General features: G+C 35.1%; 1 protein-coding gene across 6 annotated transcripts; it reads left to right on the top strand.

Annotated features, from left to right (window-relative positions):
- The first annotated feature begins 35478 nt into the window (after nt 1-35478).
- On the top strand, nt 35479-103946 carry LOC121420976 (liprin-alpha-1-like). Of its 6 annotated transcripts, none has more exons than XM_041615539.1 (20): nt 35479-35637; nt 35954-36100; nt 37363-37497; nt 40040-40123; nt 41223-41354; nt 42019-42173; nt 42762-42891; nt 47246-47466; nt 48331-48482; nt 49629-49885; nt 52075-52137; nt 67861-68000; nt 70473-70651; nt 73767-73854; nt 76209-76491; nt 83646-83896; nt 85651-85748; nt 87030-87274; nt 95256-95576; nt 97858-103946. In XM_041615539.1, the coding sequence occupies exons 1-19, from the start codon at nt 35572-35574 to the stop codon at nt 95571-95573; spliced, it is 3144 nt and encodes a 1047-aa protein (XP_041471473.1). In that variant the 5' UTR covers nt 35479-35571; the 3' UTR covers nt 95574-95576; nt 97858-103946. The 6 variants fall into 6 exon arrangements, with proteins under 6 accessions (XP_041471473.1, XP_041471471.1, XP_041471472.1 ...); XM_041615537.1 differs by having other exon boundaries at nt 47243-47466; XM_041615538.1 differs by having other exon boundaries at nt 42759-42891; nt 47243-47466; nt 70476-70651.
- Nucleotides 103947-104161: the final 215 nt, after the last annotated feature.

Below are 104161 nucleotides of genomic sequence, written 5' to 3'. Positions count from 1 at the left end.
GCATCGAAAAAAAATAAAAAAATACGTCGGCCGGCCGATTCGTTTGGTTTACACAATCAATCATCAAAATATCAGTAATGTCCAACTTTACTATTACTTACTTGATTTCTATTGCCCCCAAAATGAAACCGATTGAGTAATTATGATGCTATTCACCATTAATTTGAAGTTTATTTCGATCATAGTTCGAGTCTTACTCGTCTGCTCGTGCCGAGATTATTTATGCACGATGAATTCATGAATGGAAGTCATGGCCATCGATCGTGCATGCGCAGTACTGTTCTTTAATCAAACCAGAAAATGGCCGGAAATTGACGCGATCAACGTAAAATAAATCTTGCTTTCATGAACAATATTAATATCATGACCATAGAACATTATTTAATCGTAATATTTAACAATAATTTGCATATGATAATCATTAATATGAATTTAGAGCTTGATGTGAAACGTTTGTATTTCGTTTCAATTTTCAATGGCGGACATCTCATGACGATCGACTTGACTTCTTGAGTCGAGCTAGTGCACTTGACTAAATAAAATAATCATCACGTCAGGATTGATTCTCGAACATTGTCTACATGTACATGCAAAAACTCTGTTCAAGTTCGTAATATCACCATATAATAACATTTTACATGACAAAACAGAAAATTGCGTTTGATTTTTTTCACCATCAATTTAAAGCTAGTTTGTGCCCAACTTTGGGCTCTGATTTCATGAATGGGAAAATATGTCATACGTCATCGAATACGCATGTGCATTGTGCTTAATTTCTCGGAGCTAGCTTGGAGGAGACGTCCAGAGATGAAATAACAATAGAAATAATCCCAGTATTAATTCTTCCATATGAACATAACATACTTTGCTGACATCATCAATATTCTTAGTATGACCATAAAATCTTGTTAAATCGTAATAATGTAGATGAATTTAGGGCTCGATTCGAAACATTCATATTTATTTTGATCGCATGCTCAATTGCGTCTAAAAAACTGGATTGCCATTATCAGGATTAATTCTCGAACATCGTCATAACTCATATTCCACAATCTTTCCTCACAATCGTTATATCAGCATTGAATAGCAATTCAAATGACCATCCAGAGAAAATTACGTATTCATTCCCATAAATTTATTTGGAGCTCATTTTGGATCCAACTACACAATCTCAGGCAAGTTACAGCGCTCTCCGTTGATTGCACTTGTTTGCTGGCGCTGACGTCAAGCACGCCTGTCGTTTCGGGAGAGTGAGTGTACAGAGCTGCGGACGGGGCTGGTGAATGGACTGCGAATGCTAGTTGACCGAAAATCATTCGGATCGACTGCGTGATTCATGTCTTTATTATTGTTTCATTTTAAACTTATATGTTGTCATCTGCAAATATCATTGTTGAAGATATTTTGGGAAGAATTCTGCTTTGGTCCCCGGCCCTTTTTTGTGTGTTTTGTGATCATGGAAAATACAAACGAACTTTGCTCTGTCATCTGCTTGTGCAACGCTCACCTGGCCAACGCCAGCGCATACCGTCAGTGCGTAGTGCATATGCAAAGCGCATCGCATCGACGCAAAAACAAAAGACTACATTTTCCCCGCCTTCAATATTCGATGCATCGATGTTCGATCGAATTAGAGCTGTCGAACACCGGTTTTCAAAATAATCGATATGACTCAGGCCTAATTGGAGGAGCTTTAACATTGAGATGAATGATCATTTCCATTTTGATAATTTTAGTACAAAGCCTTTTAATGGGGGTTAGTTCTTAGTGGGGAGAAGTGATTGACAATAAGAGGTATCCCATGGACATGGTGATTTTCCAATCCCTGTACCACACATGTTTGCTGTAAATTCCAATTTATAGAAGACCCACTCTGATTTGTTCTTGCTCAGGGTTTTTAACAAAGCATGCATGCAACAACAAAGTGGATTGCTCATTGGCAGTTATTTATTGATTACAAACCTTTATGTCAAGGTTCCCTGAACTCTCAACTGTTGTTAACACTGTAATTGTAAAGATTTGAAGTTGAGAGTTTTATGTAAAGTTCTCTTACATTACCTGAATACATTACTGTCAATCAGCAGATTCTTAACCAACTTAGCTTTTCCTGATATTCTTCTTCTTCCAAAGGCAGTTGATTTCTAGTAGAGTGTCTGTTGAAGAACAGAAGGGCATTATTCCACATGCAGTTGAGAGCCTTCTTGCACTATAACACTTACTTCTTTCATTGTAGGAGTTGTCCATTGATGATGGTGTTAAAGCATGAACTGATAGGTTCAGAGGAGGGATGGATGCAGTGTTTGAAATAACGTATGCGGGTTGGTTGCGATGTTAGGGTTTCGGGATACTAGATGGATGCGACTGATTAATTGGATTGGTGGTCTTAAGGGGTGAAAGGAGATACAAACTATCATGTACTTACATCTCTATCACATCTTGCTTAGGCAAAGAGAGACAGAGAAGCAGGCAGAGAGATATATAGAATGATAAAGAGAGAGAGGGGGCGGGGGAATTGCAGAGAGAACAAGATGAAACCAGAGAAAGAGATATAGTGAAAAGATAGAAAAGCAGACAAATGAGAAAAAATATCAAAGGGCTAAGAAGAAGAAGATTAAAGGACATGGGGAAAAAGAGAGAATGATAAAATGAAGAGAAGGGTAGTGGCACAAGAATGTGATGAAAGAGAAGTTTCGTCTACAATGTACATCCATCATTGTATTCCCCGTACAGAGTTCGGATGATACTATGGATTTGGCCATGTCGCGCCGCTGCGTCCGCCGCAGAGATTTCCTTGTGAGCGCTCTATCAGCTGTATTTCTTTGATCATCTTCAAATTTGGCATGAAGGTTGAGTATGGTATAGCGAAGAAGCCTATTGATTTTGGTGTGGACGGAGACATTGTTGCCATGGTAACAAGTTTTTGTGGAAATATAGCAGAGATGTCCTTGTGAGCGCTCTAACAGCTGCATTTCTTCTCCGATCATCTTTTAATGTGGCATGAAGGTTCATTATGGTAAAGCAAAGCCGCCTATTGATTTTGGTGTGGGGGGGGAGACATTGTTGCCATGGTAACAAGAGATTTTGTCTCGCCCACCAGAGGTGAAGGCGAGACTGAGGGATCCTAACGTCATCCGTCCGCCGTTGCAAACCTTATGACACATAACTCCACAACCGTCAGTCACTTTTCAACCAAACTTGGTTTGTAGATGGACTTTGGGGAACCTGCATGTTATGCTGAAGTCGGAGGTCACATGGTAAGGTCAAAGGTAATTTTCAGGTCAACATTAAAGTTTACATGCAAGACTCACTTATGACACCTAACTCCGCAACCGTAAGTCACTTTTCAACCAAACTTGGATGGTAGATGGACCTGGGGAACCTGCATGTTATGCTGCAGTCAGAGGTCACATGGTAAGGTCATAGGTCATTTTCAGGTTAACACTAAATTATGACAAAAACCCTCAAAAGTAACTATTTTCAGAGAAGAGGATTAGATGGAAAATGGGAAGTTCACAGTGAAGTAAATTTTATTCATTTTTTTTTGTTGGGGGCGGGCTACTGCCACATCTTTACAGCCTAAATCTGCAACATTGGAGGAGCTTTAACATTGAAATGAATGATCATTCTAGGATCCTGTTTCCTGTTTTAGTTCCAGCTCCCATGTAACTTTTTCCAGGCTGGAGAAGAAATATATTAAATGCTTGCTAAAAATCTGCCATAGAATAATCACAATTACGTTTTTTTTTTAGATTTTAATTTTGTGATGTCATATCCAAGAAGCTCTCCATGTAAATTCCATGAAAATGGAAAAAAAATTAAATGGTTTAATCTGGGCATTCAGGATATTATAAAAATCATAAATGCTACATATGAGAACATATCCTCTATCAAAATGGAAATGTGTAGAGTTTATATTACACAACAAAATCAAAAGTAAAGATTTATTCTCTCAAAATTTGTTTGCTTTTATTATGTATCATCAGGTTAAATTGAAATGAAGAATAGATAATATTGATGTAAATTAATAAAGGAAGAGGAAGGGTATTGCTAATTAAACATTTTTAAAGCAGGATTTTCTTGTAATTATTGTCAAATGGCAATAAAATGTATCATATATATATATATATATATATATATATATCTTTTTTTAGGAGGCTTTTTCTTTTATGTTTTTGTGTTGTGCTGCCATATGTACATGCTGTAGAACATTGACTTCATGAAATCATTACATTTCTGAACATTGAAGCTAAGAGAGGGGGGGGGGGGTAAACATCATTAAAATAATAATTTTTCAAGCAATGAAATTAGTTGTGATATCAACCAGCTATAGGATGACATGATTATATGTTAGGCTATGGAAAGAGGAAGAACCCAGATCAATAAAATCAATGTTAGAGCGTGTAACAAGCTTGTGTTCATCCCTCATGTCAGTGAAGTAAGGTCATCTGGACCACAATAAAAAAATACTATCATGATATTTCTCTGAAAAGATGATGGGGAAAGATGTGCATACACTGTGCATGTATATATTCTTGTTCATTGCAGTTGTACTGAACTTTTTGCATTATTGATCCTACAATACAAGTTATGCTTTAATTAAATATGAAAGATAGCTGGAAATCAGGTAGAGAGATAGAGAGAAAGGAGATAGTGAGGAGTTGATGGAGGAATATAAAGGAGAGGGGATAGGGTTAGAGGGGATAAAAAGGGGTGATTGGGGGGAACATGTATTAAAGGGGGAGAAAAAGAGAGTGAAAATAGAGAGGAGCTGAGATACATTGGTGCTAAATAGTTAGTGAACCCAACCACAAAATCTTCATGCCGAGTGTTGAATGTAAACACTACAACGTCTGGCAAGCCCAGAGAAACATACTTTACTTAATGTAATATTTTATCCCCTGCCATCGCAATTAAATATCTATAACCTGGCAGGACGTGAACACTTTTATATAGTTCATTTTCTGTTGGGGTTCACAAACTTTTTAGCACCGCTGTAGAGATAGAGAAGGGGATCACCTTATTGACCAATGATAGCTACACCATGACAGGCCCTGTCACATAGGTCATCTGAATTGACAGTATCTTGCACGTATCTCACACACAGGTCATCTGAATTGACAGTATCTTACACGTATCTCACACACAGGTCATCTGAATTGACAGTATCTTGCATGTATCTCACATACAGGTCATCTGAATTGACAGTATCTTGCACGTATCTCACATACAGGTCATCTGAATTGACAGTATCTTACACGTATGTCACACACAGGTCATCTGAATTGACAGTATCTTGCACGTATCTCACACACAGGTCATCTGAATTGACAGTATCTTGCACGTATGTCACACACAGGTCATCTGAATTGACAGTATCTTGCACGTATCTCACATACAGGTCATCTGAATTGACAGTATCTTACACATATCTCACACACAGGTCATCTGAATTAACAGTATCTTGCAGGTATCTCACACACAGGTCATCTGAATTGACAGTATGTTACACGTGTCTCACATACAGGTTACCACAGAAGCACATGCAAGTCTGATATGCATGTAGAAAACTTTTAAACATGCTTAAAACTTTGTTGCGGGCAATCACCTGCAACTTACCCGCAAGGCTTGCATGGAGCAATGTGACAGGCCCTTAAGTAGGTAACGAGAGATATAAAGGAAATAATCTCACTGTCTATTGCTCGTAAATACAGCTCAATAGATTTGATTTGTTATCAGAATCAATTTATTTATTTTGGCAGCAGGGCTATCTAACACGAGGGTAATAAGTGACTAGATGACCAATCAAAATCATTGTTGCATGCACACCTTATTCAAAACAATGACCAATCAAAATCATTGTTGCATGCACACCTTATTCAAAACAATGACCAGGAACCAATCACAATTGTTTCATATATTTTTCAAACCATACCAAAGCCTTTGTGGAATGGGGCCCCAGTTAGGTTTTATTGATCTGGTCACCCATGATCACATTCATTTGTGTATGTTTTGTGTAGTTATTGTGTCATGTTTATTGGTCATATCAATATTGGTATTATATTAAGAACCACATTAGAACCAGGCCAATATTAATTTACTTCAATAGGTCTTATGTGTTCATATCTAAGGCCCCCCTTGGACACATTCCAACCACATTTTCTTTTAATTTGTGATTTTCTTCATTTTGAAATCAGCAGAAGATATGAACACATTGTGATTGAGTTCTCAGAAGAGTAATAGCGTGAATGGTCATTATTACAAAGTAATGTACTATTATCATTGGATAAGACATGATAGTTTTTTTTACAATCCTAAAGAAGTAATCAGAGTATTTGTGTGTTCATATCTACTGATGATTGTAGAATGAATAATTAATGAATCTCATCTTTTTCTAATCAAATTTAATAATTATTTATATTGTAAACAAGACATAAGATATCATGCATTCAACTGATAAATCGTCCGCATTCATGCGAACCATCACATCAGTCAATTTGGTTAAGAAAATAAGATTCAATTTTGAGATTACAAGCCCTGTTTTATATACGTGATGAAATTTCTAGGCAGTAATTCATTTTAGTTTCTGAGTTATGTGGGAATTTTCATGGCGATGCCATACAATTTGTTGATGAAATGCGTAAATCCTATAGGAAACGTGTACTGTAGCAAAGCAAACAACAGATGCGCACACTTAATATGCAAATGCACATTCAGCCAAACAATCGTAGCTGCACTGCATTGAATTTGCATGTGAAAGAGCGATATGTTTTGCTTGATCACAAGCATTGAAATCGCAGTAAGGGTTGTTATATGGCGTTTTTTTACAGGAAAAATCTTAACTGCTCAGACCGAAATTACAAGCATGTAGCTCTCTTGGGGTATTTTCTCTGATCCTTGCTTTTGTGTTAAAGGTCAAGTCCACCCCAGGAAACTGTTAATTTGAATAAATAGAGGAAAATCAAACTAGCATAGCAATGAAATTTCATTAAAATCGGATGTAAAATAAGGTAGTTATGACATTTTGAAGTTTTCGCTTATTTTTCACAAAACAGTGATATGTACAACTTAGTGACATGCAAATGAGACAATCAATGATGTCCCTCACTCACTATTTCTTTTGTTTTTTTATTGTTTGAATTTTACAATATTTCATTTTTTACAGATTTGACAATAAGGACCAACTTGACTGGAACAGAGTATTAAACAATGTTCCACATGTTCAGGGAGGAATTAATCATTGTTTCACTTGACAATGAGGAGTAAATTAGAATATTTCATATTTCTTATAATAAAATACAAAATTAAATAGTGAGTGGATGATGTCATCATTCTCCTCATTTGCATACCGAACAGGATGTGCATATAATTGTTTTGTGAAATTAAGCAAAAATTTAAAATATCAAAGGTAATAAGGTATCAAAATATATGTAAAAAAATTAGGCAAAATCTTGCAGTTTGTAATACTTCTGTTTTTAACCAATTCTCATGATATATCGCTTACACATTAGTCTGAGGGTAATGCCAGGCAAGACATATTTTGCCGTGGTAATGGCATACGGCAGGGTTCTTAATCAACTTCAGTGATAGTTCTAGTTTAGTTCAGTAACCTTAGTGACAGGCATGACTTAGGCTGCGTTTATGCGACCTCAACCCAGAATCATGATTTGAATCACGATTCGAATCATGATTCAAAACAGCAACATGAATCACGATCCGACAGAATCAGCGTTTATACGACCATCTTTCTAACGCTGTTTCTCCCTGAATTCGGGCCGATCCAGTGCGCAGTTTGACACAGGATGTATAGTTGCCTTTGGAACTTGAAGACAAGATTGATGAAAACAATGAAATATACAAATGATGCTACAGTACAACCCCGGGGGTACAATACACAGAATGATAATTCCTAAATGCACGTGACAATTGGCATATACCGGTACTACACTGACAATACTGCTCCACGAAAATTAACCTGCACGAAACACAGCGCGCGCTTTTGAGTCGAACCCGGAAGAAGCACGACACAATGACGTCATAGAATCATGATTCAAATCACGATATCGTTCATACGACCTTTTTCGTTCGTGATTCTACAGAAACGTCTTTCAAAACGCCCCTTTTTCTGTGTTTCATGTTTGTGATTTGAAAGACGTTTATTTCCACTTTCGACTAAACGTAATCGTGATTCTGCAGAATCATGATTTGAATCATGATTCTAGGGTAAAAAAGTGTCGAATAAACGCACCCTTAGTGCCCTGTGACTAAAGCACGTGATTTCATATTCAGACATTCTAAATAGTGATTTAAGTGCAATGAATTAACACATGAGATTTGCCAAAAAAATAATGGTTTTAAAGCAGAGATTCTGATTTGAGCCATACATATAAAGTTAAGTTGTAAAGATTATTGAGATGAACATCATCAGGTGACAGTAACAATCATTCCATCAAAGGAAGTCTATCTTTTCATAGGTCCATGGGTAAACAAAGTATAACACTGTTTTTAAGTTGATTTGAAAATGGAACATGTAGTTAGATTCTGCAAATATAAATAATTTCTTTAATATAAAAGGAAGCACTCATGTTAAGAATTCATTATAAGGAAGGGGGGTCTTTAATGTTGCTTTTTAAATTTATTTTTGAATTAGTGCAGTTTCTAAAGAAATAGTAAATTTTGTAATTCAGTATTTCGAATCTGGAACAAAATATATCTTGAACATGGTAGGCTGTATAATTGAGTGTGTTTGTTAAAAGCATGATTGCAAGTTCTTTGGAAATGGCTACAAAGAAGCCTTTTTTACTTTCCATCATAAGAGCTCCCACAAACGCTAACTTGTAATCTGATATTACAAATTCAAAACAATTTAATGAACAAGGAAACATGCATAATTCCACCCATCATATTTTGAATAAATTCATTCAATGATTTCAACATGTTCTGTGATTGAGGGATGCTGTCATTTTGCTGAAAGCATTTTTCTCGCAATCTATTTTCCCTTAGGAAGTAAAAAGGTTGTGTGTTACATGGCCTTACTCTATTCTCGATTCATTTCCAACATGCAATTCAATACATGTATACAGTGCCAAGTTAGAAACATCCTTATTCCGTCAAAGCTCTACACCTAATTCTTGCGTAAATGGATTATTTCTTTTTTAAACATCCAGTCTTGTGTATTTTAAAAAATAAAAATGGTGGGTTTACTCCATAAAGTCTCTTCTTAATATTGATTATTTTTATTCTAAATTTAAATGTATCATGAGTTTGCTTTGTTGTTATGAAATAAGAATGATTTATGTATTCAAGCAAACATAAATGCTTACAAAAGTGAGATCTTATTAGGCTTTCCAAATTACTGATGTCTGCGCACCCCCCTTCCAACCTTCCACCTACTACATTCCTATTCCCTTTTCAACATAATTTTACTCACCCCCCCTGCTAAAACCATATTTGTTAGGACATAAGCAATAGTTTTATAGCTAGGGTCATGATGTCGTTTAATCTTTATTTTGTCTTCCACATGCTTTTTTTTAAGTTCAGGGTACAAATAGTTATGATTGATCCAATCAACTTAAACTCGTTGGTAATCCACCAATGATGTATTTTTTCCTACTGGAAATTTGCACAATGTCACTTCATACAGAAGAGTATACTGGATTGTCAAGACAATTCATGCATGATTGTATGTATATCATCTATTTTGAACAAACATTTGTTTTATATGTTGACATTGCTTGCTTTCCATTGATCATTCAGCAAGATGAGACCCAGAAATCTCACAAAGCATACACTATGATAGTAAAAAGTATTAATTTCTGAAAGGAAATTTTCAAGTGTTCTAGAGGCTCACCAAATCTCATCTTCTGTCTGGCTGTGCTATGTACCTTTCAACTCAGAGTGCGGCCGAACTTATGGAAATCCAGGAAGAATGAGCATTATTGTATGTTGCCATGGTAACATGCTTTTTACTCCATCTGTATGTTTGCACAATAAAGCTAGGACTCTTAATGCTTGTTACATTGGAACTATTTAGACATGGATGCTTCTATGTTGCATGCCCATTAGGGAGTATGCTCTTTGAATGCATTATAAGATAAATTCTAACTATATTTTTCTCAATTATAAAATCTTTCTTTTTTAAGCTTTCTCCCTTTTGTTTATACTAGGCCTATGTTTGTTGGTTAGTATGGATGTAAAAATTCCTTTCTCTTTCCTTGTTTGTCTACTTCATTATATGTAATGTGTGTATGACTGTTTATATCCATCTCTCTCCCCCTCTCTCTCTCCTTTGTTTTTGTCTCTGCTATGGTGGCTCTTCTTTATCTCTCTCTCTCTCTCTCTCTCTCTATGACCATGGTTTTGGTGTGTTATAAATATGAATAAAAAAATCCTTGCAGAGTAAAGTTCTTACTTTGATTAAAGCTGTCGCTCATGAGACTTGGTACACACAATGTTCAGAACATTGGTCTAACACCACTTTATTAACTGAATCAAATATTAATTTGACAAAATAGAAAAATAGATTAAGTGGAAATGAGATCATCCAGGTATTAGACTAAATGTCAGCCTCAGACCAAATAATGGTTAGATCAAGTGACAATAAGACCAAATTGATAGTGGACCAAGTGTGTTTTAATAGTTGTTTTGAGAATTAGACCATCTGCTATTAGACCACTTGGATATAAACCTTGTGCATGCAGTTCTACTAGTCATTCATTTCTCTCAGGCCATTAATGAAAGAAGCATGTCTGCTAGCTCACTGATGTTTTATTTACATAGTGAGATGACATAGACTGGATATTATTAATTTATCTATTGATCTCCCTCAAGGATACAACAGTAAATAATCAGCTATATTAGGTTAGTTACCTGTCTTCTATGCTGTATTAACTAACCAGTGTAGATAATGATAACACAATTTAATTGAAGGTAGTGTTTTATGTTTAGGTGTCTCTGAGAGCATTCAAATGAAAGCTAGAATTACAAAAATGAATCTTATATGTAATTCAAAACAGTAACAGAAAATATGCTTAAATTTTTGGATAGCGCTCAAGGGACTAAGCATCTACTTTGAATGAGAAAATCCATTGACAGTCACCTGTCAGGTATCCATAGGAACATACCGAGAGAAGTGTGGAAACAATAGTTAAGAATCAAATTGTGCTGTTTTAACACTGATTGTTTAAAAGTTGTTTAAACACCATACCTAAACTGGTGGTGTTTCAACATTGCAGCTGCTAGATTTAATAGAGGGATTTTCAAAATCTTCTGTCCATGGACCGCAAGAATGTTGTCTGTTTTTTTAACCATTGTTTCTTTGCTTCCAGTTTGGGTAGTCCCATCTTTCTGTCACTGAAGAATCCATAATTTCAACTGATATTTTGAAAACAGTGCATGGCATATTTGATTTATGTCCTACAATAACAAGAAAGAAAATGAAAAGTAAACTTGCCACATTCGCTTATTTGACCACTTTAAAACTAAACGATGCAACAATAATGATGAAAACTCAAAACATATTAACAATGTCTATAGATGTCTCTCCAATTAACTGTCAGTAAACAAATCATAAAAAATACAGTCCCAATTGTCTGATGTTGATAGATACAGGCACAGACTCACTACTTTGTTGAATTAGACACTGTTCTCATTATACTGTCTACAACTGGTTTACTGGTTCAGGAAACAAGTTTGGAAGATCGATTTGCAGTAGTTCCCTTTGATTACCCGAAAGTGGTGTGGTCTTGTTGCTATGGGAACACCCTTGGTGGGATGACATGCTTCACGCGAAATTTGAAACCAGCTAAGCATTACACACAAAGTGTGTGGAGTTAGCGTGCTTCAAATAAGCAAAGATCGCTTCTCGAAGAATGGTTGTGTCCTCACTTATGCTAAAACCAGTTAAACGAGGCAAAGCAATATACAAACCTACATCGTGAGGTGGTTTTATGAAATGAAGACAAAAATAAAGAATAGAACATAACATTTTAATAAACGGAACATGTTTCGAGGTGTCGCACCTCATCCTCAGCCTGAAAATTATTAACAGAGTCATTGGTATTTATACAGTTGAGATGTCAAGTAAAAATTTCAAGAATGTAGTTACACAGGATTACAAGGAATGCAATTGTTGAATGGAATGAAGTAAAAAGTTACAAAGTCTATGGATTTATCAGATAGGGGTGGGTTTAAATTAAATGGATAACATTATTTGGTAATTGTACACCTGTTGGTTTAGTTGAGGTTGTTTCCATTTGATGAAAAGCCCTTCTTTTATTTTTAGTTGAAAATCTGTTTGAGCAGTATCGAGAATCTTGAAACAGTGGGTATTGCATTCTAACAAGCACTGGGGTGACGATTGCAAGTGTCTCCAGACATGGGAGTTTTTGTCCTTCCCCAGATGCTCCTGTACTCGTGTCTTATAATGACGCTTGGTTTGACCAATATAGCGAGCTTTACATCTCGCACATGTAAATTGATATATGACACGAGCACGGAGCTCCTGGGGAATGGAGTCTTTCACAGAAAGTAAAGAACTGAGCTTGAAAGATGAGAAAGAAAGAGTAATATGAAGATCTTGGCAATATTGTTTAACCATAATGTTGATTCTCTTTTCAAGTTCCTTTGATGCTTTACCAATGTATGGTAACTTAAAAAATCTTGTAGTCTTTTTCTCCTGACCATTGTTTGGGTTTTGGATGTTTTGAATGTATTGGTTCAATGACCTTTCGATTAACCAACCTGGGTACATGTTTCTGCTCAACACTTCTTTCAAATTCTCGATACAAGTATCAAAGAGATGAGAGTGACTGCAAATTTTGTAAGCCCTATCTATCAATGTTCTAATCAATCCAGTTTTGTATTTGTAACAAGTGAAGCTAAGAAAATTTGTATACAACCCAGTGTAATTCTTCTTATGAAAGACTGAAGTAGTATAAACATCTGTGCTATTGTTGATTAAAATATCTAAAAAGGGCAACTGTCCACGTTCTTCCTTTTCAACAGTGAAATTTATATTGGGATGCCTGGAGTTCAAATAGTCATGAAAGGTTTGAACCTCATCTTCATTGTTAAAAATACAAAACACATTTTATGAAATGATTTGGAAGATTGCTTCTAAGATCGCTTCAACCGTTCTCATTACATGTTAAACTAGTTTCCAGTAAACTAGTTTTAGGACGGTAGTGCGAATGGTATCTTACAGAAGAAAGAGTGTTGGATACTTGCTTTTGCATAGTTGTATCCCCCGAACAGAGTTCGGAGAATACTATGGATTTGGCCTCGTCGCTCTGCGTCCGCCGCCACAGAGATTTCCTTGTGAGCACTCTATCAGCTGCATTTCTTCTCCGATCATTTTCAAATTTGGCATGAAGGTCGAGTATGGTATAGCGAAGCCGCCTATTGATTTTGGTGTGGGCGGAGGTCACATCTTAAGGTCAAAGGTCATTTTCAGGTCAACATTAAAGTTTACATGCAAGACTCTCTTATGACACCTAACTCCACAACTGTATGTCGCTTTTCAACCAAACTTGGATGGTAGATGGCTTTGGGGTACCTGCATGTTATGCTGCATTCGGAGGTCACATGGTAAGGTCAAAGGTCATTTTCAGGTCAACGTTTAAGTTTACATGCAAGAATCTCTTATGACACCCAACTCTGCAATTGTAAGTCACTTTTCAACTAAACTTGGATGGTAGATGGATTTGGGGTACCTGCATGTTATGCTGCAGTTTGAAGTCACATGGTAAGGTCAAAGGTCATTTTCAGGTCAACGTCGAATTTAACATGCAAGACTCTCTTTCTTTGCAACCATAAGTCACTTTTCAACCACACTTGGATGCAACGTTCTCGCTACCATGCGTCACGGTTGTCGGGCGCCGACAACCCTGAAAATTTTCAGGGGAAATCCGACAACCGTGAACTTCCCCGACAACCGTGGCCGACAACTGTAAAACAGGCCTAGATCTACAAAAAATGAATATATTTAATAACACAATCTGCTTTTCAGATCCTAAAATAAACTTGACGATTATTTTGTCCAAGATTTCTTCCCGGGATTTCTTTGACTCACTCACTACGCTGTATATGATACGACCTCGACTCGAGGCCCAATCTCTTTTGTGGGAAGCGCGAAGATGCTTACCTCGCCTGCGTATCGCATTGCTCACATTATTTACGTCTTTAAAATGGTAGTAAATACGGAAAAAAAAATAAAGTGAGTTGAGAGGGGTACCGTAGGTTACTGGGTTAGGCAATGTAATTATTAGATTATTTCAGTTGATATTATCACTTATCTTTTTCAAAAATAAAGTGTCAAAAATAATATCAAAATTCGATCGGATTTTAATTTCATCTCGTCCCAGCCTTTGCTACATCGGGGCTACATCGACTACTTGAATTCATTGAATGCTTTTCGTATGACACTCCCGCCCGTAGATCGAGCGAATTAAGAAAATTATTCAAAGATCACGTTGATAATGACAAAGCCAAAGGAATGGATTGACATAATATCCAACTCATTTACTTACAGCATAATGATTTATTCACATTTTATATTCCGATTTTACTCCATAATTTCCAAAGTCTTGATCTCTACATCGATCTTTTGAAAGTGTTGATTAATTTCGCGACGGTGTGTCTACCAAGTTCTGTATCACCGCACTAGCGCTCGCAACGATTCAGGAAACAAATCGCACATGGCATCAAAATCCTTGATCTGGGGATCAGAGTCTTCCTATGGGATCCAAAACTAATTCAGTTCGAATGTTTTTTTTTCTTCAGATATTCATTGAATCTGTTACAATTTTCATAAGTAATTATCTTCATTAATATCATTCACATTTGTTATCATTACAACTCATCTTTTTAATGTGACTTATATGTATATACAGTGTATTTTCATTTGTATTGTTCTTTATTGCTCATGGCCTGCCAATTGAATAATGAGCGCACCTGTCACGGTCCTGAGAAATGTTTTTTTTAATCATCACGGTGAATGCTTTATGAATTTGTTGTACAATTGCTTAACAACTACGATTTAAAATAAAATATTATTTGAAAAAATTGATTTGTGTGAAGGAGAAAGAAAGAATAAAGGGGGGGGGGGGTGGTCGTGGGCAATGTAGATGAAAATTATGGGATGTTTGTGACTTTATGGGGGTCGGAGGGGATTGGCGAAAAGAAGTCAATGTTCGGAGCGAATGAAATTAATATTCATTTACGGATGTGTCTACTGTGATTGATCATTGTGGCTGCATAATCTTTATGGCGATTGAAAAATCCACCTTGGGTCGGGAGGGGTACATGTACGTGATTCAATAGATTTCGATAGAAGTACACACATTCAACAAAGTGTATTGACAATTCATTCACAGATATTCATTTTGAGTACGAATTGTGTGAACGTTTTAGAGGATATGTATTTCGTTGTTTACGCCCACAATGAGTTGCTAGTATAATTTGAATATCGTTGGATGAATTTTTCAATTTCACTGATGTTATGTTTTCTATCGGCATTGTGCTTTTATACAGTTAGCTTTACAACGTCATTAGCCTAATTACTGTGGATGATATTCATGAAATGAGTTGGAATGTGAACGAGACGCCCCAAAGCCGATGGCACGTGATCTAATTAGTATTCATTATCTTGGGCTTGAGCCAATCATTGTGCTTGAACGGGTTTCCCGATTTCCCACCCTGGAATGTGTGCCACGTGTGTGACCTTTTAACCTGTTGTTTGAGTGCGAATCTGCTGATTTCGTGACCTCAAATATTATTCATGTTGTTTACGCTGGATGAGTGCTATACAATTAAGAAAATCTTATTTTAATACTGTTAAAACATGAATTTCTGTAAATCTAAAACTACACCTAAAGTGATATTGTGATGCAATTTATTGAATCACGTACCTCGATCTTCCCACTCATGATGCAAGAAAATATTTTTAGAATTTAAAATCACCAAAATACACATGTAAAGAAAGATTATTCAGCCATCATCATCAGTAGAATTCTAAAAAATATATTCGCTTTGAATATTGACTTCTTCACCAATCCCACACACACGATCTCAACATCCCCTTGTCATTGTCCAGGCCACGACCCCTCCCCTATCGCTCTCTCCCGTCGAACATCTACAACCCCCCCTCTTCCTCTCTCTTTCACATATGCTGTATTTGTAGGCCTACATATTTTATTACCTAAAAATATTTTTCCTATCAATTAACCTATACTTTCAAAACATAAATCGCAATTAATAACAAAATCGTAATATTAAAGTTTTATGAATGACTAAAAATATTCCTCACGCTCGTGATGAGCACATTAATTTATTTTATAGGTGAGTAACGAACAAACACAGCAATAATTGACAGTGATAAAAGAATCTTGATAAAAGATTATGAGAGTAAACATCATCAACAGAAATCATATGAGAGTTAGTTTCAGTGAGTATCTGAATTTACAAAACAAAAATTCGTGCAAATTATATTAGTTAATTGGGGACCCCGTCTCATGAATACCGATGTCCATTATTTAGAAGCCTCGTAAGAAATCTTCCGAGGCTTCCAAATAAAGTTGGAACAATCTTTGGATTTCGTAAGGGCGTGACGCGGCGCAAGCTCAAAGGGCTACGCATGCGGTCCGTAGATTTAGTCGGTCATTGACATAATAAGCAACACGCATTCACAAAATTAATCGCACTTTTACAAGGATGAAGCGATCTAAACATTGAAATAATGGACTTAATTTATCGATGCCATCAATGTGAATAAATCAGTGAACTGTAAGTATAAAATGAGATTGACATTTCCTTTCACCTTTTTAAGTTATCAGTACCGGTAATTGCCTTTCTGCTTCAATCGCAATTCGCGCAACTGTTACGGCTGTGTGGCCGGAGAAGCATTAAACAGACATAAAATGTGGTGCATTTAGCAGCAATCTAAGCTCGTCGATATTGATATTTTCGATAGCTACCGCGCTTCGCGAGGGAGGGGGGACACCCCCCTCCCGAACCCTCCCCCCGTGCGTGCTTCGCACGCACCGAGGTCGCTGCGCGGCTTTCATCGCTTCACGCCGACAACCGTCAGAGTGAACCTGGCGAGAACGTTGCTTGGATGGTAGATGGGCTTGGGGGACCTGAATGCTAGGGTCATTGTCGCCATGATAATTGTATTCATTTGTCAAATTTCTGTGTGAGCTCTATATATCGCAGTGACGGATGACGCGGTGGGTTCGGGGGATACATGTGCTCGGCTGCGTGACCCCCTGAGCATCTCTAGTTTTTAATGGACATTTTGGCCCAATGACCGGAAAAGGTCATGATGTGCCGCGAAGTATATCCTGTGAGATCTAAGATAGAGGGCAAGGAGCGAATGGTTAGTGTTTGGCTTGGAACTCCATGCACTCTTGCTGATTTTTTTCATTATCATTTTAAGGGTATTTTGCCCAAGGACATCTTATCGTACCAGACCTTATCCATAATTTTTTTTTAAATCCATAATTTATTGTTCGAAATAGACATGAAATGTAATACACCGAAAATTTGCTTTGCCCAATTGATCGTGGGCCCGGCAGCCACTGTGCAGCGCCAGATCGACGAGGCTCTATCCCTTTCATTGTTGAACGCCAAACAGGGTAGCAGCAACTCCCATCTTTTAACGTCTTTTTGGTCTGACGCGGCCGGGGTTTGAACCCCCGACCTCCTGGTTGTGAGACGGACGCTCTACCAACTGAGCCAACACACTGGTGTTATCATCATCCTAAAAGCAAGCCTGCTTAAGCCTTTGCCGGAAGTAGACACAGTGAGGGTTCAACTTGGAAAAGTACTAATACTTGAAAAAAAAATTTACAGAGCACAACAATTTCCAGTAATTTCTTGCATTTTTTTTCCACCCTGATTTATATCTTCATCTCCCTTGTAATTTTTTATTGTTGACATGACTTTCATAGTAAAATATTCATTGCCATTCTCATTGTTTAGAATGAAATCACTGCGCTTTATTTCTCGCAATTGGGCTGCTGCTGTTTAGGGTTGGAAATGCGGAGACTTTATTGAATGAGTTTCATATCAGCTTGGTGGTTAATGCTTAACTGATGTTTGCACTGACTTAATCTTCACTAATGTGGCTTTGAATGTGCCCTCCTTGGTGTATATTACTCTAGAAGATGAGCAACAAAGTTGTAGAGCGAATCTAATGCTAGCCATTGTCTTTGCCATGTACATGTAGTTTTTACTCCGAGCACCAGCATAAAATTTGGATGATGCGTGATACAGCGTTTCTGTATGTTTAGTTCATAAAATACTGGTACCTATCGCTGTGAAAGGTACCCCCCTTCTGTACTGCACCCTGTCACATTCAGCTATGCTAGTTGGTGTATCTTCAGTAGATATGAAAACAGTTTTAAAATATTTTACCATCTTAAAAATACTTGTTGCAAACAAATAACAGCTCTAGTTTAGAACTGATGAAACATGCAGCACTGGTTGTATTCTGTCAAAGGGATAGAAACATACAGCACTGGTTGTATTCTGTCAAAGGGATAGAAACATACAGCACTGGTTGTATTCTGTCAAAGGGGTAGAGACATACAGCACTTGTTGTATTCTGTCAAAGGGATAGAAACATACAGCACTGGTTGTATTCTGTCAAAGGGATAGAGACATACAGCACTGGTTGTATTCTGTCAAAGGGATAGAGACATACAGCACTGGTTGTATTCTGTCAAAGGGATAGAAACATACAGCACTGGTTGTATTCTGTCAAAGGGATACAAACATACAGCACTGGTTGTATTCTGTCAAAGGGGTAGAAACATACAGCACTGGTTGTATTCTGTCAAAGGGGTAGAGATATTCAGCACTGGTTGTATTCTGTCAAAGGGGTAGAGACATACAGCACTGGTTGTATTCTGTCAAAGGGATACAAACATACAGCACTGGTTGTATTCTGTCAAAGGGATACAAACATACAGCACTGGTTGTATTCTGTCAAAGGGATACAAACATACAGCACTGGTTGTATTCTGTCAAAGGGATAGAGACATACAGCACTGGTTGTATTCTGTCAAAGGGATACAAACATACAGCACTGGTTGTATTCTGTCAAAGGGGTAGAGACATACAGCACTGGTTGTATTCTGTCAAAGGGGTAGAGATATTCAGCACTGGTTGTATTCTGTCAAAGGGATAGAGACATACAGCACTGGTTGTATTCTGTCAAAGGGGTAGAAACATACAGCACTGGTTGTATTCCGTCAAAGGGATACAAACATACAGCACTGGTTGTATTCTGTCAAAGGGATAGAGACATACAGCACTGGTTGTATTCTGTCAAAGGGATAGAGACATACAGCACTTGTTGTATTCTGTCAAAGGGATACAAACATACAGCACTTGTTGTATTCTGTCAAAGGGATAGAAACATACAGCACTGGTTGTATTCTGTCAAAGGGATAGAAACATACAGCACTGGTTGTATTCTGTCAAAGGGATAGAAACATACAGCACTGGTTGTATTCTGTCAAAGGGGTAGAGACATACAGCACTGGTTGTATTCTGTCAAAGGGGTAGAGATATACAGCACTGGTTGTATTCTGTCAAATGGATAGAAACATACAGCACTGGTTGTATTCTGTCAAAGGGATAGAGACATACAGCACTGGTTGTATTCTGTCAAAGGGGTAGAGACATACAGCACTGGTTGTATTCTGTCAAAGGGATAGAGACATACAGCACTGGTTGTATTCTGTCAAAGGGATAGAAACATACAGCACTGGTTGTATTCTGTCAAAGGGGTAGAGACATACAGCACTGGTTGTATTCTGTCAAAGGGGTAGAGACATACAGCACTGGTTGTATTATGTCAAAGGGATACAAACATACAGCACTGGTTGTATTCTGTCAAAGGGATAGAGACATACAGCACTGGTTGTATTCTGTCAAAGGGGTAGAGACATACAGTACTGGTTGTATTCTGTCAAAGGGGTAGAGACATACAGCACTGGTTGTATTCTGTCAAAGGGGTAGAGACATACAGCACTGGTTGTATTCTGTCAAAGGGATAGAAACATACAGCACTGGTTGTATTCTGTCAAAGGGATAGAAACATACAGCACTGGTTGTATTCTGTCAAAGGGGTAGAGACATACAGCACTGGTTGTATTCTGTCAAAGGGGTAGAGATATACAGCACTGGTTGTATTCTGTCAAATGGATAGAAACATACAGCACTGGTTGTATTCTGTCAAAGGGATAGAGACATACAGCACTTTTTTGTATTCTGTCAAAGGGGTAGAGACATACAGCACTTTTTGTATTCTGTCAAAGGGATACAAACATACAGCACTGGTTGTTTTCTGTCAAATGGATAGAAACATACAGCACTGGTTTGTATTCTGTCAAAGGGATAGAAACATACAGCACTGGTTGTATTCTGTCAAAGGGATAGAAACATACAGCTCTGGTTGTATTCTGTCAAAGGGGTAGAGACATACAGCACTTGTTGTATTCTGTCAAAGGGATAGAAACATACAGCACTGGTTGTATTCTGTCAAAGGGGTAGAGACATACAGCACTTGTTGTATTCTGTCAAAGGGATACAAACATACAGCACTGGTTGTATTCTGTCAAAGGGATACAAACATACAGCACTGGTTGTATTCTGTCAAAGGGATAGAAACATACAGCACTGGTTGTATTCTGTCAAAGGGATAGAAACATACAGCACTGGTTGTATTCTGTCAAAGGGGTAGAGATATACAGCACTGGTTGTATTCTGTCAAAGGGATACAAACATACAGCACTGGTTGTATTCTGTCAAAGGGATAGAAACATACAGCACTGGTTGTATTCTGTCAAAGGGATAGAAACATACAGCACTGGTTGTATTCTGTCAAAGGGGTAGAGATATACAGCACTGGTTGTATTCTGTCAAAGGGATACAAACATACAGCACTGGTTGTATTCTGTCAAAGGGATAGAGACATACAGCACTGGTTGTATTCTGTCAAAGGGGTAGAGATATACAGCACTGGTTGTATTCTGTCAAAGGGATACAAACATACAGCACTGGTTGTATTCTGTCAAAGGGGTAGAGATATACAGCACTGGTTGTATTCTGTCAAAGGGATAGAGACATACAGCACTGGTTGTATTCTGTCAAAGGGATAGAAACATACAGCACTGGTTGTATTCTGTCTTAGGGGTAGAGACATACAGCACTGGTTGTACTCTTTCAAAGGGGTAGAGTTGGTTACTTCCAGCAGACTTTTGATATTGATTTTATTTTCCCTTGACTGCAATTAGAAATTCAATGAAAATGTTATTTGTACATTAAGGTTTTGCTTTCTGGCTCATTATGTATGTTGTATTACTGGTGTATGCTATCATTAAAGATTATTTAGAATAATACTGTAAGTTCCTATTGTCACAAATAGTTTGTGATGTCTTTGATGACAAGTAGCCGTGAATAGTGGAAGCTTGGGGTAGGTGAATCATTTAGCAACTTGGAAAGTTTTATACTATGATGTTAATTCTGTCATGATCAATAAATTTTTTCATTGATTATGATAATTTGTATTAAAACTTAATAACTATGAATATTAAACAGAAGAGCATAAATCCTTTACATCTAGCTGTACAAGCATTTTGTTTGTTCCATCATAACAAATCCTCTCTTTATGCTCATTGATTTATGAAATGTTTAAGAGGGCCTTGACTAAAAGAAGCCAGATATTTTCACTCAGTGTATGGTAGTCATAAATAGCCAATAGCAATCTGGGCACTGTCAAGTTTGACATGATATATATGGGTGTACTTGACTGTAGTTAAGATGTATGTGGAGTGGGTTGGACTTGGCTAACGGTTTATTGACACGTTTAGTCAAAGGAGTGAACATTATTCCACTTGAGTGTAGACATACTGTACATGGTGTATGAATATGTGTTTACCCAAGCAAACTTACTTCAAATGTGCTACATCTTGATGTTTGAATGAATGTAGGATCTTCTGATAAAGTGAAACTGTGAGAGGAACAGGGATGTCAATATGACCAATTTTTTTCAAAGCAATTTACATGTGACAAATTGCAAGTGACCTGAAATGTTTTATTACATATTGCCACAAATTTTAACCTATTTCTCCAATTCCATTCACAATTTTCACCGAGTTTGAGTTGTAGTATTCATAACTACATGTAAATGTTGCAATTCAGATATAAAAAAATGGAAATCATTCGTGATTGCAGTCTAAAAAGATTTGTTATGCATTACCTATACTTTTGTGATAACTACAATGGTCAACTCAACTTGGTATATTAATATTAGGTTAGTGTAATGGGCACATGTTCCTACTGCCATGGACTGACAAAGAATGCAGTGTGACATAGGTACTTCAAAGAATTCTAGCTTGTGGAATTTTTCATTTTAACTGTCAGAAAACGGGAGTACATGTAGCTTTATTGAAGCAACGGGTCAAAAGCAGGTCTAAAACTAAAGCTAGGATAATTATTTAGAAATTAGAAATTAATGAAGTAAGACATGTACTTTCATTTTCTGCCATAATCTTAAAAATCAATTTTTCTTAGTTTGATAAAATGAGTGTATACTCTGAAGTCACACAGACAGATAAAGGCTAATTATATTATTTGAAATTCCATATTATTAGTTGATTTGGGAGTCTGTTTCACAAATGTAACTGAAAGGATGCATCTTCAGATCTTTGCACTCAACTGATCATCATGTCGTACCCTCAGTAGTATGTGTAATCATATCTATCATTTGAGACGCTCCTATTTTTCTAGGCAGTATAAAATGCATACAAGTTTGCAGTGAGCTATGTGAGAGAGCCATGCTAGTAACATTGTAACCCCCTGGCCATGAGCGCCGATTTGGTTTCATTAGGTCTTTCTACGCACCTCCAATGTAACACCAAAGCACATTCAGTTCAATTTGTAGAATCAACTTTGCCCTTTTATGGCCCTGTGACATAAATGTTAGCAATTGATGATGGGGCTGATCTGCTAATCAAAGCACCTTATGCTCAATAGCTATATGCAGGGACAGTGATTTTCCGTTTAAAAAAATTGCCTTTTCCGTTTCAGAAAATCTCAAATTCCGTTTCAGCATGTCAGAAAACGGAAATTCTGTTTCTCCATAGACTTCGTGTACATAAAAAAGGGGAATTCCGTTTACCCATTGAATAGCAATATCACACTAGTGCTAGTCAAAATTTGTATCTGCCACTGTACCAGCAACACAATAGAATCTGTTCTAATCGGATCTATGCGGGTACACAAAATATTTTGACAAACATATTTAACATAACTACATCTTCACCTTCCAAATTAATAGCATTATTTTCTGGTTAAATGAAATTTCATTGATAATTTTGGGGGTTTTGGGACATCGTTTCCAGCAGACTGATCCGCCATTTTGGATTTCAAGACCCCAATATTGTGCTGTTACATCTTTGAACGTAGAGGGCAGCAACACACGACCGTGTTGTTGAAATTAAGTGTGTGCATGTGAATTTTTTCGATAATCCCAATACAACCCCGCCCGGGCCGGAGCTGGGTACGGGCGGCGAGTGGTTCGATCTAGTGAGATGAAGTCAAGTGCAGTCACGATGTGTGAATTGTCATGATTGTAGTGAAGTGAGATCGTGTTTTCTGGGGTTTTGTGGCCATTTAATATATTTTGTTGAGATTTTGAGTAATTTCTATTGCTGTTTTGTGTATTTTGAGGAAAAATATGTTTTCTGTGATTTTCCGTTTGAAATGCCACTTACCGTTTCAAAATGCCCTTTCCATGATTTCTGTCCGTTTTCTGCGATTGCGGAAAATCACTGTCCCTATATATGTTATAGGGCTCATGACAATTGGCCATGTTTTGTAGTTTGGCTTAATAAGATTCGATTTCCAGCCTAACCCCCCCCCAGTACCAAGTACCAACTATTAAAGCAGTTGCAAGCTGAGACTGTCATCTAGTACAAGATATATATATATATATATATACACACACACATAGAGAGAGAGTGGGGGAAGGGGGGGGGGGGGGGAGAGAGCCTGCATGATAAACTCAATGGTCATTCATTCATTGAGGCTATGATAGCATATTACAATATTAAGGATCTTAGTTTCTTGAACCTTTGTAGTATTCTTTTTCTTTCTAAGATAACACTCAAGATACTAAAATCTAGATATCAAAATGTTGTAGTCTAAAATCACCATTTAAAAGGGCCAAGGAATTAATATATGTTAAGCCCTCATCACATTGTTCCATGCAAGCCTCATGGGAGAGGAGTGGGCAAATCAGACTTGCATGCGTTCCTGTGGGCAACTGCATGCTAGATACGAGCTAGATAGTTCAATGTGGGCGAACCGCCGTTAGCAAACATTAACATCCGCAAGTCACACTCAAGGCTTGCACAGAACAATGTGACAGAGCTTTTAGATATAACATGCTTGCCAAAATTTGACATTTGGGAAAAGAGTTCAAATTTAGTAATATTTTCAATGAGCATCCTATTCTAAGCAGAAGTAAAACATTAACCAGATCACTATTATACCAACCCATGTGAAAGAAAAGCAGACACTGGATCATATTATTTCTGGAAGGGTTTAGGCCTATAGAGTCCCCAGTTATCCATGGTACCGAAAGTTTCATGGAATTTTGGAGGAACCCCAAATTTACAGAATTTCACTAAAAATGCAATAGTTGTTAATCATGTTCTATTGAAAATTTGAATTCATGGAAAATATATAGCTGCTTGCATATGACGTCACAAATTGAAAAAAAATCAAAAGTATATGAGAGGATGTGATGTTAAGAGGAGGTTGACTTGTTATGATCAGAAAGAGAACTATAGGCAAACCTGATAAACATATTCAGTTTAGATTTGTAATAACAGGTGCTTACTGAAATCAATCCTGGTTTCTGTATTGGTAAAGGCCGCAGGTGATATGACATCACAATACTACATATGGAATATTTTGGTGAAAAGAATACAACACTCAGATACTGCAAATATTAGTTCATGAGGGAAATCAACGTCACTCAATAAATTGTGTATATTCATACATATCTATGTGGGTGTCATGACGTTATCATCACCCTTAAAGATATTGGTTAACATACCAGAGGTCTTGACACCAAGTAGTGAAATTTGGTATGTGTTGTAATTTAATACTTTCATAGTAATTGTAATTGTAACAAATGAAATTTTGCGGAACAGAATTGAGATTGTGTCATAAGTACAATGTACATTTTTACGTTTTTGAAGATCTGAATGATTTTCAGGTGCAATTTTTGAGGTGTAATACTGTATCACAGACAAAATCAACAAGTACGCCTTTAATAAGAATTGGCACATATGTGATGTCATGTTATTTTATACAGAACTAAAATTTTAATAGGTGATGTTCTTTTATTGAGTTGCATTTATTTTCAAATTTAGTATTTGATGAGTTTAATGGCAATGACAGGCTTTAGCAAACCTTCTCCAACACATGTACAGAACCCTATAAATGAACCATAAAAAGATGCTATCAATGGATTTAATGTGTTGAAACAAATTGTAAATTTAATACAATTTATATTACCAATACAACTGTAGAAGATATCACTTACTCTAACATTAACAAAGCACATTAGGTTTTCTAAAACAGTATGATTACGTTTCAAATTGACTTTTGTACAGGCAATAAGAACAAGAAAAAAGAGACTTGTATCAAAAAGTAATCCTGTAGTGATATTTTTGCCAAACATTATAACATATCAATGAGTTCGAAAATTGGATTTTCCCATGGATTTTACCCAATTCCCTTGCTAAATCCATGTTTACTATCAAATGGCAATTTCTCTGAATTCTGTCTGGTTTTGTAATCTCATGAAAAGTCACTATCCTGTGAAAAAGAACTATGTTTTTAATTCCTTCACTATTGATTGTAAGTTTGACTTGAAGTTCGGCAAATAAAGCAACTTTGTTTGTCGTATGATCTTAAGCCAACTTCAAATTCATTTTTGAGAAAAAAAGATGTTCAAGCGAACGCAGATTTTGATAATTTTGTTATTTTTTTTAAAACGAAAATAATAAATTACTTTAGAATGACCTTGCTGTTCTTGCTAACATTTATGTCAAATCGTGTACATGTATTATTCATGCACATTGTATGATATATGCAAGTATCCACCACTGCACACATAATTTAAAAAAGAGAGCTTCATATGAAATTAAAAAAATAAAAACTGACGGACCTAATTTTTGTCCACTGCACACATAATTAAAAAAAAGAGCTTCACATGAAATTTTAAAAAATATCAAAAATAACTGATGGACCTAATTTTTGTGTGTGCAGTTATCCAAACAAGCACTTTTATTAAAGGCCTAAAATGGGGATAGGCAGTCTGTTGGTGAGGGGGCTTGAGGGAGGGAAGGGGGGACTGCTATGAGTATAAAATGTTTCTTTCTTTATTCTATATTCAGCATTTACTCTTCTAATTTGATAATGGTTAAGAGGCAGTGAGAGGAGGGTATACAAACCTTCCTGACTTGAAGCAGCCACCTGGTTTTAAGCAATTCTATTGGATCAATAACGAGAAGGCAAGATGTTGTTTTTGATCAACACCATAGGGCCCAGTGGAGTAAAGTTAGACCCTTAAACATTTGTCTTGGATCTATACACTATTGATGTGTGCATTGTAATTGATATTGGGATGGCGTATCTTTATTTCCCCTGTAACCTTTGGTTGAGCTTGGGTTTTATTTTGCTCTCCCTTCTCTGTCTTTCTCTTATTCTTCTCACTCCTCATTTTAAAGATTGTGATGTATTTAATCTCATTTTCTGTCTATTATTTTGACATTCTCTTGTTATGCCCCATTGAATCTCTTGTCTGGTCGCAGTTATATTTTTTTAAATTTATTTATTTATTTTTTTTTTTGGGGGGGGGAGGTCTCTTGCCTTTCCTTTTCATCCTCACTTCCATCATTCCTTCTCATCTCTATCTCTATCTCCTCTCCTTTCCTTTCTCCTTTTTCTCCCATTCCTCAATATTCACTCTCTCATAATCCTTTTCTTTCTCCTATCCTCCAAAAACATTTTCTCTTCTTTCTATTCCCCTTTCAGTTATCATCTTTCATCATTGTGTCACCTCATCTATTCAGTTTTTCCCTCTTCATTTTTAAATTTTGTTCATTCCCTCATTCTATCACATTACCCCCTCTTAATGTTTGTTCCCTTCATTCTGTTGCATTTTATTTCACTCTATCCTCATACATTCCCCTTTTCCCTCTACCCCTTTCATTCTCCTTTTTTCCATTGATTCCTTTAGGTGTAATCAATATCTTCATCAGAACCTCTGTTTGTTTCTATAATGTAACTACGAAGCCCATTTCATGATTGCAACATGCCTGTTTTATAAGGAAACATTTTAGGTGAAGTTTTCTACATTTGAATTTTCAAATCTTCAAGATTCGGTTTCAAATTGATTTGGAATTGAAAATGATTACCAAATCTGCTGGAATTGGGACTTTTTGAACAACCACCATCATCATCATCATCACCATCATCACCATCATCATCATCATCACCATCATCACCATCATCATCATCATCATCATCCTCACCATCATCATCATCATCATCATCATAATCATTCTAATCATCACCACCACCACCATCATCATCATCATCACCATCATCACCATCATCATCATCATCATCATCATCATCATCATCATCATCATCATCATCACCATCATCATCATCATCATCATCACCATCATCATCATCACCACCATTATCATCATCATCATCACCATCATCATCATCATCATCATCAACATAATCATTCTAATCATCACCACCACCACCATCATCATCATCATCATCACCATCATCATCATCATCATCATCATCACCATCATCACCATCATCATCATCATCATCACCACCACCACCACTACCAACGCCGCCACTGCCACTACCACTACAGTAATGTCAATATTATTACTTGTGTGGACCACCCATGGTTTCATAAAGTTTGTTCATATCTACTACTGATAGATGTTGGTATCAAATGTGGAATTTATTGCATCATTTATATCTGAACTGAATTGTATTCTTCATTTATGAAAAATATATTATCATTTATTAATGTGCCATGTTTTGAGATATTACAAGTTTATTTGATGATGAACTTATAATTCAGCAAGGAAGGAAGATTTAGTGATAGTTTGTGTAGAGTATTTATTAATACTTTAATGGATTGAGTTTTTAAATATTCATTAAAAACTTCTTGATTTCAATTCTGAATCTGCTTTGAAAAATCTTTTAAAGACTTTAATTCCTCTATTTATAATTATTCAAAGCCTGGTCATTATCAGGGTGGGACTGTAGTGCACTGAAATAAAAGTATGATTTTTTTTCTTCTTATGGTTGTGAATTGCTACAAACCGTTACTATCCAAAAAACATCCTTGAATACACCAGGGTGTATATTTTTTTATACAATATGTTTGAGTTAGAATATAACTTAAACTAGAAATTTCCTCATTTTCTCACCATACTTTCTGATATTCTTCCCATATGAAACTATTTAGGAACCCTCTTGTGTATTAGTTTACATCATATTGTTTTTCATTCCCCAATATTTTTTCTCAGTTCTTGTGTAAGATATATTCTTAAGATCTTAATCCTTTTTTAGTCTTAAGTAGATTAAGTGCCGTGGGCAGTCACTTAATTTTCAATCATAGCAGGATAACAATGTAGCCAAGTTGAATTTCATTTGGTGCGTTCACACTTCATTTTAGATCACAGCAGGATAACAGTGTAGCCAAGTTGAATTTCATTTGGTGCATTCACACTTCATTTTAGATCATAGAAGGATAACAATGTAGCCAAATTGAATTTCATTTGGTGCGTTCACACTTCATGTTCAATCATAGCAGGATAACAATGTAGCCAAGTTGAATTTCATTTGGTGCGTTCACACTTCATGTTCAATCATAGCAGGATAACAATGTAGCCGAGTTGAATTTCATTTGGTGCATTCACACTTCGTGTTCAATCATAGCAGGATAAAAATGTAGCCAAGTTGAATTTCATTTGGTGCATTCACACTTCATTTTAGATCATAGAAGGATAACAATGTAGCCAAGTTGAATTTCATTTGGTGCGTTCACACTTCATGTTCAATCATAGCAGGATAACAATGTAGCCAAGTTGAATTTCATTTGGTGTGTTCACACTTCATGTTCAATCATAGCAGGATAATAATGTAGCCAAGTTGAATTTCATATGGTACGTTTACACTTCATGTTCAATCATAGCAGGATAAAAATGTAGCCAAGTTGAATTTCATTTGGTGCATTCACACTTAATGTTCAATCATAGCAAAATAAAAATGTAGCCAGGTTGAATTTCATTTGGTGCACTCACACTATTATATATATCACTGGCTTTTTGCATTACAGAGGGATAAGTTATTATGATCCAAAGAGGAAAAAAATTGTTAAAAAAATCATGGATACTTAATGGGGAGGGGAAGATTGATTTTAGTGTGATGATTTGTTTCAACATTGGCATTGATAGTGTGAACACCTGTAGTATATTGCAATTAAGTGTTTGAAAGCAATCAGTTTAAATCTCACTTTAGAGGTCAAGGAATATCAAGATTATTATCATAAAGCCAAAGAGGTTTAAATTGTTTTGTCAAGAACCCTAGCAATGTTTTTATATGCTATTGCTTCCTTTCAAAGGAAACAGGTCAAACTCTATTAAAAGTAAGATGTAATATGTACCTTTAGTTATGGAGCAGTGGCTGCAGAATATCATTGCATCTCTAAATGTATTATACAAAGAAAGGAAATGGTTGTAACATGTTCTAGTTCAAGTTTGTTTGTTGTGATGTTAGTGTACCTTTTGATTGGTGATTTTATTAATTTAACTTGTGGGTCCAAACCACTCACGTAGCATCAGATCATAACATACTTTAAAAGTTGTTGGTTCTGTGCAGTTAAATTTCAGTAATTACTTTCTTCCATAAATTGGTCGGTACTGATAATTGATATTAAAATGATAATGCCCTATTAATGTAATATCAAGTAAAAGTTTACAATTTGAAAAAGCATGCATGTGGATTGTTTTTTTAATATACTGTATTCTTTGGATATTAGATGGCAGTATGACTATTGACAGAATATTACACTTGAGAGACCATTGCCCACTATTATTAAGTTCCCAGCATTTGGTTTGAGTAAAAATGCTAATCATCATATTGTGTCAAGGATAAAGGTGACAAAAGATACTTTCTGTAATCTACATTTCTCACAATTTATTCATTATTGGGCAAAAATAATAATAATAATAGGCATTTATATAGCGCCATCTATCTAGAAATATCTTATTCCAAGGCGTGTTGTTATTATTATTACCCCGGCTTTAGCTCGAGGTGCCTATCAGCGCTCATGCATTCAAGGAATTAATCCTACCGGGTACCCATTCACCTTACCTGGGTCGAGTGCAGCACAATGTGGATAAATTTCTTGCTGAAGAAAATTACGCCATGGCTGGGATTCGAACCCACGACCCCTTTGTTTCAAAGTCAGAAGACTTATCCACTTGGCCACAACGCTCCACAAACACTCCATAAACAACCACAACTCCTACTGAAGATTTATTAAAAGTAGTTTTGCAAAGGCCTTGATGAAGTTGATATTTAGGATTTTATCAGCACCACCATATTCTCCAGTATCTTCTCTATTGTCATTGTTATCACCATCGTTATCAAGATCATCATCATCATCATCATCATCATCATCATTATGGATTTAGAGGAAAAGATCTGAATTTTAACCATTCAGAGCTCTTCTTGAGATAAGATTTTCTATGGGGGGATGTGCACCCCAATGATAGATACAATTGTTTCTCCTATTTTTGAGTAATTAGAAAGGATGGGAGGTAAACCACAACCAACAAATTCACCACCATAGCCAAAAATTACTTTAACTTTTTAGATAAAAGGGAAAGAAGCCACCTTCCAAGCCCTGTTGTAAGATGTAACCTTATGTAAACTGAATATCATTTGAATTGATTGAGTGACATGCTATTCATAGGAGGTGATTGATAAAGGTAGATTTATTGGGCAATCAATGTGACTGTTTATGAACTGCACAAGTAGCATGAGTTTAATTTGATGGAAACCTGTAATTGATGACTTGTAATTGAAAGAGAGATTTGGAAGCAATTAGATTCCCTTATGAACCACATTGTGGGGATCATTCTAAGTTCAAAGGATCTAGTGTGCACTTCATCTGAGATGAGATAAATAACTACAGGAATTTATGTGCTTTTTAAAATGTTCTTTTAGTAAGAGAACAACGGGCAAAATAGAAAGGAGTTTGTTTGATGAGAAATAGAAAGGGATGATTGATAAAAAAGAATATGAAGGAGAGAAAGAGAGAGAAGAAGATCAAAGGAAGTCTATGTAGTTGTGCAGTCACATATTCCCTACAGCGGCCGTATGGCATTAAAAAAAAAAAACCCAGCCGTTTTAACATTTTTTACCAGCTACATATAGGTGGTTTGAATTAAAATGAATAAAACATGAAGTTATATAGAATGACGAGTGAGACTATAGGCGCCACTTTTCAAACGGCGGCAGCGTCAGCATGATTGAAATCTTAACCGAAAGTTAAGCTTTTGAAATGTCATCATAACTTAGAAAGTATATGGACCTAGTTCATGGAACTTGGCCAAGGACAATCAAGTATCAGTGAACATCCTACCTGACTTTCAAGTCACATGACCAAGTTCAAAGGTCATTTAGGGTCAATGAACTTTGGCCAAGTTTGGGGTATATGTTGAATTACCGTCATAACTTTGAAAGTTTAGGGATCTGATTCATAAAACTTAGACATAAGAGTAATCAAGCATCACTGAACATTCGTTTTTGAGTTTGGGGTATTTGTTGAATAACCATCATAACTTTAAAAGTTTATGGATCTGATTCATAAAACTTGGACATAGAGTAATCAAGTATCACTGAACATCCTGTCCAAGTTTAATGTCATTAAGGTCGATTAACTTTGGCCATGTTGGAGGTAATTATTAAATTGCTGTCATAACTTTCAAAGTTTGATTGTGGACATAGGGGTAATCAAGTATCACTGATAAGTCTTAGGTCACATGTCATTTAGGGTCAATGAAAATCGTATTGTATCATGATATGAATGGTGTTTTTTTCGTGAATAATTGTAGTTTTCAAAGTCAGCACTGCTGCTATATTGAATCGCGTAATGTAGGTTAGACTGCCAGAGGCGCTCCACTTGTTTCAAAACATTAACTTTTCTATAATAAAATAATAATGATAATGGCAATACTACTACTACTAATAAAAAACAACAACAATAATAATTCATTTTTGAGGAGCACGATTGCGCTCCCGCTCCTAAAAAAATGAGAGCAATAAATTGCGCTAAAAAAAATATCACATTTTACATCTTTAAATCCATGAAATTGCCATCTATTTTCCAAGTCCTTGAAATTATTTGACTTTGCAGAAAACTATCAGAAAAATGAAGAATATTCACCTCTTTCCTGACCCTGATTTGAATTTGAATTCGGTAAATATTGTAGTCCCATATGTAGATTTTCATGGCAACACCATTGAAGTCTACATGTGGGACTACAATATTTACTGAGAGTAAGTTCAAATCAAGAGTCGGGGAAAGAGGTGAATATTCTTCATTATTCTGATAGTTTTCAACTAAGTTACAATACTTTAAAGGAATTATGGGAAATGAATGGCCATTTCATGGATTTAAAGATGTAAAATGTGAAATTTTAGCAATTTTTTTTTTTAGCAGGAGCACGATATTTTGTAAACGTATTGATCCAGGCCTAGTTTCACCACAGATTAATTAATAGCTACACAGCTATTGCATATACAATGTTACAAAAAATCTACAATTTATCATACATGTATTGTAATGAATTGATTTGAACTCCTCAAGGAGAACAATTCTGAGGAGCTCAATTGATCTCAAAAAATTAAGGAAAGCGATTTATTTATTGATGTTTATATTTACTGTGTGTGAACATGTGAATATTATTTGACTACATTCAAAATTGTTTTGTGTTTTTTTTGTTTTTAACATAATATCTGCAGATGCCAATGAGGTTCCAATAAATTCGATTTAATTCAATACATTTGCATGGATTATAGAAACATGAAAATTTGAGGAGAATCTGAGTCAAGATTTGTTTTTAAAAAAAGTGTTATATTGTTTCATTTTCTCATGTGCAGAATAATAATTTAAAAGATCAGCTCTCAAGAGTAGGTAATGGAAACCACAAAGACCTCAATAATGGAGATACCATTCACAGTATTAGCAACACAAAGGTAAGAACATATGATCACCACAGGGAATAAATTTAGGGTTTTAAATATGATTTTCAGTTTTGATAAAGCCCACTTATAGACGAATGTTGCACCTTAAGTTTAAGAAATTTGCAAACGTGTGCCTTTGGGACTTGTTTCCACTTGTTAAAAAAGTAAAATTTTGTACCTACATATAAACTAAAGGGTACATTACACTCCTAACCCTAAAAAGACTGGGGGGGGGGCTGATTCAGCCCCCCCTCAACATTTTTCGTAAAAAATCTGTTGCGTGAAATATTTGACCACGTCGCTCTCTGACTTTTTACATTCAAGTCTCACGCACCTTTTGAGACCAAATTTGCGACCCCCGGGTACGCGGTTCCGAAATTAAGCAATATTTCGTAAGTACATGCAGACCCTACATTGCACAAAAACGTAAATTTGTGTACAAATCCAATGCAAATAGAGCTTTTAGCCAAAATTCATGAATGTATCATTATTTTTCCTTTTATTGATTGAAATCAATTAATTCCATCTTATTTATAGTCCAAATAAAGCCCCTGACAATTTCCATTGGAAAAAACAATAAAAAAAAAGAAAGTCGAAAAACAAAGAAATACATAAGAAATAAAAAAAACAACAAATCGACGGCCGAGATCAGAAGGCGGGGGGCTCAATCAGCCCCCCCCCCCCAGTCTTCTTGGGCATCAAAATTGCCCAGTCTATTTAGGGTAAATGGGTGTAAAATTAAGCTACCTACATGTACATCGTATAAAGGCGTACTTGTAAATTTTTAGGGTGCAAAGTTACACCAAAAAAGCCCCTATTGGAATGATGCACAGTTGCACTTTTTTTCTCTTAGTGTGACTGTGTGGTGAAATGTATAACCCTTTAGTTTTACTCAAACATTTAATGAAGAAGTTGTAAAAAAATGCATAGCAAGTTGTGATGTGACAACAGAAGAGTTATTCGCCCAAGCATGTAATAATATACAAATTGCGAATAGGCATCATTGCGATGGTGCAAGATTTTGCATGTGGTGAAAGAAAGATGCTCTATTCAACGAGGCGTTAGCCGCTAACGAGTTGAACAGAGCGTCTTTTTTTCTCACTGAATGCAAAATCTTGCACCATTGCACGAATATCAATATTCGCTATTCGCTAATTGTGTTGTACAAGGCCTCGGAATCCAGCGAAAATATGAAAAAAAAATGAGTTTTTCCTACAGTAATCTATTGAAAATGGAGAATAGATTTTAAAAGCGAAAAGCAAAATCCCACAAGCGCACATGACCTTGGGCAGCATTCCGCATTTAGCCAGCAGGCAGGCTATATCCGTATTGCACCTTAATTTTTACTGAGCGCAGTGAATTAAATGGTATTGTGACGTCACCTCCTAAAGCCATGCAACGGTACATTTTGGATGGTGCGTTGTGTGTGCAATTACGGTACAAATGTTTGACATCCAATCTCCCATTTGCTTGCGTACAACAAGCTAAGTAGGCATTGTACAGTAATAATGATGATGATGATGATGATAATAATGGATGATAATGACATTTTATTTACACAGGGTATCTACTTCAACTAAGAAAATTACCCTTCTCCAATCTAAATGCTGAGCACCTAGCAAGAAGGCAGAAGGTCCCATTTTTTAAAATCTTTGGTATCAAACCTACAACTTCCTGTTCATAAAGGCGTGTGCGCTACCTCTATGCTACCATACCAACTCTTGCATTTTCATTTTACTTTTTCTTGAAAAAGGGGTTACATTCAATTTTTGTCCAGTTTCTAGATGACAATCTATTGAAGTCTATTAAAACCCTGTATTGTCCTGTTAATAATGTTTTTCTAATAGCGTGTAATTCTACCTAAAGTATAAGGCTTATGTTTTGTTTGTCTTGCTCAGAGTCTTTCCTGTTAACCTACACAGGAGGATTTTGGTTGGGTTAAATATTGTATTATTGTTGATATAACATTATGTACATTATGTGTATAAGTGCAGTTAATACTATTAAGATAATTATTTTGATTTGTATTAACAGAGGTTATCAAATGGGTCCATTGATCCAGATGACGACGTTAGTAGAGTTATTGAGCTTCGAGACACTCTTGAGAAACAGAATCATGAGTTGGGTCAGGCTAAAATTAGGGTAACGGATGCTAACATCAGGGTTGCAGAGCTAGAGGAGAGTCTTGCTATGGCTCAGAAAGAGATGCTCAAAGCACAAGAGAGTGCTGCTAAATATCAAAGGGATGCGAAAGAGGTAAGAAAGATACTATATGGGGGGAGGGGGAGGTGAAGGTTATGATATAGTGCCTATGTTCATAAGCTGATGAGGTTAAAAAGTGTTCATGATGGTGGTGGTGAAGATGTTCACAATGAAAATGGTGATGATGTAAAATCATAGTGAAAATTGATGTTGATGATGACGTTATAGTGATGGTCATGTCTTCTTGATGGCTATTGATAATAGTGATGACTTGTTTGAATATGATGTTTAATTGTTAATAAGACAGTATGTTAGTTGATGATAAAGTGATATTAATAATTCTGTATCATTAATGTCTTGTTTCATGTAGGCCATGGCCCAGAAGGAGGATATGGAGGAACGTATAGCTACGTTAGAAAAGAGATATCTAAATGCCCAGCGAGAAACCACATCTCTACATGATCTTAATGATAAATTAGAGGCTGAGTTAGCCAGTCGAGAGGCTGATGTTAAACAGGTTTGTATCAGTCATTTCAATGCTTCTTATGCTCCAGTTGCACGAGACTGCTTGCTCATTTCTGTATTTTGTGTTCAAAGTCTATGGGACATGAAATTCATTAAAGTGATTATTTGTCATTCTTATTGGTCAGCTTAATTAAGTTAGGGTTTAATTTAGTTGTTAAATGGTCTGTGATAAAAACAATGAAAAAAAAATTGAAAATCATAGAATACATAAGGTGAAATTTGGCTTTGCAATTTTTTTTTGTGTGTGGGGGGGGGGAGGGTAATCCAATTTTCCCCCAGCAGGTTCAGAATTGAATTATTGTGATGTATTTGTATAATTTTATTATTAATGCTTGTTTTTTTATGGATGTTACATCGTATTTAATATTTGTGAGATATGAAAAAATAAATCAAACTACAAACTCTTGTCAATTTTTAAAAAAAAACTTTGTCAGAGGCCAACCCATATGGAAAATATGATATACACTGTATGATACAGCACATTGGCAAATATAATGCTTAACCTTAACTAAACAGAGAGAGAAAGAGAGAGATTGAGAAAATGTTATATCAAATCTTTATATTTACATAATATTTTTTGTATTATATATAATTCCTTTTAAAGACAAATCTGTAATAGCTTGTTTAAAGGGGAAGTTCTCCCTGACAAAATTTGACTCTAAAATAGCAAAAAAAAATAATGATGATAAAAATCCATCAAAGAATAAAAAAGTTATCAGAATTTTAATTATTTTATTTTTAATGTCATATGCAAGCTTTTTTTCTACATATCAAATGGTAAAAAATCAATGAAATGTCATATCTCAGAAAATTGAAATTGCTTTTTACTATACCTTCACGATATCAATAGACAAAGCATTTTACACCCGTTCCTAAAACGAAAATGAAATAAGTCCTCACAAACCATTAAAAAATGGAAATTTATGCATTTTATATTACATAACATATGGGGCAGCTGTTCGTTTATAATGTCACAAATCCAAAACAAATTCTAATAACTTTCTTAACATGTAATTGATTTTCTTCAAACCTTCACCTATATTATTTTTTTTCCTGCTATTTTTGCAACAAACTTTTTCTCAGGGTGAACTTCCCCTTTAAATGCAGGAAGGCATTGAGTTCAAAATCCTGATCTTTTGAATCGTAGGGCTGGAATTTGGGAGCATTTCATGCAAATAATCATTGATTTTTCCCTCAGACTAAATTTGTCAGTGAACATTCCTGATGAGATGCTTACTATTGTTTTATTTTTAGTATGAAGATAAACAGCGAGGAATGCAGGAGAGACTAGATGCCTCAGAACAAAGGTTATCACAATCATTAAGCAAAGCTGAAGCATTACCAAGTGTAGAAGCTGAATTAGCTGATAGAATGGCTGCACTCTCTCAGGTGAGTTTGAATTAGCCAATGGAATAGATCCCTCTCTTAGTTGAGTTTGAATTAGCAAATAGCATTTTAGCTTCCCTCTCTTAGTTGAGTTTGAATTAGCCAAGAGAATAGCTTCCCCCGTTTGACCTCTGGAATGGATTAAAGGGGAATTGCAAGATCTTAGTACAGGCCTCGAAATAATCGACAGCCATGGCCGTCGATGCCCCCATTACTGGCCGTCGATGCCCTTCTTCTTTTTGCTAAAAGTTACGGCCACTAAAAATTTGCCCTTTTTAATATGGCCGTGGTGCCCTTTTTCTCATAAATGTGCCCTTTTTCTGATATATAATGTGCCCCTTTTGAAAGTCTGCACCTTTTTTTCTGAGCGAGGAAAACTTTTCTCCGATCTCAAAAAGTATTCAATACCTTAGCTTTACCAGCGACGTCCAGTGCATGTATGCAGTCTAGTCCGAAGCCGCGCCGAACGATTACGAACAGTTACGAACAACTTACGAACGACCGGTGATACTTTCTTGGGTGCTAATCAGATTCACATTTAATTACATGTAGCTCAAGAAGGTGTCTTTGGTAATGAATCTGATGTATAACATCGACTATGGAAAGCCCCCCCCCACGCCGCAAAACTGTAACACTACAAATAATTTATTACTTGCCCCTTAAAAAGTGGCCTTGGTGCCCCTCTGTATGGCCTTGATGCCCTGTGCTGCCTGGCCTCAGTGAAAAAGTGCCCCTCAAAAAAGTGGCCTTGCCCCCCCAAAGTCGTATTTCGAGGCCTGCTAGTATCAATGCAAGTCAAATTTGGGTAAAAATAAATCTTTAAGTCCGAAAATTGATGATGAGTATGCACCTGATTGCTAGACAGAACCAAGTAATAAAATCATTTTGCTCTAGTTGCCATAGATATATATATCAGTTGTAAATTTACATTATAATCTTACAATCGATTGGAAATACTTTCTTGTAACCTAAGGCCCCCAAAAAATATATTGTTGTATTGGAGTATTAAAGGGTCACTGAGCAAAAGGGTAGGTAGGGCATTTTTTTCTTTCTTTTTTCTTCAACTTCCAATGTGCATATGAACCACTATTTATACTTACATAAACTCACTGAAGGCTGGTTCATTTTGCTAACTAAACAGGATTTTAGGCCCAAGTTTGCCCTTGGCAGCGTAAGACACCATGTTGATGTATACAGCAAAGTGTCTAGTGATATCCAGGCAATGAGCTAGGCTGTGACTAGCGATCGGCTCCACTAGCTAGAGAGAGCTGCAGATAGATATCTTCCCAATGTTAAGTGGTATTGGGCATGCTCACAAATACTAAATACAGTTCTATGGTGCTCACAAAGAATGCTCTCGCTGAAGCTGCTCAAAACAAATATTTTACCCCGGGAAAATAGCTATTCTGTCCGCAACACAGGGTTTTCAACATCGCAAATTTGATTGCGAAGTCAGCATGATACGTGATATTTATTATCACAATCAATTTATTGATTGCAATGATAGAAAAAAGAAAAGTACAGTCTGGAATATTTTAAGGGTCGGTTGGGTTATGCCAATACAATGTTTAAGGGGGGTCTAATGTATGCTTACCTCAATGTCGAAATATTGCAATATGTTGTCTGTTATAAGGAAAATACAAAATACCTGTTAATGCTCGTATTCACCATGGTAGGTATTACATGTACAACTGTAAGCTCAAAATTTGTGACTTTTCTGCTGATAATTGGCATAATTGATCAGGGTAATAAAGTGTGCAGATAAATACTCATTAATACACGAATAACACTTTTTTGAGAAATTATTCGAAAGATAACATATACCTATAAATGTTTCTGCATCTTTCCATATGTTAGGGCACAAATTATGACAATTTCGCATAAGTCCATACAAATTATACTATACATTAATCGTTTGTAGGCTTCACCTTTGTATTACGACCATACCTGGAAATTTAGGGCCATTTAGACTAATTTTCCATGAAGTTATTAAGCAAAACAGTGTATAATGCTGTTTAGTTGACATGGTGTCTGGTCCTAAAAGTGAAATCAATACAACTGACTAAAACTTGAAACAATAGTCAGTTAGCTATTATAATACCTCAGATTTCCTATGCATAATTTTGAATTGTCACTGTGTCCATATAGCATTAGAAAATGTCACATTTGGTGGACACCAAGTGGCATAATTTAATTTCCTTTTGAAAGTAGAACTATATGCAAAGGAAAACTGACGTATTTAGCTACATGACTTAACAAGTAAATGTGCATATTGTATGAAGTGTTGGTAAACTTAATTGTCATAATTTGACTTTTAGGACCAAATGTAAGGTACACAAACACTGTGTGACTGTAACAGCATCATTTTATGTTTTGCTCAATATCTTCATAAAAAAATTGGCCCCAAGTTTCCAGTAAAATGTCTGACTTTAATACAAATGTAAAGCCTGTAACCAATGATACGATCAGTCTTGAGTTATGCTGTAATGACACAATTCATGCCACAACTTCATGGAAAGACCCATCCCTGTTTCCTATTTTACAGGCTGAAGAGAGGCAAGGAAACACAGAAGAAAAACTAAAACAACTCAGGAATGAATTAGAAGAATGTAAACATGAACTAGAAAGGGTGAGTATTAAAATGAGGGAGGGGATATAAGGGTTCATCTGTAGAAAAATGAAAGGGATTAAAACACAGAGTAATTACATGTAATAGGAAGCATGAAGGGAAAGAAGGTAAAAGGAAAAGAGGAGATTGAGGAAAATGTGAATTTTAAAGAAAAGAAACAGAGCAAGTATTGAGAAATACGAATATGATGATAAGAAGAGGAAGAATATCTTAGGAAGATTGTAAAAAGACAGGAATGAGCGGAGCTGAAGTAGGAAGAAAAGAAGGCAAGGTGGAGGAAAGAAGAGGATGAAGGCAATCACAAGAAACCCCAATTGTAACCCTCCATTTTTTGTAATGATACTTTTATATAAAAGAATGTACAATTGGTGATGTTTAAATGATTATTAAAAGGCCAAGTCTACCCCATAAAAATGTTGATTTGAATCAAAAGCGAAAAAATCAAACTAGCATATCGCTGAAAATTTTATCAAAATCGGATGTAAAGTAAGAAAAATTTAACATTTTAAAGTTTCACCTATTTTTAACAAAACAGTGACTTGTACAACTTGGTGACAAGCAAATGAGACAGTCGATGATGACCCGCACTCACTTAATCTTTTGTTTTTTATTGTTTGAATTATACAATATTTCAATTTTTACAGATTTGACAATGAGGACCAACTTGACTAAACCATTAAATGTTAAACAATGGTAATTCAACATGTTCAGGGAGAAATGAAACTGTTTTACAGGACAATGAGGAGAAAATTAGAATATTTCATATAATAATATACCAAAGAACTAGTGAATGATTTATGTCATCAGTTCCCTCATCTGTATACCGACTGGGATGTGCATATAAAATTAAGCAAAATAAAAAAATATAGCTCTCTTAAATTTACATCCGACTTTGATGAAATTTTTAATGTTATGCTTGTTGGACTTTTCTCTTTTTATTCAAGTGAAATTTTTTTTGGGTGGACTTGTCCTATAAGAAGAGATTGAATTGAATTGAAAGAAAAAAATGTGAATGATTTAAATAAAAAAGGAGTAAAAAGAATAATCTAGTACTGAACTGAATACAATTAATCTCATTTGCTTTACCATGTTTTTACAGGCAAGAGAGAGGGAAAGAATGAATGAAGAACACAATAAAAGATTATCAGCGACAGTAGATAAACTATTAACTGAATCAAATGAAAGATTAAAGATACATCTCAAGGAACGAATGTCGGCTTTAGATGATAAGGTAAGTTTATGAAACTTGGGTATAAGAGCAATCATGCATCCCTGAATATCCTGTATGCCTTTCAGGTCACATGATTAAGATCAAACTTCATTTAAGGTCAATGAACCTGTTGAGGTTTTTGTTGAAGTGGCATCATTACTTAGAGAATTTATAGATTTATATGTAGTTCATGAAAAATAGACATAAGGGTTATCACGTATGAAGTATTGTTTTGCACAAATCTTAGGTCACATGATCATGGTCAAAGGTCATTTTGGGTCAATGTTAAAGATTATACATGCAAGACTCTCTTATGACACATAACTAATTCATTTTTCACCCAAACTTGGGATGTAGATCTACTAAAGAGACTAGCATGTTATTGTGTACAGAGGTCACATTGTAAGTTCAAAGGTCATTTTGAGGTCAACATTAAAATTTACGTGCAAGACTCTTCTGACAATTTTTGTTTTATTTTACAATGAATATTTTATTCAAATCTGTTGCATGCCCTCGCAAGTAATGATATTTTCTGGTTAATTTCACAAGTTGGCGAGACACAACATTGTTTATGCCTTGTTGCTTTAGTGATATTTTAATTTTGTCAACATCTCTCTATACCATTGATCTCAGTATCAATCCCCTCTTTCTTGTTGCATGATTGAAAACAACTTTTTCTTTTCAGAATGGGATGACTCAGGAATTGGACAAGATCCGACGATCAATGGATGAGATTGAAAGAGAGAAGAGTAAAGTTGTTGAAGAGAGGGATCGATTGAGAATAGAAATCAAGTCTTTGAGAGATGGATTTGATTCTGATGGTTCAGCTAGGAATATCAGGTGTGTGTATAAACATGTTTCATTTTCACTTCATGTGTTTCATAATAAATGTGCCACCAATGTTCCTTTGAGAAGTGCCAATCCTTGTTGGTCACTTATAGAGCATGCACAGCTAGAAAGTATTCAAAAGTTATTCAAGTAAACAAAGAATACCAAACACATTGAAGAATATGCATTAATTACTGAAACCTCCAGTGAGATCCCAGGAAAGCTAGGCTTTAAATTATTATATTTTTGATGGAAACCAAAAGCGACATTATTTGGATCATAAAAACCATGAAATTCATTGAGTTCAGTCAGTAAAGTGAAAATATAGATACATTTAATAAACAACTTTTGCATTGGATTTGTACTTGAAATCATGTTTTGAGAAATTTTAGGTCTGCCATACAGTCGCATCATAGTGTGTTAGTTGGAACCTTTTACTAAGCCATGACAAAGTTACTCTCAAACATCTAAGAAGAAAACAAATGTGGCATATTAAAGGTTTATTGCATAGTTTTACCAGGGATAAACATTTGTTACAATGTGATATTACACAATAACAGGTTCATCAGTCTATTTTCTTCATTTTGTTTTTGTTAGTAGCAGTACAACATCCCAAGCGGTACCTGATGTTGTGATGGCCAATGCTGCTAAACAGGGAAGAAGTGAGGATGAAGTTATACGGCGCCCTCAGAAGGGCCGCATTGAATCACTCAAAGGAAACGATAGAAAGGTATACTTGATAGATCATGTGATGATTTATGGAATATTAGGAATTTAAAATCAAATTTTGTTTTATTATCCTTTATGTATTGTTGGCAATAAGATATAAATGTATAAAGAAATTGTCTCCGATTTATCACAAAATATTGATTATGATTTTAATGGACCAAAGAATTAGGGTAAGATTTGCTTTAAATTTTCTGTAGAAAGATCATCAGTCTTCTTGTTATGATTCACATGTACACTAAATGTATGTATTGGATTACACACAAATGATCATACCACAGAAATATACTCCTCATGTAATAGTGTTGAGTTCATGAATCTGTTTTTTCAATTGGCATTTTTTTAAAACTTTACTTAAGCATCTCCCCATTATTTTCAGACAATTAATTCCACCATTAAAATGCATGTCTAGAACAGGCTAAAGTCTTTGATTGAAACACATTTCTTCCTTTCTGGAATTCTTAAAGATTACATTGCAGTAAGAATGTAATGATTGTAGTCATTGTCAGTAAAGATTATTAGTGATATTTGAGTCATGTATCCATTGAACCATCATCTACCTCCACTTATCATATTTCATGAAGCAAAATCTGAGTGATATTCACTGACAACTTTGCTATCAGCAATTTAGAGATCAGGGGCGGTCGGTATTCTGAGTTCATTTTATCTTTAAAATATTTTATTTTATCTCTTAAAATGAAATTGGTATTCTTAGATGACATTTTATCTCTCAGATAAAATTTAAAGTTTTATCTTGCGTATAAATTTTATCTTGCGTATCTATGATGACACACGCAACAGAGCAGTGGCTGCGTAGACATACCCATCGTGTATCTGGCCATTGCAACGTGGATGATGTGCTTGCGCCCAGGTTACTTTGAAGAAAAAATGAAATAAACTTAAAAGAGGGTAGGGGCTATTTTATCTATGCGATGTTGATTTTGTCAATATTTCTAGGTGAATTATTTCCAAATGTTGACATGAAAATTCAGAAAAATGATATATTCACTGAGAACAACACCTTAAAGTTATTCCTCTACAAGCAGGAAGCATGTCATAAGACTTTTCTTGAATAATAATGTCTTTGAAATGATGCTTGAAAAGATGCGATATAGACTTCGTAAAAAAGATGAGAGTATTGCCATTGTTATTAAAAAGAAATCTCTGTAAAGACGTGCAAGCGTATTAAAGTCAATAAATTGACACAATCTCACTCCTTCGCCACACCTCCTAGTGGAATGGATTTCCATTGGTTGAGTGATATCAGAGAGCAATAAAAGCGCGTTTCTAATTGGATATTGATTGAAAAATACATGTAGGTGTGTCTTACAGAGATAAAATTGTTCTCAGAATACCAATTCGGAGAGATTTTAACCCTATCTAGGCCGGGGTATTTTGGGAGTTCATATGGCCAGGGGGGGTGGGCCTCCCAGGCCCCCCCTTAAGATCTCTGCCGTTGACCGCGTGATCGTGCCGAAAATTGGCACGCGGGTTGCCTGGGACATAATCTATAAGATTGTATAGTAATTTATTTCATGCGAATCGCTATTAAGTGAATATGCTGATTTATGCGTAATTAGTATTCGAAATCATACTTTTTCCTCTAACTCCCTAAATAAAGCTCCAAATGTACTAATTTTTAGCATAGAAACTCTTTGTGGTGTTCTTAGCAAGTGTAAATGAAAAAAATTGCGGTATTAAATAATTTTCTTATGTATTATATTGTTTTTTTGCAATTTCTTATGTATTTCTCTGTTTTTCTGACCTTTCGTTTTTCATTGTTTTCTAATGAAATTTGTTGGGGACTCTTCTATGATCATAAAAAGCATAAAATAAATACATTTAGACCAGCAAAACCAGAAATAATCATACATTTATGAATTTTGGTTGAAAACACAATTTGCATTGACTTTGTACACGAAATCACGTTTTTGAGCAATTTTCGGTCTGACATGCACTTCAATATTGTTGCGTAATTTCAGAACCGCGTACCCGGTGATGCAAAATTGGTCTCAAAAGTTGCGCAAGACTTGAAAGTAAAAAGTCAGTGAGCAACGTGGTCAAAAAATTTCGCATGGCGAAAATATCGCGCAATTTGTTGAGGAGGGCCTCTGAGGCCACCCCCCCCCCCCCGCCTAGATAGGGTTAAGGGTATTTTATCTCACTGATTTTAACGGAGATAAAATATTTGATTTTATCTGAGATAAAATGGGTCTCAGATTACCACCCCAGGATTTCATTTTGTTAGTGGATATCACTATTTTGTTAATGAAATATTCTCCTGTTTCATACTTAGTTTACAGATATCTCTTTGAAGAGATCCTATTCATGATAGCATTAATAATTTGTCTGGTACTGTTGATCATATATTGAGAGAAGGGCACCCTCTATTTTGGAGAGTACATACATGTAGCTTCTGTACCAACAGATGATCTGCATGTAATATACAAACATGTACACATGAAAGCTGGTGGATCTCTGACAAGATTTAATAGCGCCATCTTGTGTTTTCATGTAGGAATCATATTGGGGAATTGTTCTGTTCTGGTCAGAAACGTAATTTATATGAGCAGCAAATTTTTGCTTAGTTTGATTGTTTGTTGCTAGTTACTATGTCAACTTTTTTTTTTGGGGGGGTATCATTCTTCAGTTATTTAAGCTTGATAATGAAAAATAAATATTGTTTTGCAATGACTTCTATTTTTTTCATAAGCACACATATGTGTACAGCTTTTTATGCAAAAAAAAAATCCTTTATCATGCACATACATCAAGCTGAGCATGTTATTACCAGTGGATAAATGAAGCAGCTGAAAATCATTCCTTTTTAAGCACTTAGTGTATCGATGCTTGAAAAAAATGAAATACAAAAATTGTAGCTTTAATTCATCTTAATTGAAATGCATTAAAATTAAAATATTTGCATTTCTGAATTTGTATAATGGGAAGCATTTCATGAAGCAAATATTAAGGATTTTCTTTGTCAATTTCGATTTGAACCAATCAGATGCAAGAATTTCAGTAGATTAAAACATAAAATGCTTCCCCAAATGACTGTTCCTTGAAGCCTTTCAATCCTGTGAGTTTTTCTGCCCTTTCACACATTAAAAAAAAATCATAATGTGAATGATGATTCCAGTGAAAAATAAGGCTAATGACAAATTTTAGCATGCATGAAATCAAACTAGAATGTTAATCACAATCATGAATTCTTCTCTGGAGGTGAATTCCAGTTAAGTTTCACTCAAATCACAGTTTTCAAGTGAGCATGTGAAAGGTCTGATTACAATGATGATTCATGTGTGAAAAGGCCCAATATAATGACAACCCTCAGTAGCATTCAATTATTACCAGTGAATAAGCTGTACTAGGTTTCTTTTAGATTATTTGTAAAAACATGGTGTGAATGCTACATGTATGAGATTTTCTGCAAGCCATGCACACTAGTTCACATTCGTTTGGTTTTCTCTTTGATTTTCTCCCATCTCCTTATCTCGTCTTCTCTTGTTTGTGTTTGGTAAAACATTTGAATTCTACTAATCAATGTTTGTGAATTTTAACTTTTCATTTTTACATTGCTTATTTTATTGTTCTTTTATTTAATACATTTGCAATTCATATAATCTTCCACTTTGTACATAACATGCTTTGATGATTTTCTTTGATTTGAATATATTTCCTTTGAATTGTTTTGAATTGTTGTATTGTGTGTTCCATGTTTTCTTATTTAACCATTGTGTGTGGTTCTTTCTTTTACTCAATCAATACATTCATTTTTATGGTTTATCTCATCATTTATTTGTTCATTCATTCAATCAATGATTCCTCCATCCCTCATCCTTATAATTCATAATTACATTGTTTCATTACTCCTGTCATTTAATCTTTCCTTCAATCTTTTGTATTCTGTATTTCATCATTTCATTAATTATTCATTTCATCACCTTCTTTGGTCTTTCCATCTTATTTTTCTTCCATTGTTATCATTAAATGGCCTTTAATTACACCCACCACTTATCTATTGCTTTCTTCATCCACCACATCTTTCTATCTTAATGGTACGATCCTTGATATTATTTGTTCATCTATTGTTTTCTGTCATCTTTATTTTCCTTTGTAATCATTGTTCTAATCACTGACATCCTTACTCATGCCTATTTATTAATTTCCTTGTTTATTACTTTGTTTTCTTCCATAATTTATTTTCACATTCCCTGTGATTCATCCATCCTTTGACAATGCTTTGGTCTTATTCATCTTTCCCTCTATCCATTCTCATTGTCACAACACTTGTGAGTGATCCATCACTGTCCTTTGTCATTTCATCTTTTCCCTCCTTCACCCTTGCATTTCAGCAGGTTCACACGTTGAATGAGCAGGAATGGGAGAAAGCAGAGCAGGCCAATGTCTTGGCAAACATTGCCCAAGCTTTTGAGAGCGAGAGCTCTTCACCCGCTGGTGATGATAACGCAGATATCTTCTCAGCGGTTGATATGTTGTCGCCTCAAGGTCAAACAGATGCTCAGACTTTAGCTGCGATGCTTCAAGAACAACTAGATGCAATCAATAATGAAATCAAGTAAGACATCATTCTCCATGTACAATTAAGAATGAAAATGATTGGTTATTCGGGTAAAGGTTATATCAAGATCAAGGCTACCTCTGATTTAAACAGAATGTTCTTATTTACCCTTGCAACAACCAGGCATTATATGTAGTTTGTCAATTTTCTTTGAATGATGTGCGGGTGTGCTTAAGGAGCAACTAGATACAATCTAAAATAAAATCATATAACCTGTCTCAAAACATTCTGACGATTCTTTAAAAAAATCAGAAAACTTTCGAATGAAATTGTCTGGTTTTGCTTTAGGAACAACAAGTAGCAATAAACAAGAATGAAAAAAAATATAGAAAATATTCAAATGTTTTATTAGGTTTAATCTGGCCTTCTATCTTCTCAGAATTAATATTCTTTTCAGAAACAAATATGTTTAACAATTTTGTAACTGTTTTCATGCAAGGATTATCCAGGCCCAATCAAGTAACACATGTTTGTCAGAGTACTCCAAGATCATCAATGTTTCTTGTAAATGGTGGAGAGAAGTTTTGTTGAAAAGTTTCTTTCATGCACTCTCCCTGATCATTGTTTATCCCAGTATACTGTTGGAAAGTTTATTATTGCAACATTACTTAATTAGTTTGCCATGAGGTACATGTATTTTGTAAAGCCTGAAAAATTTACCTTGAATATTTGAGTATCATTTTCATTATCATGGTTACTAGTGAAATCATTCATTTTAACTGAAATTGACTGCACATGAAAAGGGTAGCATAAATCTCAGAAACGTTTTCTTTTTATAGCATTCAGATGTGATGCACCATCTGAATGTCATCTGAAAAATAAAAGCTGATCAAGCACTTCTTTTTATTTTATTTTTAATAGATTAATACAAGAGGAAAAATTTAGCACAGAACAGCGAGCGGAGGAGCTGGAGCATCGGGTAGGAAGCGTTGATAACATTGATATATATGGGACTTCCCCTAGTCATCGCTACTGGAATCCAGAACCAAGGTCACTTACAAGGTCATTGCCAGGTATGTACAATAGTCCTTGATATTAAGAACACAGTACTTGTATAGCACATATCACATGATATAGCGTCCCTATGCACTCTAAAGGACTTAAATATTATTACTTTGATTTTGATTGGCTTAGAAGTACTGTTACTATGGATACACATGAATGTGGTATCCCAGTTCAAAACAAATGAGGAGATTTTTATTTTTCATTTTGCACTTTGGTATGTCATTAAAGGATAAGTCCACCACAACAAAAAGTTGATTTGAATAAAAAGAGAAAATTCCAACAAACGTAACACTGAAAAATGAGAAAGTTATGATATTTTAAGTTTTGCTTTCTTTCACAAAATAGTTATGTGCACATCCTGGCCAATATGCAAATGAGGAGACTGATGACGTCATCCACTCACTATTTCTTTTGTATTTTATTATGTGAAATATGAAATATTCTAATTTTCACCCCATTGTCAAGTGAAACAAAGATTAATTATCCCTTAACATGTGGAATAAGCATTGTTTAATATTATATGGTTCAGTCAAGTTGATCCTTTTTGTCAAATCTGTAAAAAAATGAAATATTGTATAAATCAAACAATAAAAAACAAAAGAAATCATCGACTGTCTCATTTGCATGTCACTGAGTTGTGCATATTACTGTTTTGTGAAAAATAAACAAAACTTTAAAATGTCATAACTTATTTTACATCCGATTTTGATGAAATTTTCTGCGTTATTCTAGTTTGATTTTTCTCTATTTATTCAAATCTACATTTTTCTGGGATGGACTTGACCTTTAAATGATATAATTGTCCAAATTTGATCATTTGTTATCCAAAAATTTGATTGAAGAATTTCAGGGAGGTTCACAGAGAAAGGTGAAAATGAAGTTTTGTTTTATTGACTTAAGCACAATGTGTGTACCGATTGCAAGACATTTTTAAAACTTTCAGCATGAAAAAAGTCTTTAAAAGGCCATCTCATGCATACAGTATGTAAAAAGAGAGTTTCATTTTCTTTGAAATTTAAATTTGAAAAATCTAAAATGCCTTGTCAGAGAGTACGCTACCTTTTGATATTGTCTGTTTATTGATTTTACTCATTGATTTTTATGTTGAAAATTAAAGATAATAAATAATGGAATCAAATCTAATGTCAATTTAGGAAGTATGCTAATGATGACTACAGCATCAGATCAGGGTCCATCACAACAACGTACAGGAGATAATAAATCACCTCCTCAAAGCGCTGATTCAACACCGGTCACTGTTAGACGAATCCATCAAGCTGAACCAGCATCACCTCTTACCTCTCACTATAAACATAGTGCCAGCCAACCTCATATATCCTCACTAGGGGGCGCTGTTTATGGCGTACGGGAAAGAGGTTATGATAGCGATGTGGATGACATAGCTTCAAGGGTAAGTCATCTTGTTATACCTGTTTTATTCTAAGTTTAAAGCTTTTTTTACATTACTTTTTATATATCTTTTCTTTTTCCATTTTTTTCCTTCAATTTGTTACTTGTTAGTCATGTCATTTATTGACTAGGAATTAAAATACACCTTCCTGTTATAGAAAGAGTTGCAATCATCAACCTTTGAAAGTCGGTAACCTCCCTATCTGTCGTTATTTTGTAATACAGAATGGAGCATGCTGATTGATCAGCATAAAACATTAGTGTAGTCCTCTGGGATCACTGTACCCTATCATGTTCTGACAAAATATACTTTGATTTGCTTTCTGTAGTTTATGTTGATTTGAGTAAATTCCACTCTTCATAAGATTTGACTTTATGAAGCATAGGAGTCTGGTGTTGATATATGAAGGCTTTATCTCTCAAAAGAGAGATTTTGCCAAAAGTTATGTTTGTCTCGCCCACCAGAGGTGAAGGCGAGACTAAGGGATCCACAAACATTATGACAAATAACTTTCCAACAATAAGTCACTTTTCAACCGAACTTGGATTGTAGATAGGGGACCTGCATGTTATGGTGCAGTCGCAGGTCACATGGTAAGGTCAAAGGTCATGTTTAGGTCAATGTTAAAGATTTCTTCAGGTCAGCGTTTAAGTTTACATGCAAGACTCACTTATGACACATTAACTCTGCAACCTTAAGTCACTTTTCAACCAAACTCGGATGGTAGATGTACTTAGGAGACCTGCATTTTTAAGCTGCAGTCGGAGGTCATATGGTAACGTCAAAGGTCATTTTAAGGTCAGTGTTAAACTCTACGTGTAAGACTCTCTTATGAAAAATGTTATTCTATCCCAGTTATTTCACAATGAATGAATGATCTGTTGATACAATTCTGCTGCGTGCAGTCACAAATTGCCATATTTCTGGTTATTTCCACACAACATCAGTTATGCCTTGTTATATAGAGTTATTGAGATATTGTGCAGTGTTTGGTTTATAGACAATTTGAATAGACTTTTTGCTTCAGTCATACTAAAAGAAGAGTCTACAGATCAATCAAAGCCATGATCACTCTGTTTGCAATCAGTTTTGTGTTTATTTGATTCCAAATTCTCAAAATGGTAGAATAGTGTGTTAGGTCTATCTGTCTTTCAATGCACAATGTTGAAATTTATGGTGCATTGAATGAAAGTGATGATTAACTTTTTGAAATTCTTATGTTGGTCTGTCTCCTCTCATCTTTCCATCCCTAGATGTATTAAGCTTGTTTGTGAGGTTCATTCATTTAAAATTTAATGACTGATAATCTCTCTAAATGTTATGAAAAACAACTAATGGTTGTGTAAACCTACTTTGAGTTAAGAAATAATGAAAAAATTCATGAGAGTATGATGAATAGTTTGTGGCTCTTATTAATAGCAGTAATGATCTAATTATCATTTGACTGATTTTTACAATATTGATAACATTGATCAGAATTGTTTTAGAATCATTTGTGAAAATCAATGATTGATAGCTTATCTTGATGTAACTAAGCCCAGGGCAATCTTTGTAGTGTTGATTTCTCTTTCAAAATCAAACAGTGATGTGTTACCCGTCTCTCAAACTAATGTATGTTGTAAAAGAGCTTTTGATCTTGTCATCGTTCCAAGCTTTCTTCAAAAGCAAAAAAAATAACTAAATAATATATATTCCATAGATAATTTGTCACAGTTACATGTATATGCTTAGAAAATAGAAAAGATACTGGCTGGCTGGCTAGCATTCACTGCACTGCACTATTAAAAGTAGAAAAGTTGTAGATTTTGCACAATTTTTCATGTTTATTTAATATTTGTGTATTCATATTTTTCTTAATATCCTTTAATGAAATATTCGCAATCTACAATGGCTGTCTGCTTACAGCAAAACTTTTATATATTAGATTGAAATATATGTTGATTAATTTTACAGGGATCTAGAAATAAAAAGAGAGATGTCCAGAGAAACATACTTACTCATGCTTTCTCCAGTTTCAGTTGTCATATTTTTTTTGCTGTGAAATTATTTGTTTATTTCAAACTGTATCTGTTCATTTTCCCCAAAAAACTCTCTTCTCTCTCTGTTTCCTACATTGCTCTTTTGTTCTATCTTTCTCTCTCCTGTTCTATCTTTCTCTCTCCTGTTCTCTTCTATTTTTTGTGACACAGCCCAAATATGTTCACAATCGTTCTATGTCCCTTTCTGAGTCGGAGCTGCAGTATTGGCAAAAGGTATAGAACGCATATGTTGCATTATGTTCCCCATGGATAGCCCCACCCACATTGCCCTTTCACCATAGCAATCACCTTGCTTAGCCACGCCCTTCACGTTTGCTTGAGATGTTGTATAGTTGGGTTTTTTTCGAATTCCAGTTTTAACATTTGTGTAATATGAATGCAACAATTTTCCAACTTTGTTAGATTGATTGATATTTACATGAGATAGAACAGTTTCTATCATTTTATCTTCAAATTTTGCATATGACATTTGTTCTCTAATTTTTTTGTTGCCATGGCAATAAGTTAGATTCAACAAATCAATGTATCAACAATATTATATTGTAAGGTTTCCTAAGTCTGCGCAATGCCCCCTTGTCAGCGATTAACGCTTGTCAGCACACGCGTATCTGCACCATTCTAAAAAAAGATATGCAACGAACACAAACTTTACATATGCAATACATAGACAAATACATGTATTCATTTAAAAACCCAACTTAAAATGGTGGAAAAATAATGAATTTGGGGCATTTCATATGACTGCCTCAAAATGCAGCCTTTCCCACCAAAATCCCTGAATCATGTGCAAAGTGAATGGCTGCGCAGACATGGGCCACCATCTTTTTGTTCAATCTGAAAATGACTTTGGCACACTTGCTCATAAGAGTATAAGGAACATTATCAATTGATTTTTTTTTGTGGAATAGAAATAAAAATTATGATTAATCTTATTTTGAATTGTTAGGTGTGCAGATATGGAGGCCCCGTTCATAAAATAATGACATCCAGTACATAACAAAGTTAATGTGGTATACTGTAGGTCATCATGGTATCCTTCCCTTTAATGTATCTCATTGCATGGATCCTTTGGTTGCATGAATGTTTGTGGTTTATTCTCTAACAAGTCTGAAGTATATATTCACTCATCTATATATAAAACCAGGCTTTATCCAAATCAAATTTGATTGTATCTGGAAGATAGGTGAATTGAAATTATAGGCCTACATGTAATGCATTTTAGATTTTACTTTTTTTCTTTTTGTATAGTTTAAGAGCTCAAACTGATTCAAGATTAAATGTGATATTCTTCATACAAAAAATGTTAGTAAAGGGAATAAAATTCTATATTTGAGTTGCCCCCCTGTCCTTTGATTAACTTAGATGCGCCATTCAGATAATATTTGACAAAACTCACTATCTCTTTTTATATCGTTAAGATATGCTTCAACAAAAAATATAGACCAAAGTTGACTATCGGAACATCACAATGATTTCAATATCAGTTGCATGGTATTGCGAAACTTTGGACAAAATTTATTTTGCACAAACTTTTTTATCATATGTAAATGATTACTCTTTTATTTTTTTTTGTAGTCTGGCTGCTGATAACATGCCTGAGTAATATCACCTCATAATCCTTTTTTGAAGGTTACTGATCTTTTTGCAGCCTTAAATTAACGGTCTAAGCAATATTTGTTTTTGCCTCCATTTTTCTCTCGCTTGCATACATGTAGCAGAGTGAGACTATAGGCGCCGCTATCTGACGGCAACGGCAGCAGCGTCAACATCAAATCTTAACCTAAGGTTAAGTTTTTGAAATGACATCATAACTTAGAAAGCATATGTACCTAGTCCATGAAACGTGGACATAGGGTTATCAAGTATAACTGAACATCCTGCCTTGGTTTCAGGTCATATGACCAAGGTCAAAGGTCATTTAGGGTCAATGAACTTAGACCATGTTGGGGGAATCAACATCAAAATCTTAACCTAAGATTTACTACACTGCGCTATACTTACCTATACCATCTCATCAAATTGCTATTCGTTACCCTGACTCGAATAGCCACCGGTAAAAAACTCCCCGAAAGAGGCTAACTGCAATCAGGTAGCCTGGGAAACCCGTCACGGGACGAACCCATAAAACCCCCTCGCCACATATAAGCTTCCTCTTTCGTTACCGTGACGTCGTTGAATAAACACTCGAAACGTTTAGCCACCGCGCAATTTTTTTATGAATCACGATGTCCGAAGATATAACTGACATAAACATTATTAATTCCCAAGCCTCCCCCAACCCAAAAGATCGCAGGGGAGATTAACTCGGTCAAGACAAAGCCGAGGGCCATTATCTCGGTCAAGACAAAGCCGAGAAATAATAACAGCAAGATGATAAGGCGGCCAAGATAAAGCCGAAGAACAAGAAGTCTAACACTTTTAACCCGGCCAAGACAACGCCGGCTAATGACACTACACAATCAGACACCCAGCCCCATAGGCGGGAGGTAGACAAGGGTACGGATAAATCGGAAGAGGCTGTTTACACTCCTTCCAATCGGGGTAGCTCCTCAGCAAAGAGTAGGGGGGGCAAGAAGAGGCCTCGCGATGACCACTCGTGCTCTAATGACAATCAGGCTCGAATTAACGACCCACTACAACCCCTGTATTTCATAAGAAGATCCGACTGACCCGGGATTGTGACTGGTCAGTCCATTCATTGCCAGACCCTGCCGAGACGGGTCATCATCATCCGTTATCTATAGTACAGTCCACCAGGTTGGTGTATCATCGTACTTGTTGAATTGTGCAGGAGTTTATATAGTGCTGTGGAATTAAGATCTATTCTACGTACATGCGGTTTAAAAAATAAATTATAATTACTACAGTTGTAGTAGTTGGATCTTGGAAGCCTTGCAGGCGATCCTCCCCCAGCGGGCGCTGCAATCGACCCATCCCGACCCCGACCCTTTGGACTTGCTTACCGCCAGCCCGGCAGTAGTAGACTATTAAAGCCGCCCGAGACAACGGGCTAATGAAAACTCGTCTCATTTTAGACGTAGAGAGAGGACTAGATCGCCTCGTTCCGATCGCGAAGTTGGGGCTAATGATAACTCGCCTCGTACTAGCCGTAGATAAAAGGAGTTTTCCATCGTGGGAGAATCTGATTCGGAATTGGATTACCACCGACCCGATTCATCAGAAGAGATTTGGGGCGATTTCTCCCCATCAAATTCTTATAGCAGCTCCTTGCATTCCCTGCAAGCTGCCCAGCAAATGGGATTCGATCGAGGAGAATCACCATTAGGGGTACGAGAGAGTTCTGGCTTACTCAAACGCGATACTCCGACTATAGTATGGGAACAGGCATTCTAAATACTGCCCTCAACTTCGGGCCGAAGACAGTACCAGTAGCGAATGAGCAAGAGAAGTCAATCTTTCGCCTGAACTCGTCCGTCTGCGATCAAGATGGACGCTCCGTATAAATCCTGCTATCGGGACGTCCGCACCTATGTAAGCAACACTCTCGGCTTAAACCCATCAGTAAAGGAGTCTCGAAGGATTATCGGTTTGCCGCTCAAGACTTTGAGGATTTTTTTGTGTGTCCCTTCGGTCCCGGACATTGCTTTCCGTGTCGGGGATGCGGGAGCGAGGAAGACTAGATCGGGCCGTAACCCTCTCCGCGGCTCTGGTTACCACTCAGCCGACTATCAGCTTGCAGCGCTGGACGCGACCGCCCGGAGCGGTATGATATTCGCGATGTAGGGGTGTCTGTTATCCGCTCGTAGTGAAGCTGAGCGGCTTGGACTGAGTCTCTACCAATGACAAGAACTTATTGCTAGAGTCACGAAAATCGCTGATCTCCAGTATGAGCAAGCAGCAAGATCAACACTGCTATGCCTATGCACAAGGCAAGGAGGGCTAAAGACTAGATGCTCTCAAGATGATTGAGAAAGGGGCAGCTACTGAGCTAGACTTCTCATTCTCAATAAGCTTCCTTGCGAAGGTAAGGACTTGTTTCATGGACACTTTCAAGAAGTATTGGACAAGCCTTTTTCAGCCAGCACCACAGCTGACAAGACTTTTTATAAGCTCTCCTCGAGTAGACCTAGTCCACCAGGCCCTAGACTAGTCCAGGGCCATGCCCAGACCAGAGACCTCCATACGCTAGCTCTAGCTCCATACCCCAGTCCTATAATGAACATAAGGGGTCATCCCCCTCCTTCCCTCCCTCTGGTAGCGACGCCAGGAATGAAAGGGGCCGCTGGGAAAGTCATAGGAATCCATGTGGTGGGGGACGGGGCCGCCAGGCCTTCTTTCAATGCACCGAATTCAATGCGTCCACTCATAACCGGGACTTTTGACAATCTACACTAGCCCTTCCCCACCTTCCCAGTAGGGAGACTATTTCTTTGCTTTGCATTTCATTATTTGAAATCTGTTCCAAGTCCACAGCAATATGTGATATTGAGGTGTTCAAGTTGATGTGCGAAAAAAAAAAAAAAAAAAACTTTTCATATCAGAAGAACATAGAAAGGAGGAAATAGTGGTGATGGATGAGGTTGTCAAAATCATACCAGGCAAATCATACAGGCATAATGGTAAAACTTGCCAAACTTACGTTACTTACAAAGTTGCGGTCACTTGTATAGGATGTAGACCTAGTACTATTCTTGATAATTTTGTGGCATCTGAGGTATATATCTACTCTATTATTGGCTTATAAAGCAATGACAGAAGTAACTTTTAGTTGTTTATGGAGTGGTCTTTGGATGCTCAGACAGTCGTGAGATCTCAAACCAAGGCCTGAGGGTGGTGAACCCTTAAGAATTGCTGCTATTGTCCATCAGTTTCTACCACACTTGCCACAATGATCTCAGCTTCTCCTTGGAAATGTTTATGACATTTAATAATCTACTGTGTGTTCCAATGATAAAGATTCCCCATACAATCCCAGAGTTCTCAATCAGGGATTGTGATTAAGATAATATTTTATTGTTCGTAATAGAAATATGAGTATAGAAATATTCCAAAATTTCTTTTTACCCAATTTATCATGAGCCCGGCAGCCACTGTGCAGCTCCAGATCGATGAGGCTCTATCCTCTAAATGTTGAACGCCAAACAGGGTGGTAGCAAATACCCCCCCCCCCACACCTGGTTGTGAGAGGTACATTCTACCAACTGATTCAACAAACTGGTTCTGAAAGTGTACAAGGGGTGGTCAATTCTTTCCTACATCAAATTGAAGGCCAATATGGTATCTCATAAATTCTGCCTACAACTTTCATTAGGAATTGGTTAATGATAATAATGCAGTTCTTGTTTAGCAAATATCACATTATGTCCAAAGACTTGGATATTATTACCCTGGGTTTTCAAGGAATAAAGTCCTGCCAGGTACCCATTCATATCTCTTGGATTGAGTGCTGCGCAATGTGGATGAATTTTTTTTGCTGAAGGAAATTATGCCATGGCTGGGATTCGAGCCCATGACCCTCTGATACAAAGTTGGAAGACTAATCCACTGGGCCACAACGCTCCACAACATCTGTACGATATTCATTACTCTGCAAATGTCATTGGTTTGATCATGATTTCCTCGATGTTTGGATCTAGAAGTCCTTTGTATGATATCAAAAAGTCGCTATGGACCTTGCAGCAATCCAACAACTATCAAAAGGGTTGAGCAAGTGCTGTGTAAAGAGGTTTCCATCCAAAATAACTATTTGAAAAGGATAGAAAAGACAATTCTAGATTTGTTGGGGATTCCACCAGAAATGGTTATATCTTATGATATGACAGGTCTGTTCTCAAACCAGGGCCCTGTCTTACAAAGAGTTACGATTGATCCAATTAATCGTAACTATATTGAAATCCATCAGTGTCATAAAATTTTTCTACAGGAAATTTGCACAATGTCATTTGTAGACAAGAGAAGCTCACTGAAAATTTAAGAAAACAATGAATGCATGAATATACATCCTAATTAGAACACTCATGATTCTAGGCTCCAGAGATACTTCGGATGGTGTGGCAGTTTACAGATTGATCCAACCTCTGCCTCTTTAAGTTAGATAGCAGATTTATTTCTTCTATTATTTGACGAAGGTTTATCAGTCTCTTTTTAAGGGGTTACAGGTCAGCCATAGCAGCCATTCATTCAGGCTTCTATAATAGGGAGACTACCTCAATTCATTTGTCCTTACCAGACTAACAAGATCCTTCTTCTTAACAGAATCCTCCCAGCCGAAGACTCTTCCCCTATTGGAACCTACCACGAGTCATTCGGTGCCCTAGCCAAATCCCCCTTTAAACCCATACATAATTGCTCCCTTCTTGATCTTTCCATTAAGACAGCCTTCTTGTTGACTATAGCTTCAGGTCAAAGACGTAGTTTGCTTCATGCACTCATGGTGAGACCGGGTCAGTTTTGCTGGGAGGACAGAGTCCGCTTGATCCCTAGACCTGATTTCCTAGCTGAGAAAAAGAAACACCTAAATCCTGTGATGTTATTCTTCCAGCCATTTAGGGGATATCGTGGCTGAATGGATAACGCATTTGAGTAACGTCCTTAGAGTCACAGGTTCAAGTCCTGGGGTGAACAGTGTGATTTTACAATCTCTCATCAGATTATGTTGTCCCGTACGTGCCTTAAAGTGGTACATTGATTGGACTAAGTGCATTCGCACTTCCCACCAACTGTTCATTAGTTCAATAGAACCTCACAGCCCTGTTATTCCAATTACAATTTCTCAATGGTTAGTGCAGGGGATCAGGTCGGATGGAGAAAATGTCATTTTATCAGGGTCCTTTAGAGCCCACGATACACGGGGCATAGCAGCATCTTGGGCGCTTTTTCAGGGTACCTCTTTGGAGGAGATCCTCCAGGCAACCTATTGGACCTATTCAATAACTTTGTATCTTATTACTTATCTGCTGTAATAGCCAAGACACAGGTTTTGCCATGGCGGTCTTGTCTTGTCCTAATTTTTCCTAGGCTAGTTCCAGTTGATATATTTCATTAACGTGGTTGATGATTCTTATCCCTTTATTCCTAGAGTAGCTTCTCCAGTTGGGAGACTACTTCATTTTATAGTAAATCAGTTTCTTTATCATTGTTATGCTAACTTGTCTGGAAAGGGTCTTGTTTCTGCCCCTCCTCCAGTTTTTCTGTGCTATTGTAGCAATTTGATGAGATGGTATAGGTAAGTATAGCGCAAAGTAGTAAATCAGAATGCTCAGTAGTGAGCATATTATTTACTAACAAGATATACTTACCTATAGCTCCCCACCCGTCTTCCCCAGCAGACCTCGCCCCTCCTTGGCAACGAAAGAGGAGGCTTATATGTGGCGAGGGGGTTTTATGGGTTCGTCCCGTGACGGGTTTCCCAGGCTACCTGATTGCAGTTAGCCTCTTTCGGGGAGTTTTTTAACGGTGGCTATTCGAGTCAGGGTAACGAATAGCAATTTGATGAGATGGTATAGGTAAGTATAGCTTATTAGTAAATAATATGCTCACTACTGAGCATTCTGATTAAGTTTTTGAATTGTCATCATAAATAATTGACAGTATATGAACCTAGTTCATGAAACTTGGACATTTGGGTTATCAAGTATTACCGAACATACTGCCTGAGTTTTAGGTCATATGACCAAGGTTGAAGGTCATTTAGGGTCAATGAATTTTGGGCATGTTAGGGGTATTTTTTGAATATCCATTGTAACTTTTAATTTTTATGGAGCTAGTTCATAAAACTTAGACATAAAGAGTAATGATTATTTTGCACACATCTCAAGTCCCATGATCATAGTAAATGGTCATATTTGGTCAATGGATATAGTATTTTGTTATCATATGAATGTTTTCTTTTTTGAATAATTAATTTTTCAAAATTTTTAAAGTCAGCACTGCTGCTATATCGAATCTACTTGTTTTGTTTTGCATTCCTAATTTGGTCTGTTGTATCTGTGGAGTGTACCATCGCTCTCTTTTATGGATTCATTTCTCTAAAATACAAGGGTTAGAATGTTTCCATTTTCCTGTGATAATATTACAATATCAATTATCAAAATATTTTAATGTTGGTCAATATGTATGACCTGCCTTTTTCATTCATTCATTCACATAAATTCTATTTTCAAAGAAATCCAACCCTTTTCTTACCAGAAATGTTAATGATAGTGTGATGAAAAATAATCTAGAATATAAAAGCTTAAACCATAGATTATGCTTATGCAATTGAGATGCTATGGTTAAAATATTGAAAGAAATTATGTTGCACTCATATAAGTGTTCCAATTTCTGTGAAATTTGTTGTCTTTATTTTGTTTGGGGAAAGTGTTAAAAATTTAAAAATGATCCCTTCAAGATAACAAGTATTTTTTCATCATTCTATATGAATTCATATCCATTCTTGAAATTAATTTGTTATTGATCGGATTGTGTGTTTTTATTTATTCTGAATGCAGAAGAAAACATTGTCTACTTCATCTATTTATTTTATTTTTTACTAATATTTATTTATAATCACAGTGTATTATACTCTGAATTACGGCATGATCGTATGTCTTGGAAATGTTTGTCACTTGTACTTTTAATTTTCTTGTATTACTATACCTAGATCTAATTTGATTCGCATCATGGTTTGTGAATGTTTTCATTATTTTGTTGGTATAGTCTAATGATATTACTAAATGACTAAATAATGTGGCATTATATGTCATCTAACATATTAACAGTTAAATGACACATGACTACATTGTGTTATACACCATTTATTTCTATTTACTAAAAAGAAACCACCCATAAATTGTCTAAATATTTTGTTGCCTGTTTCCTGAGTGCTTTCTACATGTAGTTTGAATTCATTTGTAATGTGTGTATAATTCTGATGAGTATATATGCATTGGTATAAGACTGCTAGGTTAGTATTACATTTATTTGCCAGATATTTAGAGTGAATTACATGTGTCTCATCATGTCAGAAACATTCAATATGAAAGAAATGCAAGAAAGAAAATTCAACAATATTGAGATATTTTAAAATATATTTGATCCATTTTCTCATCTTGTCGTCATGCAACTTCTGTCTGATTTTGATGTGGTTATGGATTTGATGAATCAGATATTTGGTCAGATGCACAAAAAGTAGCAATTGTTTTTTCTAGGCTTGCTATTAATTTCATGCAATCGCTTGAGATTCATTGGCTTGAATTTTATATCTTTTAACAAAAGCAGACGAACATGTAAAGAACTTGAACTTTTTTTAATATATGTGCTTAACTCACAATTGCTTGAGGTACAAATTTGCATTAATCATTCTAGGTTAAATTATGATTTTGGATCTAATTTTGTGAGTTTGAGTGCAATATTTTTTAACATCTCTGTTGAACATTTAGATATATATTTAGTTGTGTATAATTATTTGTATTTCAGAGCGAGGTCATCTGGGAACCTAGAACACTCAATTTCAAGGTTTTATTTCTGATATTCTTTTTGTCATCATTTAATCCAAGAAAGATTTTTTTCATCTTTGAGCTGCTGTTATTCTTCATTCTATTGTGATCTTGAAGGTTATAAAACAGCATGTATTATCATCCATCATTAAGCCTGGTTTTACAGGCATGCAAACATGGTTTTCAAAAAGTAAAAATACGAACAGAAAAAAGCATATTATTGAATTATAACCTAAAACTTTAACCTAAAAAACAACACATACATTATTATACAGTGCATATTAACATTGATAAAATGACAGTGTTCATATTTAGAACTCTCTACCTTCCACAATCATCAAAGAATAAACTTGTTTTCAATTATTATGTTTGCTTGTTTGTTAAAACTAGTGTCTTCCATGCCTCCCATTCAAGGGAAATCAATGGTTATCAGAACAAATATGTTACTTGTAAACCTCTCAAATAATCATTCTTGAAGCAACATGCAAAAAAGAGTATTAAAAAATTAAAATTGAAACAACTCACTTCTGTAATAGCCATTGCATTGCTCCAATATTTTACAATATTCTTTTTGTTTTCCTTCAAAATCTTCAAAATGCATATCAATTTGACATTCAATTCATGCCCTCATTTGCTTTTAATGTGTGAGTATTATCTTATAGTATTAAGCATTGTATCCATGTGTGAATTGATTTCATCAAACACATACCTGTTTGTGTACTGTCTTGTTTATCTTCAATTTCTTAATCAAATACCCTGTATTATGGAGAACCATATGTATTTTTGTAACCTCTCATAATGAATTTACATTCCTGAATGTGTTTTGTTATCTGATAGAGATTTAATCCATGGGTTAACCACTTTCATGAAATACAGATTTGATGTTCAGGGCCTGTATTCCATAAGCGAGATAAGCATGCTTAAGTAAAAAATATAAGCGCTTTGTCTTATTTTCTGTCAAAGACAAAATTCTTAGCCAAGACGTGTATTCCTTTAAGAAACGACTAAGAATTTTGTCTTAGAATTTGGCAAAGAGTTTTTGCGTGTCTGAGACAGATTTAGGATGTATGGCTATGTAACTTTTCTTAAAATTGCAGACTCTGTATTCCATAAATACACATTGCTAAGAATTCTGTGAGTTTTCTTAACTGTTTGTTGCATAGGAAAGATGGCAGGTTTCATCTTCTGCCTGCTCCGTTGTGTGTGTGTGTGTATGACTTTTCGTTATTAAGTATATACTTTCCCTGGAGATTTTTCCCATTTTAATTAATTTTAATCTAGTTGAAAATAATATAGCTTTCCAATTCTTAGCTAAAATCTGGTCAGTTCTGAACCCCTAACCCCCCCCCCCGCCAAAAAAAAGAGAAAAATATAAATAAAATGAAATAAAGGACTGGTCAAGTGGTGGATATGTAGGGCGGTTCATCTTCATGAAATTTGTTTTCCTTTTCTTCTAGGCCTCCATTATAATCAAATTTGATAGAATGCAATTTTTGCTTTAACAAGTAAAATGCACAGATTTTTTACCGCGGGGCAGCTGTTGCAATTGTGACAAAAGTTGCGCAACCTTGCAATTTTCTTAAGACGTCATAGAATCTGAGATTTGGCTCAGCCCTTGGTCAGACTGTAATAGATGTTGTAAAGTGTATAGAATATTGGTAGGGAACATTTCTTAAACAAGTAAAATTCTATGAAAGACAAATTGCTCAAACTTAAGCCAAAAGCATATGTCATTTATGGAATACAGGCTCGAATGTTTGATTTAGCCAATGTGAATTTGTCTCATCTTTATTAATTTGAGTGTGTGAAAGTATTCATTTTGGAAATATATACCACCTAATTATATTCAGCTTTTTTCATAAAGCAGTTTGTAGTGTTACAAACAACTTCATGTGGAGTGGAATATGAAATTCAAAATATAATCCAATATTCATTTAATAAGAAATTTCCAAATCATGATTGTATTTCATATGATTTGATTTAGACCATAGCAACAATTTTACTTGAGTCTGAAAAGTGTTGTAACAGTGAAAATGTTAATGACGATGACAAGTATGTACTATATATTTCAACTTTGGCTTATAAATCACACTCCAGTTGCTCATAAGGTTGTGTGTAACCTAATAAAAGCTTTATAAGAAAGCCCCCCCCCCCCCGAGTCTATTCTATTTCTACAGGGTTCTTAAAGAGTGTAAAATTCAGTTAAAAATACAGTCAGAAATAATGATTATGGGCACCCATGGAAATAATTGTATCCCCCTTTACCCATTGCTCCCAAAATAATTTTATGATTTAGTATAAATCAGAGAGGTGAGAATTTAATTGTCTACCATGGATGCACATGTTTTACAGACAGTGTTTCAATGGTTACCTGGGTTAAAATACTGACATTGGGCCATTTCATTGGCTGATTCTATCATTTATTATCATGTTTGTTTGAGGTCAAGTCCACCCCAGGAAAATGGTGAAATGAATAGAGAAAAATCAAACTAGCATAGTGCTGAAAATTTCATCCAAATCGGATGTAAAATTATGACATTTTAAAGTTTCTTTTATTTTTCACAAAACAGTGATATGCACAACTAGGTGAGTCAATCGATGTCCAACATTTATTTTGTTTTTTATTGTTTGATTTATACAATATTTCATTTTTTTATAGATTTGACAATAAAGACCAACTTGACTGAACCATACAGTTTTAAACAATGCTAATTCCACATGTTTAGGGAAGAATTAATCGTTGTATCACTTGACAATGAGGAGAAAATTAGAATATTTCATACAACAAAGTAGAAAAGAAATAGTGAGTGGATGACATCATAGTCTCCTCATTTGAATATTAGCCAGGATGTGCATATAATTGTTTTGTGAAATTGAGCAAAACTTTAAAATGTCATAACTTTCTTATTTCACATCCGATTTTTATGAAATTTTCAGTGTTGTGCTTGTTGGATTTTTTTCTTTTTATTCAAATAAACTTTTTGTTGGGGTGGACTTGTCCTTTACATATAACCCAGATGTGTTATATTATAGTTTGATATCCAGACTCTCCCTCTTTACTCTCATGATGAAATTCTCTTCATCTTTATTTATGAATGTGAATATGAATGCACTGTCTTAAACATTTTTATTGAGTATTGAAAATGTTCATGAAATGTCCTTTAAGAATGATGTATACTGAATGCATGTGTAGTGTACATTTATTCACATTTGAATGAATTAATCCCAGAATGTCTTCTCTGATGCTATACAATCAGATACTAACACCAAACTGATCAAAGCAATTATGTCATTTCCAGTGAATATATGTACTACCGGACGGTTTGGGACATAAATCTAGCATCACACTTTATCATATTTGGCTTGTATTATGCTGTTTATTACAGGAATTGTGACATAGGCAGACATACATGTACACAATAAGAAGTCATGTTAGCTCGATAGATTGAAGGCTCGCAATTGGACTTCTTTGGTTTGATTCTCACATAGTTTACTAATACCCTTTATAAAGACTTCTTACAAGGTTCATCAAAAAGGACCATCAGTCCTCTGTGTTGCTTCCTTCAAAGAATTAGGCAAAGTGCTATGACAAACATGCTCTCTACAAACTTGCTAGTTTGAAGATTATCTGAGAGCAAAGTTGGCTCAGTCAGTAAAATGTCAACACCTTTGCATGTTAAGAACCCACTGCACTATTCAAATAAGAGTAGGGGAAAACCCTGGTGTAGTGGTTCACCTGCATTCCCCCCAGTCAGTTACTTGTATATCAGGAGGAGAGACCTGCAAGTCACAGTTCTGTGTGCACGCCCTTCTTGGCGACCCAGATTGGCTGCCTCCTCCAAAAAGTGTCTTTGACAGATGACCCTATATGGTGCTATACAAATGCTGTGTGTCATCATTCATTGCTAAGGAGTAATTTTGCTTCACATTGTACCTAATTTTCCTTGCCTAGGCTCATCACAGGTCCAGCTCTTTTGACCCTCAAATAATTCATAAAAATCTAGGAATGATAAGTAGAAATAGATTTCTTCAACTTAAACTTGAGAAATAAGCATAGTAATAAGTAAACATAAGAAACATAAAATTAGATAAAATTTGAGCATTTTTGGCTTCCCATAATATAGCCTAGAGTTAGACCATGGCTGCATCATACTGTCTCTGCAGCTCATTTATTTCATACAAGCGGCATCTGCGAGCTAGTACTGTATAAACTGTTATTTTTACATACAGAATTTTTCGCGAATTGCAGGGGTCCCAACTTCCACAGCATTACAGAGAAGGAAAAATAGCACAAAACATGTGCAATAATTATGCTCCACAAACCCCCCATGCTGACATGTGTTTTATACATAAATAAGTCCACATAAAAAACAGTTACAAAGTGTGAAAAAAGTGGCTTAAATTTCCCCTTTTTTGGTACCTTTAGATCTGAAGATTCATCATTTTACAGTTTGATCTGTAAGCGTAATCTTTGGCAGTTGTGTTTTGTTAGATTCATTTCTTTAAAAGTTGGTTTCAGTGCAAAAATGTTGAATTTTGTGAACAAAATCTTGCATTTTCAAAACTTGTGGTCATGTGACTTATGAATATAAATGAGTATGCAAATAGCTGCCAGTGTACATGTGTACAGAGTCAATCAGATGACAATAAAATCAAATTATTTTTTTGAAAAATACATTGTAATTTAACAGTGAGTGAATTTGTATTGATTAAAATATGTTAGGAAATAATTTAGGCTCTGATTTTGTTTGTAGAATTCTGTCAAACATTTAAACAGCTTAGGCTTGCATCCAAGAATAGCAACCCACATGTATGGAAAGCTGAAGGGGACTTATATTTGGATTATGAGATGTTCTATCTATTTTCATTTTCACAATGAACAATAAAACTAGATTGGAATAAAATTTCATGACTCATGTATTTAAGCATGATGAGACTAGAGTTATACAATGCGTATAAAAAAAGTTAAACTTACAATAGATCCTGTAAAATTATTGATTTATAATATCCTGAAGATTTTTCCACATTCTAACATTGGTACAGATTCATTTAAGCAAATGGCGATATGACTGTCGAAAAATATTTTCGCTTGAGTGAGCACCACTTACTTTTGAAAAGTTAGTGAAAAATGATTTGCGCAGAACTTTGAAATAGTTATGCGAATAAAAGTAGACCTTAATCATGAAGAACACATGGAATTTAGTTGGTAAACTTGATTTGAAGATATCTTTTACCTTTTTAAACTTGTTTCCTTGCCCAAAACACTTCGAAGGGTGCATTGCGCCCCACCCCACTCCCCACACACTGAGGCCATCATGACGATATTTGCTTTACATTTACATTAAATGGCGTAGGCTTGATTTTCATTTTGTTAATTATTGTCAAGCTTGGAAAAATGTGTGTATAAACAAGTATTAAATGAAAAATGAAATATAAAACCACTTTAAATAATAAAAACCTAGTGAAAAAATGCTGGGATGTCTGATATAAACTTTTGTTCAGATTTAGTTATGTCCTCAGATTCAGCTGGCACAAAAAGGATAAAGGTTGTGCTTTCTAAGGTGTTGAAATTTCAATTTGGGTTTCAAAATTGTTACAAAATGCTTGAATGTATTTGTTTTATTTCAATTGACTAAAAGTGCAAGGGAAATGTATGAGAAATGTTTTGCAGGGTAAGTTTGATTTCGCCCTTTCCCCTTCATACAGCGTGAAAACGAGCATTTCTGCGCAAACAGATTTCTGCGAGCTTTACAAAAATGGACATTGCTCAATCAAGTGTAACATTCTGTAAAAACTTTTACTTTCATTGGATAGATGAGACCAAAACCCAAGGTTATATGTGAAAAAATTACCCACATATTGTATATTTTTTTTATTCCTAGGGCTTTTTCAAAGTGTAAACTTTTTTTGATACTCACTGTATAACTGAAAGCATAGTGATTAATTTTAATTCTGAGATGATTGATTGTATAAACTCAGTCATACTTATCAATTTGACCCTTGTGGATCCTGGGCAACAACTTAGTGATTTGATGATACAAGTGATATAGCTTGTATGAATATGATGATCAATTCAATTTTAGATAAAAAATCAATACTGTTATGGATTGGTACGCTATTACTTGGTGACACTGGCATTTTAAAAATGTTAGAAATGATTCAGCGACATGATCTTTGTGAAAAGGCATTGAGTGCCATTGAGTGAAGGCATTTCTAGTCCCTTGGATAGGACTGCAAGCATACAGTCCTTAGACAAACAATTTTCAAAGTCAATGGTTGTGACATCCTATAGGGTTGTTTTCAATCTTGAATTCTAGAAAGGGATTCATCATTTGTTAAAATAAATTGTAGCCAAAATAAAACAATTTCAAAGTTTTGATGGGGATGTAGACTTTGATTACCAGCAGTTACATAAAACTAAACATAAACTTTACAAACTAAAATGAAAGAAAGCAGAGTAATCTGCTATAATAATCATTTTCTCCCTCCTTTATTTCAGCCAATAACAAAGGAGAAGGAAACAGCAGAGGTGAGACCGATCCGATGCGAACCAAGTCCACCCATGTCACCAAGATCACAACAGCTTGAGAAGATGGCTGCAGCTATTGCCGCTCAAGCTAGTCAAAATGAACAAAGAAGGTAATTATTAGCTTTCTCAAGCTCAAGCTGGTCAAAATGAACAAAGAAGGTAATTCTTAGCTTTCTCAAGCTCAAGCTAGTCAAATTGAACAAAGAAGGTAATTATTAGCTTTCTCAAGCTCAAGCTGGTCAAAATGAACAAAGAAGGAAATTATTAGCTTTCTCAAGCTCAAGCTGGTCAAAATGAACAAAGAAGGTAATTTTTAGCTTTGTCAAGCTCAAGCTAGTCAAAATGAACAAAGTAGGTAATTATTAGCTTTCTGAAGCTCAAACTAGTCAAAATGAACAAAGAAGGTAATTATTAGCTTTCTCAAGCTAGTCAAAATGAACAAAGAAGGTAATTATTAGCTTCCTCAAGCTCAAGCTAGTCAAAATGAACAAAGTAGGTAATTATTAGCTTTCTCAAGCTCAAGTTAGTCAAAATGAACAATGAACAATCATGAATTTAGAAATATATACTTATGTATACTGATCTAACATAAATAATGAGATCAATTAAACAATAATATCTGCCAAGTTAGAAAGAATATGCTTCAATAATAAGGAAATAAGAGCAAGTTAAAGTTGTGCTGGCATTATAGTGCATTTTTGCTGATTTTCGGGAGCATTTTTCAGATATTTCGTCAGTGGTAAGGTATCTATTTTTCTAAATGGCATGAAAGGGCATATCTTGTAAACCCTAATTTAAAAAAAGGGTGCGGGTTTGGCCACGCATGACGCAATGTGGAGCATTCAAAGGTAAGCGTTTTTGAAACTTTAGAGGGCACTGTTTCAATAACGGTAGGTCAGTGATGCGTGAAAACTCACTAGTATGTATGATATCATACCGTAATTAATTCCTGAAAGTATGAGCTCGAAATGAATAAAAACAAGAAGAAAGTTCTTGCCATTTTACGATTTTTTTACTTTACATTTCAATAAATATGAAGTTTTTGTAGGAAGGCTATTTCGGATTTGAATTTAGGGCATGAAGATGGCATTTTGAAGGTGAGATTATATGTCGCAGATGATGGAGCAACTCTTTGACTATCTATAGCAATTTGTTAGAAGTCTGTAGAATGCAGGATAACTGAAATATAATAATAATAATTATACTTGCTTATATAGCGCTTAACACTTACTTTGTCAGAAGTCTCTAAGCGCTCTACAGTATATGCAGAATAATTACCGTGGCTTTAGCAGTGCAGCTGTTACGCGCGCTGCGTTTCAAGGAATAAATTCCTGCCAGGTACCCATTTACCTCACCTGGGTTGAGTGCAGCACATTGTGGATCAATTTCTTGCTGAAGGAAATTACACCATGGTTGGGATTCGAACCCACGACCTTCTGTTTCAGAGTCCAGAGACTAATCCACTGGGCCACAACGCTCCACGATGAAATATGAAAGAATGGAGAATGGTATGCAAATGTACTTGAAATTGACAAAACGATCATGCATGAGTTATTTTGGAAAATGAAATAGGAGGTGCACAACTAGGATTGCTGGAGACAATGCCTGCCAAATTTGGATGAATTTGGATGAGGGACGTGGCCTGGGCAGAGTTAACAAATTCTATGTGTTAAGTGAATGGGAGTTTGGCAGAAGACGAAGATGCTTGCGGAATAGGAATACGGAACAACAACAATGCATTGTCGCCATTGATGGCGTCAATGCAAATATATACTGATCTAACATAAATAGTGAAATCAATTAAACAATAAAATAGTAAGACCATGCTAGAGTGTTAAAATAACGTAAGATTGTTAGAAAAAAAAGCTAACTTTAAAAATAATGTATGATTATTAGTACTGTTATTGGTAAGAAAATACTCTGTCGATATATCTCTAAAAAACCTTACTGATATCGATAACGACAAAAGAATATAATCAATACCCATTTTTTATTCATCCACTGGGCCACAACGCTCTGCTCAATAAACTGAGCGACATTAAAGAAAATTCATGATAATGCATGAAGTTGTAAATTAGATATGTAGTTAAAAAAAAGGTTCACGATAAAGGAGAGTTAAAACTTTGTTTCCTGATATAATATGTGAGGGCATACTTTCACAGATAAATGAAAATCTTCCTACTACATGTATGTTGTCCTTGTATAATGTTTTCACTGATAAAAGTGGATAGTTGCTTCTTCCTATTCATTCTACATGTATATATACAAACACTGCAATGTATTATCACCATGTTAATATGTCTTGATTAGTCCATGATGTATCACTGGTAATAGCCACATGTAGACTTCCAATCGAGGCAAAGTGATCATGGTCCTCACTGCACATTTATAACATGTGAACTTTCGTATAATTTTCTTTTTCATTTTGCTTTGCCTACCTATTGTCTTGCCATTCTCATGGCAGTTGCTATCAGTTCATTCACAGATTAAATCTATGATACTGGACATGTCTAATTTCATTCACATCAATTTTTTGTGTGTATACATGGATGTTGACTGTTATTTCATGTATTGTTCTTTAGCAGAAACTCTATGGAAAGTAACAGCACACCCAGCCCCCATAGCAGTGCTAATAGTTCACAAGACTCGCTTAATAAGAATTTACAGAAGAAACAAGCTTCAGGTATAAAGGGCTCCCTCGGTAGGATTTTTGGAAAGAAAGAGAAGCCTGGAAGAAGAGGGAGAGAACATCCTGATAAAGGTAGGTCAAACTATGACCCAGGTCAAAGAGAACAAGGAGACTTATATCCTTCATCAACCATCATTGTCAAATATATCATGACCATCCTCTCAACATGGTGGTTTTCATAAATGTAGTTGTCATCATTGACATTTTCACTGTCATCGTTATCAAAATTGCAATCATCTTCATCATCATCATGACCATTAGCTTGGTGGTTTTCATAAATGTAGTCATCATTATCATCATCATTGACATTATCCCTGCCATCGCTATCAAAATTGCAATCATCACAATCACCACATTTGTAAAATCCCAAAATCAGAATTATGTAATTATGAGATTCTTTCATTGTTTATGAACAGAAATTATATTTCATGTGGTTTTCCAAAGTATTACTTTACACTGATGTAACAATGAACAGATCTAGATAGACCAGGTAATGGGAGTTTATCTAGCTTTGTAACAAGTCCACACTTATTTTTTTATATCCAGAGGGGTTGTGGTGGCAAGGTTTCTCTGAATTTCTCTGGTCAATATGCATGACCTCATCCTCTATTCTCTTTTCTTTATCTCTATATAATATACTAGTATTTGTTTTGTTGTCACTTCTTGAAAAGCAGAGCACCCCTGAAGTGTGTAACATTTTGTGACAGTCATTTGAATTAGAACATATATATTTATCTTTCTGTTTCTTAAACCCACTATCCTATCCTATCTTCTATTAGCTTTGCTTTTATGGAGCTTATACCAAGGTATAATAAGGTTACACCCTTTACTAACACTGTGTCAAACTATCCCTCAGTGTGTCTTCATCAAATTTAACTGCAGTTCTTTGTTCTAATCCATCAGAACTATTGTGAATGATCTTTTCAAACCCATTCAAACATTTTTAGAGTTAGCTTTCAATGTAATAGGAATATTGATACAGCTTATGTAGCATATGTCCAAATCTTTTCAGAACAAAAAGGGAATAAACATATTGCTGAGATCACTTTTTTGAATTGAGGTACATTTTGAATTAGTGAGAATTAAGAGGTTTAAGAATTAACTTTTTTTTAACTTTCAATTTTCCTGGGACTCTAATGCTTTTTCTGATACATTAACCCTATCTTAACTGGGCTTTTTCAAACCAACATATACTGTTTGGTGGGTCAATTTGACTCCCCCCCTCGGATTTCAGGGGTTGATTGCACAATTGCTGCAAAAATTAGCACTCATGTAGAGCCGGACAAAAACTACAAGACTGTATTGTAAGATTTTCAAAAAAATAATTGCTTATATTTTTTTTATTAATTATGCAAATAAGCGTATGAAATTTGCCCTAATTTCGTTTTTTTGTGTGTATGTTTTTGCCTTTTACTCTCTTTATACAGCTAGTAGCATGCTAATTTTTGGTGAACATATAAATTTTTATATTTCTCACAAAAATAAAAAAAATGCCAAAAAATCAATTTTCTATTTATCTTATTTTTTAAGTTCTTGTATATTTCTTTGTTTTTCATTGATTGTTTTCAATGAACTTTGCCGGGGACCCTTTTGTGATCATAAATAACATGAAATAAATCCATTTTATCCAACAAAAGTAAAAATAATCATACATTTATGATTTTAGGTTGAAAAAGACAATTTGCATTGACTTTGTACATGTTCTGGGACCGACATGCACTCACAAAATATTTCTCAATTTCAGAATTGTGTACCTGGATGTCTCAAATTCGGTCTCAAAAGATGCGCAGTAAAATGTCAGCTAGCGGCGTGGTCAAAAAAATTTGCGCAGCGACGTAGCATGAAAACTTGCTGTCCCCAGTTTAATAAGGGTTAATATGGATTTATTCCCAAATTTTTACTCAGGATGCATGTGAGTGTATTGTTCAACATTTCTCATCTCAGCATGCTAATAAAAGTGTTTCATAAACTGATAAGATTGTTTCAAAGACAGTTTGCTCAAAATGTAAGCTGAAGATTTTCTCCTTTTTTCAGTCTTGAAAAGTAAAGATGACAGAACTACCAATCAATTACTCTCCTTTCCTCTTTCCTTTTTTGAACTACCAAGTCATAGAATAGTGAACTTTTTGGTATAATTTGCATTAAAAAAACATGTAATATTATCTTACCTTTTCTTCACCTGCCTGTGAAGTCTACTTGAAGTAAATATAACACACCCAATCATTCTATCTTTAGGTCAGTTAAGTCCTGTATTTGGAACTCTTTCATTAACTACTCTTCTTCATAACAAATCAAAGAGGGCTACTCTGAAACTCACTGGAGCCATTGTGGCTGTTTTGTTTCTGGTTATTTCAGGCTTTTTTCGGGATGGCCATTTTCTCAGTGCCAGATTGTTTGCAGCCACCATTTATTTTTATTTTTTTGCTGTTTTTCTCAGTTGTCAAGAAATATTAATAGAAACTAAGAGTCAAGATAACGAGACATTTTTTTTTAAAATCACTTTGAGATGCACTGCAAAATGTTCAATCAAAGTTTTAAGACTAAAGAAACGCACTCTATGGACCATATCTACATATGTACACTGTACATGTTAATTAAGGAATATTACATTCAACAGTTGATTTATAACATTTGTTTTGCTACTGCTAGTTATTTACTGCATGCTATTTCATTTATTTCTTATTCAAATATTCTGTCATTTGAAAGGATTTGCAGTGATTTGAAGCATATTTCTGAAATGAAATTTCTTGTACAATAGAACAATTTCTTTATGTGAATTGGGGATAGATGTTGATTTAGCTGCGATAAATGACCTTAAAACATGGTTCAGATTATTATGATGATGATGATTATATAAAGATGATTGATTTTGAAAATGGTGATTGTGATGATATTTGTAGTGATAATAGTCATGTTTTTTATATGATGATAATTATGATAATGTTAATGATGATTGTGATAGCAGCAGCCAGTCAAAATACTCTCTATGAAGTGACAATGATGCACTTTATGTGTAGAACAGAATCCTCTCAGAAGAAATGCAACATAGTGTGCTACATGAATGTAAATCATGCATTGTTCTCTCAGTCCATATCACAAAACTAAAGAAGGTCAGTAATTGGTGTTAATAGGATATTAAATTTGCTGTTGATATAAATCTTATCCTTGGCATTGTTATTTCTTTAAGCCCATTTTCAAGATGATTCATCTTCCCAAGACTCGATGTCAATTGGAGTCGCTGGCCAGAGAGAGCAAGATAGGAGAAAGAAAAAGAAGTAAGTTTTGAAGCCTTTAGGACCCCCCTCCACCAAAAAAAGAATAATGAAAATAGGTAAATAATAAATAAATAGATAAATAAATGGATCAAGAAATAAATGCATGAATAGATAATAAATAAATAAATGAATGAATAAATGAATGAATAAATAATGGGAGTAGAAATTGCTGCATCATGTTCATTTGTGCATATTAGAGTATATCACCAATAAGCCGGATACCAAAGGTATATATTATAGTCAGACTTTGATTAATGGATGTCTTTGGGAATAGGAGCCACCCTGTTCACATTAGCAAGAAGGGCCTTCAATAATCCAGTTATCAGTTTGTTTTATTTCTCCAAATCTGGGGCCCATTTCATTTTGCAACTACCATGGTATCCTTGATTGGCTGCTGAGCCTTGTTACCATGGTAGTTGCCATAATAGCAAAGTTACAATAGTTGTAAGTCCTTTATGAAATGGGCCCTAGACACAATTACATACATGTGCATGTAATTGAATCATTGAGAGCAATGGCCCCATTCACACAGTCCCCTGTGTGTACGGCCCTGTCTTACAAAGACTTATGATTGATCCGATCAATCACAACTATGGACAGCCAGCAACATCAACATATATTATGCATGTTTGTTCAAAATATTTATTTAGCTATAATGTATTTTCCTGCATTCATTATTTTCTTGAAAATTCACTGTGCTTCACTTTGCATACAAAGGACATTGTGCAAATATTCAGAGAAAAAAAATTATGACGCAGATGGATTTCCATAAAGTTATGACTGATCAGATTAATTGTAACTCTTTGTAAGACGGGGTCCAGGTTGATATACTATTTCTTATTCTTTGTATCCAGACATGAGCCATTAGCAACAATGAGGTCCAAATTCACAAAGGGGGTTTTATAACCATCAGTTGTACACATGATTTATGCAGAATTCCTGTATAAATTTCGCTTATTTACCACATATTAAAAATTAGTCCATTAGTTGTACCCATGATTTAAAGGTAAATTCCAATTTTGGTAACGATCTCAAAATGACTTTTTACAGAATTTAATATAATGACCACCCAAGTGTCTGTTTGTATAAATAAAAAATATGTGCCAAAGGATTCTGGAAGAAATTGTGTAATTGCTGAGAAATAAGCAAAATAAGCGTGGATTCGGTCACTTCCGTCTGGTCTTTATTCCAGCAATAATAATACACTGTCCCACGTGTGCCTATCTTTGTTGGCGATCTTCAGTGTGATCGTATTTCAGCTTAGATTTTATGATTTCACAAAGTTCAGTTTATGTAACTGTACCAGATCTAGATCCACGATGATATAGTCATACTTAACCTTGGTTTACAGACTTTCTCACAAAATTAGTGTTTTACTCTAACTACTATCATTTAGCTTTATGCAGATTTCCTGTATGCTTATTTGCCACATATTTAAAAAATATGTCCAATGCTGATGTGCTCATGACTAAGGTCAATGGTCATTTAGGGTCAATGAAGTTATGGATCTGATCCATAAACCTTGGACAAGTTTGATCAAGTATCACTGAACTTCCTTTGCAAGTTTCAGGTCACATGACCAAGGTCAAAGGTCATTCAAGGTCAATGAACTTTGGCCATTTTAGGAATATTTGTTGATTAACATTATAACTCTGAAATTGTATTGGTCTAATTCATAAAACTTGGACATAAGAGTAATCCAAGTATCACTGAACATCCTGTGTGCGTTTCAAGTCACAAGACGAAGGTCAAAGGTCATTAAGGTCAATGAACTTTGGCCATGTTGGAGGTTATTAGTAAATTGCTGTCATAACTTTCAAAGTTTATGGATATAGTTTATGAATTGTGGACATAAGGGTAATCAATTATCTCTGACAGGTCCCAGGTCACATGATCAAGGTCAAATATCATTTAGGGTCAATGAACGTAGTGTTATATCATTATATGAATGTTATTTTTTGTGAATAATTATTTTATAGTAGTTTTCAAAGTCAGTACTGCTGCTATATTGAATCGTGTAATGCAGGTGAGACTGCCAGAGGCGCTCCACTTGTTTGTTCATGAGTCCACTGTTTGAAAAGAGGACTCATTAACTCAAAACATTGGACTCATGAATAAAGTAGCGTTGACAACAGGCGTCAATTTAGCGCACTGTGACAAAATCGTGCATCATCAGTATTAGACATTTATCTATGCAGTAAATAAGCTTAATTTAAAAAGGAATTTCTGCATATACCATGGGTTCAACCAATGATTTTAAAAATCACCTTTGTGAATTCGGGCCTAAGAATCCATTGTTATCAAATATTCCAGCACTCATCTTATATTTTCCTGATATCTTTCTGTGTATCCAGACATGAATTATTAGCAGAAGCAATAAGAGCAGGTACCCCATTTGCACTATGGAACGGTCCTACTGTAGTCGCATGGTTGGAACTCTGGGTAGGAATGCCTGCATGGTATGTGGCAGCGTGTCGAGCAAATGTGAAAAGTGGTGCCATCATGTCTGCACTCTCTGATACAGAGATACAAAGGGAAATCGGTATTAGTAATCCACTTCACAGACTGAAATTAAGACTAGCTATTCAAGAAATGGTCAGCCTTACAAGTCCGTCAGCTCCGCCCACATCCCGGACAGTGAGTATAATTACTGCCAGTTTTTTTTTTATTGGGGATGGGTTCAACAGTTAATTCTTTATCATACAAACATATTGATATTTCATGAAGCATATTGTTAGTTATTGTCAATATTCAACACCTGGGGCCCGTTTCTCATAATTCTTACTTCTTGACTAAATTGGAGATAGTGAGCTACTTGTCTGTTGACTGTTTCACAAAGCCCTCTTTGCCAAGATCAAGGACAATAACCTAACTAAATATTTATGACCCCTCCAACCCTGTCATAACTTCTTTCATAATGACATTATGGCATCACATGGGTAGACTATGACAAGCAAAAGTGTCTCAAAATTTGACAATTTCAGTAATCAATTATAGAAGTCGAAATGACATTGTAAAACAAGTGGGATAGATCATTCAATAATATTTGTAATACACAGAAACTATAAACACTGTTGATAAAAAGCCACAAAACCATTTATTTTGAAATAATAAAATAATTGAATCGATAAAGATTCTACCACATCAGGCCATCCATAAGTGGACTCATATTCATTATTTTCAGACCTTTTTCAACATTTTGAAAAACTATATGTTTAAGTTATACATACAAAAAAATTATGCTACACTACATCCTGATGTTTGGAATCATAAAAAGAATTGTCATTATTTTACAAAGGGAAGTTTACTTCTGTTAAAATTTGATATCACGGGGGTATCCATCTCAACGTCCACATGTGATTTTTTAGTCATGAAATAAATTATTCATAATTTAATTTTCTCAGCAATTGAATGCTCCAGTCTTTACAGTTTTAGTATGCATGATGTATATTTGCATCTGCTGTTATTTTGATTAGATTTATTTCCCAATTTATCACAATAATAGCAGTTTTATCAAAATTTTCTTTTTGAAAATAATGCTATTTTGTGACTTAGGCTAAGTCTCATGCCTTTTGTGAAACTGGTTTTTAGTAAGATTGGAACTAAATCCCTAGTAGGTGGACAAAGATATGATGGGTGTTGAGAACCAGCAATTTATGTTTGTTACAAATAGATGCCTGGGTGCTTCGTTCATTCTCTGAAATGTGATTTAAATGTACTACATATTTAAATTCACAAGGAACAAAAAAAACTTGGATATATCAGAGTATAATTTTGCATGTTTTTATAAGTCTCTTATACCCCTTTCACGCTGCCCTCTTCATTTTTCACCGGCGAACTTCTCCGCCTCGCATTCCTCACTTCACCGGCGAAAAAAAAATGTACCCTTTCGCACTGACATTTTTTCACCGGCGAAAGTTCAATGGGCGATTTGAGGGTATCTACTTGGCCACAGCATTCAGCTGAGCTTGCAAGTAGTTGCGCGCGGAATCTCGGTGCAGGGGACTTCGGGAGAGAAAAAATTTGACCTCTGACGTCATTAAAGAGGAGAAGTTCTCCGGTTTGCTTTCATACTGGCTGTTTCACCGGCGAACTTCACCGGTGAAGTTCTCCTGTGTACCTTTCATACTGGACACTTTCCCCTTCGCTGGTGAACTTCGCCGGTGAAAAGTGCACTGTGAAAGGGGTATTAATGATCCCTATAAAAGACATTAATATTTAATGTTCACTCGCAATTAACAAATGAAATTATTTTAACTTGGAAAAGCTAGAAATATTCTAGGAATATCTGTAGTGGAGTTATGACGTGGGAGGGGGATGGTATTCCTGTGTATATATAATAAGTAATTATCTTGACAGTTATATTTACCAGTACAATCTTATATCTTACATTTAATGCACTTTTGCACAGTAATTATACATGTACCACCATAAGTTGTTAAAACTTACAATTTTCAATTTAAGGTTACTATTGGTGCTAACAGACTAATGTGACAGTTTTTATGTTAATATGATTTTTTTTATTTCTTTTGTTTTGGGGCATTTGGTCTTGTATCATGTGAACTGTATATGGATCATTTTTGTAAATGAGCCAAAATCAAAATTGAGCAAAACAAGTAAATGATATCTTTGACAAAAGTTACATGCAGGTTAATGAGACTGCATCCATTTGGTTTGTATACTGATTGATAGACAATCTCTTAGGCCAATTTGACATTGGTCCTAATAATTACTAGTATTAGAGCATTCATCTTTGTCTTTGATATAATACAGTTTAACATTCAATTTAAAACTTGATGCCTCCTTTGCAAAATGTATATCCAAGGGAGAAGTGCATGTGATTGTCACTAATGCTGTTTTACTGCATGCTGAATGTGTTATTTTTCTATACTTCTTCTCTTGGTTATGGATTTCCTAGTTAGTTATTACAATGTTTAAATGGATCTTTATTGATATTTTTAATTAGTTTTTTTCAGTAGGATGTTCTTCTTTAAAGCATGCCTCACACAGTGTAAAAGGCTGTTACTGGAATTTGAAAGAAATTTTGTTTGGATTTTTCTTAACAGTACTTTCAAGGTAATTACATGAAAAAAAATCTTGAAAATTGCTAAGTGAATAGGAACTTAATACCCCTTTCATTTACTCACTGGTCTGGACCAGGCCCGGGCTAAGTCGTGAAGTTTTGAGTTTCTGAATGATGTGGGCTAAAATAACCCATGCCAGGCCCGGACTTTTATGCTTTTATCAGCACCAGACCAGCACCAGGCCCACACCAGGCGCCGACCAAAAGTTAATGAAAGATAGCAGGCCCCAGGCAATATTCCTCGCATGGACAAAGGTAACAATATGGAGCACTTCTGCTCTGTATATGGCATGTTTAGTTACTATGAAAATTATTCCTTATGTGCCTGAGGTTTTAAATAGCAGAGTGAGAGTGAGGCGCCGGTTTTCCAATGAATGGTGTTTTTTGTGAATAATTATTTTATAGTAGTTTTGAACGTCAGCACTGCTGCTATATTGAATCGCATAAAGCAGGTGAGACTGCCAGAGGCGCTCCACTTGTTACAGGATGTGAACTACTTTAGTGCGGGCCTGGTCTGGACCAAAAGATTATGAGTTTGTCAAAGTGGTATAAGATATGGCCCATTTAATTCAAAACAATGGCCAACCAGGCAGAGTATCTCACGTTCAGCCCTCTGTCATACCTGAATGCTATCAATCAATTTTATCTTTTGTGGATGACCATTCTGGGCCTTTGTCAGAAACAATTGACAATTTGAATCTCTTTTTGCAATTTCACTAAATATCCATTCACAGTCATACATGTACAGTGTAAGGCGGGTTTTATGTGCACTTTTTATACCTAAAAAGTCTTGTGGTTCAATATATACGTGTATTCAGCTGCAGCTTGAATGATGAAAAGTTATATGTATTGTGAAGCTTGAATATCTTATCCCCATGTTTGGAAAAGTAAAATGCATTGTATCTGCATCCCTCCTTGCTTTTTGTTCAAATGTTTACTTGTAGCCTGTATCCGTTGAATGCTTTGTATTAATTGTATTCCTAGCTTACAAGCATGATCCAGCTCTGGAAATCTTACATTTTTTTTGTAATTATCTTATTGTTTTATTACAGGGGGTAATTTATTTGTTTATATGACTATTTTCAGGGATAAATTGGCGGGTAATGTTATTATTTTTGTGTATTGAAAACGATTAATGAATTACTAGTGGAGCTGGTTTTAGAAAACGAAATCCCCCTTTTGTCTCGCCTGCATGGCAGAGCAAAACTATAGGCGCCGCTTTTCTGATGGCAGTGTCAACATCAAATCAAAACCCAAAGTTAAGTTTTGAAATGTTGTCATGACTTAGAAATTACATGTATATGGACCTAATTCATGAAACTTGGACAAAGGGGTATTAGTGAATATCCTGGCTGAATTTAAGGTCACATGACCAAGGTCAAAGGTAATTTAGGATTAATGAACTAAAACTATGTTGGGGGAATCAACATCAAAATCTTAACCAAAGGTTAAGTTTTGAAATGTCATCATAACTTACAACATGGACATAACCAGAGCTGCCAAGTAGCACTGATTTTCCGTATTTAGTACTGAAAAATGAGAAGAATACTGATGGTTTCATGCAAAATACTGATTTCTAAAGTTCCAGTTTTATGTAGTGTTCTATGGTATTTCTTTTAAAAATACTGATTTCCTCACCAAAATACTGATTATCAGCTTTTATAATACTGAAATGATCATATCAGGTTGGCAGCTCTGCATAAGTGTAATCATATATTTCTTAACATCCTGCCTGAGTTTCATGTCCTACGACCAAGGTCAAAGGTTTTTTAGGGTCAGTGAACTTTTGCCATGTTGGGGGCATTTGTTGATTTCCATCATAACTTTGACAGTTAATGGATCCATTTCTTAAAAGTTGGACAAAAGAGTAATTAATTATCACTGAACATATTTTGTGAGTTTCAGGTCACATGACCAAGGTCAAAGGTCATTTATGATAAATGTAATTAGATTATGTTGGGGGCATTGTTGAATTCTTAACCAAGGTTAGGATTTTGAAATGTCATAACGTTGAAAGTATATGGACCTAATTCATGAAACCTGAACATAAGCATCAGTGAACGTCCTTTGTTAGTTTCAGGTCACATGACCAAGGTCAATGATCTTTGACTGCGTTGGGGGTATTTGTTGAATTAAAATCATAACTTTGAAATTTTTGGGATCTAGTTCATGAGATTTGGACATAAGGGTAATCAAGTCTTCAGTCACAGGATCAAGGTCAAATGATATTTACGGTCAATGAACTTTGTATTTTATTACCATGTGAATAAAGTTTTTGTAAATAATGATTTTATAGTAGTGTTCAAAGTCAGCACTGCTACTACATGTATATTGAATGGCGTAATGCAGGCGAGACTGCCAGATGTGCTCCACTTTTTTTAATAGGGAAATGGGAGGGGGCTCTTTATCTCCTTCATCTAAGTTGATATTAATGGTGTCATTTAAAGGAAATAATCTAATACCGGTATTTTACTTTTGGAAAACAGTATCACACAAAGTCTCTGATTACTGTCATTAGTTCATTTCTTTAAAAAAAAATCAAACTTTATCAAATGTTAAGTATGGGGGAGGGGGGGAGTCATGCCTAAAGTTCCAATACATTCATGGTGTTTAAGAATGTGTAATCTTTATTATGATCTGACCATGTGTATCTCTGACACTATTCCACTCCATTACTGTTAATGTGTATGCAATATTGGTGAACTATATTAAATGAATAAGTGGTGTACAGGACAAATTTTACAATTTTATTAAACTTTATATTCATGATTGCCCGTTCAAAAGAAAATTTCTGTGTGGGGTTTCCATTGGATATTAAACCTATTCCTAAATTTATAAGATATATGGTCTCAAAGAGCCCTTTTAAAATATAATAAAAATCACCTAGAAAGGTCACTAGATATGCTTGATTTTGAATATTACACTATGTTCACAGAGAATGAGTGGTTTAATTTTTTTTAATCAAACTGTTAACCCTATCTAGGCCGGGGTATTTTGGGAGTTCATATGGCCGGGGGGGGGGGGGGGCCTCCCAGGCCCCCCCCTAAGATCTCGGCCGTCGACCGTGCGATCGCGCCGAAAATTGGCACGCGGGTTGCCTGGGACATAATCTACAAGATTGTATAGCAATTTATTTCATGCAAAACACCATTAAGTGATTATGCTAATTTATGCATAATTAGTATGCGAAATCATACTTTTTCCTCTAACTCCCTAAATATGGCTCCATATGTACTGATTTTTGGTATAGAAACTCTTTGTGGTGTTCTTAGCAAGTGTACATGAAAAAATTGTGATATCGAATCATTTTCTTATGTATTATATTGTTTTTTGCAATTTCTTATGTATTTCTTTGTTTTTTCGACCTTTTGTTTTTCATTGTTTTTTAATGAAATTTGTTGGGGACTCTTCTATGATCATAAAAAGCATAAAATAAATACATTTAGACCAGCAAAACTAAAAATAATCATACATTTATGAATTTTGGTTAAAAACACAATTTGCATTGACTTTGTACACGAAATCACGTTTTTGAGCAATTTTTGGTCTGACATGCACTTACATAATGTTGCGTAATTTTGGAACCACATAACCGAGTGACGCGAAATTGGTCTCAAAAGTTGCGCAAGACTTGAAAGTAAAAATTCAGCGAGCGGCGCGGTCAAAAAATTTCGCGTGGCGAAAATATTGCGGGATTCGTTGAGGGGGGGCCTCGGAGGCCCCCCCGGCCTAGATAGGGTTAAGTTTCTAATTGGAATTTCAGATGATGCTCATTAAATGAAAGCTTAAAACCACGTGCTACTGGGAATTCAATTGCAATTTTTGGTAAAACATCAATATTTGTAAAACATCCCCTGGAAGTTTATCTGTTATTACCTAATATCTTACTTTGGCACCCTTCAAGATACTGTAATGCAACCTACCCACACAGAAATGGGGGAAAACAGTGTCAGAAAATATTGTTGCAAATCAAAAAGTTCATCTTAAAGTCGGCTTTGATCAGCTATACTGATTGAAAATATATTTTGAATATAATGAAAATGCCAAATTATGCATATCCGTATCTATGTGATCTACATGATATACCTCAGAGCTAACAAATTCATGTTATAGTGTGTTTATACATGTATGATGGATGTCATAAATAGGCTAAAGATCAATTAGCTTTCCATGTTGTAAACTGAATGATGTTTGTATAAATACCAAACAAACAAAAACAAAATGAAAGAAAAAGTAACAATGATTAATCAAAAACAACAACAAAATGATATAAAAATGGAATTTGTAGCCTTGACATAAAAACCATTATATAAAAGTTACTATAACTTTGCCATCTTATGGCATCTTTCATGAAATTCATTATTTTGATTGGCTGTTGATCAGTGTTGTATTTACCATTGGATGGCAAATTTACCAGCTTTTATGCAACGGGTCAATGGTCTTAAGCATCCTGCGCAAAAAGGAGACAGTTTTTTCTTTGCATAGCATTATAAAAAAAATCATTTTGAAAGAGGTCAGTAAAAAATAATTTTGCTCTACATCACTGAAATATTCCTTACATCTTCCTCTAATAACCTGTTTTTCCCTTGTTTAAGTTGCGGAATGGGAATGTATTATATATTGGTGGTAGATTAGCTGCATGCCCTTGTGGTTACTAACTGTGCACCTTGCTTCTTTCTGTTTCCATTAAAAACATTCTGCCATGCAGTCTGATGAGAATATCAATGAACCTCCGCCCCGACCACCTTCTCCTCCCCCACCCCCTCCCCATCCAATTGAGCAGACTTTAGCATTCGGTGAGATGAATCATGAATGGATTGGAAATGATTGGTTGACCAGCATTGGCTTGCCGCAATACCGCTCAACGTTCATGGAATGTCTGGTAGATGCTAGGATGTTGGATCATCTGACCAAGAAAGACCTTAGAGGACAGCTTAAAATGGTTGATAGCTCTCATAGGTAAAAACACCCCTTCTTTAGCAAATGATGTGGTCTAACATGTATATAAATATATATGATGTCCATCTTTAGGATGACACCATTTATACAGTGCGTATCAAAAAAAAGTTTACACTTAGAAAAAGTCCTGTAAAATTATACATTTGTAATATCCTGAGGATTTTTCCACATTTTCACATTGATACAGATCCATTTAAGCAAATGACGCTATAACTGTCGAAAAATATTTCCGCTTGAGTGAGCACCACTTACTTTTGAAAAGTTAGTGAAAAATGATTTGCGCAGAACTTTGAAATAGTTATGCGAATAAAAGTAGACCTTAATCATGAAGAACACATGGAATTTAGGTAGTAAAATTGATTTGAAGATATCTTTTACCTTTTCAACATGTTTCCTCGCCCAAAACACTTCGAAGTGTGCATTGCGCCCCCCCCCCCCCACTACCCCACACACCGGGGGCCATCGTGACAATATTTGCTTTACACTGAACTGTGATTTACATGAAATGGCTCAGGCTTGATTTTCATTTTTTTAATCATTGTCAAGCTTTGGAAAAGTGGGGAGAAAAAACAAGTATTAAATGAAAAATGAAGTGTAAACCAACTTTAAATGATAAAATTTTGTGAAAAAATGCTGGAGATGTCTGATATAAATTTGTGTTCAGATTCAGTTATGTCCTCAGATCCAGCTGGCACAAAAAGGGTAAAGGTTGTGCTTACTAAGTATTGAAATTCCAATTTGGGTGGTAAAACTGTTACAAAATGTTTGAATGTATCCTTTTAATTTCAATTGACTAAAAGTGCAAGGGAAATGTGTGAGAAATGTTTTGCAGGGTAGGTTTGATTTCACCCTTTCTCCTGGACACAGCGTGAAAACAAGCCTTTCTGCGCAAACAGATTTCTACGAGCTTTACAAAAATGGTCAGTGCTCACTCAAGTGTAACATTCTGTCAAAACTTTTACTTTCATTGGATAGATGAGACCCAAACCCAAGATTATATGTGAAAAAATTACCCACATGTTGTATATTTCTTAATTCCCAGAGCTTTTTCAAAGTGTAAACTTTTTTTGATACGCACTGTAGAGCTGGGGGTTAATTGTGAAAACACCTTTTCTTGGTGAAATGGTATAGTAAGTAAATGAAATTTATCCACATTGTGCTGCACTCGACCCAGGTGAGGTGAATGGGTACCCGGTAGGATTTTTCCTTGAACGCTTTAGCGCCTATTAATATGGCGGCTCAGCTACAGCCGGGGTAATAATATGATACCAAGTATCAAAGCGCAGTTGAGTATATGCACGTAGTAACTGCGCTATATAAATGGACATATTATTATTATTATAAATGTATATGTTCATTGTACAACTGTAAGAGCGATTTTGATCATAGCAATAATTAGGTCCACTGACATGCGATCTAATTTACTGGGGGAAAGCAAGAAATGTACTTCCATGATTAACTTAGGCAGAGTTATTGTGGTATTTTTCTTATTTCATTGTTACTGACCAGTCACTGACCAGCAGTCAGATGACAGGTTCAAATCCAAATATTTTTTCTAACTTGGCTATCAGATCAAATATGCAATATAATTTACTGGATACAAACCAGAATATATTTTCATGAATTGGTTGCTTTTGAAAAACAGCATTTACTTTTGAAATTTTAGGTTTTGTTTAATTTTTACACAGAAGACTTGAATTAAAGTAGAGTTGAAGATCATGGTTTTAAAAGTCTGTGAATCCTTGTGTCAACAGGAATAGCTTCCAGTACGGTATACTATGTCTGAAAAAAGTCAACTATGATAGGAAGGAATTAGAAAGGAGGAGAGAAGAGAGTGCAGTAGAGGTTAAAGGTCAGTATAAAAAAGAAATACTTGAATAAAGAGCAATCCCCATGAATTCCTTTATCCATGTACATGTACCTTTTATCTTGGCATTGTTTAAAGTCTGATATCACTAGCAATCACATTCATGATCTATTGAAATAAAGCTTTCCATCTTTGTTGGTAAAATCACTACCCAATAATTTGTTTAAAGCAGTGAGGTTCTGCAGAGTTTACTGCATGGAATTAAATCGTATTGAAATTAATTTTTCTTGGAGTAAACTAAAGTTTATTTATATTTGCTTCATGATAATCTCTTATGCATGTCACTGAAGAACATGGAATTTGACTTGAGAATTTACCTTCAACTTATTGCTATACATATTTGATTTGAGAATCTGTGATGTATAAACTGAAGGTGTAGCCAAATAACATGCAAAATAGCATGCTGGCAGAGAATGAAAACATTTCAAAGAACAATCTCTCTTGAACTTTCATAGGATGTAGATTATTTTTTGCAGGGATAAGAATCTGTTTTGCCTGTAACTTACCTGTGACCTTGGTTTACATGTAGTTACTACTGTCCCATCAAATCAAAGATATTCCTCCTTTACCTTATCAACCATTGGAAGTATATTCTTTTCAGACTGTCTTAATTCAGACTTTCAAGATATTTTCAGTCATAAAAAACACATTTTTCATGTCAGACAAGGGTCATTCTACATGATATGCAGACTTTTTTTACCAAACCTTAGTGGCTTCCCTGATAGGGCTGTTACAGGACTTCCAAAAGCCCCTCCCCCAAAGGGGGGGGGGGCCTTTGGGAAGTCCTGGGGGCACATTTTTCTGAGGAAAAATTTGACAAGCAATAAAAAGATAAGAAAAGAAAGGTTTTCACTTTCAAATAGGGGGGGGGCACACTTCTGTTTCAGCGGCATGTTTACATTACAAATTTTAAATTTACTTCTCAAAAGGGGGGGGGGGGCACGGGCCGGCTGTGCCCCACCCCCCCCCCCCCCCCGATCTGCCAATGATCCCTGATATATGTAATGTAACAATGTCTGTCATAAAATGAGTCCATTCTTGATAAATGCCAACACCTATTATATAGAGTGAAAGCTGAATGGTTCCAGACCTAACACAGTACTAATACATTAAATAGCCCCCTCTGTTGTTTAGAATGAGAAAAATGAGATATGCTCCAAAGCATTACAATAATGCTTACAATATCATATTTGATTCTACTCCGGATGGTTAACACCATGATACTTGCCTGATGCTTAATATTATTTATCATATTTGTTCTTTTAGATGTATTAGTATGGAGTAATGAAAGAGTAATAAAGTGGGTATGTTCTATTGGACTCAAAGAGTTTGCTCAAAACCTGAAGGAAAGTGGCGTGCATGGATCCATTGTTGCTCTGGATGAAACATTTGATGTCAGTGCCCTTGCACTAGCGCTTCAGATTCCAACACCAAACACGCAGGCACGAAGCACGTTAGAACAGGAGTTTAATAATCTACTTACTGTTGGCACAGAGAGGAGATTAGAGGAGGTATGTGTCAATGCGAATCGTCAGCTTCATGATAAAATGATATTTATTGACTAATATGCTCTCATCCATTGGGGTGTATATCAGTGAACGTCCCTGACCAAACTTGTTATGAAACACTTCCTGGAATCATGATGAGAAAATGGTCCGTTTACAAACCCTTTTGAAAATACCATAACTGTTTAACAAGTCAGTTTTGAGCAAAACTTGTTGCTAAACCCACTGACTAATATCTGTTGAGTAAATGAGCACATGTTAAAGGCAAAAGTGTTACTTCTTAAAGATCTCTCTAGTAGTGATGAGTGTTCGAGATCATATTGTTATATTGGAAAAAAGAAATTACTCTTGTCATTTTATAGGTCTTTATTTCCCACATTTCTCAGAGAATCAAAGAGATTTTACACACAATTTAATGAGTGCAGTTACCAAAAAAGTTTGCTCAAACTTGTCATGGTAAATAGTCATTGTATTTATAGAAACATAAGGATTAATTTTTTTGTATTTATAAAAAGTTTGATTCATACAAGCACAATACTATATTCTTGGAGAAAGAACATCAACAAAGCAACTAACAGTTTGAAAACCCCTCATTAACTATTTGATACCATTATATTTACATTTGATATTTATATGGCATTTCATAAATTATCTATGCACTTGTCTATATTCCTGCCTTATTTGCCATATATTTAATGATTGAATCTTATATGCCCTATTTATTTTGAAATGATTCATCCCCCATCCACATGTATTTCATTTTCAGTGATTTTGATAACTAGAATAACACTTTTATTATTATGATATAGTTTTTGGCTGAACTTTCTGATCCATTCTTAATCGCTTGTGATTTTTGTTTTTAGATAGTTTTGTTTATTTATTTATTTTTTTTGTTGTGTCTCCTGATGCTATACTGCATGGGTAAGGAATTAATCGAGTGTGAATTAAATTAGGTAAATTTCAACCTGAAAGTCACTTGGTTTTATGGAAGCAAAAGGTGGTGCCTCTCTCAGTGAGAGAAAACATGGTATTTCCTAAGAAATTGCATCTTAACTTCTTAATTGTCATTTATAACCTCAATTGTATTTCAGAATTTGCCATTCAATACTTCTTATGAGATTCTAGAAAAAAAAGCTTTATTGATTATAATAATATTAGCAGTTATATTGAAATAACAGTGATAGGACTAATAGCACCAAATCTACTCTGTTAGAGTGTGTGATGCGCATGTAAAGTAGTGAATTTTCACATACAGTAGGGGTTTTTAGAAGATTTTGAGAGGATTTGATTTATTTCATTTGTGTTTGATTGCATCTAATTTTTAAGTCACCAGTGAAATCATTATATGAGCAAAGGAATCCACTCCTGCTCGCCCCCAAGAAAAAATGGAAGACAAAAATAGATAAATAAATAATGAATGAATTAAAAAAAATAAGTAATAAATGAATGATTGAATAAAAAAATGAATTAAAGAATTATTATGATACAAATAATAAGTAGATGAATAAGTAAACATTTTGGTTCTCAATTCCCTTTTCTGTACTTCAAATTTGCAAAAAACTTATGTTGTAAAACAAAAGAGATTAAACATTTTGCTTGGAAATCTGTGTCACAGATGCTACAATTTCCAGCTACATCAAAACACACTTAAAACAATCGTTTGACTAAAACAAAAGTCTCTAGTTTAATGACAATATAATCATAATTGTTTGTCGGTAACGCAAACACAAATCCAACACCAGGATGAACATTACAACAACACACATTAATTCATTGTTCACTACATGATATGTGACCAGCCTACACCAAATCAATCTCCAGAGAAGGTTATCTGAAAATAACCAATAATGTAATTTACACTTCAAAAATTAATGACTAGAAAATTATCTTATTAAAGAAAAGAAGAGATACAGGATGTTTTACATCATTTTTTCCAGACTGCTTAGAATTTTAATGAGATCGCAGAGTACAGTGCACATCTCATGCTTGAGTGAATCTAAAACCTGCTTTTCATTTCTTAAACTCTTTCTTCTACATTCAGTCAGTTTATGTTTGCAGATTATTGTTCATCAATTTTGACAAGTTATCATTTTAAAACTTAGGATATACTTTCTTAGCTCAAGGAAAAAATTAAAACTTAATTTCTGTGTTTTGTTCATGGTTTTTGGGTGGCAGGTCTGATAGTTCATTTGTATGTGGGAAACGAGCAAGGCCAAACTGCTGTAATATGATGTGGGAAACGACCAAACCTCTGTAAATTTAATTTTGCTCTAAATTATACATTTCATCAATATTTCCCTGTCATCTGCAAAGAGAATTTTGTGTGTTAAGAAGTTATTGAGTTCAAACCTGTTGCTTAGGCAAGTGAGATAGATTTGTTGAGCTTACTTAGAAAAATGCATGTTTGATATATACTGCTTCCTGTTTAGCTTATCTGTTGCCCTCGTCTGTTTATCATTTATCCTGATTGCCACCCTCTATAGTACATTGTGTTTTGTACCCATCATGCATTTCAACCTGAAGCCACAGACCAATAAAAAGCTAAGTGAAGAGCTTATTGGTTAGTACAACCTTTTTCCATCTAGCTGTTTTGAAAAAGAATACAATTTCTAAAAGCCAAAGCAACTTGACCAACACCTGTGTCTTGTTTCTCATTGACATTCTGTAGTTACACTGTACATGTAGTCTTTATTTGTAAAATATTAAATTTGAGATAAGTACAAAGAATGTATCCTCAAATTTTCTGCCTATTCTATGCTTAAGTAGGTGTTTTATATAAACGAGACAAAAATAAGTAGTTATTCTGTTTTAATTTGGCATTTTATTGAATTAGATTCTGATGTAAAATCTTTGGGGGTATTTACCAAAGGTAAATATAGATTCTATACTTAGATATAAGTATCAGAATTTGGAGGAACAAGCTTTCATTTTATTTCTTGATCAAGGAAGAAGGTCACTTCAGATCAAATAACTTGGATAATAATTTGTAGTTCATTATTTTTAAAATATTGAATCAAATTATATAAATCTTGTATGAGATTATTATTGGGTATAACAAATGATACAAAATGGATAAGATCAAAGGTAATTTGAGGTCAATAGACTTCGGATATTATTATCAAATATTTTCTCCTTTTTTTTGAAAGTCAGCATTGCTGCTGGATTTCTTAACACTTGTTAACTAATTTTTGTCTCACCCACCAGAGGTGAAGGCGAGATTTAGGGATCCAAATGTCGTCCGTCCGGCGTCCATCCATCGTCTGTCGTCCGTCCGTCACAAACCTAATGACACAAACCGTAAGTCGCTTTTCAACCAAACTTGGATGGTAGATGGCCGTGGGGGACCTGCATGTTATGCTGCACTCGGAGGTCACATGGTAAGGTCAAAGGTCATTTTCAGGTCAACGTTAAAGTTTACATGCAAGACTCTCTTATGACACCTAACTCGGCAACCGTAAGTCTCTTTTCAACCAAACTTGGATGGTAGATGGACGTGGGGGACCTGCATGTTATGCTGCACTCGGAGGTCACATGGTAAGGTCAAAGGTCATTTTTAGGTCAACGTTAAAGTTTACATGCAAGACTATTATGACACCTAACTCCGCAACCGTAAGTCTCTTTTCAACCAAACTTGGATGGTAGATGGACGTGGGGGACCTGCATGTTATGCTGCAGTCGGAGGTCACATGGTAAGGTCAAAGGTCATTTTCAGGTAAACGTTAAAGTTTACATGCAAGACTCTATTATGACACCTAACTCTGCAACAGTAAGTCACTTTTGAACCAAACTTGGATGATAGATGGATTTGGGGTACCTGCATGTTATGCTGCATTAGGAGGTCACATGGTAAGGTCAAAGGTCATTTTCAGGTCAACATTAAAGTTTGCGTGCAAACTTCACAATGAAACTACACAATGAAGTTTTGATACAATTCTGTTGCGTGCCCTCGCAAATAGTCATTTTCACAAGTGGGCGAGACACAAAATCGCTCTTGCCTTGTCTTTGATTGTTAACACTAATTTTCTTTTCTTTACCTTGCTATGTCGGAACCTTCAATGAAAGTGAGTGTCAATCAGGCAAATAGACAGTAACGCTTTACATTTCAAAACTTGACCTTGGTTAAGATTTCAATACTGATTCCCCCAGCATTGTGTAAGTTCTGGCCCTAAATGACCATTGACCTTGGTGATGTGAAACTTAGGTAGGATGTTCAGTAATACCTGATGTCCAAGTTTCATGAACTAGGTGACATTTCAAAACTTTATGAATATGTAATCATAACTTAAAAAGTTAATGGATCTAGTTCATGAAACATGCACATGTATAAGAGTACCGGTAATCAAGTGTCCCTAAACATTCTGTGCTAGTTTCAGGTCACATGACTAAGGTCAAAGGTCATAGGGTCAGCAAACTTTGGCAATGTCTGAGGTATTTGTTGAATTGCCATCATAACCTTAAGTTTATGGATCTAGTTCATGAAAGGTTTCCTCCTTTTCTGGGACACACTTTTTATGAGAACTTGAGGATGATGAATTAGTGCTAATGGAGATGTTTGCCTACACTTTTCAATGAAAGGAAGTTCTTCAACATGGGGGGGGGTAGCCAATATCAATCATTACCCTTCTTCATAAGATTCAACATTTTCCAAAGACTTTCTCAGGCTCTGATGATATTGCTTGTGTTTTATTTGACAGCAAAATAAAGATATTCTTGGTGATGCCATTATCCATGACCGAAAGATATTTTGAGTGATACCATTATCCATTGACCAAAAGCTGAATACGATATGGCACCAGATTGATCAGAAAGTTGCTTGTTTTGTAAAAGAAAAAAAGAAAAGCAGGAGAAAATGCCTGAACACATTGTAGTACCATCGTAAAGAATCATTACAAGTGTAATGATTATTACAATATTAATTTTGAATTTTAAGAAACTTATTAATATAAATCCTCATACATATAGAAGCTTTTAAATATAATCCTTAATCAATTATGATGAGCACAATAATTTATTCAACTTAATTCCTTATGTGCATCCCTGTGACTTCTATAAATTCACACTTTATCTTGGAAATTAGCCACAGAATTAGAAATAATACTATTTATATAATGCAACTGGATATCTCCCTTTTCAGGGTTTATTATATAAATAATTAGTTTTAGGCACTTAATAAGCTTCTTTCTAAGCGCTCAGTTTTCTTATTATAAACTATGAATTACCGTAAAAAATAAAAATGTAATCTTAATAAATGAAAAAATAGCGAAACTTTGATGTGCACCTACCAACTCACATTTGCTAGACAGATTAGATATAGATAGACATTAAAAAGATAGGTCTTGAGCAAGGTGGATGGAGGGAGTTGGCATGTATTCCACAGGATTGGAGCAAAAGCAAAGAAGGCTCGACCATCATAACCAGTATTTATTTGTGGTCTTAGAGTTAGCTGCAAGGTAGTTGAAAAACAAAGTGGTCCGAGCTAGAAGAGTGGAGATAGATGAGGTTAGATTCAATAGCTAGGCCATTAATACGTCATGAGAAGAACTTTGAAAATGATGCGCTGGTGTATTGGAAGCTAATGAAGTGATTTCAGAATTGGTGTGATATTTTCAGATTTTCTTGAGAGTAACAAGCCTTGCAGCAGTATTCGGAATACTTTTGAGTTGATGTAAATATGAGAGTGGGATTCCAGAAAGTGTAGAATTGCAATAATCAAGGTGGGAGGATACATAGGCAGGAGTAAGTTTTAATAGTTGTATAATAATAGTAATAATAGACAGTTCTTGTATAGCGCATAACACATTATAAATAACGTCTCTATGCGCTTCCAAAGGACTTGGATATTATTACCCTGGCTTTAGCCTCGCAGCCTTTTACAGCGCGCTGGCATTTCAAGGAATAAATTCCTGCCAGGTACCCATTTACCTCACCTGGGTTGAGTGCAGCACAATGTGGATAAATTTCTTGCTGAAGGAAACTACGCCATGGCTGGGGTATATTGATCAAGTTGAGTAGCTTCCTAATTTTTCTGAATCTTGGAAATACCAAAGGATGCAAACTTACATATTCTTATATGCCGTTGAAATTTAAGGTTCTTGTCGATTGCCAACACATACCAACTCACTACAGATCAAAGGACTATTGTTAGTGCTACTAGTGGTTGATTTTTGCTAGTTAAAGGTCAAGTCCACCTTAGAAAAATTTTGATTTGAATCAATAGAGAAAAATCAGATGAGCACAAGGCTGAAAATTTCATCAAAATCGGATGTAAAATAAGAAAGTTATGACATTTCAAAGTTTTGCTTATTTTTAACAAAATAGTTATATGAACGAACCAGTTAAATCCAAATGAGAGAGTTGATGTCACTCACCATTTCTTTTGTTTTTTTATTGTTTGAATTATACAATATTTCAATTTTTACGAATTTGATGATGAGGACCTCCTTGCCTGAAGCACAAAATGTTTAAATAATGGAATTCCATGTGTTCAGGGAGGAATGAAACTTCATTTCACATGACAATGACAAGAAAATAACAATATTTCATATTTCATAAAATAAAATACAAAAGAAGTAATGAGTGAGTGATGTCATCAGTTCCCTCATTTGCATACCCATCGAGATGTGCATATAACTGTTTTGTGAAATGAAGCGAAACTTTAAAATTTGTAACTTTCTTATTTTACATCTGATTTTGATGAAATTTTCAGTGTTATGCTTGTTGAGTTTTTCTCTTTTTATTAAAATCAAGTTTTTGTTGGGGTGGGCTTGTCCTTTATATTTACCCAGGGAAGCCACTTCTGTTCTGAAAACTGTTCTCCCAACGGGCCCTGTTATTATTATTACCCCAGCTTTAGCTTGGCTGCGTAGGCACTCAAGGATTCAAGGAATTTCTTCCTACCGGGTACCCATTTACCTTACCTGGGTTGAGTGCAGCACAATATTGATAATTTTCTTGCTGAAGGAAAACATGCCGTGGCTGGATTTTAACCCACGACCCTCTGTTTTAAAGTGAGACCACTAATCCACTGGGCCACAATGCCTCAGAACGTCAAAATGAGGGGGTTTGTTATTTTGTGAATGAATAATGACGTTTCATATATATTCCTGTATCTTCTACAATGCTCTAAAACTATTAGTAGGTCTTTAACACTTTATAATGATGTTGATTATTCTGAGTGTTGGCAAAGACTGCAGTGGATAGCAAAAATTATGAGGTAAACTTTCAATGTGCACAGGATTTGAATTGAAATTTCTACTTTGTATTACATTAAAGAACTAATAATTTACATGAGTACCTGTAAACTTTGTTGGTCACATTAATACAATGCCATATATTATTCACAAAAAAGGAAATATGAATTGTGTTATTGTCAAGAAATGAAAAAGATGAAATATTGAAGCTACTCTGATAGAGGTTTTGTGAGATTGCCACATGGCATAACCATAATCAGGTAATGAAATCAACTGGTCAGATATTTCTAGTATATTGAAATCCAGCTTTGGAAATGAAAAATCAAAGAATCAAAAGACACATATTGACAAACATTGTCACATAACATTACCGTATTATTCTATACACACATTTGTGACATTTTTGAAAACATAGCAATGGATCAGAAGTTGCGATACAGTCAGAGGGCTTTATATTGGTGAAGTAAGTCACATGACATGGTCTTATGATATAGGATTGGTAAATTCTTTCCAAAATTATTATGTAAAATGAAAGATGGGAATTTATGAAGAATCCAACAGTCACATGACCTGGTAACATGAGATTACAAATACTAGGTGATAAAGAAAGTACATTGATCTGAAATATAAGCTTAGAATTATTGTGTGAAATATTATGTCAGTGCTTTGACATGGTTAATGATATATCAGTGAAAACAAAATGAAAACAAAAGTGAGGTAGATGGATCAGAAATTTCAGTCAGAAGTCCTTATAAGAGAATGCAAGATATCAAAAAGTATTTGTGTATATCTGACAGGGAGAGTTAGGGAAGTTTAGGCGAGGTCCATCATGGCGACGCATGTTCAAGAGCAAAGAGGCCGCCGCTCATCATAGAAAGGACAAATTACCGCTAGACCTGACGGCCGGAGAACGAATGGAGGCATACGGTCCTTCCCCAGGCTCTCCCACACAGCGAACTATGATGTATACAAATCAGAGAGGGCCGGTGGTCCATGGTGTACCTGTTCTACCAACCTCTCCACCCCTTCAGCGGGGTGGAGCCGGTGGAGGGGCGGTAGTCCCACCCGGGAGTACATCTAGCAATACAACAAATCTTAAAACATACTCATGCTGACAGGTGTGTTTCATTTCAGAATAGCAGTTTCATGTACTTTCAAAGATCACCTATTCTTCAAATTTGCATCAATATGGTTTATACTTGTTTCATGAATTGAAGTATTTCCATGCATATTGTTTGCCAATCTAAAGAGCTATAAGTGAAAATGATAAAGGATTACTTTTAATCTACAAAACAGAAATATAATGAAATTATTGATTGAAAAACGTCATAGGTAATGAATACATACATGTAAGCATATTCTCTGCTTGCAAGCTGAGTATTTTGCTTTGAAAACATATATTAGCAGGTGTCAACAATAGGCTTTATTGTGTTTTTTAACAGTCTAAATTATGTGACATACTGTGTTAGGAGAGTTGTGATAACAGGTTTGTACATAGAAAATTATTTTCTTGATCACCTATTATATTATGGGTTCTTTTTTTTTCATTTTCAGAGGAAAATGGCACTTACATTTATTCATTGCTCAAATTAATAGAGACCTTTAGCTCTTGAATAGGTCATTCAATTTTTTTTTGGTGCATGTTTGGTCAAATTACACTATGAAGAAAAACTTGTTATATATAATCTAAATGCAGAGGTAGAAAGCTGTGCCCAGGTAAGCTGGAAACATGGCATGAACACTTCCGAAACTGGAGGTTATTATAATATCTTTATAAAATTATAAAGAGGTTATTATAATATCTTTATAAAAAAAAATTCAATTACCTATTGAAACTAAGAAAACTGTATACTGAAAAGTAAGAAGAATGAATAATTACCCAGTTTCTTTGTGTAAAAATATTTGCCATTAAATGTTTAAAACAATGATGTCACAGACTTTAAGGCCGTTGAAAGAGTACAATAAAGCATATTTTGAAGCCTGATAATTGTAACTATATTTAGCAAAAACATTCAGTTGGACAACAGTGAAAATAAATAAAACCTTCAAAACAGTGTTTTGAAATTTATAAGCTTTTGATTGGTTTTTGATTTGTAAATATCACTTTTAGGTTTGGGCGGAGTCTTTGAGTAAATTAGAATGCCAATTCAAAGAATAAAGAATGATTAAATATCAAAGAATTTCAAATGATTAATATTCACCAATAGGATGGTAGGGAATTTAAGGGGAAGAAAAAAAGGGGAATATTGGTCATCGATATACCAGTACCCCAAGTAAATGTCATTAAGCATGTTGGCTAAAAAATCATTTGTATAAAGTAAGAAACTAAGTTACAAAATCCTTGTTCTTACCAAGATCTAATAAATGAACAAAGATTGTTGGTAATATTATTTTTTAGTACTGAAAAAAAAATGGAACAAAGTTCAATTGACGATGTATGGAGAGTTTTCTATCTAGGCTTCTACCATTGAAAAGATATTAACTGCATTGTCCCATTGCTTTTAGTTTTTTTTTTTTTTAACCCAAAGTTTATTTATCCAACTGCTTGCTGTATGCATGTGATTCATTATGTACCTCTCCTGTCTCATTCATGTTTATCTCTTTTTTATTTGATTGTTCTATATACCACCCCCTCCCCCTCACTTAACCCTATGACCAGGGGGGGGGTGGGGTTGAATCACCCCCCCCCCTTGAGATCTTAGCCAACTAACATGCAAATCACATACCCAGGCATTGTAAATTTCAAAAGATGTGCAAGACTTCAAAGTAAAAAGATAGTGAGCGGCACGTTAAAAAAAAATCGCCCCCCCCTGGGGCTGGATTAGGGTTGATGGAACACTTATTCATCTGCAAGCCCGAGATTGAAAGATAAATAATTTGAATATTCGTATGCATATTTAGGATTATTATGAACATGTGGAAAAGACAAATGTGGGATATACTAGCACCCCCTTCCTCTCTATTGAAATTAAGATGGAAAATAAGGGAGATAGAATGGTTGAAAGTTGGAAGAAATTTATTGAAATCAAGGAATACAATATTTGACATAGATATTTGATAATTCTAGATCAGTGTTATTCTTGAATCATTGAGTTTATCATTACATTTGCCCTTTTCTCTCTGATTTGGTTCAAGTTATCATTCTGCTTCCCAAAATTCATTTTTTCAAACTTGCTCTTTTGGATCAGAAAAGGAAGAATGAACCATTATTAGTTTAAAACAAAATTAGAAAATATTCTGAAATAATTCACATTTTTCACCGTCATTTTAGTTATTGTTCACTACCCTGTCCATCTCATTTGCTAAATTTTATCAAAATTGAGGGAATATCACTTAAATATGTTTTTCAAAGGAAAATATATGTCTAATTGATTTTTTGTTTGTATTTCATATCCACAGAATGTATCACCATGGAGACAGGGACCAAGCCATCCCAACATAAGCTGACCTCTGCCCCTAGCAAGGTCATAGGTCAAAGTTCAGGACCTTATATGTTATAGTTTGTCTTCAACTGCAGCTCACTGTAGCCATTATTAGACATTATTTTATAACCAGTGACATATATAGAAGCTAACATGCAGTCTCATTTAAGTATTTTATGTCTGCTTTTGTAGACATATTTACCTCATGAAAAATATTGTGTACTATGAAATCCAAATATATCTTTTCTTTCCCGTAGACCATGCAACACAAATCATTTATATGATTGAATGCTTCAATGCAGTCAGTCATCAAAAAGTGAATGATTGATTGTATCAATGCAGTCAGTCATCAAAAAGTGAATATGATTGATTGTATCAATGCAGTCCATCAAAAAGTGAATATGATTGATTGCATCAATGCAGTCAGTCATCAAAAAGTGAATATGATTGATTGCATCAATGCAGTCAGTCATCAAAAAGTGAATATGATTGATTGTATCAATGCAGTCAGTCATCAAAAAGTGAATATGATTGATTGCATCAATGCAGTCCATCAAAAAGTGAATATGATTGATTGCATCAATGCAGTCAGTCATCAAAAAGTGAATATGATTGATTGTATCAATGCAGTCAGTCATCAAAAAGTGAATATGATTGATTGCATCAATGCAGTCAGTCATCAAAAAGTGAATATGATTGATTGCATCAATGCAGTCAGTCATCAAAAAGTGAATATGATTGATTGTATCAATGCAGTCAGTCATCAAAAAGTGAATATGATTGATTGTATCAATGCAGTCAGTCATCAAAAAGTGAATATGATTGATTGTATCAATGCAGTCAGTCCATCAAAAAGTGAATATGATTGATTGTATCAATGCAGTCAGTCATCAAAAAGTGAATATGATTGATTGTATCAATGCAGTCAGTCATCAAAAAGTGAGCTTTCTGATCAATTATTATGCTTTGTGTTACTGGCCTTTGGTGTCCAAAGACTTAGAATGGATTTATAGTATTAAAGCATGTCACCTTATCTATCACTCCAGTCTACAGCAATTTTGGCATGGTCTAGTCTGCTTGGACAATGAACTCTCATTTTTAATGTCACATTAAGAAAGGAACTATTTGGTATTCCATGAAAACTGACCAACGATAAGTCCTTATTCGTCATATGATATCTGAAAGTGATTGTGATCAAAAGAAGTAATGTTTGGATTTATCTTGATTATTAACAGTATGATGAGAAATGACTCACATTTTTAGTATTAATAGCAGTTCTTATGACAAATGCCCCCAAATATGTTTATGAATATTGATTTCAATATCACACTTTTAATAATAATCCTTATACCTCTAATGGGCCTGTTTCTTGTTCATAAAATCACATTATATGGATGTTACTCCATCTAACAGATTAAATTTGTTTGTTCTAGACAAGTCAGAATTAGGTTTTCACTATCTTTCCTTCAAACTTGATTGGGGATAGATGCATCTTAAATAGATGTGTTTGTTTAACACAATAGAGTGTTAACTATGAAAGAAAATGTGAGAAAAGTAGGAAGCGAATAGTAATCTGAACAGTTATGTCTTGGTACCTGTAATGCATCCAAAGAGTTTGATTTTGTTGTTTTAGAAAGTAACTACATTCCACTCAAATAGTACATGTATCTACAATGTACTTGCCTAATAGAAGATCTCCTTTGGTAAAATATTGTTAATCAGAAATTACGTCAGTGGCCTGGGATTAATGAGGGCATTACAAGAAATCTGCAGGCAATTGCATATGTATTAGGAGTCACAAATACAGTGTGTCTTTAATTAATTTGCAATTAATTGCCATTGATTTCAGCTGATATGCATCTCGTAACAATTACATAATAATTATAGTGATGTCTTATTGAGCGCACACACAGTCAAGAGACGCTCATGGCGCTATCACATTTCTTTTAGAAATACATATACATAACTACAAATTTAAATGTAAATGAAGTAAAAAAGAAATCTTAAGTTGCTTAAGTACAATTTTGCATCACTTGCTGGAATTTCCAGCTACATTCTGGTGGGGCCTGGTGCCCTCCTGCTCGCCGCTCCGTTCACCAACAATTTAGGGGCCAATTATCTCGGTCAGCTCAGAACTCACAGGAGCTGTAGCAAATAAGAGCACCAGCCCCCCTAGGAAGCTAGTCAGACCAGTGAGTGATGATAAGTAGAATGTAATTTACATGTCTTCAAAACAATGTTATATCTAATAAATATGGATTTAGTTGTCAAAGGCACTACAGGTTGAACAAATAGGTCTTTAGATGTACTTTAATGCAACAGAGTAACTGAGGAAGTTGATTCCACAACTTGGCCGCAGCATATGAGAAGTACCTATGCCCCCAAGGATGTTGGGTATGAGGAAATAGAAGCAAATTGTCAATTCCAAATCTCATAGTATGAATTGGATTGTAGGGATGTAGCGTATCTTTAATGTATTGTGGTGACATCCCATGAATGACTTGAATCTTACCCTTCTGAAGATCTTAACGCTATAACTTTAGTTGAACTTAACCTAGGCTCATATAATTTGGTGTGTATGATACTAGAAATTCTATTGATTTTGAGGTCACAAGGTCGCCACCTTCCACTTTTCTTGCTTGACCAATAACTCCATTTTCCGTGTTACAGGCGGGCGTATTATCTGCTCACCTTAGCGACACTCTTGTTTCTTTTTATTAAATCTCCATTTTTTTCTGGGGTGGACTTGACGTCTAATAATAGACATTTGTCAATTTGAATACATCCTCTTTTTCTCATGCTAGAGACTGGGGGTGATGTACTCTGAGAGATAAAATCAATTTCATGAGAGATTGATTCAGTTCTTTTATTGGTCTACTGCTTAGTGTATTGTGATTTCATGGGATTTTTCACTATTAAGAGATAAAATCAATTTGTAAGAGAGATTAAATGATTGGATTCGCCTGTTCTTAAAGTTGATTTCAGCTGTCATTGCACAAGGCATATTCGTGTAGTTAAGATAATTCCATAGCTTATGTAGTATTTAAATGATACTGACACATGTAGTGCCAGATGTTGCAGAGATAATGCCAGTTTATAAATACTTGTATTTGCTAATTTATATATTTATTTAGATTTAACTGGATGAAAAAGTCTATTTACATAGACAAGGTGGTTTACAAAAATTAGTTTAGTTCATGCGCATTTAAGTCAGTAGCTAAAATCTTCAGGTAAGTCCTGCCAAGTTCCTGTTTGAGTTACCATAAACAGAAACAGAAGTAACTAAAAGTTTAGAAATACTTTCTTCATCAGAATACTACACATTTTCCTTTTGTGAAATATAAATTTAAACTACCTCTGCTTACGTGTTCATTTGTCAATTTCTACATTTCGAATATATGAAAGTGTTTGTCTCTAGAAGTAAATGTTTTTTTTTTTGAATGCCCACCAATATCAACTCATTGACAAATCCTCATAACACAGTTCTCAGTAATTCTGTGTTCTTAGTGTTCTAAATATATTTGTGCTCCATGATAGAATCTTAGGGTTAGGGTTAAAAGAAATCTATAGATAATCTTACATTGACTAACACATTCATAAACCACAGATTGCAGATACTCCTTATTGAACAGATTATTTTTGTTAATGTTCAGAGTTGGATTAATATTTCTCTTATAGGGAACAACCATATTTTCAATTATTTGAAATGAAGTATATTAATTAGAAATGATTTTCATCTGATACCAGATGGAAAATGACCATGAAACCAAATAAACATTTATACATAATTTTGTCCATTATCCTTTGTATCGCACCTCACCTAGTCAAATACAGGCCATGATAGTGCAATTGACTTCTTTATTAGACATTTCCTCTATTTCAATGCTCAATTCTCATCATGATTACACAATTTAGAGCTTTTTTTTGCAACAAAGCAGTGTGATCAAACATGTGAATTAATTTATATCTGTTCTCAGCTTTTGTTGAAGTGTGTACAACTTTGTGTTGCATTTGATTTTAAAGTCATTTGTGAGACACCATAAATGTCTGAGATGATAGCTGACAAACTCATATTTCAGTATGTGTACATACTCTGCATCTTATCTACAGTATGTATAGGGAATGCTTGAATACCAATTAAAAATGCTTTTCATCGAAAAACTCAGATATCAGTATCTGTGTACATACTGAAATCCGAGATTGTTGATGAAAAGAAGCTCATAGAATTTAATAGGAAATGCTTGAATACACGGAGAAATTTGCAATAATTTTCAAGCCAGTGTAAAATGAATGGCAAACGTTAACAATAAATCATATCATTGATTGTCTCTTGCATCATTTATTGATTCCCTCGCATAAAAAGATTTTTTTTATTTCATTCACGATAAAGAATAATAATTAAGCAAGGTTATGGGAAACAAGGAAGAGTTAAAAATAAAAATGAAATGGAGAACTGCATAATTGTTTTGCAGGTTTACCAAATTTTACCCTTTAAATCAATGACAAATCTTACATTGACAATAAACACATTTGTAAACCACAGATCCATGCTAAAAGATAGAGCACTGTAAGGTGCTTGACTAATGGCTTTATAAAATAAAGTTGTCTTCTGTCATATCTGTTGATGAATTCACTTCATTCCAAACCAAGCATTTACTCTCAAACCTCTTATGTTGCATAGACAAGATATAGCTTTGTTCAAAATGTGAAATAGTCTCCATATTTTGTGTAAATAAAGAATGATATATAGGAGTTACTACAGAGAAAGCGGTGTACATGGTGTACAGTGTTGTAGTCAAATGAAGATCATATTGAGGAGTTATTGGCGATCTTCTTAAAGAATTATTTGTAGTATCAACCATTTTACATGTAACTTTTATATTTGTAACTCTATGTGAGGAATATTCTTGTCTATGCAAATATTTAATATGGAGTGAGATAATGAATACAATATCATGGAGCTGTATTTAACGGATGTTTTGACAAGGTTATCACTTCAAGAGTGGAATATCTTTTTTAATTTGCATTACGTTTTAATGAAAAGTTTGTTTTGTAGAGAAAATGAACTCACTGTCTTCAGACAAAGCTCCAATCTGTCCCATTCAGTAAGAGGTTGCTAATACAAAATAGTGCCAAGGTAACAAACCATTCTCCCTTTTAAAAAATTGTTTAAAAAAAGATATGTGGACCACTTTTAAGACTTAAAATATATCAAAATACATAATAGATGAATCAATGTAATGCTACAGTCATACCACTGATAATCATTATATTTCACTTTCATGAACTAGGGACTAAATATCAACATTCCTTATGTAGATACCAAAACATTGTCATTGACCTTTGACATTGATCATGTGATTTGAAACTGATCAGTGACTCTTGATCACCTGTACGTCAGGCTCTTTTCTTATTCAAAGTTATAAAATTTCAAAAACTTAATATTTTCACTTCTGCAACCAAAACAGCCCCTGTAAAGTGACATTCAATATTTTTTCTGCATTGTAAGCTTTGTAGTGAATAAAAGCTAATTACAGGTAAAGCATTGACGGTGAGGTCTTCTAATTCTGAGTATTTGTTGATTTCAATGCATAACTCTGTTTTTTTTATTATGATGCATGTTTCACATTGTATCATATATACCTTCTGTTAATACATAACAAATGGAATAGAGTCATTTCATTATGTCCCACCTTTATGTGGCATAGATCCTATTTATTGGCATTTATGATAATTTTTCAAGTAATAATTGCAACATAGTTATGACACAACGTTATTTGGAAACCTCATTTTGTCACATATAACACCGATGTATGTTGATGTATGTTTTATTTTCTTGTAAGGTTACAAAGTTTAATGAAATATGGGATCTTCTTCACAAAAGAAATGATGGAATAATGAGATTTCCATGTAAAATGAATGTATACAGAAGTAATTTTCATATCAATGTGATTCTTGTACAGCAACAGAGAATAAAATCATTGTGTCTATTCCTCTATGTATCACAACTGAAAATAGAAAATGAAAAAAAAGATAACCAAATAAACGAACTTAAGTTATTCTTTATCTTAAGCGTTCTCTTGTATTTGATTGGAGTGTTGTCTTGTTTTTAAAAAGGATTGCAAATCTGACATTACAGAGCCAGTTACATGTACTAATTATATTAGATAGAAAATCAAAGAGAAATAAAACATTTAAAAATATCTGGTAAGAGAAGTTGCAATGTTATCTCACACTTTCAATCAAACCAAAACAGGCATGCCCTGAAAAAAAGGTAAATG

This window comes from Lytechinus variegatus, chromosome 9 (assembly GCF_018143015.1).
Source record: "Lytechinus variegatus isolate NC3 chromosome 9, Lvar_3.0, whole genome shotgun sequence".
NCBI lineage: Eukaryota > Metazoa > Echinodermata > Echinoidea > Temnopleuroida > Toxopneustidae > Lytechinus > Lytechinus variegatus.
Note: the sequence above shows the minus strand (reverse complement) of the source record. Positions and strands in the feature narration are given on the sequence as shown.

Bases quoted from the DNA above. Each gene is read 5' to 3' on its own strand.
- LOC121420976 (XM_041615537.1), top strand. From the start codon at position 35,572: ATGGCTCAGAAAGAGATGCTCAAAGCACAAGAGAGTGCTGCTAAATAT. The intron at 37,498-40,039 runs GTGAGTTTGAAT...CCTATTTTACAG, and splicing joins GAATGGCTGCACTCTCTCAG to GCTGAAGAGAGGCAAGGAAA. The intron at 47,467-48,330 runs GTAAGACATCAT...TATTTTTAATAG, and splicing joins GCAATCAATAATGAAATCAA to ATTAATACAAGAGGAAAAAT.